Source organism: Xenopus laevis, chromosome 5L, assembly GCF_017654675.1.
Source record: "Xenopus laevis strain J_2021 chromosome 5L, Xenopus_laevis_v10.1, whole genome shotgun sequence".
Taxonomy (NCBI): domain Eukaryota; kingdom Metazoa; phylum Chordata; class Amphibia; order Anura; family Pipidae; genus Xenopus; species Xenopus laevis.
The window spans coordinates 157,875,680-158,019,858 of record NC_054379.1 but is presented as its reverse complement, the minus strand read 5'-3'; the positions used below and the strand labels follow the sequence as shown (position 1 = coordinate 158,019,858).

General features: G+C 42.4%; 3 protein-coding genes across 3 annotated transcripts; 2 read left to right on the top strand and 1 right to left on the bottom strand.

The window, feature by feature from the left end:
- The first annotated feature begins 350 nt into the window (after window positions 1-350).
- opn5.L (opsin 5 L homeolog) lies at window positions 351-44,159 on the top strand. The gene is given in 7 exon segments (NM_001195593.1): window positions 351-622; window positions 10,703-10,854; window positions 33,666-33,785; window positions 37,770-37,940; window positions 41,162-41,496; window positions 42,702-42,922; window positions 43,961-44,159. Coding segments are annotated over 6 exon segments (1,026 nt in total). The 5' UTR covers window positions 351-622; window positions 10,703-10,724; the 3' UTR covers window positions 44,010-44,159.
- Window positions 44,160-57,453: 13,294 nt separating this feature from the next.
- On the top strand, window positions 57,454-58,844 carry LOC121393568 (palmitoyltransferase ZDHHC20-A-like). Its single transcript, XM_041562390.1, has one exon. The coding sequence runs from the start codon at window positions 57,755-57,757 to the stop codon at window positions 58,742-58,744; it is 990 nt and encodes a 329-aa protein (XP_041418324.1). The 5' UTR covers window positions 57,454-57,754; the 3' UTR covers window positions 58,745-58,844.
- Window positions 58,845-66,260: 7,416 nt separating this feature from the next.
- On the bottom strand, window positions 66,261-132,050 carry ptchd4.L (patched domain containing 4 L homeolog). The gene is made up of 3 exons (XM_018264057.2): window positions 130,755-132,050; window positions 81,818-82,298; window positions 66,261-70,298 (listed from the first exon to the last, which is right to left on the bottom strand). The coding sequence occupies exons 1-3, from the start codon at window positions 131,304-131,306 to the stop codon at window positions 68,665-68,667; spliced, it is 2,667 nt and encodes an 888-aa protein (XP_018119546.1). The 5' UTR covers window positions 131,307-132,050; the 3' UTR covers window positions 66,261-68,664.
- Window positions 132,051-144,179: the final 12,129 nt, after the last annotated feature.

Genomic DNA, 144,179 nt, shown 5'->3' with positions numbered 1-144,179 from the left:
TTTCCTTCCTTTTGGTCGGTATCGTCAGATCCAATTTGGGCGCATCTAGCCCGGTCTGTGGGAAGGCTAAATCGTTGTGGCTAAATAACACTGCCTTGAATAATTGTTGTGGTGCACAGACACCTGTTGCTTGTTTTGAGATGAATAATGAGAATAATGAGAATAGTAATGAGGCAAATGCAGTGACATGGCACTTTCCCCTGTTAACATGAAGCGGCGGTGTCAGGCAGCCCCCCTCCCAGCAGCATCTCTGGATAATGATTGGAACATCATACGACGGGTAGAGAGAGAAGATAATAGTCCTGCCTCCCCTCAGGAGTCATTCTGTGCTGACAGCAGTGCAGGGCTGAGCTCTATATAAGCCTGAGAAGAATAGTGAATAGATAGAAGATCTGCCCTGTGGATTACAGCCTGGCACCTCTTCACTTGGCAGTTGTCACTGGCATTTCACCAGACTGGGCAGCAGGAGGCACAACAAGGGCTGTTTTTATTTTTTATTGGAAATAAACCTTGTAATTTGTTGGCTGTAACTTGCCCTTGCTTGGATATACGGCAGGAGGACCGCACTGCTCCAGGAGATATGTGAAGATCAAGGTGTTGATTATCTGTTGCCACGAATTAAGTAAGTCCCATACAATGTCTATTGGGGAACCTTGTGCTCTGCTCTGCCTTAAAGGGAATTCCTATGCAATAGGGTATTGGCAAATGGGATGGGAGTCATTACGTAACTGTTTTCTCACCATATGTATATGCAAGGATTGCCTGGGCAGCCCCTGTCTGTTATTGGGGATCTGGGAGTTGTAGTTCACCAACAGTCAGAGTGAGACAGATTGGAGGACCAATGTGGGGACCTACTGCTGCTTTGAAGTGACCCCACAAATTTTGGAGCACTCTGTGCCCTTGAAGACCCTCTTCTCTAACTCTGTAACCCTGTGTCTCCCCCTCAAATAACTACTTATCTGCTGTAGGCTGGGGAGGAATGCTGGGAGCTGTAGTTCACTATCTGTATAAATGAGATGTTTCCAGTTGTGATGTCACAGAACAGAATTAAGCAACTCGATTGACTACATAAGATTGTGACGAATCCCAACAGGTCTATTTGTGAAAGAGGTGGTGGATATAAGGAGAGACTTCCAGTTCAGGTGCCAGTGGCTGGGAGAGAATTCTGTGAACTGTATTTCACTAACCACTGGTTGGAGGAGTGAGTTAAGAAGAGGTTGGACTGGGGAAGTCACCGTACAGAATAAATTCATATTATTGGTTAAATTACCTTGTATGTTCCAGGTGTCAGCAGGGAGTTCCCCTTGAAACAACAAGATTTTAAGAACCACTTTGCAATTTGCTTTTATTTTTCAGTTCTTTCTATTCTGCCAGACTCCTATCTGAAAATAGAATGGTATCTGGTTGCTAAGGCAGTATCCTTAGCAACCAGCCAGCAAATTTATTGGGAGATTATTTTTTTTCTATTGTTCTGATCCGTCTATTTATTCCCTTATCCATCTTCCCAATCCTTGCCTGATGGTGACCCTAGTAACAAGACAATACACCTGAATTCAAAAGTCACAGAAAACTACCTTAAAACAAACAAAATTTCCTTTTAAATCTAAAGAAAGATAAAATGATAATGTTTTATGTAAAAAAATCTGGTTCTTTTTGAATGAATGATTTCGGGGATCCTGATGGACAGCGTTATAAACACGCCACTTATTTTACTCTGCCTTTATCAGCGTCGATTCACTTCCTTTTAAACAACTTTCCCCTTTACACTCACTTCCCAGGCTTACGTGTAACTGGAATGGCTATTGAATGCGGTATCTGCTCCTTTCTGTTCTCGGCACTGCTGGTTCTGACTTTTGAATTATGATTGTAGCAGAAGCAGATGATTAACAGACACGGACAGGGACCGACTTCTGCATCAGAAGCAGAGAACAGAAAGGGCTAAACAAATCCCACATTCAATAACAGATACAAATGCCCCTCAATGTGGTGCTGCCTGTGTCGGAATACTCCTTGGTGCATAGATAAGGTTTGGGTGAATAATAAATCTGCCTTTGGGGCTGGAGGTTTGTGCTGTTTATCTAAACATTACATTGCAGGATGGCAAAACCCTCAGGGCGCATTATATTAAGGCATTAGCAGAACCTTTCTGGGAATCCAAGATAAGAAAAAAATTCGGAATGTTCACCCGGTACCGCTAATTTGTGTCTCGGCTTCCTGACCGCTTCTCCGATATTTCATCTGGAAACCTAAAGATCCCAATTCCGAAGTTTCTTTTCCAAAAACAAACCAGAAATGTGTTTTCGTTATCCCCAACAGACTTAAATGCACTGCTGATTGGTAGCTATTGGGTTTCTGCACTGGAGTAAACTTCTACCAGTATTTATTAGGAAGTCGTCAAGGATAAGTAAACCTTTAAAATAAGTGAATGTAAAATTGATGAGAGTGCTATTCTAAGCACTTTTGTAATTTACATTCATTATTTATTTTCTTTTAATTCCAAGATATTAATGAATACATGTAAATATGAATGCATTTTGTTACAACAGCGCCACCTGCTGGTCAGTTTCCCACCAGTCTGACCACCAAGTAGTCAAGGAAGTTGTCAGGAGAGAGAAAGAGGCTGCTCTGATGATTTGAGAAATGTTTATAATTTTTTTCCTAAGCAGAAGAACATCAGAGCAGCCTTTTTTCTTTCTCCTGACAACTTCCTTGACTACTTGGTGGTCAGACTGGTCTGAAACTGACCAGCAGGTGGCACTGTTGTAACAAAATTCTTTCATATTAACATCACATGTATCCCTTTATAAAATAAATAATGAATTTAAATTACAAAAATGCTTAGAACAGCAGCCTCATCAATTTTACATTCACTTATTTTAAAGGTTTACTTATCCTTTCAGAGCACCTCAAAATCTTGCCTAGAGCCCTATCGGAGCAAGGAGCCCTACTTTTATATGTTTGAATCAGAGCTGCTATAGGAATGGGACCTGTTATCCAGAATGCTCAGGACTTTTGGTTTTCCAGATCTTTCCATAATTTCTTCATACCTTCAGTTTGCTAAACCCAATAAGATTGTTTTGCCTCCAATAAGGATTAATTATATCTTAGTTGGGATCAAGTACAAGCTACTGTCTTCTTATAACAGGGAAAAAAAGAAAAAAAATTCAACTATTTTGAGTCTATGGGAGACGGCCTTCCTGAAATTTGGAGCTTTCTGGATAATGGGTTTCGGGATAACAGATCCCATACCTGTATATTGTTTTGGCTGCTACCAAAGCTAAAGCAACTTTAAATGCCAATATTTCTATTAAATCTGCTTACCTACAGACTAAGAAACCAGCATTCCTATATGTTTATTTTGTGTTATAAGTAGGGATGCACCGAATCCAGGATTCGGTTCAGGATTCGGCCAAGATTCGGCCTTTTTCAGCAGGATTCAGATTCGGCCGAATCCTTGTGCCTGGCCGAACCGAATCCGAATCCTAATTTGCATATGCAAATTGTGGGGTGGGCGGGATTTCATGCGACTGTGTTACAAAACAAGAAAGCAAACCAATTTTTTTCCACTTTTTCCTTTCCAGCCCCTAATTTGCATATGCAAAGTAGGGTTCGGATTTGGTTCGGTATTCGGCCGAATCTTCCAAGATGGATTCAGGGATTCGGCCGAATCCAAAATAGTGGATTCGGTGCATCCCTAGTTATAAGGTATCATTTACAATGTCCCTTGCCGTGTACGAATTGCATTTAAAAGCCATTTTTTTGCATTTGCTTACTGGTGGGGCATTGTGTGAGTAGCCACAGGCCTCTGCGCATTTTTCGGAGGCTGTTGAATCGAGTGCAATCTTCTTCAAAAGGGGCAGGCGGGGGGGGGAGGTAGCCCACAGGTGTCCCCCTCCTGTCCACTACCGGCCCATAACTTGCACGTGGTTTGCATGAAAAAGTTAGGGAGCAGAGGGGGGTGCAGCCAAAATTGGGACCCAATAGCAAACAATAAGGACAGGGCTGCACCTCCCAAAAGTGCTGATGCAGCATGCAGAGAGCAACAACCCCATGGGGCACAAGTCCCTATTAAAGGGGTGGTTCAACTTTACAATTGATTTTTATTATTTAATTTTTATTTTATATTATTTGCCTTCTTCTGACTCTTTCCAGCTTTCAAATGGGGGTCACCGACCCCATCTAAAAACAAATGCTCTGTAAGGCTACACATTTATTGTTATTGCTACTTTGTATTACTCATCTTTCTATTCAGGCCTCTCCTATTCACATTCCAGTTTTTTATTCAAATCGATGCATGGTTGCTAGGGGAATTTGGATCCTAACAACCAGATTGCAGGAATTGCAAACTGGAGAGCTGCTGAATAAAAAGCTAAATAACCACAAATAATACAAAATGAAAACCAACTGCAATTTGTCTCAGAATATCACTCTCTACATCATATTTAAAAGTTGACTCAAAGGTGAACCACTCCTTTAATTGAACACCAAGGGGTGCGCTCTACCATCCCTTTCATTGTGCACCCCGAGATTGTAAATGAGCCCTGAACTCTATTTATATAGACAGGTGTCTGTAACAGTCTTAGAACAAGGGCCCCTAGTAGTGATGGGCGAATAAATCCACGTTTCTCAAATTTGCAAAGCTCCTGTGAAAATTCACTGGCGAAAATTCTGAAGTCGATTGCGCCAAAATCGCCGCGCATCACTATTCGGACTTCCATTGACTTTAACGTGGCGTCAAAATTGACGGGGTGTCAATTTACGAGTTTTACAAATTTTTCTCAGTTTCGCAAATTTTGTGGGAAATTCACGAATTTTACGAAGGAAGCGAAACGGGAGAAATTCACTCATCACTATTAATATGTGCCCCAGCTCCCCATCTGAGTTGCAGGAAATTATATAAATATGAAATGTCCAACCTGCAGCCCTCCAGTTGCCAATCTACAATTCCCAGCATTTCCCAACAGCTTCCAACTCAAACCAGTGCCATAACTTCCATACAGCAGACCTCGTGGCAGAAGAGGTGTCCAGAGACAGGGGCCCAAAACACAGGGTCTGCTGCAAAACCCAAGTCTGCTTCAAGTAAATCAATTGGTCTATAAATAGAAACCTATTTTGCATCTTTCATAATATTGTCAGATTCATTATTAATGATCCTAAGTGCTGGGATTCACACCCTTGTTACTTAATGTTTTTTTTGAACATTGGGAGGATATTCTAGACTTTAGTATTGTGCCAACTAGATTCCATTAATAGTCACAAGAAAAGGCCGTGGAGAAAGAAATGCCAAGCCCATGACATTAACAGACTACGGGGTTCTCATTAATTATAATATAATAAAAGCCAGCGTGCGTCTACCTACTTTCATGAAACATAAGTTCTCTGTCCTGTGTCTATATTGTATTGTATATTCCTGATAAGAATGAGTAGCAGCTGTACCCACCAAGCCATGAGTTGTTTTCCAGTGTGTCTTTAACCCTGTGTCTCTGCTTCAAAACAGATAATTATAGTCTTGCTCCAGCCACTTAAATGTTTGCTAAAGGCACTTACCATGTAAAGCACAACAATACATGTGTTCATTTATAGCAAGGGTGGGTGGAGACTATGCCCTTGAAGAAGTAGTTGGATATATCAGGGTAAATTAAGGTGCTAGAAAGTAAAGAGACGAGACCTGGATAAACCAAACAATTTGAACATTTTTGCATTCACCTCTTCTGGTGATCACCATTACTAGTTTCATAGAGAAGAGCAGAATCTTAGATTATTCATGCAAAATGTCTAAAGAACCAGAAAAAAATGATGTCAAATTCAGGAAAATGGAAGATTAGGGACATTCGTTATACCTTCCACCGTCTTTTTTTGGTCTTATCTCCGTTTATTATGTTTGGCGAGGAGTTTCCTCTACTCATGCTCCAGTTCTGCAATGAGCCCAGGAGATCTGGTATGGAGGACCAGGGTTGTCTCCTTGAGTGGTTTTGGTGCAGTTTGTAAAGGAATAATTAAAATGTCATGATTTTAAGGCATTTTCATCCTGTAAGGTTACTGAGCCTTTAACCCTAATCCAGCTACCCAAGCATTACTAATCAGGTCACTTTCAATTGGTAAAGGTCTAGCCATAAGAGACAATAAGGTGCAAGACCTACAATGGAAGCATACGGTACTTCATGGGAACACTGCTTAGAGTTTGTCCCATTGGACCAGTGACCCCCAACCAGTAGCTCACGAGCGACATGTTGCTCTCCACTCCCATTGGCTCCCAATGGACTCCTAATAAGTGCTTATTTTGAAATCCCTGGCTTAAATTCAGTTTTGAAGACACTGGTTTACTCCAGAGCATCCTATAAGCTAGCCTTCCACATTAGGCGACCCATTAGCCTATCACAGCCTTTATTTGGCAACCCCAAGGAATTTTTCTTGCTTGTGTGGCTCCCCAACAATTTTTATATTTGAGTGTGGCTCTCAGGTAAAAAAGGTTGGGACCCCTGGTCCAGACAGTAGTTAGAGAGCAACTTGCACCAATATCTTTCCAATCTGACATTAAAGCTCTCCAAAAAAATAACTTATGAAATACTGAGAATCCCCAAAAACCTGTAGGACATTACTGTAAACTGTTTCCTGTTTCACCTCTATAAAGTAACCCTGAATCTCTTGTGGGCAACCTTTAACCCTAAAACATTTTAAGAAACATCTTTAACCCTAATACCCCTTAGGAAAAACCTAAACCCCCAATTATTCAGTGTTTAAATTCATAAAACCAGTTGGTTTGATTGGAGAATCCATACTTTTCTATGGACTCATCAACTCATCCAGTGTTGATCACAATGGAATATGTGGTCACTCCTTGGTTAGCAAATCCCTAGAATGGTGCACTTTATCCGTAAGTCTACTTTGCTCCAAGCCAAGTGATCTTCCGACTTAGTGGAATCTTGTACACAACAGTCAGTTGGCAACGTCCTTCTTCATCAGGTAGTGAAGAAAAACAAAGGTCAACTTAAATTAGAATCCAGTTATAATTGGACTTGATTTCTGTGACATGGCTGTTCTTGGTATTGTTTGCACTCAAAAATAGCAACGCCTTTTATCTTTACCCTACCCTAAATTAGCCTCGCATGTATGCAAGCTTATATTCCAGATATTAGCAGCTACACGTTGGGTTATTTCCCTACATTGGTTGGCTCCTTCCCTTCCTATCTCACATGTTATTAACAGACTTACATTTCTACAGTCTACATTTATCGGCTCTCCTGGAAGACAAACTTGATCTACATACCTCCATATGGTCACCTTGGGATAAGTTTCTCTCTGAACAACCATAGGATTACTAACGTCCATACTGCAATCATGATTAGACATTGCATGCTTTGATTTATTTGTATAATTCTATTTTGTGTATATTATTTTTGAAACTTCTTTTCATTTGCCTTTTTCTTATGTACTATTATGATTTTATTTATACGTTGGTAAATATGGCAAATAAAGAGAGAAAAAATTAAAAAAAACAGCAACACATTTGCTGAAGGGTGAAATGAACTACATGGTGTATTGTGGTAGTAGTCAATGTTCAGACCCCAGGTGGAGTTTCAGGAGTCAAGTGCACCATTAAAAGTTTGATCAGTCTGATGCCATTTCTTCCTCTTTGCTCTAATCTTTTACTTTCTGTTCATAAACTTCACCTTCTCATCCAGTTCCATCAATATAAATCATATAATTCAGTAATAAAACGGGGGGACATTTGTCTGATTGTTTGTTATGAAATGGAATAATGTCTCCTTAGAAATGGTGCCAGTGGTTCTGTGCCAGATTCACTCCGTCGTGCCTCCACTGGATATTAAATTATTTTTAAGAGAGATTCTCATTTTGCCGCTCTTACGACTTCAGTGGAACTCAGCCAAGACTTCAACTTGCTGCTTCAGTTTTGTAAAGGGTTATTCTAGTGCAGGTTTTTTCAGTCCTGGTCCTCTTGTTCTACATGGTGTAAAGTCCTATTAATAACTTGACCCAAACATATATAATTAGAGGCTTACTACTATTTATATTCTGACTCATCCTATAATTACTATGGTTCAGGTTCATTTTCTATCCATTTGGGACATCAGAAAGGAAGGGTAGCTAAGGGAAGTACTCTTTAAAGGAGAACTAAACCCTAAAACTTTATGGGCTAAAAATGCCATATTTTATATAGTGAACTTATTGCACGAGGCTAAAGTTTCAGCTTGTAAATAGCAGCAATGATCCAGGACTTCAAACTTGTCACAGGGGGTCACCATCTTGGAAAGTGTCTGTGACACTCACATGCTCAGGGGGCTCTGATTGGCTGTTGAGAAGCTAAGCTTAGGGGTCGTCACTAATTATCCAGCAGAAAATGAGCTTCCCCTGTAATATAAGCTGATGCTACAGGTTTGCTGATTATTAAATTCTGATGCTAAGTGCACTGGTTTCTGTGCTGCCATGTAGTAATTATCTGTATTAATTACTAATCAGCCTTATATTGTGACATTTCTATTCTATGTGTACTGTATATTGTGAGTGGGTCCCTAAGTTCAGTAAGCGACAGCAGCACAGAGCATGTGCAGTGAATCAGCAGAAAAGAAGATGGGGAGCTACTGGGGCATCTTTGGAGACACATCTTTACTGCTAAAGGGTTGTGGTTGCCTTGGGCTGGTACAGAAGCCCAAAACATAACTGCCCATCCCTAGAGATTCAAGCAAATAGTTCTTGCACTTTGTAAATGAGACCTCTTCCCTCTGATGGGCACTTTTTCTACTTCTGAGTCAGTTATTCATAGATTTCACTGCCAAATGGCTGAAAAAACCCCACTGATATTGCTTGGTGCCAAAGCACCAGTAACAGGTGGTCCTTATGGCTGGGGAATGCAAATATATAGTTCATTACTGTTTCTGATCAATCACTTCATTATAGAGAAATTATTCCAGGGGGATTTAGTTGTTTGAAAAAAACACATCTCCTACTCACTCGAACTGAAGCCTCCATTAATGTTCAAGGGGAAATCTGATGGAATTGACTACATCCATAAATGGGAAATGGTTGAGACTTGATGGACAGTTGTTGTTTAATCCCAAATGAACTAAATTGAAATAGAAAGCATAATCCTTATGCCATCAACTTGGAGTTACGTTGGGTTGGTTATTATTATTTACGTGGTATTTTTGGTTTTAAGGCAGTGCTATGTGTGTGGCATGAGGGTTATGAATACCTTGTGGTTTCAGTAGGCTTCTAACTTGCATTGTGAAGGTCTCCTCACCCAACCCTAAAGGTTTCTCTACTAAGATTTGAGGTAAATTGAATCAATCTAAAATGAAGAATTCTTTAAGCAGTACCTTGTAGGTTGTGCTATGGAGCAATAAAGTATCAGTAAAACAACCAAAATGGAACATTTATATCACCGAATTTACCATGAAAAATTGCTTCATAGCCCTATGTGCTTGTAAAGGCTTTTAGGGTATTAACTGGAAAATTCATACACAGTTTTGGTGGCCTAGCCCAATGAGTGGATCTCCACGTGTATGGCCAACTTTACTGTGACCATTTTGCCCAACTGTTGCCATCTTGCCCTGCTGCCTCCATTAGGCCTATTTTAGTTTCTTCTGTCCACTTATCTTACCTAAAGCTTCTGCTCTACAGGGCCACCCTAAAATCCATGGTCCAGGGTGTTCACCCCTGTTTGGACCCCCTGAAGGCAGCTCTGCACAAATATAGTACAGTATTTTCATTTAAGTCTCCATGCAGGCCACACTTGTTTGTTTTGCCATAGACTCATGCCGAGCACATTTCAATATGAAAGTCAAATGATGCATTTTCATCAGATGTGATGTATCCACGTTGAAATGCAAGGACCACATTATATTTTACTCTGACCTGGAAGGGCAGCAATTACTGTAGATCCCCTCATTAGAAGGGATTAAGTGTTTATTATTGGTTGAAATAACAGGGCCACATAGAGATGCTTTGTACTTGCAGTGCTGGTTGTGTAACGCTGAGTACATACACGTTATAGAACGATGATACGAACAAACATGGAAATGACTTGTTATATATGCAGATACCACTAACCCAACATAGAGAGGCTGCCTATATGTTACAAGACCAACCATAAGCCAGAGAAAAGCCTGTTTTTTTGCATAATGCATAGATTTCTGCCTCTCAGCTTATAGTGCTGGGTTTGATTCAGACAAGGGCACAATAGGACTAGTTATATGAATTTCAATGGTCAGAACTGTGCGTTTTTCACATTAAAATTATTTTCTTTATACAGTATGTTCTGTCCTAATATTCTTTTTCATTGATTCGCCACTTTGCTGATTAATACTTGTGCATACTTTTCTGCAGAGTTTTTATGACTAAGATGATCTTATGGGAATATTGGTTCAAGCCTTACAGCATTGCATTCAAATGACAAATAGACCTGCATTGGGGAGTCACATTTGGGACAAGATTTCTTGCTGTGCCAAGTTACACTCCTGTCTGCAGTTTTTGTTGAAGTATGTTAAGGCTTTCAGATGGTACAAGGAGTTGATGTTCAACAAACCATTGGTTAAAGCTTGTTAGATATAAATAGTGGGCAACATCTATGCCAAAAATAGCTGGGCAGCCAGTAGTTGGGCACCAATGCACATGGTACTGTGTTGTTACATACAGTAGATGCATTGCAGTTGCTCTGTTTAAATGACATGCTTTTTCTGTGCAGGTTCTGATGACACTACAGTAGGATGGCAGAGAACAGCACTTATTGGGAGGAGAGAGGTTACATTCCTCATTATGAGAGAGACTCTGACCCATTCGCCTCCAAACTCTCCAAAGAAGCTGATATTTTTGCCGGGGTTTATTTAATGGCCATAGGTAAGATTTTATTATTATTATTATTATTATTATTATTATTATTATTATTATTATAGGACCTGAAAGTGGTTATATTTAGGGTGCTGGCGGGAGTCGTGAGCAGGTTAAAGTACGTGGACCTAATAAAGGGAGCCCTGGCAATAACAGCTCCCTAAGGAAGGACTCCCAACATTTGTAAAATAGAAAGAGGGACAAAAAGTTAATTAAGGTTAAAATTAAAATTAATAAAGGTCACTGGCATACGCACTCTAGTTATGCCACCGATTAAGGTCCCCCAAAATATTGTTTTTTTCTACTACAGTATATTGAAAATATTCATGAATTAGTGCCTAAGTGGACCCTCTGAATTCCTTGTCCCTCTGCAGCTTCAGGGTCTGCTTCCTCCTGCCTGGGTCTTAATTTTCAACATGTTTTGTAAACTCATCCACTTACGTAAGATGTGGCCAAAACCAACACCTTTATACACAGGCGCAATCATCTTTCTGATCCTTCAATCAATTGCCTTTCTTCAGTTAAGTATCAGTTGCGGCCTCTATGATATCTCATCTGATATTTGATACAGATTTGATATTCGCTATAATTCCTAAGATTTACAGCTCACAGTGCAGCAGCTATTGAATTCTAGTGCCGGCCATAAAGAGAACGGCACTTAACATGTTTACTGTTCCTCTTCCATGTCTCTTATCTGTTCACAAGCAAATGATTAGCCCTCCTGAGCCCGACACGTTTCTGCTGCTCAATACGCCTTTGTATTGATTGGGCTCTTAGCAGCTCAGACGTCCCCTGATTGTGTGTTGTTGAAAAGCCTTTCTCCTTTGTTGTGTAAGATGCAGGCCAATACACTTCTGAGATGTGCAGCAAATTAATGGCTCCTATTTTAAACCTTTATATAGAGCTGACACATTCTGCAGAGCTTTACTGAAATCATCATTCCCCTCAGACCCTGCCCCAGCAGAGCTTGCAATCTAAGGTCGCTATCATATTCACATAAACACTCTATAGGGCCAGTTTTGGAGGAAAGAGATGGATAGAGATGTACTACAGTGGGGCCCTGGATGGTTTGTTACGCCCCAGAATGTGACTCGAGGGCTCATAAACACCCACCATAATCCCCTCAAACACTTATTTAAGCCTAGGGGTAGACATACCCAGCGGAGGGCCCCAATACAGAAAACATCAAGGGTCTCCCTACTGTGGTGACACTCATCAATGATCCAGACCAAATCTAACCAAGCTATTCCTTACTAATTAATTGCTTACAGTGCTCTCAGCAGAGGTGAAGCCCATCCAGATAAAAACAATATGTCGATAAGAGACATTCAACCTGTTACCCACCATCTATTTCTTAAAGGGACGCTTCCCCTTTTTGTTAACTTTTAGTATGTTATAGAATTCTAAGAAACTTTTCAATTGGTCTAGTTATTTAGTTATTTTCCTTCTTCTTCTGCCTCTTTCCAGTTTTGAAAAACAAATGCTCTGTAAGGCTACACATTTACTGTTATTGCTATTTTTTTTATTACTCGTCTTTCTATTCAGGCCTCCCCTATTCATATTCCAGACTCTTATTTAAAAGCAGTGCATGGTTGCTAGGGTAAGTTGGATCTTAGCAACCATATTGCTGAAACTGCAAACTGGAGAGCTGCTGAATAAAATGCTAAATAACTCAAAAACCACAAATAATAAAACATTAAAACTAGTTGAGAATTGTGTTAGAATATTGCTCTGTGCACCAAACTAAAAGTCAACTCAAAGGTGAACAACCCCTTTAACTACAGACTTGATATACCATTCAGAAATAGTAAAGAGACCAGAACTTATATCATTTACTGGACAAGGAGCCCCTTTGAGACTGTGGCCTGAAACCATGAACCCAATTGAAATATAGGCTATAAAATATATTCCCATTGATTTTTACCTTCTGCCCTTTCTGATGTTTCTAGACTACAAATGTAAGCGGAGATATCCTATAGTGATACTGAGTAGCTGATTATCTCTGCAGTTATCAACTTAGTTGAATTTTAAGGTGCAGTTGGAGTGCTAAAGCGGGTGCAAATTGCTATTCTTTCATAGCACCTGGCTGCCAGGTGCAAATCCTGCCCTCTGTGTTTCCCGCTCGCGCCTGCCATGGAATGGGCAGCATATGGGTGGTGGTGCCCCATCATTAAGAAGGGGCAATGAAGGTGCTGCAAGGTGGTCTTGAACCCTAAACTTACAGCAGGCCCAGGATAAGACTTACAGCAGGCTCAGGATAAGAGATAAGTACCACCATACCCACAGTTTTGCTTTCAGCTCCACGCCTGGCCAAGTGTGCTGCTTGCACTACTCAAAGGCTACATGCAGGTGCTATATATATATATATATATATATATATGGCCATCTAAGGGCCACAGTAGTAAATGCACCCTAGAAACTTAAATGCACTGCATATGTTCCCTCTAGTCACAATTTCCCTTGCTCCTCCTGGATCCTTAAGTTTTCACTTAAAGGATAAGTAAACCTTTAAAATAAGTGAATGTACAATTGATGAGAGTGCTATTCTTAGCACTTTAGTAATTTACATTCATTATTTATTTTCTTTTAATTCCAAGATATAAGGGATACATGTACTGTTCATATGAAAGAATTTTGTTACAACAGCGCCACCTGCTGGTCAGTTTCCCACCAGTCTGACCACCGAGTAGTCAAGGAAGTTGTCAGGAGAGAGAAAGAGGCTGCTCTGATGTTCTTCTGCTTAGGAAAGATTTGAGAAAGTTTCTATTTCTTTTCCTAATCAGAAGAACATCAGAGCAGCCTCTTTCTTTCTCCTGACAACTTCCTTGACTACTCGGTGGTCAGACTGGTGGGAAACTGACCAGCAGGTGGCGCTGTTGTAACAAAATTCTTTCATATGAACAGTACATGTATCCCTTATATCTTGGAATTAAAAGAAAATAAATAATGAATGTAAATTACAAAAGTGCTGAGAATAGCACTCTCGCCAATTTTATATTCACTTATTCTAAAGGTTTACTTATCCTATTTGTGGAGGAGGCCGTGCCAAACTGGTGTCATTTTATGCCAAGATGAGCAGCAACAAACAGACAAATGTCTTGTACTCATTCCAATTGAGCAGAAAAACACGTTGATAGAATTTGCTGATTGAGGAAGCTGACAGTGTCAGAGTTATTCCCCAATCATTCCAGCCTCGGAGGCAACGGCCGTGACTATCTTGTGACCCACCAACTTCCCTGCTCTTCCCATAAGTCCCATACAGAATTCAATTCCCTCGTTGTTCGCTCTAATATCCAACATTTCCATCATATCCTTATCTGACTCTGTAATAACACAGGGGGATTCTGTGATGCCAGTGACTGGTCCAGTGTCGGACTGAGACACCAGGGGCCCACCAAAAAACCTTTGACTAGGGGCCCACCAATTAATCTTAGACCAGGGGCCCACTCTCAGTACTATTTTTCTTCCTTCTCCTAGTCTCTTTTCTTTACAGACTATACTCTATTTTTCCATCTATTTAGCCTCTTTGTTCTCATAGAAATAGGGAATGACCATGAAATAGGCCAAATGTTTAGCAGCAGGAGGGTCCACTGATACCTGGGCCCACCGGGAACCTTTTCCTGGTTTCCCATGGGCCAGTCCGACACTGGACTGTTCTGCATCAGGTGAGATCTCATATCTGCAGATGGAGCCACTGTTATCCCAAAACAGATTTGGCTGTATTCACCCCACGTAATTCTGGAGGGGAGGGGGGCTGACCTTTAAAGGGGTTGTTCACCTTTGAGTTAAGTTTTAGTATGATGTAGAGAGTGATATTCTGAGACAATTTGCAATTGGTTTTCATTTTTTATTATTTGTGGTTTTTGAGTTATTTAGCTTTTTATGCAGCAGCTCTCCAGTTTGCAATTTCAGCAATCTGGTTGCTAGGGTCCAAATTACCCTAGCAACCATGTACTGATTTGAATAAGAGACTGGAATATGAATAAGAAAGGGCTGAATAGAAATATCCTATATAATAAAGTTCAAGTGTCTCTGCGTCCAGTCCCTGTGTCCGTTGAACTGCGCTACTGCGCATGTGCCCCACGGACCGTCTCTGGCGAATTTACGCTAGCGTCTCTGGCGAATTTACAATAGCGAAATAGATAGACGCCGACCAGAGAGTAAATTCGCCTGGCGAAGTGCGGCGAACGCTCGTGAAGCCTGCGCTAGCGATTTTTCGGGCACCATGTGACAGAGGAGTAGCTGCTGGAACTGCGCATGTGCCCCACGGACCGTTAGCTGCTGGAATTACCTGTCCGAAGAGAGGATCTGCCGCCTGCCACCTGAAGAGGATCCACCGCCGCCTGAAGAGGATCCACCGCCGCCTGAAGAGAATCCACCGCCGGCTGAAGAGGATCCACCGCCGCCTGAAGAGAGGATCCACCGCCGGCGTCTGAAGAGAGGATCCACCGCTGTCTGAAGAGAAGATCCACCGATGCCGTCTAAAGAGAGGATCAACCGCCGCCAAAGGAGAAGAAGAAGCCACCGCCGAGGAAGAAGACGTCACTAAGGAGAAACTGCGTGAAAGGCCCCCGGCGAACTTGACAGGTAAGTCCCACTGGCCACCAATGTTAACCCCCCCTGGCCACCAATGTTAACCCCCCCTGGCCACCAATGTTAACCCCCCTGGCCACCAATGTTAACACCCTCCTGGCCACCAATGTTAACCCCCCTGGCCACCAATGTTAACCCCCCTGGCCACCAATGCCCCCTGGCCACCAATGTTAACCCCCCTGGCCACCAATGTTAACCCCCCTGGCCACCAATGTTAACCCCCCTGGCCACCAATGTTAACCCCCCCTGGCCACCAATGTTAACACCCCTGGCCACCAATGTTAACCCCCCTGGCCACCAATGTTAACACCCCCTGGCCACCAATGTTAACCCCCCCTGGCCACCAATGTTAACCCCCCCGGCCACCAATGTTAACACCCCCCTGGCCACCAATGTTAACCCCCCCTGGCCACCAATGTTAACCCCCCCTGGCCACCAATGTTAACCCCCCTGGCCACCAATGTTAACCCCCCTGCCCACCAATGTTAACCCCCCCTGGCCACCAATGTTAACCCCCCTGGCCACCAATGTTAACACCCCCTGGCCACCAATGTTAACACCCCCCTGGCCACCAATGTTAACACCCCCTGGCCACCAGCATTAACCCCCTGGCCACCAGTGCTACAAAGGGGGCCCTGCCTACTAATGTTACCCATTCTGAAATGTTGGGAGGTATGTGACAACATATGTTCTAGCGCCCGTTAATTTAACGGGCTTAATGTCTAGTGAGTAATAAAAAGTAGCAATAACAATACATTTGTAGCCTTACAGAGCATTTGTTTTTTAAATGGAATCAGTGACCCCCATTTGAAAACTGGAAAAAGCCAGAAGAAGAAGGCAAATCATTAATATAAAACATCTTCTTATTCTGCATTCTGTTTATTATCATATTGATTTTTATTGTGAAAACCAAATAAAATATTTCAAAACTATAAAAAAAAAAAAGAATAATGAAGACCAATTGAAAAGCTGTTTAGTATTAGCCATTCTATGACATACTAAAAGTCAAATTAAAGGTGAACCACCCCTTTAAGTTGTATTGTTCTCCAAGTCCTGTTTATACATCTGGGTCTGATAGGTCTGTAGCAGTTTAAAAGCAAAGAGATCACATTGAGTTCTATATCAGTCCAGTTTCCATGTGATCCATCTGCCCCTGGGATATATATTATTCTTATATTTCAACAGATGGAGCAACAGAGATTTTTTTTTTTGTACTTGAGCAGAAACAATTAATTTTCAGTAGAAAAGGAAAATAACATTCCTCATACAGTAAAATACACTGATTGATTGCTGGAATTCCTTTAGGACCATTGGAGATGCTCATTCTAATTTAGCCAAGAGATCATGTCAATGAATCATGGGCAAACCTTTTTCCACCTGAAAGATTACACAACATACTGTTTATGCTATTTAAAAGCTGAGTATTAGTAAGTCTCCAGGTTGGCCCGTTGGTGGGTTAGTTATTTTTAAAGACCATCTAGCTGAAGGTTTCCCATGTTATCATATTCTAGAGGTGCAAAGGTGCACTATATTTTATATATACTGTAAGTCCATGCCTGGACTCCTGGTTATCAGCGCTGGGCTGGGGGTAGTCACTAGTGATGTGCCGCCTGGCCCGATACCCGTGGGTCGGATATGGTTCAGGGCCCGACCTCGTACCCCCCTTTCAGGGTCTTACAAATTCTGGCTTCTGACTTCTGGGTTGAACTTTTTTTTTCGGATAATGGATCTTTCTGTAATTGGATTTTTATACATACACAAAAATCATGTCAACATTAAATAAACCCAATAGGCTGGTTTTGCCTCCAATAAGGATTCATTAGCTACTGTTTTATTATTACAGAGAAAAGGGAAATATTTTTTTCCAATTTGGGCATCCAGATAACGGATCCCATACTTGTATTATCATATCTGTTCCATGGCACCACCTATTATTATTTTATTATTATTAACATGTATTTATATAGCGCCAACATATTGCGTAGCACTGATGTGGAGCTTGTGCCCATGGGTATGTAAAGCCCTATTTTTTAAATAAGTATATGCAATATTCTAGTCTCAGCAAGCTATTATTTACAAAATGTGCATTTCCTCTCTTGCTGGCTGTTTTGCATATTATAGGAGGGCGGGGCTCTGATCTCTGTTTGTATTCTCCCTAACTTCACCAAAATACTGTATAACTAAATCTTACAGTCAGACGGCATCTAATTAATTGTGCATATGGTTGTTATTGGCCTTGCTATTCAGCATTTCTCAAAAATGGAATTAAACCTGCTGTCCTCAGTGAGGACAGCAACTTAAATTGAGACAAATTTTAGAGTCACAGATCATAAAAAGCAAAGACCTAAACTATAACGAAATTCAAGTGACCAAAGAAAAGACATTTTTAAGATGAATTTCCCCTTTAAAAGTATTGTGTGTGGGGGCGTGGTCTGACTGCTGATGTGAACGCACGCAGTTAACGGAGCTCCGCACCAAACCCTGCTTTAAACCCTAAAAACCCTGCTACCACCGGTGCAAAACGAAACTGGAACGAGGGGATTGGCTAGCGCTACCACAAAGAGAGCTCATGGGCCAAAATCGGGCAAACAAACGAGCCTCGGAGGCGGCGGTACACTTGGAGAAATATGAGAGGGACTCATCTCAAAATGGCGGAGATAAGGCCCGACAAGGGAGGCGCAATGACCCTGTACAGGAGACAGACCGTGATGGCGCGGAGTCAATTCCCGACAAGGCCCAAGCTCCGGAGGCTTTATCCCCCCCGACTTTGAGAGACGTGATGTCTGAAATGAAAGCAGCAAACACGGCCTGCACTACCCTTATCAATGCGAGGACAGAGGAGATTCGGATAGATCTGTCCATAATAAAGCAGGACATGCAAAAGCTGCGTGAGAGGACGACTGCTGTGGAAACCCGGGTAAGCGACCTGGAGGACTCCTGCAGAGAGATCCCTGACCAATACGGGGCAGTGAAAAGGCTGCTGGAGGACTGCCAACGCAAGTCTGATGACCTGGAAAATCGGCTGCGGCGCAGCAACCTCAGGTTTGCCGGGTTTGCTGAGATGGCGGAGAACACTGCGCCTGAGGCCTTCCTAGAATCCTGGCTGAAAGATACGTTTGGGGCAGCGCAGCTATCCACTAACTTTGCCATCGAACGTGCACATTGGGTCTCAACCAGGCAGTCCCCCCCAGGAGCCCCTCCAAGGCCGTTAATCGCAAAATTTCTAAACGCACGTGACAGGGACAAGATCCTAACGCTGGCCTTTAAAGCACCTTGCTTCAACTATTTCAATCTACGCTGACTACTCCATGGAGGTCCAAAAGCAGAGGGCAGGCTTCCAAAGCAGGAAAAATCGTCTACGCACAGAAGGGCTCACCTACGCCATGTTATACCCAGCGAAGCTGCGGGTTCAAACAAGACAGGCGCACACATGTTTTTACTACGCCACAAGAGCTCACCCAATGGCTGGATGCAAGAGGTGCGCGTCTCTGAAAATCTCACAACGCTGGCAACAATCGTGGCAGTCCCATCTCATTCTGTAGCCACGTGCAGTATGTAAGTTCTTTCACATATGTTTCAGTTTGATCGCCCTAAGGGGTCTCTACTGTCCTGAACTGGGTTTTTTCCCCACCTTCACCTTAAGTACTGCTCCAGCCCTGTTAGTGTTACATGGGGTGGATCCATCACAGTCCTGGCTTGGTGATATGAGCCATACATTCTACCACCCTAAATGGAACTGTGTTGCTTGACTTCCAGTCTGTGACCCCTTGAGTTAGTTGACCCCTATGTTAGTCATCTAACAAGTTCTTGCTCCCGGTTCGGTGGAGTTTCCCTTTTTACAGATTTTGATGGGGTTTTTTTGTATTTTCTACTATTGGAATACTTCCCCTTATGATGGTGCGGGGGTTCGAGTTACGGAGGAGGTAAAGCCTAAGGGCCATCTGGGCTTGCCTGACCACCAGGCGATTCAAGATCTTTTTTGCATGGTGGGTCTGGAGTGGAGTGATTGACCCCAATCCACGTGGAAGGCGGAGAGGAGTGTTTCGGGACAAATTCTACCCAAAGTTTGGTTAAGGGTGGAAGGGGAGGGGGGAATGCTATTTTTGGGGCAGGTTATTAGTGCAATGTTCGTGCACAAGCTCAAGAAGTGTGATAAACCAAATGTTCTGTCTATAAATATTGCTCGAAGGAAATGTTTGACATGTATGTTACTGCAATTGATTTACATTCTGAAGTTTCTGCATAGCTTGTACAATGGGGATTAATATCACTAGTTGGAATGCAAGGGGACTCAATGACCCGATAAAGCGCAGGTTAGTTATGGACTTCCTGAAAAGACACCATACTGCTATAGCCTTTCTGCAGGAAACCCACCTAATTGGTTCCAAGACTCTGGCTTTGCGCAGGCCCTGGGTCGGGTGGGCCTACCACGCAGGGTACTCGACCCATTCATCAGGGGTCTCCATACTAATAGGTAAAAGTGTCCCTTTTAGATTTGGCAACGTAAAGACGGATTCCAAGGGGCGATATATTTTTGTACATGGCTTTATCCATTCGTGTGAGATATTACTAGCTAATATTTATATCCCCCCTCCGTTCGAGACTCAAGTCTTGCAAGTCTTAGCGGACCAAATTACTCAGTACCCCATACTTTGGTCATAGCAGCGGGAGACTTCAATGAAGTCATGTCCCCAGAGTTGGACAGGTTATAGAAAGGCCCCTGCAGAGCTTCCCACAAAGCAACTGGGCTCAACAAGATGGCAGAGGCACTAGCGCTAATAGACATATGGCGGGCCACTAACCCAGATAAACAGCTTTTTTCATGTTACACAATTGCTCACCAAGCTTTGTCCAGAATAGACACGGCCCTCATAAACACGGCGGCTGTCCCATATGTCACAAGAGGGGGTTACCTCCCTAGAGGCATCTCAGACCATGCCCCGCTACAACTTCAGTTCCAACCCCCACACAAAGCTGAAAAGCCTCGCCCCTCTATTAACCCGGTTTGGTTAAACATATTGGACAACTTCAAGGCAGTAGAGGGGGTCATTGACGACTTTCAGGCCATGAATACTGGTTTCCCCACAACAGTTCCTATTTGGGATTCCTTTAAAGGGTACTTGCGCAACTCTATTGTTGCTGATGTTGCGGAATATAAAAAACAGGCTAGATTAGCAACACAGAAACTGTAGGAGATAGTTGCAAGCTCAGACTCCCAGGCAGCCATAGCCCCCACCCCTGAGAATCTCTAGTTACTTCAGGAGGCTCAGGAGAATTATGCACAAAGCCTCAAATCTAAAGCTTTAAACCACCACTACTTCAGTAAAATCAAGGTGTATGAGCAAGGGGAGAAAGCTGGACGCATGCTGGCTCATTTGGCGAAAGCCCTTAATACCCCACCTCCAATCCCAGCATTAAAGGATAAGCAAGGGGTACTGCAAACGGACCCAGGTGTGGTCAGGAATATGCTCTTAGACTTTTATAATAACTTTTACACCAGCAAATTAGAGGTTTCAGAAACTGAAATAGCAGCTTTTTTGAACTCAGTTGAGCTTCCTGTGCTCAGCCAAGACTACAGTGAATACCTTGATGCAGACCTAACAGCCCTAGAAATCCATGAAGCTGTAGACTCATTCCCCCAGGGTAAAGCAGCCGGTTCAGATGGCTTGCCAATTGAGCTATATAAAAGACATTCTAAAAAGCTGATACCGTTATTGTTGACATTATATAAGGATGCCATTAAGGAAGGCCACCTTCTGCAATCTATGTACGAATCGGCTATAGTTCTGCTCCCCAAACCGGGGAAAGACCCCCAATTATGTGAGTCTTTCCGTCCCATCTCACTCCTTAAAACGGATGTGAAAATCTATGCCAAGGTGCTAGCTAGGAGACTGGGCAGGGTTGTGACACAGGTAGTAAGCCATGATCAGGTGGGGTTTATCCCATCCAAAACTACTAGTTTGAATACCAGAAGGCTTTTTTTGAATCTATCTAATAGCCATGATAATGGTAGGGCCATCGCTGCTCTAGACATTGCTAAAGCTTTCGACACAGTGGAATGGCCCTACCTCTGGCAAGTCATGAAGATTATGGGTTTTGGTGACAAATTTGTACAAATGGTCCAGCTGTTGTATAGGAGTCATTAAACACTCCTAGTTTCACACTATCTAGAGGTACAAGGCAGGGATGCCCTCTTTCGCCCCTGCTCTTTGCACTTGCCATAGAACCCTTTGCTCGGGTAGTCAAGACCCTCCCCCGAATAATAGGATTTAACAGTGGCAACCAGGTAGAGAAAATTCAACTATACGCTGATGATACACTGGTGTATTTGGGGGACCGAGACCAGTCGCTACTAGCATTGGTGGAATTTACGAGGGACTTCGGTCGAGTGTCCACCCTACAGACTAACACAGCTAAATCGGTGTTGTTCTTGGTAGATAAACAGAGGCAGGGGGAATCGTTAACTGAATGCCCGCTTCAGGTAGTGACCACCTTTACCTACCTTGGAGTCCAAATAGCACTGCCACTTACAAAATTCCAAGCCCTAAACATTGATGCTCTTATCAAATGGACCCAAAACAAACTCAAAGCGTGGGAAACACTTCCTATAGGCCCGGCAGGTAGAATACAGCTAATCAAAATGTTCATACTGCCGAAATGGTTATATATCCTGTGGCATTCACCGGTGTATCTCCCTAAAAAAATATTCAATGCCACCAACAGTATGTTGAGTAAATTTATATGGGGACCTTCTAGACCTAGGTTGAGATTGGCCACCTTAATGAGACCAAGAGAGGGGGAGGCATGGCACTCCCTGACCTGTATCTTTACTTTATAGCAGCTCAACTGGTCCATATTATGCCAATGATCCATCACAATGTATCTCCCCCACTATACCAACTGTGGGCTGACGCAGCTAAGAACCCCTACACGCCCTGGGTTACTCTTTTGTGCAAAGACCCCCACAAATCCAATTTGCCTTTGCCTGCACTGCCCCGATTTGGGCAAACAAGGCGTTGCCCCAGAAATCTGGCTCAGACTTAAATTGGAAACGTTAGCGGATGTCTGGGAAGGACAAGTTATATCCTGACAGCAATTACAAGAAACTAGAGACCTCCCTGGGTCACAATGGCTAATGCACCATAGGATTAGTACATCCTTAACTGAGTATTTTAGACACAATAACCAAACGATAGGTCCTTAGGGATGTAGCGAACGTCGGAAAAAAAGTTCGCGAACATATTCGCGAACTTGCGCAAAAACGCGAGCGGTTCGCGAACGGTTCGCGAACCCCATAGACTTCAATGGGAAGGCGAACTTTAACATCTAGAAAAGACATTTCTGGCCAGAAAAATGATTTTAAAGTTGTTTAAAGGGTGCAACGACCTGGACAGTGGCATGCCAGAGGGGGATCAAGGGCAAAAATGTATCTGAAAAATCTGCCTGTGTGTGCTTGGAAGAGATAGTGTAGGGGGAGAGCTGTTAGTGATTTCAGGGACAGATGATAGTAAGTTTGCTGGCTAGTAATCTGCTTGATACTGCTCTGTATTGGAGGGACAGAAGTCTGCAGGGATTTGAGGGACATTTTAGCTTAGGTAGCTTTGCTGGCTAGTAATCTACTGTTCTCTTTAAACAACTGCCATACGTTGACCTTGTAGGCATTGTTTGCCCAGTTTTTTTGGACGCAGCCACTGAAGCACAGTTGCCAGAAAAAATATGCCATATAAATGCTGAAAATAGTCATTTTTCGCCATACGTTGACCTTGTAGACATTGTTTGCCCAGTTTTTTTGGACGCAGCCACTGAAGCACAGTTGCCAGAAAAATTATGCCATATAAATGCTGAAAATATAAATTTTTTTGGTTGCAGCCACTGAAGCACAGAGGCCAGAAAAATTATGCCATATAAATGCAGAAAATATGCATTTTTTTGGTCGCAGCCACTGAAGCACAGTTGACAGAAAAATTATGCCATATAAATGCTGAAAATATAAACTTTTTTGGTTGCAGCCACTGAAGCACAGAGGCCAGAAAAATTATGCCATATAAATGCAGAAAACATGCATTTTTTTGGTCGCAGCCACTGAAGCACAGTTGACAGAAAAATTATGCCATATAAATGCTGAAAATATAAATTTTTTTGGTTGCAGCCACTGAAGCACAGAGGCCAGAAAAATTATGCCATATAAATGCAGAAAATATGCATTTTTTTGGTCGCAGCCACTGAAGCACAGTTGCCAGAAAAAATATGCCATATAAATGCTGAAAATAGTCATTTTTTGCCATATACGTTGAGTCAACGTATGGCAAAAAATGACTATTTTCAGCATTTATATGGCATATTTTTTCTGGCCTCTGTGCTTCAGTGGCTGCGGCCAAAAAAACTGGGCAAACAATGCCTACAAGGTCAACGTCGTTGACCTTGTAGGCATTGTTTGCCCAGTTTTTTTGGCCGCAGCCACTGAAGCACAGAGGCCAGAAAAAATATGCCATATAAATGCTGAAAATAGTCATTTTTTTGGTCGCAGCCACTGAAGCACAGTTGCCAGAAAAATTATGCCATATAAATGCTGAAAATATAAATTTTTTTGGTTGCAGCCACTGAAGCACAGAGGCCAGAAAAATTATGCCATATAAATGCAGAAAATATGCATTTTTTTGGTTGCAGCCACTGAAGCACAGAGGCCAGAAAAATTATGCCATATAAATGCAGAAAATATGCATTTTTTTGGATGCAGCCACTGAAGCACAGTTGCCAGAAAAAATATGCCATATAAATGCTGAAAATAGTCATTTTTTGCCATACGTTGACCTTGTAGAAATCCAATATACTGCAGCACACTGTAATTTGTGTAAATATAAAGATGTGCTTTATTGGCTCAAATACAAGCAGACATGTGGCGATACGTTGACCTTGTAGACATTGTTTGCCCAGTTTTTTTGGTTGCAGCCACTGAAGCACAGAGGCCAGAAAAAATTAAACCAGTAGGGTTTGCACCCTAGTTTGTAACGGTGGCGGAGGGAGGAGGAGGACGCTAAAGGACAGCTGTGTGTGGAGTCATGAGGCTTGAAGAGAAGGACAGCTGCATAGAAGTCAGAACAAGTCTTCCGGCGTGCAGTAACCCTCCGAGATCCACCCCTCATTCATTTTAATAAAGGTCAGGTAATCGACACTTTTGTGACCTAGGCGAGTTCTCTTCTCAGTTACAATCCCTCCTGCTGCACTGAAGGTCCTTTCTGAGAGCACACTTGAGGCTGGGCAAGACAAGAGGTTCATGGCAAATTGTGACAGCTCTGGCCACAGATCAAGCCTGCGCACCCAGTAGTCCAGGGGTTCATCGCTCCTCAGAGTGTCGATATCTGCAGTTAATGCCAGGTAGTCCGCTACCTGCCGGTCGAGGCGTTCTTTGAGGGTGGATCCAGAAGGGTTGTGGCGCTGCCTTGGACAGAAAAACATTTGCATGTCTGACGTTACAGACTGGCCAAAGGGCTTTGTCCTTGCAGGTGTGCTCGTGGCAGGATTACTGGCACCTCTGCCCCTGGAATGTTGATGAGTTCCTGAAGTGACATCACCCTTAAAAGCATTGTACAACATGTTTTGCAGGCTGGTTTGTAAATGCCGCATCTTTTCGGACTTGTGGTATGTTGGTAACATTTCTGACACTTTATGCTTGTACCGAGGGTCTAGTAGCGTTGCGACCCAGTACAGGTCCTTCTCCTTAAGCCTCTTGATACGGGGGTCCTTCAACAGGCATGACAGCATGAAAGACCCCATTCTCACAAGGTTGGATGCAGAGCTATCCATCTCCGCTTCCTCATTATCAAGGACTGCATCATCCACGGTCTCCTCCCCCCAGCCACGTACAAGACCAGGGGTCCCCAAAAGGTCACCACTAGCCCCCTGGGAAGCCTGCTCCTGTTGGTCCTCCTCCTCCTCCTCCACAAAGCCACCTTCCTCCTCTGACTCCACTTCTGGCACCTCTCCCTGCGTTGCAGCAGGTGCCTGGGTTCGTTCTGGTGATTCCGACCAGAAATCGTGCGCTTCCAGCTCCTCGTCACGCTGGTCTACAGCCTCATCTGTCACTCGTCGCACGGCACGCTCCAGGAAGAAAGCGAAGGGTATTAGGTCGCTGATGGTGCCTTCGGTGCGACTGACCATATTTGTCACCTCTTCAAAAGGTCGCATGAGCCTGCAGGCATCGCGCATAAGCACCCAGTAACGGGGGAAAAAAATCCCCAGCTGTGCAGATCCAGTCCTACCACCCAGTTCAAAAAGGTACTCGTTGACGGCCCTTTGTTGTTGCAGCAGACGTTCCAACATAAGGAGCGTTGAATTCCAGCGAGTCTGGCTGTCAGAAATCAAACGCCTGACTGGCATGTTGTAGCGCTGCTGAATGTCAGCAAGGCGTGCCATGGCTGTGTAGGAACGTCTGAAATGGGCCGACACCTTTCTGGACTGGGTGAGAACGTCCTGGAATCCTGGGTACTTGGAGACAAAACGTTGGACTATTAAATTTAACACATGTGCCATGCAGGGCACATGTGTTAAATTGCCTAGTCTCAACGCTGCCAACAGATTGCTTCCATTGTCACACACCACTTTTCCGATCTGCAGTTGGTGTGGGGTCAGCCACCGATCGGCCTGTGACTGCAGAGATGACAGGAGTACAGATCCGGTATGGTTTTTGCTTTCCAGGCACGTCATCCCCAAGACAGCGTGACAACGGCGTACCTGGCACGTCGAATAGCCTAGGGGGAGCTGGGGGTGCACAGGTGTGGAGGAGGAGAAGGAGGACCCAGCAGCAGAGTAAGAAGAAGAAGAAGACGAGGTAGAGAGCGATGGAGGAGTAGAGGTGGTGGCAGAACCGCGTGCAATCCGTGGCGGTGACACCAACTCCACTGTTGTTGTTGAGCTACCCATTCCCTGCTTCCCAGCCATTACCAAGTTCACCCAGTGGGCAGTGTAGGTGACATACCTGCCCTGACCATGCTTGGAGGACCATGCGTCAGTAGTCATATGGACCTTTGGCCCAACACTAAGTGACAGAGATGCGGTAACTTGGCTCTGCACATGTTGGTACAGGTGTGGTATTCCCTTTTTAGAAAAAAAATTGCGGCTGGGTACCTTCCACTGCGGTGTCCCAATTGCTACAAATTTGCGGAAGGCCTCAGAGTCCACCAGCTGGTATGGTAAAAGCTGGCGGGCTAAGAGTGCAGACAAGCCAGCTGTCAGACGCCGGGCAAGGGGGTGACAGTCAGACATTGGCTTCTTACGCTCAAACATGGCCTTCACAGAAACTTGGCTGGTGGCAGATGACTGGGAATGGGAACAGGTGGTCAAGGTGGAAGGCGGAGTGGAGGGTGGTTCAGACGGGTCAAGGAGAGCAGAGGTAGAGCAGTAAGATGCTGGACCAGAAGGAGTGTGGCTTTTAGTTTGCCTGTTGCCTTTGAGGTGTTGCTCCCAAAGTGCTTTGTGCTTGCCGCTCATGTGCCTTCGCATAGAAGTTGTACCTATGTGGCTGTTGGGCTTACCAAGGCTCAGTTTCTGACTGCACTCATTGCAAATTACAATGCTTTTGTCAGAGGCACACACATTAAAAAAATCCCACACTGCTGACTTTTTGGAAGTGTGCGATCTGGCGGTAACAGTAGAAGTTGGCGGAGTTGGCGGTATTGGCGGCAATGGCGGGTGCGTTGGCCGGCTGAACACAGGTGCCGATACATGTTGTTGCCCTGCTGATCCCTGCGGGCTGTCCTCCCTGCTTCTTCTAAGTCTTATTCTCCTACTGCCTCTCTGACTCTCCGTCTCTCCATCTGAACTACCCTCCTCTTGCTCTCTTCTACTAGGCACCCACAAAACATCAATCTCCTCATCATCATTCTCCTCAGATGCATCAATTTCTTCTGACACATCACAGAAGGAAGCAGCAGCGGGGACCTCCTCCTCATCACTCATTATGTCCATCTCTATCGTGTTCTCTGCCAGAATTAAATCTGGTGTAAGGTCCTCATCTCCTTCATCTTCTTCTGGCAATAATGGTTGCGCATTACTCAGTTCAAGAAACTCATTGGAAAATAACTCCTCTGACCCCAGTGAAGAAGGGGCACCGGTGGTGGAGGAAGTGTTACGTGGGGTGGCCATAGCAGTGGAGGATGAGGAGGATGTTGTGGTAAAGTTAGAAACGGTAGAGGATGGGGTGTGCTGTGTAAGCCAGTCAACTACCTCTTCAGCATTTTGGGAGTTCAGGGTCATTGGCTTTTTAAAACTGGGAAATTTGCTAGGGCCACAGGATTGCATAGCAGCACGGCCCCTAGCACGGCCTCTGCGTGGCGGCCTGCCTTTGCCTGGCATTATTTTTAAAAAACAACAACAACAACAAAAACTCAGTTGGTTTTTCTGGAAACGATAATACACACAGCTAGATGGCGGGTTGAAGAAAACACTGTGCAAATAATGCCTACAAAGTCAACGTATACACTACTACAGCGGTGGATACGGATTACGTAAAATATATGAATGCTGCTTGAAAAAAAGTAACTCAAGTGGTTTTTCTAGAGACGATAATATTATCAATATTTAGACAAAATGTGAACAAGGTCACACAGCTCGATGGCGGGTTGAAGAAAACAGTGTGCAAATAATGCCTACAAGGTCAACGTATACACTACTACAGCGGTGGATACGGATTACGTAAAATATATGAATGCTGCTTGAAAAAAAGTAACTCAAGTGGTTTTTCTAGAGACGATAATATTATCAATATTTAGACAAAATGTGAACAAGCTCACACAGCTCGATGGCGGGTTGAAGAAAACAGTGTGCAAATAATGCCTACAAGGTCAACGTATACACTACTACAGCGGTGGATACGGATTACGTAAAATATATGAATGCTGCTTGAAAAAAAGTAACTCAAGTGGTTTTTCTAGAGACGATAATATTATCAATATTTAGACAAAATGTGAACAAGCTCACACAGCTCGATGGCGGGTTGAAGAAAACACTGTGCAAATAATGCCTACAAGGCCAACGTATACACTACTACAGCGGTGGATACGGATTACGTAAAATATATGAATGCTGCTTGAAAAAAGTGACTCCGGTGTTTTTTCTGGAGACGGTAATATTATGGATATTTAGACAGAATGGGAACAAGGTCACACAGCTCGATGGCGGGTTGAAGAAAACAGTGTGCAAATAATGCCTACAAGGCCAACGTATACACTACTACAGCGGTGGATACGGATTACGTAAAATATATGAATGCTGCTTGAAAAAAGTGACTCCGGTGTTTTTTCTGGAGACGGTAATATTATGGATATTTAGACAGAATGGGAACAAGGTCACACAGCTCGATGGCGGGTTGAAGAAAACAGTGTGCAAATAATGCCTACAAGGTCAACGTATACACTACTACAGCGGTGGATACGGATTACGTAAAATATATGAATGCTGCTTGAAAAAAGTGACTCCGGTGTTTTTTCTGGAGACGGTAATATTATGGATATTTAGACAGAATGGGAACAAGGTCACACAGCTCGATGGCGGGTTGAAGAAAACAGTGTGCAAATAATGCCTACAAGGCCAACGTATACACTACTACAGCGGTGGATACGGATTACGTAAAATATATGAATGCTGCTTGAAAAAAGTGACTCCGGTGTTTTTTCTGGAGACGGTAATATTATGGATATTTAGACAGAATGGGAACAAGGTCACACAGCTCGATGGCGGGTTGAAGAAAACAGTGTGCAAATAATGCCTACAAGGCCAACGTATACACTACTACAGCGGTGGATACGGATTACGTAAAATATATGAATGCTGCTTGAAAAAAGTGACTCCGGTGTTTTTTCTGGAGACGGTAATATTATGGATATTTAGACAGAATGGGAACAAGGTCACACAGCTCGATGGCGGGTTGAAGAAAACAGTGTGCAAATAATGCCTACAAGGCCAACGTATACACTACTACAGCGGTGGATACGGATTACGTAAAATATATTATGGCTGCTTGAAAAAAGTGACTCCGGTGTTTTTTCTGGAGACGGTAATATTATGGATATTTAGACAGAATGTGAACAAGGTCACACAGCTCGATGGCGGGTTGAAGAAAACAGTGTGCAAATAATGCCTACAGGGCAAATAATGCCTAAAAGGTCAACTTATACACTACTACAGCGGTAGTAAAATAAAAAAAAGTAAAATAAAAAAAAAATGAATATTAAAAAAAAAAAATTAAAGTTGGTGCTGCTGAACTACTAGGAGCAGCAGATTAGCACACCAGTCCCACTCCCCAACACTGCTAGACTAATAGCACTGGGCTCTTATAGTAGTAGTAGTAGTAGTAGTAGTAAAACAACAAAAAAATAAATAAAAGCAGTCCTTACAAGGACTACTGTTATTGCAGCAGTCAGCAGATGAGATCAGAAGCAGGACAGCTGCCCACTGCAGCTACATACAGAGCACTGCAGTAGAAGGTAGATTACTAGCCAGCAAAGCTACCTAAGCTTAAATGTCCCTCAAACCCCTGCAGACTTCTGTCCCTCCAATAACAGAGCAGTATCAAAACGATTACTAGCCAGCAAACTTTCAACTGTCCCTGAAATCACTAACAGGCAGCAGCTCTCTCCCTACACTATCTCTTCAGCACACACAGGCAGAGTGAAAAAACGCTGCAGGGCTTCGGTTTTTATAGGGAAGGGGAGTGGTCCAGGGGAGAGCTTCCTGATTGGCTGCCATGTACCTGCTGGTCTGGGGTGAGAGGGCAAAAAAAAGCGCCAACAATGGCGAACCCAAAATGGCGAACGTCGCGCGACGTTCGCGAACTTCCGGCGAGCGCGAACACCCGATGTTCGCGCGAACAAGTTCGCCGGCGAACAGTTCGCGACATCTCTATAGGTCCTTCCCAAATTGTTGAAACGCTGATGGAGCCTAACCATAGAAAGAAAATATCCACCATATACAAACTACTTAGTAAACCTCTCTATGTAGACAGTGAGATAAAAGCCAGAGGAGCTTGGGAGACTGACCTAGGCCCAATCTTAGATGATCAATGGGAATGGGTGTTAAAGGGATACTGTCATGGGAAAAAAAAATTTTTCAAAATGAATCAGTTAATAGTGCCGCTCCAGCAGAATTCGGCACTGAAATCCATTTCTCAAAAGAGCAAACCGATTTTTTTATATTCAATTTTGAAATCTGACATGGGGCTAGACATTTTGTCAATTTCCCAGCTGCCCCTGGTCATGTGACTTGTGCCTGCACTTTAGGAGAGAAATGCTTTCTGGCAGGCTGCTGTTTTTCCTTCTCAATGTAACTGAATGTGTCTCAGTGGGACATGGGTTTTTACTATTGAGTGTTGTTCTTAGATCTACCAGGCAGCTGTTATCTTGTGTTATGCTGGCCATAGATGCAAAGATCCGATCGTACGAATCATCGTACGATCGGACTTTCCCATCTCCCGACCCGCCACTAACCATTCAGATCAAAGTCTTACCAGTCAGATTAGTTAAAGAACAGATCAGCAATGTTCTGCCCCTGACAGCAATTGTACGATATCTATGTCCAACCAAAGCTAGTGACAGTCTCCCACTGAAAATCGTACGATCGGCAATACACACGGAGATATTATCGGCAGCCGACAGAAATTTTCTAAATGAATCAGTTAATAGTGCCGCTCCAGCAGAATTCGGCACTGAAATCCATTTCTCAAAAGAGCAAACCGATTTTTTTATATTCAATTTTGAAATCTGACATGGGGCTAGACATTTTGTCAATTTCCCAGCTGCCCCTGGTCATGTGACTTGTGTCTGCACTTTAGGAGAGAAATGCTTTCTGGCAGGCTGCTGTTTTTCCTTCTCAATGTAACTGAATGTGTCTCAGTGGGACATGGGTTTTTACTATTGAGTGTTGTTCTTAGATCTACCAGGCAGCTGTTATCTTGTGTTATGCTGGCCATAGATGCAAAGATCCGATCGTACGAATCATCGTACGATCGGACTTTCCCATCTCCCGACCCGCCACTAACCATTCAGATCAAAGTCTTACCAGTCAGATTAGTTAAAGAACAGATCAGCAATGTTCTGCCCCTGACAGCAATCGTACGATATCTATGTCCAACCAAAGCTAGTGACAGTCTCCCACTGAAAATCGTAAGATCGGCAATACACACGGAGATATTATCGGCAGCCGACAGAAATTTTCTAACCTGTCCGATCGACCAAACGACCGATCTCCGCCGGACGAAAAATGTTGCGACTCTCCACACACGTTCCGAAAATCGTACGAATCCCCGATTCATACGATCAGATATTTGCGTCTATGGCCAGCTTTAGGGAGCTGTTATCTGGTTACCTTCCCATTGTTCTTTTGTTTGGCTGCTGGGGGGGGGGGACAAGGGAGGGGTTGATATCACTCCAACTTGCAGTAAAGAGTGATTGAAGTTTATCAGAGCACAAGTCGCATGACTTGGGGCAGCTGGGAAATTGACAATATGTCTAGCCCCATGTCAGATTTCAAAATTGAATATAAAAAAATCTGTTTGCTCTTTTGAAAAATGGATTTCAGTGCAGAATTCTGCTGGAGCAGCACTATTAACTGATTCATTTTGAAAAAATGACAGTATCCCTTTAAGTTTCCCTAAGATAGTGGCCTATTCCAGCAGGCACAGTCTGCTCCAGCTATACCTAATAGACAGAGCGTACTACACGATGCAGAGATTGTGTGCTATGCAGGCAGTGCCTTCCCCTCTCTGCCTCAGATGTAAAAAGGAAACAGCCACACTGCTCCACATGGTTTGGCGTTGCACTGAAATACAGCACTACTGGAAAGGCATTATCTTATGGTTAGATAGATCTATTCCTGACTGGGGGGAGGGCAACACTAGGAACTGTTTGCTGGCACTGGACTTGAGTGAATGATTGGATGTGCACATTACTAAGGCACTATTTCAGGCTCGGCGACTAATCACACTACACTGGAAGGACTCCCTTCCACCCTCAGTATCAGAAGGGAAAAAGGCTATGGAGGACATGGCAAATTTTGAGCGGGTTATTCCAGACAAAAGAGGCCAGATGCTTAAAGGGGAAGGAAACCTAGTCGGCGCAAACCCCCCACCCCCCTCCTGTTTGTTGACCACCCTCCCTCCTCCCCCCTGACCTACCCGTCCCGCTGGGCAAATGCCCCTAACTTGTTACTTACCCTTCTGCGCAGGTCCAGTCCAGGGAGTTCACCGACGACATCTTCTTCCACACGATCTTCTTCCTGCTGTGAACGGCGCATGCGCAGTAGGAGCATTTCACCGCATGTGCGTGACTTTTGGTGCATGCGCAGTAGATCCGTACCGGCGAAATGATCCTACTGCACATGTGCCAAAACGCCGAAGGGTAAGTAACAAGTTAGGGGCCTTTTCCCAGCGGGACAGGTAGGTCAGGGGGGAGGAGGGAGGGTGGGCAACAAACTGGAGGGGGGTGGGGGGTTTGCGCCGACTAGGTTTCCTTCCCCTTTAAATATATTCAAACTTGGGGCCATTGGAATGACTCATTACAAATAAGGATGTCATGAGATGCTTCTAGGTTATTAATGTGATTACAAGTGTTGATGGAAATCCCATTTAGGAGGGGTCTGGCGGGATTGGGGGCACGTGCGTGGGAACCTAGGGATGATCCATGTGTTTACATGCTTAGAGGCCTTTATTGTACTTAAGTCTATGTATACCCTTGTCTAACATGACTGTATGGAATGTCTGTGTTATATGTACATGCTGAAATATTTTCTCAATAAACCTTCTTTGAGTAAAAAAAAAAAAAAAAAAGTATTGTGTGTAATTCCTTACTCCTTCGCATATGCTAGATGAAACCCCTATTGCTTATTGATAAGATCGAAGATTTGCATATAAAAAAAGGGCGGAGCTCACAGTGCATTCTCTCCCTATGTTAAAGGCTCTGAGTTTGACTACTTAGTTAGTACCCAAGTATTTACTCTGGGATAGTTAGCAAGTTGCAGCTCTAACCAAACAATCAGCTCATTATGAATTTAAATTCCTATTTTCTGTGTCAAACACTTTCAGCATCGTTGCAGAATTCCGACTGCGAAATCTTAAATCTCGGCAGTAAATCTTATCACAATTGTTTCTATTTTCCAGCAGTGACACGAGTTTTGCTTCACTGAGACAAGTGATTTTCCATATTATTTTTCACGGACTCTCTGGTTGTCTCTCCCCGCAGGTATCCTCTCCACGCTGGGGAATGGCTACGTTATATTCATGGCCTTCAGGAGGAAAAAGAAGATGCGCCCAGCCGAGCTGATGACAATCAATTTAGCTGTGTGTGATCTGGGGATCTCAGGTAATTAGCGGGGCTTGTTATTGTTTTTGCAAGAAAGATTTTAAGGAAACAAAACATTTACTGATTGATCTGCATGCGTAAGTGATGGCTGGAGCAAATACCCTGAAAATGCAAATCTAACCTGCATCTACCCAGTGCTCTCCAATACACTGGCTCCATCTACTGTTGAAATACAACTCTTAGCATTCCTACTACCTATGAAGCAAGGGTCTTGGGTAGGATGCCTTGGGCTGCCCCTGTTAAAGTAATTGTGGTTTAAACTGAACTGTTCCTTTAAACAGTGTTTTATTCTACTGAGTGCTGTCCTATGTACGGGCTCCATCTATTGTTGAAGTACAACTCTCAGCATTCCTTCTCCCTAAAAAGTGAGGGTCTTAGGAAGGATGCCTGAGCTGCCATCCCTCTTAAAGGAGATCTAAACCCTAAAATTGAATATGGCTAACATATATACTATACTATATACTAAACCTATTGCACGGGGCTAAAGTTTGAGCTTGTCAATAGCAGCAATGATCCAGGACTTCAAACTTGTCACAGGGGGTCACCATCTTGGAAAGTGTCTGTGACACTCACATGCTCAGTGGGCTCTGATTGGCTGTTGAGAAGCTAAGCTTAGGGCTCGTCACTAATTATCCAGCAGAAAATTAGCTTCCCTGTAATATAAGCTGATGCTAAAGGTTTGCTGATTATTAAATTCTGATGCTAATTGCACTGGTTTCTGTGCTGCCATGTAGTAATTATCTGTATTAATTACTAATCAGACTTATATTGTGACATTTCTATTCTATGTGTACTGTATATTGTGAGTGGGTCCCTAAGCTCAGTAAGTGACAGCAGCACAGAGCATGTGCAGTGAATTAGCAGAAAAGAAGATGGGGAGCTACTGGGGCATCTTTGGAGACACAGATCTTTACTGCTAAAGGGCTGTGGTTGCCTTGGGCTGGTACAGAAGCACAAAACATAATGTACAACATTTCTAGCAGAATTTTGCACTGAAATCCATTTCTCAAAAGAGCAAACAGATTTTTTTATATTCAATTTTGAAATCTGACATGGGGCTAGATATTTTGTCAATTTCCCCGCTGTCCCAAGTCATGTGACTTGTGCCTGCACTTTAGGAGAGAAATGCTTTCTGGCAGGCTGCTGTTTTTCCTTCTCAATGTAACTGAATGTGTGGAATAGTGGGACATGGGTTTTTACTATTGAGTGTTGTTCTTAGATCTACCAGGCAGCTGTTATCTTGTGTTAGGGAGCTGCTATCTGGTTACCTTCCCATTGTTCTTTTGTTTGGCTGCTGGGGGGGAAGGGAGGGGGGGATATCACTCCAACTTGCAGTACAGCAGTAAAGAGTGATTGAAGTTTATCAGAGCACAAGTCACATGACTTGGGGCAGCTGGGAAATTGACAATATGTCTAGTCCCATGTCAGATTTCAAAATTGAATATAAAAAAATCTGTTTGCTCTTTTGGGAAATGGATTTCAGTGCAGAATTCTGCTGGAGCAGCACTATTAACTGATTCATTTTGAAAACAATTTTTTTTCACATGACAATATCCCTTTAAGATGGTTGGGGCAATAGTTATTCTATCCCATCACATTTCCTGTATCTCTGGTACTGATCTGAATGGGATATCACTCACACTTAAGGAATTCAGATAATTTTCATTGATGAATTTTATCTTGCTGTGTCTGATGACTATGCACAGTGTCTCCACTGAGAAAAGCAATATGGCAGCTCCCTGTCCCTTATGAATTGATACAAAGGGACGGGCAGTTATGCACATACAAATAAGTGTTGCTATTCTCATGTATCAGCTGTTTAAAGGGCTAATTACACCTTTGTTAATTCTGCTGTTTATGAATTCAAGTGCAGTAGCCCCACGCTATATTCACACACAAATGCCCTCTTTTTTTATCATAATGATTAGTGATGGGCGAATAAATTCGGTTGGCGTGAATTTGCGGCGAATTTCCGCGTATCGCCGATTTGCGAGACTCATAAATTCTACTTGATAAATACAGCTGCCTTATGAACTAGGGCTGCACAACGATACAGGGTGCAAATAATCAGTGACTCCAACCTAGTCAAATAACATCAGACATTTGTCCCATACTCGGTTCTGTACTGAGGCAAGAAAACAGAGAATGAGTTAAAAACATAGGAAAAGGCATAAATCTTGAGAGGTTATTTGATGAAACTATTGCTTTTTTCTGGTAAAATATGACTTTATTAGAACAAAAAAGGCAAGTGCTGCCACCTAGTGGAATGCCATGTACTATCCTTGTCCTAAGTCAAACTTCTGGGGCAATGAACAGCACACAGGGCTATTTTGGGTTCAAGTGTCTTTTTAATTAGCTCAAAAACAAGGGTTAAAGTTCCAGAAAATTGTAATCCCCTGACAAGTGCTGCTGTGAGTTAGCCATGTGGCTTCAGATATTTAACGCTAATGTAATGTGGCCAATTCTTTGCCTTTAAAGGAGATGTTTATAAATGATCCTCGGAGCAGATAATAAGAATGGAATGATTTCACTCATGATATTAGTTATCAGTGCAACAATAATGTGAGTGTGATGATTAAATGAAAGGCACCAGTTTGGGCTCATGTAGTCTTTACTGTGAGCAAATGAGCACTGTTATGTGTGTGGTGTTGTGTATCCAGCAGTCTGACTTACAGTATATGAGTATCACTCATGTATTATAAGGGATAATGTACCCCCTACTGTAAATGATAAGGATATTAGAAGTCACTGAGGGGTTGTTCTGTGACCATATAAAGGCACAAGGCTGCAGGCTGAGTTATACAGGGAACTCTGAGTATCACTCATGTATTATAAGGGATAATGTACCCCCTACTGTAAATGATAAGGATATTAGAAGTCACTGAGGGGTTGTTCTGTGACCATATAAAGGCACAAGGCTGCAGGCTGAGTTATACAGGGAACTCTGAGTATCACTCATGTATTATAAGGGATAATGTACCCCCTACTGTAAATGATAAGGATATTATAAGTCACTGAGGGGTTCTGTGACCATATAAAGACACAAGGCTCCAGGCTGAGTTATACAGGGAACTCTGTGTATCACTCATGTATTATAAGGGATAATATACCCCCTACTGTAAATGATAAGGATATTAGAAGTCACTGAGGGGTTGTTCTGTGACCATATAAAGGCACAAGGCTGCAGGCTGAGTTATACAGGGAACTCTGAGTATCACTCATGTATTATAAGGGATAATGTACCCCCTACTGTAAATGATAAGGATATTAGAAGTCACTGAGGGGTTGTTCTGTGACCATATAAAGGCACAAGGCTGCAGGCTGAGTTATACAGGGAACTCTGAGTATCACTCATGTATTATAAGGGATAATGTACCCCCTACTGTAAATGATAAGGATATTAGAAGTCACTGAGGGGTTGTTCTGTGACCATATAAAGGCACAAGGTTGCAGGCTGAGTTATACAGGGAACTCTGTGTATCACTCATGTATTATAAGGGATAATGTACCCCCTACTGTAAATGATAAGGATATTAGAAGTCACTGAGGGGTTCTGTGACCATATAAAGGCACAAGGCTGCAGGCTGAGTTATACAGGGAACTCTGAGTATCACTCGTGTATTATAAGGGATAATGTACCCCCTACTGTAAATGATAAGGATATTAGGAGTGTTCTGATTCAACCTGTTGTAATTAGTGATGCTCTGGGCCTATTCTATACAGAACACTACTGCTGCATTGAGTAGATCTCCACAGACAGAGTAACACTACAGGAACAACAGTTTGCAGATATCGAAGAAGTTTTTTTCCAAACAAAGAAAATCTTCTAATACATTAATCAGTTGAGTCGGTAAAAGATTATTTTATAAATGCAGATGGACGGGCAGCAGGAGAGCAAGTAAAATAGCCGCTAACTCTACACACTGAAAAACTAATATATTATAGACTGATATTACTTTAATAACTTCTCCTTGTTCATTTAAGTAACAGGAAAACCGTTTGCCATCGTGTCCTGTTTTAGTCACCGCTGGGTGTTTGGCTGGAACGCCTGCCGCTGGTATGGATGGGCGGGATTTTTCTTTGGCTGTGGAAGTCTCATTACATTGACTGTGGTCAGCCTGGACAGGTACCTGAAGATTTGCCATCTACGATATGGTAAGGGAAACGCTGTGAGTAAAGAATCCTACTTTTTATTATTTATGTGACAGGTCTGATGCTTCTCCATGCACAGTTTGTTTCTCTTTGCTCGTGTGTCTGGGGTTCCTGTGCTAAATAGACTCCGATTGGTCTTCAGCTCTAACTGCCAGGTGGATCCTCCTATCTGTCATAGCCCCAACCTGGGTTTCTACACAAAGTCCACATTGACCCTGACACATAGGGGCTGATTCACTAAGGGTCGAATATCGAGGGTTAATTAACCCTCGATATTCGACTAGGAATTGAAATCCTTCAACTTCGAATATCGAAGTCGAAGGATTTAGCGCAAATACCGCGATCGAACGATTAAATCCATCGAATCGAACAACTCGAAGGATTTAAATCCAACGATCGAAGGAATATCCTTCAATCAAAAAAAGTTAGCCAAGCCTATGGGGACCTTCCCCATAGGCTAACATTGACTTCGGTAGCTTTTAGATGGCGAACTAGGGGGTCGAAGTTTTTTTAAAGAGACAGTACTTCGACTATCAAATGGTCGAATAGTCAAACGATTTTTAGTTCGAATCCTTCGATTCGAAGTCGTAGTCGTAGTCGAAGGTCGAAGTAGCCCATTCGATGGTCGAAGTAACTTCGCAATTCGAAGTTTTTTTACTTCGAATCCTTCACTCGAATTTAGTGAATCGGCCCCATAAAGTCCACATTGTATGTATAAGTATCAGATGTATTGAGCTCAAACTAAATGCATGCTGCATTCAACGCAGTGTCGGACTGGGACACCAGGGGCCCACCCAAAAACCTTACACCAGGGGCCCACTCAGTACTATTATTCTTCCTCTCCTCACTCAACCTCTATTCTCCTAGTCGCTTTTCTTTACATAAAATAACCTATTATTCCATCTATTTAGCCTCTTTGAAATAGGAAATAACCATGAAACAGGCCAAATGTTTAGCAGCATGAGGGGTCACTGACACCTGGACCCACCTGGAGTTTTCCTGGTATCCCGGTGGGCCAGTCCAACACTGATTCAACTAATTTTACATCTATTATTTGATTCTCAAAAGATCTGCTTTCCCCCCAAGTTTTCATAGAAATGATTCATAGAAATGATATACATTATACATATAATGATATATAATGACTATATCCTATCCTGTATAGATGGGGAAACGTCCATGTTTTTTTTTTATATTGTTGCTGCCTATAAGCACAAAGCAATGAAGGGTTGTTCACCTTTAAATTAACTTTTAGGGGCACATTTACTAAGGGTCGAATATCGAGGGTTAATTAACCCTCGATATTCGACCATCCAAGTAAAATCCTTCGACTTCGAATATCGAAGTCGAAGTATTTACCGCATTTAGTTCGATCGAACAATCGAAGGAAAAATCGAACGATTCGAAGGATTTTAATCCATCAATAAAATGATTTTCGTTCGTTTAGAAATTGCTAAGAAAGCTTATGGGGAAGGTCCCCATAGGCTAACATTGGTGCTGGGTAGGTTTTAGTTGGCAAAGTAGGTAGTTGAAGTTTTTTTAAAGAGACAGTACTTCAACTATCGAATAGTCGAACGATTTTTAGTTCGAATCGTTCGATTCAAAGTCGTAGTCAAAGGTCGAAGTAGCCAATTCGATGGTCGAAGTAGCCAAAAAAGACCTTCGAAATTCTAGGTTTTTTTCATTCGAATCCTTCACTCGAGCTTAGTAAATGTGCCCCCATGTATGATGAAGAGAGTGATATTCTGAGACAATTTGCAATTGGTTTTCATTTTTTATTTGTGATTTTTGAGTAACCATGCACTGATTTGAATAAGAGACTGGAATATCAATAGGAGAGGCCTGAATAGGAAGAGGAGTAATAACAAGTAGCAGTAACAATACATTTGTAGCCTTACAGAGCGTTTGTTTTTTAGATGGGGTCAGTGACCCCCATTTGAAAGCTGGAAAAAGGCAGAAGCAGAAGGCGGCAAATAATTCAAAACTATAAAAAAGAAAAAAATTGAAGGCCAGTTGAAAAGTTGCTTAGAATCATAAAATGCTAAACGTTTAATTAAAGGTGAGCCACCCCTTTAACTGTGCAGACATCAGTCTGGTTGCTATGGGTTACTAGGCCAGGAGTGAACATTGTGGCATCATATTGCAAAGATGTGGCAATGTGTCAGGTGCAAAAGAGAGAGAGAGAGAGAGAGAGAGAGAGAGAGAGAGAGAGAGAGGAGACTGCCCTAATTTTTTGCACTTTGCACAGAGAGTTGCACTCTGAATGAAACATGGAACACCCTGAAGTTTAAGCATAATTCATGCAAGCGATGGAGAGCTGGGGCAGTTCACTACTTACCTCTTGGCTGTAGCAGTCAATAAATAAGAGGTTCCCTTGAGCACTATTGTACTCTGCAATGCACCGTGCTACACAGTTTTAATATGATCTAAAATGGAAAGTGGCGCTTGTGCTACCGATCACTTGGGCACTACGCTCTGTAGTCTCTAGAACCTCTGTATCTGTTATTACATTTCCTACTTACGACCCTCTATTTGTGAAGATAAGACTTAAAGGGCATGTAAAGTCTAAAATAGAATAAGGCTAGAAATGCTGTATTTTGTATACTAAATATAAACATGAACTTACTGCACCACAAGCCTAATCAAACAAATGATTTATGCTTTCAAAGTTGGCTACAGGGGGTCACCATCTTGTAACTTTGTTATACATCTTTGCAAGACTAAGACTGTGCACATGCTCAGTGTGGTCTGGGCTGCTTAGGGATCGTCATAAACAAAGCTGCTTAAGTTCTGCATTGCTGGGAAGTAAGGCGGGGGCTCCCCCTGCTGTTCATAAGTATGATTGTTTCCCTGCAGAGCAGTTAGGGACCGTCTGACAATTCCTATCCACAGCAGTAAATGAAGGGACAATTTCACTGCATACAGTCAGGTTTCTTATAAAAACAGTACACATTTTTTAACTAAAGTATATTGGACATAGGTTTCTTTTCCATTAAAGAAAGTAAAAATCTGATTTTTTTTTTTTATACATGCCCTTTAAGATATTTTTGGCCAATTGACCAGTCCTGGCAACTCTAATGTCTCTGTAATATTTACTAGTGTAGCTAGGTATGACATAGGATTTGTAATAATGGTATCGCTCTCTCTCTCTCTCTCTCTCTCTCTCTCTCTCTCTCTCTCTCTCTCTCTCTCTCTATATACATATGTTTGTTGTTTATCTGCAGGCACATGGCTGAAACGATACCACGCTTTTATTGCCTTGGCAATTATCTGGGCCTATGCATCCCTGTGGGCTACGTTGCCATTGGTCGGAGTGGGAAACTATGCTCCAGAGCCCTTTGGCACCACATGCACTTTGGACTGGTGGTTGGCACAGGCATCTGTTAAAGGGCAGATATTTGTAATGTCCATGCTGATCTTCTGCCTCCTTCTTCCCACTGCGGTGATTGTCTTCTCCTACGTGAAGATCATCGCCAAAGTCAAGTCTTCTGCCAAAGAAGTTGCTCACTTTGACACCAGGAACCAAAACAACCACACACTGGAAATAAAACTGACAAAGGTACATACGTGTCCTTTCTATACCTGTCTCTACATTCTGCTCTCTAATTGGGGTCATCTTTTCCTGCATTGACCAAAGGAGCTGAAAGCATCAATTTTATTGCCTAGAAAATATTACACTACCTCAACAGACATTATGGCTGAATAAATCAGTGCATTACAGGCTTCTTTATTGCTGCAGATGCTCCATCCCTTCCAATTAGCAGTTCAAATACATGACAAGGACAGCAGTAAAATCCAGAGATAATCAAGCATTTGTGGAACACCAGTGCTCTAAATAGCTGCCAATTCAACAGACAGTACTAATGTGTGAATCTGTCCCATTTCGCTTTGCCGAAAACTTCATGAAACTCTGAAAAAAATCGTCAGACAGCAAATTTTTTTTTAAATTGCATTGAAACCAATAGGCATTCAAAACATTTTTGAAGCGCAACAATTTTTACTTGCATGACAATTTTTAAACATGCTACTTTTTTGCCCAAATGCATTAAAGTCAATTGGCTTCCAAAAATTTTCTTTCCATGGCGAATTTTTGCAGCAGTTTTGCAGAAAAATGTGCAGATGCGGAAATTTGCCGCGATTCCATGTTTGGTGAATAAATTCACCCATCACTAGCAGACAGTTTAAAGGAATTAAAAGATAAAGTTTTAATTTTATTATAGGATGATCCACCCCTTGTTCCCCAGTACCAACTTTTTAACTCCCACCAAGCTAACCAGTACTCAGTGTAGTAATACTCTATAGTGTACATAACAACTATTCAGCCACAGGTGTCCCCAACCCCCACAAAACATATATATATATATATATATATATATATATAGTCCAAAGGAAAGGTGCATACCAGGAATTTTTAGTTCGTTAAAATTACAGGTTTATTAAATATACATTAAAAGAACCGACCAACGTTTCGGACTGTCTCCAACACCTTTATCAAGACCAAAGGTCTTAGAGACAGACCGAAATGTTGGCTGGTTCTTTTAATGTATATTTAATAAACCTGTAATTTTAACGAACTAAAAATTCCTGGTTTGCACCTTTCCTTTGGACAATGGATAACACAGCCTTCTGAGGTAGCACCCGGGTAGAAAAGTAAATTTGCAACTAAACGATGGAAGGTGTGCGTTAGGACTTCGGATTGTATATACTGTATATATATTCACATTTATGTCCAAGCTGATTTGTGCTTTTCCTTTCCGTCACCAGGTGGCAATGTTGATCTGTGCTGGTTTCCTCATTGCATGGATTCCGTATGCGGTGGTGTCTGTATGGTCGGCATTCGGACAGCCGGACTCTATTCCAATTGAATTTTCCGTGGTACCCACCATGATGGCCAAATCGGCGTCTATGTATAATCCCATAATTTATCAAGTCATTGACTGTAAATCTCCATGTTGTCGAAAGGACAAGTCATTGCAGAAGACTAGGTTTGCAGTTTGTGAATTATATTTCATCTCAGGTTAAACTTTGTTACAACAAAGCTTATTTGCACCTGACCCTGCATTATTTTCTTATGATTGCTTATTTTTCTATTCATTTTTCATCATGCCATTTAGATAAATATCAGGGTTGTTAAAGGGCATGTAAAGTCTAGAATAGAATAAGGCTAGAAATGCTGTATTTTGTATACTAAATATAAACATGAACTTACTGCACCACAAGCCTAATCAAACAAATAATTTATGCTTTCAAAGTTGGCTACAGGGGGTCACCATCTTGTAACTTTGTTATACATCTTTGCAAGACTAAGACTGTGCACATGCTCAGTGTGGTCTGGGCTGCTTAGGGATCATCATAAACAAAACTGCTTGAGTTCTGCATGGCTGGGAAGTAAGGTGGGGGCTCCCCCTGCTGTTCATAAGTATGATTGTTTCCCTGCAGAGCAGTTAGGGACCGTCTGACAATTCCTATCCACAGCAGTAAATTAATTGAGAATTTTACTGCATACAGTCAGGTTTCTTATAAAAACAGTACACATTTTTTAATTAAAGTATATTGGAGATAGGTTTCTTTATCATTAAAGAAAGTAAAAATGAGATTTTATTTTTTGCCTTTAGGAAAGCTACCGAAGCAGTTTATTGCCAATAGATTAGCCAAACTAGTGCAAGCTATAACACTATATTTATTCTGCAGAATGCTTTACCATACCTGAGTAAACAGCTCTAGAAGCTCTCTGTTTGATTAGGATAGCAGCTGCCATATTATCTTGGTGTGACATCACTTCCTGCAAGGAGGGGAGGAGGGAGGGGGAGAGGAGCAAACTGAGCATGCTCAAGCCCCAGCCCTGGAAGTTTAAGCTGAAAACAGGAAGTCTGATACAGAAGCCCATGAATAGTGGTTTCCAAAATATGGGGTTGTCCCCATGTTGGGGGGAGGAAGTATAGCATATTGGGAGGGGGGCTAAGACTGAAAAGCACTTAGGGTGACATCTCAGTAACATGAGATAAATGTGCTTTTTTTCACAGGGTCTATGCAATAAGCACCTGCAGGAAGTCAACAACCGCAGCTCAATGAGAAGCCATGGAAGGCCGGGTGAAGCACAATTATTGTACATGAAGAATCCTGACGGATCGCTCAGCAACAAGAGAAAATGTGTATTTTAAATAAATGTTTATTTTCCTATGTTTGTAAAAAGGAAGTGTTATAATAAAATGTTACATGCTTATTTATATTTTGTTTCATGGACCCAATAAATTGGGTTTGTATGGATGATCAGCTCAGTAGAAGGCTTTCCATGGAGGACCTTGTAAATTTTATATTCAGCAGTTGATTTCTTTCTTTCTAAATTGTCATTATTCTCTGCCTATGACGAGTATTAAAGCAAAATCTTTAAAACAAGCTCTAAGTGCAAATAGTACAGTACCATACCCCATAGTGGTCCTCATTCATGTTGGACAGTCCTGAAGCACATGAACCCCAAAAGGGCAGGGCTTACCAGAAAGTGGATGTGGCATTGAGACGGATGGAAGGTGCATGTCGGAAATAAATTGGGTTAGTATATTGATTTTCAAATGTTGGGGGTCAAAAGTTGCCCAGTTGTTTATCAGTATGACACATCATGAGATAACTAGTAGAGTGTTTGATACGCCATTCTTAATGTGGGTATTGCCTGTAGCTGCCACCTAAGAGGACTGAACTGTCTATTAATTTGGTGAGCCCATGCATGACATACCCTTACCGCATTTGATTCTGTTGGTTATTAGACCTCCACGAAACCCCCAATTACCATCTGTTAACGCAATGCCCATTAATTTGATGGGGCTGAAGAATTCTGTAGTGTGTTTGAGCACAGTGCTGCTTCTGAGCTTTAACACCCCATAGAGTAGTCCAACCCATTCTAAAAATCTGGCACATTGATTGGCTGCTTTGATAAAATGGGTTGATTTTCTAAAACACCTAGGGGCAGATTTACTAAAGGGTCGCCAGTGACGCTTCGCACACATCACACCACTTCACCAGGCGCAAATTCTCTACCACTACGCTAATTCACTAATATGCGAAGTTGCGCCTAACGATGGCATCTTTTCGCTAGCGTTACTTCGGCAGAGCGAAGATGCGCTAGCGTTTGTTTGTATCTAGCAAAAATTGACTAGTGATCTTGAGCTTAGGTCAATTTGTATATGGCAGGTAATTTAAAGGTCTTTACTATAACTGTTGGTGCAAATGCTTGAAGTTACCACTTTTTTATACACATGTCCAGGGAACCTTAATAGTTAATATAATGCCCTACACATGAGCCCACTGTAAAATTAATGTTTTGAAACATCTTGAGAAAACGATTTGCCCAAAAACAGTTCAAGTTGGGACTTTTGCAGGCAATTCCACTTTAAAAAAGGAAAAGTCGCCAGCGTTTTTGGAACTTTAATGAAGTTTCAGCTCACAGGATATGATGTCAGTGACAGAAGAATGAGGAAGATGTTGCTACTTTTTAGCACTTTGCCTGGTCTGACGTAGCCAAGGCAACTGTGGCGAAAGAGGTAACGTTCAGTAAAAGACGCACTTTAGTGAAGTTACAGAGTAAAGATCGTTCGCCAGAGCGAAAAGTTGCCTGGTGATAGAGTATGAATGAACGCTAGCGACAGTCCCATTCGCCAGCAAATTGGCGCCTGCACCTCTTAGCGAATTGGCGATGTCCCTCTGGGTGGCAACGCTGGCGAAAAGTCGCTAGCGTTAGCCACTTGGCCCTTTAGTAAATCTGCCGCTTAGGGGGTTATTTAAACTTTCTTCGAGATTTATTATACTCCGATGCTGCAAAAGCCTGAATCCGAAAATCCGCCATGTCAGACCTGTCGATGCCACGTATAAGTCAATGGGAGATGTCCCTAGCCCAATTGGAAGATATGGTGGTCTGCGCTGAGTTTAGCCTGATAATCTGATAAACTTGGTGTTTTCAAGCAAAAACACAAAAACGAAAAAATTGAGCGAATTGGGAAAAAAGTAAAGATTCAGGTTTTTCGCTCTATTTTATTGGGTTTTTCCCAATCCGATTAATTTGAGTTATCTTGTTAATAAATAAGGCAAAATCATGGATGGAAATTTGGTCGAGCTTTCTTAAAATAAGAGAAAACATTGGATTTTAGTAAATAACCCCCTTAGTAAAACACGTTTCTTCACTGAATTAACTTGACTGTTAACGTGATACTGTTGTTATTCTTGGGGAACCTTAAGCATCCCAGCATTCAAAACTCTACCCCTGTATGTAATCCCTGTATGTAAACCACAACCGGTCTATAATAAACAAAAGACAAATACAATGAGATTATTTTTATATATTTATGTTCTTATATTTTAAACTTGACAATCATGTTGCATTTGCTCCAAAGATAGTGAGATATGAAATAAAAAAATGATATATTTTTCCTATAATAGAATTTGGCACTTCTGTGTATTTTCTTTTAAAAGTTTGGCTATGAAAGTACAGAAAATTCATTTAAATGACAACTATAAGTGGGTGTTCAAAGCTCAGTCTCACATGAATCATTTAAAGGGATATTGCAGACGCTTTGAAAATAATATAATTTTATCTAAAGTAGGGCGGTTTTGAAAAGAAAATCTCTATGTAAAAATGATATCAGATTTTGCTCTTACATGTGGGGAAGAACTTCCTGGGACTCTCTTTGGGAAAAGCAGCAGTCCAGTGTTGCTTTGTGGCAAGGGCTCTAGATATAATCATAGGATCAGAGCAAGAGTTTTACAAAACCACATAACAAGATCAAATGGATATGGAATCCATTAATCGGAAACCCATTATCCAGAAAGCTCAAAATTACGGAATGGCCACCATAGACTCCGTGTTATCCAAAAATTTCAAATTTTTAAAAATTATTTCCTTTTTCTGTGTAATAATAAAACAGTAGCTTGAACGTGATCCCAACTAAGATATAATTAATCCTTATTGGAGGCAAAACCAGCCTATTGGGCTTATTTAATGTTTACATGATTTTCTAGTAGACTTAAGGTATGAAGATCCAAATTACGGAAAGATCCATTACCCCGGAAAGTCCCAGAGCATTCTGGATAACAGGTCCTATACCTGTACGACAAATCTAAAATACTTTGCAGATAAATTAGCTTAGAACGTATATGTGTGTGTATATATATATATATATATATATATATATTTTTTTTATTATTATTTTGATATAAAAAAGTTCACATGCATTTTCTGCAGGAAAAGGGTATTTTACAATATTTTTTGGCAAGGACTTTGGGATACATTTCATGGCCAATACTTTGACAAAAATTAAAAGTGAAAGTTAATTAAACAATATGTTACTACTGATGCTGATTTACAGGATTTTGCCTTGGTCTTATCATCAGTCTCATCAATCTTTTCAATCTATGGGACCTGTTATCCAGAATTCAGTAATTTGGATCTTCATACCTTAAGTCTACTAGAAAATCATGTAAACATTAAATAAACCCAATAGGCTGGTTTTGCTTCTAATAAGGATTAATTATATCTTAGTTGGGATCAAGTACAGGTATGGGATCTGTTATCCAGAATGGTCGGACCTGGGGTCTTGCCAGTAACGGATCTTTCCATAATTTGGATCTTCATACCTTAAGTCTACTAGAAAATCATATAAACACTAAATAAACCCAATAGGCTGGTTTTGCCTCCAATAAGGATTAATTATATCTAAGTTGGGATCAAGTACAAGCTACTGTTTTATTATTACACAGAAAAAGGAAATCATTTTTAAACATTTGGATTATTTGAATAAAATGGAGTCAACGGGAAATGACCTTCCTGTATTTCGGAGCTTTCTGGATAACGGGTTTCCGAATAACGGATCCCACACCTGTATATTTAGCAATTGTGTTCAAACAACTGAAACTTGAGGAACAATAATTTATGAAGAGTTTTGCAAATTTATAGATTCAAAATAATCACCAATTATTACATTTGCTTCATCTTCAAATTAAGGTTGAAATTGATAAATAATTACCAATATTGGTTAAAGTATGTACTTAAATATAACGATCCATTAATAGTGATGGGCGAATTTTTCCCGTTTCGCAGAAAAAATTGCGAATTTACCGCAAAAAGGGGAAAAAATCGGCAAAACGCATTGAAATCAATGGGCGTCAAAATAATTTTAAATAACGTAATTTTCGACGCCAGCGATCATTTTTATACGTGAGCCTTTTTTGTCTAAATTAATTAAAGTCAATGGGCGTCCGAATAATTTTGATGTGCAACAATTTATATACGCACGACTACTGCATTTCGCGGCCAAATTTTTTTGACACAGCGGATTTTTTGACATGTTGGATTTTTCAACTGCGAATTTTCATCGTAGCTTTTCCAATCTATTCACTGCCGGCGAAATGTGGAAATTCACCACAAATACTCGCCTGGTGAATTTATAGACCAATCACTATCCATTAACAATGTGCTTTATCATTGGCTGCTCTATATTCTCCCTGTAAGAAATGACTGGAGTCAGTTCATTCAATATTCACAGTCAGTATCACTATGTTTGTTTTGCATTTGAATTTTTGTTTTCATATAAATATGGCTCAAGTATAGACATAACTCAGATTTATTATTTGAACTTTATGTTTTGAATAAAGGCAATAAATGTCTTGTTGATATGATAATATTACACGGTACATTTGTACATCCATCAGTGAGTTCAGGTAAATAAAATAAAGTTTGGAATGAACTTGTTTATGTAAAGAAACTACAGGGGTAAATATTTATGCTTTTAAATGACAAGATCCATTGAATAATACAGGGATTATCTAATGCCTACGAAATACTTACACCCTCATTATGAGAAATGTATGGTCCCAGTCTTCCTAAATACAATGTATATAAAGCGATTGTTGCTTTGTATGTCGTTAAAACATTAACATAAAAATGTATAATAAAGTCTAACATGTCTGTGTGCGTTTTTAACTTAACATAAAACATGGAACCACAACAGTTGATGGTCAGAAAACCCCAGTTGAAATGGTTCCTACAGAATTGTGCTTAGCATACGGGAACACCTAAAATATAACTTACTGACCTAGTTGTATAATACCTCTCTGTACAGACTATGAGCAAATCCAAGGGGCTGTTCCTGCAGAACTGTGCTTCGTATATAGTAATACTTACCTACACTGATATAGTTAGAGGTATCTCTTTGTACAGACTATAAGCAATCTTGCTGGACTGTTTGTGCTAATGCTGTGCATACGTTTGCCACCTGTCCAGTTTTGACCCAGACAGACCGTTTTTTTAAGGGCTGTTTGGGTCAAAACTGCCTTCCCAGTTTTCCAAATGAGGAAAACCGGGCAAGATTCCCAATGATTGACTCGGCAATTGTGCAATCGCCACATCATAGCCTCGCCCCTGATGCCATGACCCTGCCCCCGTTGTGCACACCCCACCCCCATTACATCACGGCCCCACTCCCTGCACGGAGTTAGACAAGCCAAAAAGTGGCAACCCTATCTGTGCATATGGAGCAATGTTAATTTTAATTACAATTCCTGTACCCCTTCACAATGCCCCCACTTTCCTTTGTCCCCACACATGAAGCCAGGCCAGTCCTCTACCAGCTACTGAACTTAAAGGAGAACCAAACCCTTTTTATTAAAATCCCCAACCCTACATAGACCCCCCTCCCTGCTTCCCCCCAGCCTAGGTGTTACCCCTTGTTGCAGATTCAGGGCACCGAAGTTCAAGGGCGCCATCTTCTTCTCTTCGGTAATCTTTGGGTCTTCTTCCGGAGCTTCGGCAATTTCCGTGGCTTTCGACGCATGCGCAGTTGTTCGGGCCCAGCAGATTGCGCCAATTGCACATGCGCCGACACGCAGATCTCTTCCCAAAGAAAAGAAGATGGTGCCTGTGAACTCTGCTGCACAGAATCTGCACCAAGGGGTAAGTAAAGAGTTAGAGGCATTTATCCAAGGTAACGCCTAGGCTGGGGGGCAGCAGGGGGGGGTCTATGTAGAGTAGGGGATTTTAGTAAAAAGAGTTTAGTTCTCCTTTAAGCACATTCCTTCTTCTTCCTGTATTTATTAGAACATTCCACTGGCAGGAATTTTGAGAATGATACTTCCCTAATACCTTTCAGTTTTGCCCAGGGTTTGGCACCTTTGTTATTGATACCAGTGTGACCCAAGACTCTGTGCTAGGAACAAGGCAGGATCTCGCACACCCAATAGATGACAACAATCTGCCTGGTGCACAATGGTAGAGGTTCAGCAAGCCCCACAGCAAAGTACAGCAAAGGAATTCCAACGGCACACAGGACTGTAAGAAATCTTCTATATTTATTTCAAAGCGGAGTGCGATGCAACGTTTCGGGGAGTAAAACCCCTTTGTCAAGACTCTGTGCCATCTCCAGACAACTAGGCAGTCAACCTGTTCATGGTTATGATGAAAGGCTTCCCTATCCACACTAGGGATGTAGCGAACGTCGGAAAAAAAGTTCGCGAACATATTCGCGAACTTGCGCAAAAATGCGAGCGGTTCGCGAACGGTTCGCGAACCCCATAGACTTCAATGGGAAGGCGAACTTTAACATCTAGAAAAGACATTTCTGGCCAGAAAAATGATTTTAAAGTTGTTTAAAGGGTGCAACGACCTGGACAGTGGCATGCCAGAGGGGGATCAAGGGCAAAAATGTATCTGAAAAATCTGCCTGTGTGTGCTTGGAAGAGATAGTGTAGGGGGAGAGCTGTTAGTGATTTCAGGGACAGATGATAGTAAGCTTGCTGGCTAGTAATCTGCTTGATACTGCTCTGTATTGGAGGGACAGAAGTCTGCAGGGATTTGAGGGACATTTTAGCTTAGGTAGCTTTGCTGGCTAGTAATCTACTGTTCTCTTTAAACAACTGCCATACGTTGACCTTGTAGGCATTGTTTGCCCAGTTTTTTGGACGCAGCCACTGAAGCACAGTTGCCAGAAAAAATATGCCATATAAATGCTGAAAATAGTAATTTTTTTGGTCGCAGCCACTGAAGCACAGTTGCCAGAAAAATTATGCCATATAAATGCTGAAAATATAAATTTTTTTGGTTGCAGCCACTGAAGCACAGAGGCCAGAAAAATTATGCCATATAAATGCTGAAAATATAAATTTTTTTGGTTGCAGCCACTGAAGCACAGAGGCCAGAAAAATTATGCCATATAAATGCAGAAAATATGCATTTTTTTGGTCGCAGCCACTGAAGCACAGTTGCCAGAAAAATTATGCCATATAAATGCAGAAAATATGCATTTTTTTGGACGCAGCCACTGAAGCACAGTTGCCAGAAAAAATATGCCATATAAATGCTGAAAATAGTCATTTTTTGCCATACGTTGACCTTGTAGACATTGTTTGCCCAGTTTTTTTGGTTGCAGCCACTGAAGCACAGAGGCCAGAAAAAATTAAACCAGTAGGGTTTGCACCCTAGTTTGTAACGGTGGCGGAGGGAGGAGGAGGACGCTAAAGGACAGCTGTGTGTGGAGTCATGAGGCTTGAAGAGAAGGACAGCTGCATAGAAGTCAGAACAAGTCTTCCGGCGTGCAGTAACCCTCCGAGATCCACCCCTCATTCATTTTAATAAAGGTCAGGTAATCGACACTTTTGTGACCTAGGCGAGTTCTCTTCTCAGTTACAATCCCTCCTGCTGCCACTGAAGGTCCTTTCTGAGAGCACACTTGAGGCTGGGCAAGACAAGAGGTTCATGGCAAATTGTGACAGCTCTGGCCACAGATCAAGCCTGCGCACCCAGTAGTCCAGGGGTTCATCGCTCCTCAGAGTGTCGATATCTGCAGTTAATGCCAGGTAGTCCGCTACCTGCCGGTCGAGGCGTTCTTTGAGGGTGGATCCAGAAGGGTTGTGGCGCTGCCTTGGACAGAAAAACATTTGCATGTCTGACGTTACAGACTGGCCAAAGGGCTTTGTCCTTGCAGGTGTGCTCGTGGCAGGATTACTGGCACCTCTGCCCCTGGAATGTTGATGAGTTCCTGAAGTGACATCACCCTTAAAAGCATTGTACAACATGTTTTGCAGGCTGGTTTGTAAATGCCGCATCTTTTCGGACTTGTGGTATGTTGGTAACATTTCTGACACTTTATGCTTGTACCGAGGGTCTAGTAGCGTTGCGACCCAGTACAGGTCCTTCTCCTTAAGCCTCTTGATACGGGGGTCCTTCAACAGGCATGACAGCATGAAAGACCCCATTCTCACAAGGTTGGATGCAGAGCTATCCATCTCCGCTTCCTCATTATCAAGGACTGCATCATCCACGGTCTCCTCCCCCCAGCCACGTACAAGACCAGGGGTCCCCAAAAGGTCACCACTAGCCCCCTGGGAAGCCTGCTCCTGTTGGTCCTCCTCCTCCTCCTCCACAAAGCCACCTTCCTCCTCTGACTCCACTTCTGGCACCTCTCCCTGCGTTGCAGCAGGTGCCTGGGTTCGTTCTGGTGATTCCGACCAGAAATCGTGCGCTTCCAGCTCCTCGTCACGCTGGTCTACAGCCTCATCTGTCACTCGTCGCACGGCACGCTCCAGGAAGAAAGCGAAGGGTATTAGGTCGCTGATGGTGCCTTCGGTGCGACTGACCATATTTGTCACCTCTTCAAAAGGTCGCATGAGCCTGCAGGCATCGCGCATAAGCACCCAGTAACGGGGGAAAAAAATCCCCAGCTGTGCAGATCCAGTCCTACCACCCAGTTCAAAAAGGTACTCGTTGACGGCCCTTTGTTGTTGCAGCAGACGTTCCAACATAAGGAGCGTTGAATTCCAGCGAGTCTGGCTGTCAGAAATCAAACGCCTGACTGGCATGTTGTAGCGCTGCTGAATGTCAGCAAGGCGTGCCATGGCTGTGTAGGAACGTCTGAAATGGGCCGACACCTTTCTGGACTGGGTGAGAACGTCCTGGAATCCTGGGTACTTGGAGACAAAACGTTGGACTATTAAATTTAACACATGTGCCATGCAGGGCACATGTGTTAAATTGCCTAGTCTCAACGCTGCCAACAGATTGCTTCCATTGTCACACACCACTTTTCCGATCTGCAGTTGGTGTGGGGTCAGCCACCGATCGGCCTGTGACTGCAGAGATGACAGGAGTACAGATCCGGTATGGTTTTTGCTTTCCAGGCACGTCATCCCCAAGACAGCGTGACAACGGCGTACCTGGCACGTCGAATAGCCTAGGGGGAGCTGGGGGTGCACAGGTGTGGAGGAGGAGAAGGAGGACCCAGCAGCAGAGTAAGAAGAAGAAGAAGACGAGGTAGAGAGCGATGGAGGAGTAGAGGTGGTGGCAGAACCGCGTGCAATCCGTGGCGGTGACACCAACTCCACTGTTGTTGTTGAGCTACCCATTCCCTGCTTCCCAGCCATTACCAAGTTCACCCAGTGGGCAGTGTAGGTGACATACCTGCCCTGACCATGCTTGGAGGACCATGCGTCAGTAGTCATATGGACCTTTGGCCCAACACTAAGTGACAGAGATGCGGTAACTTGGCTCTGCACATGTTGGTACAGGTGTGGTATTCCCTTTTTAGAAAAAAAATTGCGGCTGGGTACCTTCCACTGCGGTGTCCCAATTGCTACAAATTTGCGGAAGGCCTCAGAGTCCACCAGCTGGTATGGTAAAGCTGGCGGGCTAAGAGTGCAGACAAGCCAGCTGTCAGACGCCGGGCAAGGGGGTGACAGTCAGACATTGGCTTCTTACGCTCAAACATGGCCTTCACAGAAACTTGGCTGGTGGCAGATGACTGGGAATGGGAACAGGTGGTCAAGGTGGAAGGCGGAGTGGAGGGTGGTTCAGACGGGTCAAGGAGAGCAGAGGTAGAGCAGTAAGATGCTGGACCAGAAGGAGTGTGGCTTTTAGTTTGCCTGTTGCCTTTGAGGTGTTGCTCCCAAAGTGCTTTGTGCTTGCCGCTCATGTGCCTTCGCATAGAAGTTGTACCTATGTGGCTGTTGGGCTTACCAAGGCTCAGTTTCTGACTGCACTCATTGCAAATTACAATGCTTTTGTCAGAGGCACACACATTAAAAAAATCCCACACTGCTGACTTTTTGGAAGTGTGCGATCTGGCGGTAACAGTAGAAGTTGGCGGAGTTGGCGGTATTGGCGGCAATGGCGGGTGCGTTGGCCGGCTGAACACAGGTGCCGATACATGTTGTTGCCCTGCTGATCCCTGCGGGCTGTCCTCCCTGCTTCTTCTAAGTCTTATTCTCCTACTGCCTCTCTGACTCTCCGTCTCTCCATCTGAACTACCCTCCTCTTGCTCTCTTCTACTAGGCACCCACAAAACATCAATCTCCTCATCATCATTCTCCTCAGATGCATCAATTTCTTCTGACACATCACAGAAGGAAGCAGCAGCGGGGACCTCCTCCTCATCACTCATTATGTCCATCTCTATCGTGTTCTCTGCCAGAATTAAATCTGGTGTAAGGTCCTCATCTCCTTCATCTTCTTCTGGCAATAATGGTTGCGCATTACTCAGTTCAAGAAACTCATTGGAAAATAACTCCTCTGACCCCAGTGAAGAAGGGGCACCGGTGGTGGAGGAAGTGTTACGTGGGGTGGCCATAGCAGTGGAGGATGAGGAGGATGTTGTGGTAAAGTTAGAAACGGTAGAGGATGGGGTGTGCTGTGTAAGCCAGTCAACTACCTCTTCAGCATTTTGGGAGTTCAGGGTCATTGGCTTTTTAAAACTGGGAAATTTGCTAGGGCCACAGGATTGCATAGCAGCACGGCCCCTAGCACGGCCTCTGCGTGGCGGCCTGCCTTTGCCTGGCATTATTTTTAAAAAAACAACAACAACAACAAAAACTCAGTTGGTTTTTCTGGAAACGATAATACACACAGCTAGATGGCGGGTTGAAGAAAACAGTGTGCAAATAATGCCTACAAGGTCAACGTATACACTACTACAGCGGTGGATACGGATTACGTAAAATATATGAATGCTGCTTGAAAAAAAGTAACTCAAGTGGTTTTTCTAGAGACGATAATATTATCAATATTTAGACAAAATGTGAACAAGCTCACACAGCTCGATGGCGGGTTGAAGAAAACACTGTGCAAATAATGCCTACAAGGCCAACGTATACACTACTACAGCGGTGGATACGGATTACGTAAAATATATGAATGCTGCTTGAAAAAAGTGACTCCGGTGTTTTTTCTGGAGACGGTAATATTATGGATATTTAGACAGAATGGGAACAAGGTCACACAGCTCGATGGCGGGTTGAAGAAAACAGTGTGCAAATAATGCCTACAAGGCCAACGTATACACTACTACAGCGGTGGATACGGATTACGTAAAATATATGAATGCTGCTTGAAAAAAGTGACTCCGGTGTTTTTTCTGGAGACGGTAATATTATGGATATTTAGACAGAATGGGAACAAGGTCACACAGCTCGATGGCGGGTTGAAGAAAACAGTGTGCAAATAATGCCTACAAGGCCAACGTATACACTACTACAGCGGTGGATACGGATTACGTAAAATATATGAATGCTGCTTGAAAAAAGTGACTCCGGTGTTTTTTCTGGAGACGGTAATATTATGGATATTTAGACAGAATGGGAACAAGGTCACACAGCTCGATGGCGGGTTGAAGAAAACAGTGTGCAAATAATGCCTACAAGGCCAACGTATACACTACTACAGCGGTGGATACGGATTACGTAAAATATATTATGGCTGCTTGAAAAAAGTGACTCCGGTGTTTTTTCTGGAGACGGTAATATTATGGATATTTAGACAGAATGTGAACAAGGTCACACAGCTCGATGGCGGGTTGAAGAAAACAGTGTGCAAATAATGCCTACAGGGCAAATAATGCCTAAAAGGTCAACTTATACACTACTACAGCGGTAGTAAAATAAAAAAAAGTAAAATAAAAAAAAATGAATATTAAAAAAAAAAATTAAAGTTGGTGCTGCTGAACTACTAGGAGCAGCAGATTAGCACACCAGTCCCACTCCCCAACACTGCTAGACTAATAGCACTGGGCTCTTATAGTAGTAGTAGTAGTAGTAGTAGTAAAACAACAAAAAAATAAATAAAAGCAGTCCTTACAAGGACTACTGTTATTGCAGCAGTCAGCAGATGAGATCAGAAGCAGGACAGCTGCCCACTGCAGCTACATACAGAGCACTGCAGTAGAAGGTAGATTACTAGCCAGCAAAGCTACCTAAGCTTAAATGTCCCTCAAACCCCTGCAGACTTCTGTCCCTCCAATAACAGAGCAGTATCAAAACGATTACTAGCCAGCAAACTTTCAACTGTCCCTGAAATCACTAACAGGCAGCAGCTCTCTCCCTACACTATCTCTTCAGCACACACAGGCAGAGTGAAAAAACGCTGCAGGGCTTCGGTTTTTATAGGGAAGGGGAGTGGTCCAGGGGAGAGCTTCCTGATTGGCTGCCATGTACCTGCTGGTCTGGGGTGAGAGGGCAAAAAAAAGCGCCAACAATGGCGAACCCAAAATGGCGAACGTCGCGCGACGTTCGCGAACTTCCGGCGAGCGCGAACACCCGATGTTCGCGCGAACAAGTTCGCCGGCGAACAGTTCGCGACATCTCTAATCCACACTCCTTCTACTGGAATCCCCCTACTACAACAGATAAACAATGATTTCCCTCTCTACTTGAGGAGCATTGGCCTCACAAACATGAATCATGAACTTGAGTGTCCTTTTGCCATGAGTAATTATGCCAATTTATCAAGAGCAACTATTTTGTTTTGCCACCATTTTTTCCAAAAGTAATTTTGCCAGGTCCAGGCTGAGGAAATATCTTTAAAAGGTTGCAGCAGCCCCAATAACTCTAAATCACATGCTCCATGCTGATAACCCACGTACATCATTGCTTTAATCCCTTTAATTCCCCAAATGTTATTTCCCATTACAACTGTATGGTAACACTGTGCATCATCACTTATATGTTGACCTAACTATATAATTATATTGCCCTCTGACTGATACAGGAGTGTTTGCCTCTTTGTAACCATTTAAACCAGGGGTGCTCAAGACGTCGATCACGTTAACGTTTCTGGTAGACCGCAGAATAAATAGTTGCACATTAAAAGAAATAGCCGCGCATAAAATAAAAAGTCGCTCGTAAAGAAAAAGTCACTTGCCCATAGAATTCAATGCATAAATAATTGTGTGTTAAAAAAAAAAAGTCGCCATCCTGTGACTTGTTAAGGTAGATCTCATGATGGCGTCAGGTGACAAGGGCACCCCTGATTTAAACAATAGACTGATGTAATGTATTTGCATGGAGATATTTCAGCACATTATTTTGGAAAGGGGTAGTTACAATACAAAAACCTATCTGACGTTTTAACATGAACAAAGAGGAATTCCACGTTTTACTAAGTATAATTCTGCTAGCCCTGGTCACATTGAATTCCACCTCACCCTGTATTCTAGAATAGGCTGGATGCCAGGTCCCTATTGGGATTTTGGGGTACTGGTCAGAGTGGGGGACACTGGTGTGGTTGGGTAATGAGTGAATGACAAGGCCAAACTGTTATCATAATTCTGTCCACTTCCTATGGATTTGGGCTGCCATAACTGTAAGCTCTGTGGTACATCAGCAGTTCATAGATTCCCTGTGCCTGTATCCCCAGCCTGTTACTAAGGGACATTCAGTAGGAAATAAGGAAGAAATGAGAGACAAATGGGGGAGAAAGTGCCTGTGGGTATAAGTTGTGCAAAATATTAATAAGTGTGATTCTAATTCAGTAAATAGCAAATAACAGTAAATATCATCATTTCAAAACTATAATTATGTCAAATGAAGAGAAAGATACTAAGATAACAATTAATGAAAAAGAAGAAGAGGAATATCAGCGTTCCTGCATGAGGAAGATCTCCCGGATCGTGGTTCTACTTTTGATTGGACTCCTTGCTACCTGCTATTATATATTTGTGGTGGAGCTGTGCATATTCACTGTACAGTTATTAGAGGCAAAGGTGACTTTCCTGGTGATTTTCCACCTTTTGTTCCTCCTGTGCGTGTGGTGCTATCTCCGGACTGTTATGATGCCTCCCGTTGTCCCTCCTGAAAAATTCCGCCCATCGGAGTCTGACAAGCAGCTGTACCTGAGTGATGAGAGGCCACAAGTGCTGCAGGAGATCCTCATTCGTATGGCTAAAGACTTGCATATTAAGAAGGCTGTAAGGTACTGTACCACATGCCATGTGATAAAGCCAGACAGGTGCCACCATTGCCCAGTGTGTAACGTCTGTATACTGAAACTGGATCATCACTGCGGATTTCTAAACAACTGTGTGGGATTCTCCAACTACAAGTTCTTCCTCCTCGCTGTGATGTATGGAGTGCTATTGTGCATATTCACTAGCGCAGTGTCGCTTTATTGCTCCATACTATTCTGGACTCATCAGCTGCCCAACAGCCCATCCAAAGTCCCCATCATTGTGCTGTTCAGCCTGACCACGTTCTTCGCTATAATGCTATTCCAACTTTTCCTCGATCATTTCGAACTGGCTCTGAGGAATATAACTGATCGGGAGGACAGTGATAACACAGAGGAGTTTAATCCCTATAACTTGGGCTTCAGCAAGAATCTGAGAGAAGTGTTTGGCAATGAAAAGAAATACTGGTTCCTCCCAATCTTCAGCAGTTTAGGAGATGGCTTCTCATTCCCAATGGGTGAGGTCACAATGGACATAGAGAAAAATGCTGCTATTGCTGCCAAACCCCCAAGTGAGTCCAACAGTCAACTACTGGAAGTGAAAACCACCCAGAAAAGTTAGAAGGGACTCATGTAGCAGAGCATTTCTGTTATTTCTGCAATCAGTTATGAGGAAGTTGATGGGATTCTGACTGTGGATGTTGCCACTTCTCCAAGGAAATCTATGTGGACTTTATGTGGACCATTTTGGTTATATTTTGGTTACCAGCTAAAATCAGGTAATCCCACTGGTGGCCAATAAAAAGGCAACCAAGTTTGGGAATTTTACTTTTAAAAAAGTAAGTTACAGGTGAAACTTAGTCCCTTTATTAAATGTATAATAATAATAGAATTCTAAATGAATCAGAGATATGGGGATGACTGTGACGTAGTTGGCAGCTTAAATATATTGCAATATTTGGACAAACAATCCCTGTTTTGTTTAAAGGGTAAGTCATTTTTAGTAGCTGTATGTACAAAATGTTTCAATGTTCTTAATATATTGATAATGGGTTGAGTGCAGAGGACTCTTGTATTTGTATATATAATATATATATATATATATTATATATATATATATATATATATATATATATATATATATATATATATATATATATATACACACACACACATATATGGCTTGTGTGAATAGAAACACAGAATTGTATAAGCTTTAATTAAAGTATATTCCATTTAACTGGATAATTTCAGTGTATTTCTTTTATTGTACCCAGATGCTAGAAGTGTGCCATTGCAAAGCTCTTTTCTTAAGGGACGTATTTACCAGAGTGATTTTTAGGGGATAATAACTATAAGAAGGCCAATAAGAAGGTATGTAAGATCATCATGATGAGTGATTTGCAGTTCCTAAGGTCTCAGATCTCCTTCTCCTTAAGTGCTGCTGGGAGGAACAACGCAATTCAAGTTAAAATTTTTATTAGTCGGATGCCGGGAAAGCGACAGCTCCTGCTGGGGAATAAATAATGTATAACCGTATTCTAGAGAAGAAAACTAGTTATGAGTATTTGGTTTAATATATGAGCAAGAGCACAAGGCCATTCATTACACTGATGAGCTTAAAGGAGAATTCAACCGTAAACTAAAAAAAACTCTACTTTAATGCATTTCTGGCTCACAGGATATGATGTAAGTGACAGAAGATTGAGAAGATCTAGTTTCATTTTAGCAGTTCGCCTCGTCTGAGGTGGCAAAGTCAACTCTGGTGAAAGAGGTAACATTCAGTAAAATTCGCACTTTGCTGAATTTGCGGAGTAACGGCCATTTGCAAAAGCAAAAAGTCACCTGGTGATAAAGTGCGAATGAATGCTAGCAACTGTCCCATTCGCTATCAAATTGTTGCCTACACTATTAGTAAATTGGCGATGTCCCTGCGGATGGGATTTCTGGCGAAATGTTGCTAGCGTTAGCCACCTCGCCTTTTAGTAAAGTCTGCCCCTAAGACTGCAAGTCACCATGGAGTGGGCTCAGAGGAACATATTGTTCTGTGCCAAACTCTATCACAAAAAGGGGTATTGGTAATGTGATGTCCCTGGGATATAATTAGTAGGTGATTTCAAGATATTCTGACTTGTTGCTTTAGAGTCTTTCCAAATTCAGAAAAGGGAGCTTATTGTAATGATACAGTAAATGCAATGCAACAATGAGATCAAGCTGGGCAAGTGCATGATCACTGATATACTTCTAGAATAAGTACCTGAATGTGCCATGGGCTGAACAATAAAAACTGCAGAACCACCATTTTGTGGCAGGAGAGAGTCAGAAAAGATAGAGGACAGGCCCTTGGGATTGGACAGTCACATGGTTGCACCCCCTGATTACTATCTGTATGTGTGTGTGTAGCCAACAGAGGATCAACAGAATAAGTGGGCGTCCTTAATGGAGAAAGATCCAGCAGGTACGAGTAAGAAACCCCACGATACTTATACAAAGTATCTCCCTTACCCAATCAAGGTGTGGAAGAACATCAAAACAGATTCATCCTTGGTGTCTCAGCCCTTTCTGTGATCATTGCCCATCTTACAGGAACTATTCCATAGCTTGACTTCTTCAGGTGCCCCTAGCAGGCACAAGACAAAAGAAACAGGACTCCTCTGGCATTGTTTTCTGCCACTAGTGACTGATCCACATTGTTTAATTATATGTGCAGCAAAAACCTCAGACAGGGACGCCAGTAGCTAATGGTCTTTCACAATGGTTTTAGCAGACTTTTCCCTCCCTCCTCAGGCTTACTGATTCAACTGCTGCAGGATGTATTGAATAAAGTCATGTGGTGGCTACCATTAAACAAATATCCTGCATATATTTTGTAGGCATTAGGACAATTAGAGACACAACGCTTGGGGGTCATTTCCTTTTCCAAGGGTGGCAGGATTCAGCCAACTCTCTTTCTGCTACCAAAACTGACAAATTTGGTAGGTTTGGGAACATCAATGTTTCAATTTGCTGAATTTTGCCCACTATGAGAGAATGCATGTGTTTGCATAGACTTGGAATTTCTCTCCCTGTGCAGGATATATGAAAGACTTGGGAGTTGTCTCTTGTATAAAGAGTGGCATTTACTGACCTCTTCACCCCAAATTATGTCATATGTCACCTTGATTTTCATGCCACAACCTCTTCTGGCTGGATGGGACATGTACTCTTGAAGGCTTGGGTTGCAGGATGGGTTGGTTATTGCTTAAAGGAGAAGCAAACCCTTAATAATAAAACCCCTTAGCCTTATACCCTACATAGACCCCCCTCCCCAAGCCTAGCTGTTACCTTTGGAAAAAAAGAGCAGAGCTCACGGGCGCCATCTTCCGGCACTTCGGTAATCTTCGGGTCTTTTTCCGGCACTTTGGTAATTTCCGTCAACTTCGGTGCATGCGCAGTTGTCAAAACCCCGAAGACTGCTCCAACTGTGCATGCGCCAATAAGACACTTACTCCCCGAAGAAGACCGTAGAGAAGAAGATGCGTCTGTGAACTCTGTTGCACTGATTCTGCAAAGAGAGGTAAGTAAAGAGTTAGGGGCATTTACCGAAGGTAACAGCTGGGATGGGGGGGAGCAGGGAGGGGGTCCATGTATGGTAGGGGTATTTATAATTAAGGGTTTGGTTCTCCTTTCAGGGATGCACATCTGACCAGTCTGGCAGCTCTGCTAAGAACCAGATACCATTCTCACTAGCAGGTTTACCATGTAGGTTGGGTGAGGGCGGGTTAGGGTTGTGTGTGGGTCCAAAAAAGCATCACTAATTCTCACCTGTTGTTGGCCTAGAATTTTACTACAGATGTAATACTAATGGGTTAACTCGTATCGATAAGATGCCACTGACAGGTTTATATAATAATCTGTTTATAATGGGCCCACATATTCCTCCTGCTATAGACAAAGCTCTTCCATTTGGGCGAATGACAGGTTCTGGAGCCAGGGATCTCCATTCTTGGCTCATAGTCTTTTATTCTCTGACAGTGTAAAGTTCATTCATTTCAAGCTCCACCAACACTACAGTTCATTCACTGCGGACCCAAACAGCTCATCCTTTTCATTACAAACCTTGATTTCTAGCCAAATTGTAACCACAAACAGTTCTACTCAGACATCTTCCCCTTACTACTTACAGGTCTTTTGCTTTTTTTTGATTAATAAGATGGTCAGAGAAAATCCAGAAGTGACTTCTCTAAAAAGACGGTTAAAACAAATACACACACCAGTGCAGAAATATTTCAATGCACATTTATTTATTAATTGACAAAATCTAAGTACTCAGCTCAGTGGCATTGCTCACTGCTGTTTAGTTCCTCAAGATGGCGGTGGTGGTAACAATATCATATGGATCATCTGAAATGGTTACATTTGGAACTGCTTCAAAATCATGAGATTGAGAACATTCTCTAGCCCACAATATAAATACTCTAAGATTTCCATCAGTTGTTACATTTCCATGACCTTTAGAGAAGCCCATTCTTTCCAGGAATTTCCTAATTTGAATAATGACTTTTATTGGGATCATTAAGAAGTTCTAGGGCATAAAATAAACCAGGACAGAATACAATTCCGCTGACACACAACCAGGGCCATCTTGCAACATACAAATCAAGTGCGAGTTAAATGGTGACTCCCAAATCAGTGACTTGTTAATGTACCAGTGTTAATCTTTGGCTTGTTTCTGATTATTGTGTATTGTCAATGAATATCAATCATAATGCAGAAATATTGGAGTCTGTACTATAAGACTTAGTTGTGGCAACCTTCACAGGATGGTGTAATAAATCTGAGTTATTGGAACTGGAGTGATGGAACAATCATAGTTAAGTATTGGGCAACAACCCTTGTTTCAGACACTGCAGCATACAGTTAAAGCTTACCCATAGGGTAAAAGGATTCTGTAATTGCTCAGAAACAAGCATTTTGAGATCAACATCCCCAGTTGAGTTGAGAAAACCCATCCGTTCTTCAGCCTAAAGTTGTGCTTGTTCAGACAATCTAATGTATTTGCTGGTGTCTCATGATGACCAGTTCTATGATGAAGGGCTCCAGACCTTCTGCTTCTCACCTCTCTATCGGGCTGCAAATTTACCAGCGTCTTCCAAGAAACAAGTGGTTGGTTTCCCTTTTGCAGATACAGGGTTCTCATTTCCTTCTATGCATTTAAGACAACAAGAATAGGATTGTTTTAAGCCAAAATAACACTGTTTTTAGACTTTGACTGGACAGGATGGTCTTCATATGAAACAAGTTGGACACCTTTTCTCAAGCAGGTTTATTGTATGGGGAGAATGAAAAATATCTTAATGTTTTTGATTTAAAGGAAGCATTTGTCCTAATATCCTCCCACCCTAGGTGGTTTCTCCGACTGCTTAGCACCACCCTATATTTTGATCAGTACCAGACCCTTCCCTTTTCTCCAAATGGGACTTTTCTATAATTGAAGCATTTTTTTAGGACATTGACATACGGATATAGTATTGCCATCAAGTAACATAATGGAAGAATAGGGATTAAGCTAGGGGGGGTTGCTTCTATTTGGGACTGAAACGTTTCAAGATTCAACAGTTTCAGTCTTCAACTGAGATCAGGTAACCAAGATGGAAGCTCCAATAACTACAGAAATGTAATGAAGGCATTTGAATTGCAAGTCACCTAATAAGAAGCTTGAATTGTCTCATTACAATGTCCCGTTGGTCTGGATTTGAAAAGAAACGACATGGGCTCTAATTAAAAACACTTGCATCCTTTAGAGAAACCAGGCATTGTTCATGCATTTTCTTAAAAGGAGATATATCCATGCATTATTAAAGATAAACATCTCTCTGTTATCATACCAGCTCATCAACTGGAACAACCTGCCTTTGGGGTTGGGTCACAGGTTAAGAGATATAGTCCTGACATTCAGGGACTGATTCGGGGACTGATTTCCACTTTGGGTCATTGGTCTCTCTGTCTAAAACTCAGCCCAGTTTACCCCACTGGTATCAGTAGTGGGTAAATGAATTATAGTGGTGGTTATCTGGGGTTATTTGCTTCATGCATTCTTTTTGATAAATTAAATGCAATGTGCCTAAATAATTTGGTTACACTATTGCATAACAATATATACCCAAAGTCTTATATATTCTCTTCATGCTTTCATTAAAAAAAATCATATAAAATAGATCACCTGCTGTTTAACCCCCTGAGGGCACTACCATGAGTGCATTGAATGAGACATGCATATTTGTTGACAGGGGTTAACATTTAAGGTCAATATAAAAGTAAAATAAAAACCAAATTTTTAGTCTCCCATTCCCTTCCCAGAGACTATTATCCACTGTTACTATAGGCACCATCTCTCCCTACTATACCTGCTATCCCACAGTCACACTCCCTTCCCAGAGACTATTATCCACTGTTACTATAGGCACCATCTCTCCCTACTATACCTGCTATCCCACAGTCACACTCCCTTCCCAGAGACTATTATCCCACTGTTACTATAGGCACCATCTCTCCCTACTATACCTGCTATCCTACAGTCACACTCCCTTCCCAGAGACTATTATCCACTGTTACTATAGGCACCATCTCTCCCTACTATACCTGCTATCCCACAGTCACACTCCCTTCCCAGAGACTATTATCCACTGTTACTATAGGCACCATCTCTCCCTACTATACCTGCTATCCCACAGTCACACTCCCTTCCCAGAGACTATTATCCCACTGTTACTATAGGCACCATCTCTCCCTACTATACCTGCTATCCTACAGTCACACTCCCTTCCCAGAGACTATTATCCACTGTTACTATAGACACCATCTCTCCCTACTATACCTGCTATCCCACAGTCACACTCCCTTCCCAGAGACTATTATCCACTGTTACTATAGGCACCATCTCTCCTTACTATACCTGCTATCCCACAGTCACACTCCCTTCCCAGAGACTATTATCCACTGTTACTATAGGCACCATCTCTCCCTACTATACCTGCTATCCCACAGTCACACTCCCTTCCCAGAGACTATTATCCCACTGCTACTATAGACACCATCTCTCCCTACTATACCTGCTATTCCACAGTCACACTCCCTTACCAGAGACTATTATCCCACTGTTACTATAGGAACCATCTCTCCCTACTATACATGTTATCCCACAGTCACACCCCCTTTCCAGAGACTATTATCCCACTGTTACTATAGGAACCATCTCTCCCTACTATATATGTTATCCCACAGTCACACCCCCTTTCCAGAGACTATTATCCCACTGTTACTATAGGAACCATCTCTCCCTACTATACATGTTATCCCACAGTCACACCCCCTTTCCAGAGACTATTATCCCACTGTTACTATAGGCACCATCTCTCCCTACTATACCTGCTATCCCACAGTCACACTCCCTTCCCAGAGACTATTATCCCACTGTTACTATAGGCACCATCTCTCCCTACTATACCTGCTATCCCACAGTCACACTCCCTTCCCAGAGACTATTATCCACTGTTACTATATACACCATCTCTCCCTACTATACCTGCTATCCCACAGTCACACTCCCTTCCCAGAGACTATTATCCACTGTTACTATAGACACCATCTCTCCCTACTATACCTGCTATCCCACCGCCACACTCCCTTCCCAGAGACTATTATCCACTGTTACTATAGACACCATCTCTCCCTACTATACCTGCTATCCCACAGCCACACTCCCTTCCCAGAGACTATTATCCCACTGTTACTATAGACACCATCTCTCCCTACTATACCTGCTATCCCACAGTCACACTCCCTTCCCAGAGACTATTATCCACTGTTACTATAGACACCATGTCTCCCTACTATACCTGCTATCCCACAGCCACACTCCCTTCCCAGAGACTATTATCCACTGTTACTATAGGCCCTATCTCTCCCTACTATACTGTACCTACTATCCCACAGTCACAGTCTCTTCCCAGACTATAGGCACACTTCCATCAGCATTTTATTTCTACTTCTTATAGTGAGTGCTGCTCAGTAGGTTAATAGGTGCATTGCTAATATTTCTGAAGACTTTCATACCTACAGCTATTTCTCTGCAGGGCCCCATTGTGTGTGTTGGTTGGACTTCCCTAAATACATCTATGTAAGCACACTGGTCTCCTGGTATTCAGATCTAGTCCCAAAACACAGAGAAGATGAATAATCTGTCTAAATTACATAAATGTACACTGAAAACATTATCACCTATGAGATACTTTACTTTTCACAATTCTCATGATTATAATGTTATGCTGGCTGTCCTAACATTGATAACTCTTGGCATTCATTTGATCATTATTGGTATAAATGCCAGTGTCTAAGAAATACAAAGACAAGAAAAACATTCCAAACGCTGACACAATTGGCTTTTGCATAGAATTTACACATTTAGGTCTCTCGTCTTCAAGTGTATTTACCCTGATAATAATTTTCACATATTTCATTGTGTGAATATTTTTGCACTTCAAATTAATCATTTGTTTTTCTACAAAACTCTATGTACAGTCTGTTCCCTGCATTTTCATGTTTGCAGTATATAAAATACCTCCCATTGACCAACCATGTCTTAATTCAGTGGTTTCCACAGTGTACGGCTGGTCTCCCTGGGGGGCTTGAAGTTGCAGGGGGGCTCAGCCTCAAAACCAGTTAGGCTATGAATTGGGGGAAATTTCCAGTTGCTCTCCTAGCTACACATGAAAAGTCAAGATTGAAAGTTAGTAAAGATTCAATTTGGGGTGAATTTGTATGCGCTGTCATAGATATTCTAGAAACTGAATGACTAATATTTTCTTATATCTGTACTTATTTCATAAGCTAAAAGGAACCTAAAGTTGGACCTTCAAGAGGTGCCTGGTCAAAGGTTGCATCCGAGTGGGGCATGGAATGAAAACCATTATTCTATCTGGCTCCAAACTCACTTTTTCAAAATGTCCACCCTATTGGTTCTTCATATTGGCACTTTCCCACCTAAACACTTACAATATGGATACAATAGCGGATACCTTTGTTGGGAATTAGCAATATGATAGCATCATCCGCTGTGAAATTCTGAAACGATTCATCAACAATTTTGTTTCTTCTTACAAGCAAGTCTACTGGACACAAACAATGGGGCTCATTTACCAACATATTTGTCCCTGGGAAGTACACATTTAAAAGCAAAGCCTTTGATTGCCTGCTGCCCCCATTGTCTCTCTGTATTCTGCACATGTATTCCAGTACATTCCAACTCATAAAAAACAAAGTGCCATTCATTTATAGAGTGCATCACACTGATATTATCAGGCACAATAATGCCATGCCTTAGAGGAGCTTATCCATATGTTGCTTCTTCAAGCTTATTCTAGCCTCCTGCTAAACTGAAACTTGCAACATGAATCATAAGGTACAATAAAGGATGCAAGATAATCTTTAGTCTTTATGGTTATGGGCTATGTGACCTTCATGAAGCACAATTATGATCCTTGGCCAACAGATCACCTTCTCTTACATAACTAAATGAGATTTGATCCTAAATCCATCTGGAACCTGAACCAACCTGACTAAGTCAAAGAACAATTCGGTCCTAACAATTAGTAGACTATTGACACCCCAAAAAATCAGCATGAACGTTGGAACCTACAGTGGACATGTAAATCCAAGCACAATACTGTATGTAAGCTGGCTACATCTGGACCAACTGATGGCATGTAGAGAGACTGGTCAGATACTGTTAATATGGTGGCACAAGTGGATGACCACATTGACCAGAAGCCTACATAGAAGTAAAGGCCCATGCAGTTCCAGATGTGCCAATGAATGGGAGTCATCAGGTAATAGGGTTCTCCTTATAAGTTTGATGGTACCAAAGTGATGGTGGGGAGTAAAAAGGTGAGGCATATAAAGAAAAAACAAAAGTTCTAAATGTTAATATTAGAATCTACTTGAGAACCACAGTGCTCAAATTGGCCACTTTTAATGAATTCAGAAGAGCTGCCTTTACTAGATATTGAAAGGTGGGTATTGCCCTGGAACAGTGTTACACTACTTGCCCCATAGGAAAATACTGTATGAAGACTATTTCTAGCTGGCTGTAAGTAGTAGCTACTAATCTCACAACTAATCGCCTGTTACCCATGGGCAGTCAATTTCCATTGAAACCAGATGAGATAACTGAACTCTTACTGCACCTCATTGATTTAGAACATGTGTGCGTTTAAAGACACAAGCACGGTCAGCTGCTCTCTAGTAAGGAAAAATCACCTACGAAATTTAAATTTCCACCAAACAGTTTCAGTATGAAAGTGAAGTTATAAAAAAAAGTTTGATCAGTTTTAGGTTTTTTTATATTTGTGTCTTGATAAAAAAAAGGTAGAAAAAAGCTCGCACCTTGATGTTTCAAAAATTCTCCTTCTTAATAACACTTGCAACTTTGGCCAACACAAGCTGTCGATTTTTTTGCCTACCGTCCCTGCTAATTTTCAACCCTTCTATAATGCATTGGTCTTTTCATACTGCAGTCACGTGATCTGCATTTTCCTGAATTTCGATGCACTCGATCTCTTCTCTTTCCTTCCGTTTGGCTCTTTTTTTTTTCTTGTGGCGTTTTTTAGAAGGTGGGAAAAAAGTCAAGAAGACAGGCAATATGACGAAACAGTGCAGTAGCGTGCAACTACCAGTTAGCAGCAAGCATTTGAACAGTGTGGAGGTCAAGTTAGAAGGCACAAAAAGAAGGGGCACCAGCCCAACGAGAAATGAGACCACGTTTTGAATAATTGCTGTGCCATGCTCCTTGAGTGAATCTTGTATGCATAGCGTTCTTGTGTGCTCAGTGGCTAATACAAAGGTATAAAGCAGAGGGGAACAGTGATCTATGGCAAAATTCAATGCATATATAAGGCACATGATAGACACACAATCCATGTCAACATTCCATAAGGTCATTAAACCCAACACTCCCAGTTCAATCGATGTGACTGTTATGATCAGCCAAACGTTTCCCAAAGGGTGTATGACCAAGAAGAAAGTTAAGATGAGCACAAGCAATACACTGAATCCAGAGATCAGGACTGGCATAGTCACCGCCATCCCGTAGTGATCCATAAAAACGAACGTGGGGTTGAACACTATGAACTTAATGCTCTGTATGAGAGATAGGGGTCTCAGCTTTTCAAGCAATTCCACCACTTCCCGTTGCGTATTCTCACTAGTCCTCGCCACCAAGAACATCCGAGAAGCAATGATGTTCGACTCGTCTCCTGATCTTGAAATGATGATGTCGTTCTTGAAGTGCTGAAATTCCACCCTTCGTAGGAAGCCGTTTTGAAGGACATTGATGAACTCTGTTTTATTAGAAACAGAAATGTTAGCGACCTTTAAATACTGGTAGTACTGTTCGATCCACGATTCTGTGTTGAAGCCAGAACTTATGGTCTTTAGGTCTTCCTGCACGGTTGAATTCCAATACTCGAGAGGTTCGTAAATATAAAAACCAATCGCCGGACTGTAATTGCTAAAATATTTTTGCTGAATGTGGGCAAAGGAGACACTGGGGGAGTCACTGGCCAATAGGTTAATGATGTTTGATCCACCACTGATTTGTAAGCAACCCATGAAAGAGAATGATGCATAGATGAGATAGATAATAACCACAAAGGGCTTCACGTAAGTATTCGTAATCCATTCATTATAGTGCTCCCGAAGGAAATGTTGAATGAAGTGGTTCTCATAAGGATCTGGTTCATGGTGGGAGGAATGCTGTTGTCCGTCCCTCATGATGGTTTGAAACCATATCGGTTTTCTGTCCAAATACTCCTCTGAGGGAATTTTGCAGCAAAAGATGCTGTGGTAACGGTTTTGCTCTAGCTGACCAGCAAACACTAGACACGAACCGTAGAAAGAGAAGACATAAAAATAGTTGAGGACGATGGTGATGCACATGTTCTGGCAGAAGATCCTGACGGCTTCAATGTTTGTAAAGGGGCTGGCTCCCATGCCGAATGTGATGATATAGAGCGAACTGGTCATCGTGTAAGAAACCATGACATCTGAATAGGCGTCTGCCACTCTGTCTTTAAATGGCAAACTCTCTCTTGTTCTGCGCCAGCCTGAAAGAAGTTCAAACACCCCTTTAGTTCCATGGCCTGTAAGAAAAGAAAAAGCAAAGTCATATCAAAAATGAATCAGTTCCACAAAAACCATGTAAGGATTACACACAAAATTGCTATATTTTATATTTTTATAATGTTCTGTATCCTGTATATACTTTTGTTTTTTAATTCAAATTTGACATTGGCTAAATTTTTAATTTTTCTAGTTTTAATTTTTTTTTGAGTTTGAGGGACGCCAGAAAATTTATTTGCCAAGAGGGATGTCTTGTGATGTTTGCTTAGAACTGACCAGAGACAAATTGAGAGGACTCTACTTTGCTTTCGAACTTAATTTTCTAAACAGCGCAACATCACATTTGCTTGTGAAATAGGCAACGATGCATGCTCCTGTATCACTTAGACACCAAAAATGCAAAACCACCACTACTCTCTAAATTGTTGCAGTCTCCCGTAGCTCTAGTAACCAATGACAATGCTACCTGCTGATTGACACAACGCCTTGTTTCCAGCGTCCTGGTTCTTGCAAGGTACTTAATTTGATTCACAGTGCACAGATAAACCGTGAACATTATGGACTATGGATTATGAGGTGTGTTTATACTAAGTAAGTAAGTATACTGATAAGTTCATGCTGTCTGTAACATGCAGCAATGTTTTGCTGTCAACATCTTGCCCTGTTATCATCAACTTTTCTTATTGTCTCCACTGAACTGTCTTCATCTGTCATCGTATCTTACTGCCATCTTGTGTTACCATACAGTATCTTCTATCTCAATGTCTGTTCTTCAGAGCTAATGCAGTTGCTTTGTTTTCATCTTGATCTACTTTTGTCATCTTGTCTCCATATTCCCATACTGTGTTAATCTTGTTCTACTGTCTCCATCTTATGGTCTCCGTCTTTTCCAGCTGTTGTAATCTTTTCTTATTGTAGCATCTTCCTCTGCTGGCTCCATTGTCTACTACCCTACTGTTACCATCTTCCCCTACTGTCTTCACCATGTCCTACTGCTGCCATATTCCCCTACTGTCTCCATCTTGTCCTGCTGTCACCATCATTCCATACTTTCTCCATAATACCCTACTGCTTGTGTTACCATACAGTATCCTCTGTCTCAATATATTTCTACCTGTTCTTCAGGTCTGCAGCAGCTGCTTCTGATAACCCACCAAACAGACAGCTCAAGAAGGAACTACAGCCCAGTCAGACCTCCAGACAAATTCCCATAGATGCAGGACGGGTGACCAAAACACATACATAATAAAATTATAACAATATTGTCAGCAGTAGTGATGGGTGAATCTGACCTGTTTAACCAAAAATTTGCAAACAACGAAAATTCACCAAAATGCATTAAAGTCAATCTTTTTTTTTTGTTGCGCGACAACTTTTTCACCCAATAAATCTATGGGCGTCATTTTTTAAGAGAAATGCAGCAAAACAATTGCGCTAATCACTAGCAGGATAAATTTGAACACATTTATCAGCCATAGTGATGCTCCAATTAAAAAACACACAACACTATGGAGATGAGGAGATAAATCCTATTTTTTGACTCACTAAATATCAAATTCCTTTAAGAACCAGGAACTGCCAGATAAATGTTGGCACAGACACAATTCCCCAATTCCTTATTTAGTATTTAAGATGGACTAACAGAATGGAAAACAGATGGCGCAAACCATAAGCCCAGTGTATGTAATGTGTTCTGTGATTCATTAAAGTTTCTGTTGGTTTAACTACTGGTTACCAATCATGGAGCCTTAAAGAGAAACTCTACTCTAGTCACAACATAGAGGTGTACTGTACCTGTCTCTGGGTTACAGATGGGGGGGGGGCATTTTGGACCCTGCTGTATATAATTTGTTATTCATAAATGGGAAATTGGACCATTCCAAGTGTATTCGGGGCGTTTATGGTGCGAGACGAGAAGATCAATATCGGCAGAAGACTTGGATAACAGTCGGCTCGCTGATCGGGCTGGATGGAAAAAATGTTGATCAGGTGCCTTTGAAGGAACCCAAACATCGGCCATTGTTAGTGCTGAATCATCTGATACAGGTAGAATTCTATTGTTTCTACTTGTATATCTGACCATTCAGCTCTACACGTGTGTGTTGAAACAAATGATTTTTCCAGGAAAGATTGTAATTGTAACGACTTTGGCCACCATCATCTGTATTTGTACATGGGCTGCCATCTTGTGCACACAACATAATTTGGTAACTCAAATGATAGGGGAGAGGGCAGATCAAGCCCTGACAGTGGTTGTGCCTCACATTACATTTTCACTTTGTGCACAACTGCAAATACCGTATACGCACACAACTGCACCCCAGCAGCATAAAATTGTTTTCCAACCGGACATGAAAAGCCAAAACAAAAGAGAAATATCTGCACCTTGCAACAAAATATTTCCAAAAATGTACGGGGGTATTAAAGGGGTGGTTCACCTTTAAGTTAACTTTTAGTATGTTATAGAATAGCTAATTCTAGCAACTTTCAACTGGTTTTCATTATTTATTTTTTATAGTTTTTGAATGGTTTGCCTTCTTCTGAGTTTTTCAAGCTTTCAAATGGAAACAAATGATCTGTAAGGCTACAAATGTATTGTTATTGCTACTTTTTTTTTTTATTACTCATCTTTCTATTCACCCCCTCTCATATTCATAATCTAGTCTCTTATTCAAATCAATGCATGGTTGCTAGGGGAATTTGTGATTTTCCAGCGAAATTCACAGAATGACAAAAAATTCACTAAGCTCAAATTTGGATGCCCGTGTCAATTTTGACGCCGGCGTTAAAGTCAATGGGCATCTGAATAGTGTTGATGCGCAGCAGTTTTGATGCAATCGACTTTTCCGACACATGCCAACATTTTTTTGACACCGGCAAAATGTGTAATTGTGTAAATTCGCGCCAGGCAAATTCATTTGTCCATCACTACAAATATCTGATTGGTTGCTGTGGGTTTAGATGGGCACAAGGAAATTTCTAAATCATTTCAGGACTACACAGGCCTGTGCAATGTTTCACCCCCTATTCAGTGAAAGGCTGGATGCTGGTGGGATTTTGGGGTACTGGTCAGTGTGGGGGGAAACCAGTGTGACTGACAATAGCCCAACAGCCAATCCAAAGTCCCTATCATTGTGCTGTTCAGCCTGACCACAATATGCTCTATATTCCTATTCCTTGATCATTTCATAGTGGCTGTAATGAATGTAACTTCTAGAGAGGATAATGATGACACAGCTGATGGGCTTCAGCAAGAATCTGAGAAAAGTGTTTGGCAATGAAAAGAAATACTGGTTCCTCCCAATCTTCAGCAGCTTAGGAGATGGCTTCTCATTCCCAATGGGTGAGGCCACAATGGACATAGAGAAAAATGCTGCTATTGCTGCCAAACACCCAAGTGAGTCCAGCAGTCAACTACTGGAAGTGAAAACCACCCAGAAAAGTTAGAAGGGACTCATGTAGCAGAGCATTTCTGTTATTTCTGCAATCAGTTATGAGGAAGTTGATGGGATTCTGACTGTGGATGTTGCCACTTCTCCAAGGAAATCTATGGAGACTTTATGTGGACCATTTTGGTTTTGGCACAAAGAAGATTTTTCTGTGTCCTACCCCAACCCATAGTCTTGGGTTCTGGGGCTGGAACCTACTACTGAAGTTGTTTCCTCTGGTGGAGACAAAGATGAACTTTAGCAGAAGAAAAAATAAAAGACACTAGTCTAGTGTGTCATTACAGAAATTGTAAGTGCACTCCAAGGACTTGTACTACAGCTATTTTTTCTTTATTTGTTCCATCAATCCTGTAAATACCGTATATACTCGAGTATAAGCCGACCCGAGTATAAGCCGAGGTACCTAATTTTACCTAAGAAAACTGGGAAAACGTATTGACTCGAGTATAAGCCTAGACACAACTACAGCCCTGTCTCCCAGCAGCGCACATTCCGCCAAAGCGACCCCCCAGCGATCAACTGGACTTCTTTGCAAAGTTGATGGTGACAGAGAATTGCCAAACGGATTACTGTGTGCATTGTCCCACTGTCCCACTACCATGTGCAGAGGGCACTGTGTGATATTGCCATCACTGTTAATCTTTCGTATAACCAACAGAGGGTGCACTGTTATTCTTTCATATAACCAACAGAGGGCGCTGTGTGATATTGCAGTCACTGTTATTCTTTCATATAACCAACAGAGGGTGCACTGTTATTCTTTCATATAACAAACAGATGGCGCTGTGTGATATTGCAGTTACTGCTATTCTTTCATATAACCAACAGGTGGCGCTGTGTGATATTGCAGTCACTGTTATTCTTTCATATAACCAACAGAGGGCGCACTGTTATTCTTTCATATAACCAACAGAGGGTGCTGTGTGATATTGCAGTCACTGTATTCTTTCATATAACCAACAGATGGCGCTGTGTGATATTGTAGTCACTGTTATTCTTTCATATAACCAACAGAGGGCGCACTGTTATTCTTTCATATAACCAACAGAGGGCGCACTGTTATTCTTTCATATAACCAACAGAGGGCGCACTGTTATTCTTTCATATAACCAACAGAGGGCGCACTGTTATTCTTTCATATAACCAACAGAGGGTGCTGTGTGATATTGCAGTCACTGTATTCTTTCATATAACCAACAGATGGCGCTGTGTGATATTGTAGTCACTGTTATTCTTTCATATAACCAACAGAGGGCGCACTGTTATTCTTTCATATAACCAACAGAGGGCGCACTGTTATTCTTTCATATAACCAACAGAGGGCGCTGTGTGATATTGCAGTCTCTCCCCAAGCGAACTGTTGGTATAGGAATGATTAAAAGTGACTGCAATCTCAGCTACTGCCCACTGACTCGAGTATAGGCCGAGGTAGACCTCGGCTTATACTCGAGTATATACGGTATATATATTATTAGGGATGCACCGAATCCACCATTTTGGATTCGGCCGAACCCCCAAATCCTTTGTGAAAGATTCGGCCGAATATTGAACCAAGTCCAAATCCTAATTTGCATATGCAAAATTCAATCCTGGATTCGGTGCATCCCTTATGCATATATATATTGTATACTTCTATTGTGTATTCATGGGCTTCTGTATCAGACTTCCTTCCTTCAGCTTAAACCTCATTGCCCTGGGCATGAGCATGCTCAGTTTGCTCCTCTTCCCCCCCCCTCCTCTGCTGTAATCTGAGCCCAGAGCAGGGAGAGACTCAGGCAGGAAGTGATGTCACACCACATTAATACAGAAGCTGCTATCCTAAACAAATAGAGAGTTTCTAGAACTTTTTACTCAGGTATGGTTAAATATTCTACAGAATAAATATAGCATTCTAGCTTGCACTATTGCAGCTAATCTATTGGAAATAAAATGCCTCCGTAGCTTTCCTTCTCCTTTAAGGAGGCAGAAAAAAACATTTTGGAGGAATAGCACCCAGTGATGTGGTTGTGTCCTATATTCTACATGTGGTCCATACAGTGGTGGAGTAACAGTTGTTAGGGCACAGTTCCTTTCTCAGACACAGATCTGCTCCAACCTGACCTGATACTGCCTAAGGCCTCTCCTTATTTACTAATGCTGGGCTGAGATTTATCAACAGGTCCAGGCCTACTGTCTAGATAGGAGCTATGGAAATATTTCCTAGGTCCATAGGTTGCAATCATTTGTGGCAATAGAACTAAAGTTGTCATGGTGAGCCCCGATTTGTTTCAGACAAGTTTCCCACAGCAAAATCAACTATTAGTTTTTATTGGTAACACCACTGTTTAAGTCTTATTACAGTGGCAGTCAAAACACTCTCGGTGCTATTAACCCTGAACTGGTTGAACGCCAACTTGTATACTCTATGACTGTGCTACGTCAGCGAATAGATTTGCCATTCAAGTTACTGCTTTTCAAACATGTCTGCAGCTTATCTATAGATGGCGGTGTCGTCCTGTTCTTGTCAATGTAAGGGACTTGCCATCTGCACACGTTCTGTAAGTCATATAATGAGTTTGGACTGGCAGTCACTAAATATAAGCATTTTGCACAATCTGCAGACCCATCATTTCTATTATTTATAGACACTTACATTGTAACCCTATAGGTATCAGATCATTGATCGACCTGTAACCGCACAATATGCAACATGGCACAAATCAAAAAAGGAAAGCAGAAACATATCGTCTCCAGCTCTAGCAGTCAGGTTCCAAAGCTTAATGATCTACAACAGACAAATCATTTCAGCACTGGTGCTATAAAATCCACATATGACAATATAAGCAACAGTTACAAAGCACATTAAATCTGTTATGCACAGAAACGAAATCTGCCCCAGGAGGTTCCGCAAACCGTAACAACTTTTGTGCTTTTAACAATATCTCCTTTTGATAGTTAAACTTTGCACAACAGCATTATTATAAAGCTCCGGAGAGACTCAGCCAGGCGGAAAATCACATGAATTCATTTCTTACTCTCGCTGTCCCTACTGCGTATTAAACACAAATATTGACTCTGTGATCGGTCTTCTGCTATCGTTTCCCTATCAGTTACTCGTGCCTCTTGTACAACATGCCAACTTCCATTCATTTTGGTTGGAGACAAAACTGCAGGACAGCGTGCCGCCGGCTTATATGCTGGATATTGTCTGGGTGCCGTGCTGAACTCTATCACAAAAGAAAAAGTACAGATATGGGATACGTTACCCGTAGACCCGTTATCCAGAAAGCTCAGAATTAAAGGAGAAGGAAAGGTTAAAACTAAGTAAGCCTTATCAGAAAGGTCCATCTAAATATACCAGTAAACCCCCAAAGTAATGCTGCTCTGAGTCCCCTATCAAAAGAAACACTGCATTTCTTTCCTTCTATTGTGTACTCATGGGCTTCTGTATCAGACTTCCTGTCTTCAGCTTAAACCTCATTGCCCTGGGCAAGAGCATGCTCAGTTTGCTCCTCTCCCCCCCCCCTCTCTTCTCTGCTGTAATCTGAGCCCAGAGCAGGGAGAGACTCAGGCAGGAAGTGACGTCACACCACATTAATACAGCAACTGCTATCCTAAACATAAGCTTTCCTTCTCCTTTAAGGGATGACTGTCTGCCATAGACTATAGTTAAATAATTCAAATGTTTAAAAAGGATTTCCCTTTTTCTGTGTAATAATAAAACAATAATTTATACTTGATCCAAACTAAGATATAATTAATCCTTATTGGGAAAAAAGGCCTGTTGGGTATATTTCATGTTTAAATAATTTTTTTTACAGACTTAAGGCATGGAGATCCAAACTAAGGAAAGATCCCTTATCGGGAAAAATCCAGGTCAGGAACATTCTGGATAACAGGTCCCATACCTGTACTTTATAACACGCTGTGACTGGAGTTCAGACCCCTCCTGGGTTATACCGAATAGATCACAAGAGAAAGCTTATTGTAATGTTACTGTAAATGAGTCAATGCAACGATAAGTAAGCTGGGTAAGTGCACGATCACATTTAATTTCAGATAAGTATCTCTAGGTGCTATGGGCTTTCAAACAGAGACAGCAGAACCAATATTTGCTGGGGGTAGGGACAAAAAAGTATAAGGCAAGTTCCCCTATATGTAATAAAGGTCACTAAGTTTGCACAGGAGCAATAACCCATAGCAACCAATGAGATGTTTGCTTTTAAACAGATGACCAGTAAATGCTTCCTGCTGATTGGTTGCTATGGGTTACTGCTCCTGGGCAAACTTAGTGCCTTTTATTATATAACCCTAGTTGTGTCCTAAATGGTGCACAGTTTAAGGGGGTTATTTATTAAAGTTAGAGTTGGGTTCGAGTTGAGTTTTTCTTAGGTAGTTTCAATAAAACTCAAATTCTGTGGGTTAAAAATAAACTGAAAGCTCAAATCCTAAAATACTCCAGCTAAAACCTGTCAAGGTCATGTAGAAGTCAGTGGCACAGGCACCTTGAAACATTTGAAGATGTTTTTTGCCTTCCTGATTTTCGGTGGTGGTGGTGGTTATTGTACAAAAACTCAACCAGTTCGAGGTATTTGAGTTTTTTTTTCCCTGATAACTATCAGTTTGAGCTTTTTTCCCCCAATTGCATTCAATCAAGTTCAGGTTTTTCATAAATAAGCAAACTTTCGAGTTGTGAGTTTATTCGAGGTAGATTAAAAACCTCACAAACTCGACCTTTGATAAGCGCCTAAGTGTTTGAAATCGATTATGTTCAAGTTGTTGGAGATTGGCCATGGACATGTTTGAACCCTCAGATTGCCGGGACATCAGTCTGCCTATAGCCAACAGAGTAGAAGAAAAAATGCAGAGAGAGAGTGAGCTTCCCTATCAGACAAAGAAGCAGTAGGTAAGGCCAAGCAACCCCACAGTACTTCTTAGAAAAAGCTCCATTTCTCACCAATCATTTTTTAGGTAGAATGGATGCAAGAGCAATTATGTTGCATTGCATCAGAAAAACAAGGGACACACTAGGGGGGTCATTTACAGAGACAGGGGGAAGAAGTACAAGAGCAGTAAAGGGGCACAAGAGCATTCTCCTTAGTGCACATTCAACAAGCGCTTCTTAGCCCTGTCTAGCTGGCTGCAGCCTACAACTAGATATATAAATCCAACAAATGGTGCAGACTGTAGTGCCAGGGGGCATAGCCTTGTCTGAATAACACTCAATATAGGGACAGATATGGGCCTCATGAATACAACGCTGCTGAACACAAGCAGTCACAGTGGTGCAGAGACCTGTGGCAATTCTGCACTGTGAGGAAAGTGCAAAAAAAGGTGCATTGTGCCCATTTTAATTAAGCAAAATTGTACCTTTGGGACATGAATCCTACAGGAAAATCACATTTTCCAAATTGCACAATTGTGCCTCGCGTTGGAACAGACATGTAGAGACCCTGAGATTTGGGTGTATTTATCTCAGGCATTTCCCCTTGGTAAAGGACACCTAAGGGTCCTTTAGTTAACTCAGGCAGCTATGTCCCTTGCTGGGTCCACATTAGTTCATGGAGTTTGTTCACTAGATGGCACTGTTTTTGTCAATATAAAAGGGGTTTTGCACCATGTGGTCTGGGTCTGTCCTGGGACTTTGCCTCACTGAGAGGTACTACAGGTCCAGGTCTGCTGGGAAAGAAACTTAAGTGTAAGATAGTGATAGTAATACAGTAATAGTCGCTCTAGGAGTGAGAGTCAGCACAGGGGTAGCTATTGAGCAGATGTGGCTCCAACGAGGAGAAATAGTGGGGTTAGGACCCCGTGGTATTTGAACCACAAGAGCAGGGACTACAGTGGGTGAGTTGAGGACCAGATAGGATACCAAGACCCAAGACCCCAGGCTGAATACAGTGGGTGAGGTGAGGATCAAGTCCGGTGCCAAGATACAAGACCCCAGGCTGAGAAACCCATGCCTTAGTGCTTCACCAGAGGGATAGTGCCCAGTGAGAGTGGTAACTATTCCCCAAGTCTATTGTTGCTGTAACTTTGATATCTATTGAATATTAGCCTGTCTGATGTACCTTGTACCCCCTGGAGGGAATACTACTGTTTGAAGCTACTCTATGATTACGTTAAACATCAAAGTGCCTGTGAACTATGACCTTGCCACTGTTCTCTGTTAATAAACAAGTTATAGTTTACTGCAAAGAAACTGTCTGGCTGAATATCCTGCTGCATTTATCCACACCAGGTACCTGGAGTTGCAGGGAGTTGCACGGGTACACTGGGGGTCCGGGGCACACTACAAGCAGTTTTAGCCTGGTCACACACAGCCTTAATACACAGCAAAAGCTTCACCCAAGGGTGCGCTACAGACATATCTCTCTGTGAGAAGAATATATCAAAACCTAGATATAATACCAATGGGTGAAATCAGAGGGGCAAGCTGTCACCTACTTGTTTATATAATCATCTGAGTATAATGGGCTCCACCTATTCCTGAGTGCTGTAGACAAAACACTTCCATTTGGGCAAATGACTGCACTTCTGGAGCCATGGATCGCCATGCCTGGCTCACAGGCTTTTATTGCTTGTTGAAATTGCATGAAAGCTCTTTTAATGAGAGATAAATGGATTTGCTGCAGAAAAAGCTATAATCACTTTGTCTGCTTCCATGGGTTTCTATCTGCTTTGAGTATATTAACTGATACATGACTGCTCCGCTGGCATCCAGTTCTGAAGAGAGCCACAAGACAAAATACTAAAAGAGAAACCATAAATAAATTGCCTCAGAATACTACTGTCTCCAGGCGAGGATCCCAAACGGTGGAGTTCCCCTGGGGGAAGCTTGGGTAAATGGCAGGGGAACTCAACCTTAATTAGGGTGACATTTAGGGAGATTACCGATTTCTTTCCAAGATACACCTTGTTCTTGATATTCAGTTAGGTTGTGATTTGGGGAGAAAACATATTTTCTGTCCTAGATAATCTTGGTACAATGGCTAAATGATATTCTTCTATATCTGTAACCTTGTTATGAGATAATGAGAGGGTTGGAAAAATTTTATAGACGAACCACAAAAAAAAAAAAGGGGGGAATTCAGCCACTCAAAAACCATAAGTCTCAATTTTTCTGGTGACCTTTGTGGTTTTTGAATGCTTTTTTGTGGTTAATCTATAACATTTTCCAAAACCATTTGCGGAAGGTTGTTTAGGGTTGTGGACCTGGACCATGTAGATACTAGATGAGTTATAGTGTATAGTATTTATACTTTTCAATTTTGTCGTATGTTCTGTGTACAATATATTTTTTTGTGTGCTAAGAAGGGGCTCAGACAAAAGGTTGGACCTCAAAGGTTCACTTTTATTATAAGGGGAACTACCTTATTAAAGGGATCCTGTCATCAGAAAATGTGTTTTTTTTCAAAACACATCAGGTAATAGTGCTACTCCAGCAGAATTCTGCACTGAAATCCATTTCTCAAAAGATCAAACAGATTTTTTTTATATTCAATTTTGAAATCTGACATGGGGCTAGACATATTGTCAATTTCCCAGCTGCCCCTGGTCATGTGACTTGTGCCTGCACTTTAGGAGAGAAATGCTTTCTGGCAGGCTGCTGTTTTTCCTTCTCAATGTAACTGAATGTGTCTCAGTGGGACATTGGATTTTACTATTGAGTGTTGTTCTTAGATCTACCAGGCAGCTGTTATCTTGTGTTAGGGAGCTGCTATCTGGTTACCTTCCCATTGTTCTTTTGTTTGGCTGCTGGGGGGAAAAGGGAGGGGGTGATATCACTCCAACTTGCAGTACAGCAGTAAAGAGTGAAGTTTATCAGAACACAAGTCACATGACCAGGGGCAGCTGGGAAATTGACAATATGTCTAGCCCCATGTCAGATTTCAAAATTTTATATAAAAAAAATCTGTTTGCTCTTTTGAGAAATGGATTTCAGTGCAGAATTCTGCTGGAGCAGCACTATTAACTGATTCATTTTGAAAAAAATGTTTTTCCCATGACAGTATCCCATGACTTGCCAAGAAATAGTTTCTGAGCTAAGTATATCATTGACCATCAGAAGGAGCCGCAAGCACAATTTTGAAGGCACAGTAAATATTTACCCATTGCGAAGAATGGAATTCCTAGCAGAGTCGAGTTGTATTTCCCGTCCGTGACAAAAAATATCCCTGCAGCGGTAACACTAGAGATGCAGATTGTGAGCACTCCCAATAATCCAAGAAAAGGCTTGCTCCTCAGGCAGTCCTTCATCGAGCTGGACAGGGTGGCGGCCATGAGCACCAGCATTAGACTGACGACAATCTTACTCCTTGAGAGGTCTATGGTTTTTTGAAAGTCTCTCAGCAAACTGAACGACGTTAAAGAATAGAGCTGAATGTCTGCTCGCTCTTCCTGAAACTGGTGCATTAACGTACAAAATTCAGTCTCCCATTGTTCACTGATATGGTCCTGGGTTGTGGAACCATAGTTCTGGAGGTAGTATGTTATTTGGATGGCCCGGGCTGACTTGACCCTTTGATCCTTACTGTTTGGTACTTCTGCGACACCTCCCAGCTGATGTCCAATAAAGCTCTGCCTCCCATCCTACAAAAGACAAAGTAAAGAATAATGTATTAATGGCTCATGGATGAAAAGGACTGGAATTAAACTGCAGGGTGGGTTTATCAAAGGGAGAAGATTGCATTCTCCAAAATATTCACAATAATACTGCAAGTATTTTCTTCTCAATTGGATAAATCTTCCCCTTAAATTCTTACTCGATTCTGGATTTGATGTATGGGGGGTTAACTGGACACGTTTGCATGTATAATGCTAATCAGGCCATCACCTTTAAGTGAACTGTTGGTATGTTGAAGATCGGTCTATTCTTGGCAACATGTCTTTAATATTTTATCAATTATTAATGCCTTGTGTTCCTATACTGACTTTTTCCAGTTTGTTATTTAAAATTACATCTGGCTGTTAGGGTGTTTTGACCCAGGAAACCAAAAACTGAGTCCCACTCCTATTTGTGTTTTATTCTGCCTTCCAAACCTCTGCCTGGTTGCTTGGGCCTGGTCCAAACCTGCCCACAGAACATCACCACCCTGCCCTCTGATGTCGCCTGCTCCTCACATCATCCACCCCACCCCACCCCAGACTTTTTTTTGTCCAAAGGGTGACAAACATAGGGGGAAACCATGCAGAGAAGGGGCAGTGATATAAAAGGGGTGATGTTGGAAAGGGGCGGAGTGGAGACAAAAAAGCAGCAGATGAGGTTGCTATTTGGTAGGTAAGATGGGCTGACAGGGGGGGGGATAGAAGCAGATTTGGGAATGGGAGTTGGGGTAGACTGGGGTCGGAACGACACAGAATAACAAATTTACTGGTAAATTTGTTTAACTGGCCCTGGCCTTGGCTGGTGTTTTAATAGGTAGAAAGTTGAAAACCAGTCAGGTGGCAGCCATATATTGGAGTAATACAATTTGCAAAGCTTGCTACAGGTTAGTAACCAATTCCAATCTATCCATACTAATTCCTGCTTATCTGATTGTTTGCTATAGGTTGCTAGACAGTACCCCAATAGACTAGTTTTATTACTTTAAAGTAGAGATGCACCAAATCCAGGATTCGGTTCAGCCTTTGGACCACGATTCTGCCTTTTTCAGCAGGATAAAAAATCCCTGGATTTTAACGGTTCATTTATCTTCCTATTCTGTCATCTAATTTATTCCTACATTAAAGCAATTAAACTAATATAGTAATTATTTTACTTTTTTAAAGTAATTAAACCAGACTGAGAATGAAGACCAATTCCAACAAGATTTCAACAGTCAACGTAAATTATTAGTTGATTCTACTTATTTACATGAAATGTGTTAAGCAATGTTCTTCCTTTATCCCAAACCAAAGAATGTTTGGATCTATGAAGCACCCTTCCTTCAATAAGTATTGCATCCCAAAATAAGACACAAAAATTCCTTCCAGGCCCTTTTTACCACTGTGCATAAGGGCCACAGTCCCAGTTATCAAACACACCCGCTTTGTATCTTCTCAAGGGTTTTGAGGAGGGTTGAACTTCATGGACTCTGCCTGTGCCAAGGAAGGGAGTGGGTATGGAAAACAGTCCACAGGATCCATCCTCCTAAAATTTCTTATAGGCATATAGGCAAAACATCCCAGGATTTATTATGGCAAATATTATTTCAAATCAAAAACAAATAATTTCAGAAGAGCTAAATTGAATTGTGATTGGCTGAAGGGGAAAAAAGTTGGAGATTTTTTTTTTTATGCATTTAGTTACATTTGACATCTCAGACAAGTCTTTCTAGGGACACATTACGGAATAGTCGGAATGGTATTGTTACCATTTTTTGGCACACTATTGCAGAAAAGGATCAGCAGAGAAGGATCAGCAGCCCGCAAGTTTCCAAGGGGACTAGTGCAGAAAGCACAATTAGCTCTCTGCACTAGCCATACGTCCCTCCCTCTACCCTCTCTGACGTAAAAGGTTAAGCGCAGGGGGTGGCGGCATCGACTTGCCCGCCTCAGGGAGGTATAGGGGCCTAAAACACTCTTGCACTTTAGTATATACATAGGGTCAAATTCACTAACATCAGAAAAATTGCCAGCGACGGCTTCGCTCACATCGCAACAGTTTGGCAGGCGTAGATTCGCCAGGACATCGCTAATTCGCTAAAATCCGAAGTTGCGTCCAGGGCGCTGAATGCTGGCAAGTTGCGCTAGCGTTGGCTAATTTGCATGTGGCAGGAAGTTAAAGTATATGTTGCAGCAAATACATTACACTACACAAGCCTGGGAAACCTTAATAAAATAAAATAAAGTTGTTATATTGCCCTACACATGAGCCCAGTGTATAGTTTATGTGCCATATTTTAGGAAATGTAGGGGGGAAGCAGGTTACCCCAAAAATGTATGCTCTTTTGCAGCCTATCACCCTGAAAAAAGGAAAACACGCTAGTGTTTTTGGGACTTAGAAAAATTTACAACAATTTTTTAGTGAATTTGCCTAGTTACGTCCATTCGCCAGAGCGCAAATTCGCCAGGCGTTAGACTCTAGCGGTACTTCGCTCCCTATCTCCTTCACTAGCGAAGTTACACAGGCGACAGTTAGTCAATTGGCGAAGTTCCGAAATGACGTCACGATGGCGAATTTTCGCCAGCGTTAGTCACTTCGCCCTTTAGTAAATTTGCCCCTTGTGTCCACCTGCTGGTGATCAAGCAAAGCTGGAAACTCTCTGCTGAGAAACTGAATTAAGGGGTCTTCAGACGTCATCAACGTTGTTACAGTTACAGTTGTCATAGAAGCTAAACCTACAAAACTTTATATTCATTCTCCTTTAATGAAACATGGGTGCGTCGTTTTCTGCTTCAGAATAATGGGAGTCTTAAGTGCTGTAAAAATCTCACCAAGGGCATATAGAAAAGTTGATTAAAACCCCAAATCATTGTGCAAACAAATTACCTATAATGTACGTGCACTGCGGCCCTACCCAAACAATAGTCAATTAATGGCCAATCAGCTGTTAATTATATTTCTATTAAAAGCACAGGCTGCCTATTGCTCTTGAGAATCCCCCCCAGGAACCCACGGCTATGGTGCTGCAATGATTTCAACTTCCAGCAGTTGTTTTATCAATGTTTATTGCGACTCTCTGTTAATTATATAAGTGTTGGCTTAACTCCCCTGACCCACATTGTTTGCTGCTAATTTCTGCTTCAAACAAATATGATTTGATAACCTGATGCGGGCGCTGTCTGAAAACAAACACAGCTACATCTTATCAAGGGTCAGGAATTAACTTCTCATGTGAAGATAAAGGTCATTCTGTTAAGCGGCCACTGCTCCTTCTCAAGTGTAGATTTTGTGAAACATAAAGGTGATTATTATTTTATTTTTTCTCATATGAAGCTAGTCTAGGGATGGGTGAATTTGACCCGTTTCGTTTTGCCAAAAATCCACCGCCAGCGAAATGTCGCCAACGCCCATTAAAGTCTATGGCGAAAAGTCTATGCCGAATTTTTTTTGACGCACATCTTTTTTTTCAATTGAAGCACAACGCCATACAAGTCTATGGGTGTCATTTCCGCAGCGAAACAAGGCGAAAAAATTCATCCATCCCTAGAAGCTACTTATGTAAAGACATCCTTGAACTGGTGGCAAAGCAAGATGATGGAATAATAGCAGGGTGACTGTTACCCCAATGTTTCTATATATCTGTAACCTTGTAATAAGCTAAGGGGGCCCAGTCTGAAGGCCAGTTAGGGGGAGATTTGGGGTGAGTGCTTATTTGTGCCCTGGGTACCCCTGGAACTATATCAGGGTGACTGTTACCCCAATGTTTCTATATATCTGTAACCTTGTTATGAGCTAAGGGGGCCCAGTCTGAAGGCCAGTTAGGGGAGATTTGGGGTGAGTGTTTATTTGTGCCCTGGGTACCCCTGGAACTACAGCAGGGTGACTGTTACCCCAATGTTTCTATATATCTGTAACACTGTTATGAGCTAAGGGGGTCCAGTCTGAAGGCCAGTTAGGGGGAGATTTGGGGTGAGTGATTATTTGTACCCTGGGTACCCCTGGAACTATATCAGGGTGACTGTTACCCCAATGTTTCTATATATCTGTAACCTTGTTATGAGCTAAGGGGGCCCAGTCTGAAGGCCAGTTAGGGGGAGATTTGGGGTGAGTGCTTATTTGTTCCCTGGGTACCCCTGGAACTATATCAGGGTGACTGTTACCCCAATGTTTCTATATATCTGTAACCTTGTTATGAGCTAAGGGAGAACAGCCTGAAAGCCAGTTAGGGGGAGATTTGGGGTGAGTGCTTATTTGTGCCCTGGGTACCCCTGGAACTACAGCAGGGTGACTGTTACCCCAATGTTTCTATATATCTGTAACACTGTTATGAGCTAAGGGGGCCCAGTCTGAAGGCCAATTAGGGGGAGATTTGGGGTGAGTGCTTATTTGTTCCCTGGGTACCCCTGGAACTATATCAGGGTGACTGTTACCCCAATGTTTCTATATATCTGTAACCTTGTTATGAGCTAAGGGAGAACAGCCTGAAGGCCAGTTAGGGGGAGATTTGGGGTGAGTGCTTATTTGTGCCCTGGGTACCCCTGGAACTATAGCAGGGTGACTGTTACCCCAATGTTTCTATATATCTGTAACCTTGTTATGAGCTAAGGGGGCCCAGTCTGAAGGTCAGTTAGGGGGAGATTTGGGGTGAGTGCTTATTTGTGCCCTGGGTACCCCTGGAACTATATCAGGGTGACTGTTACCCCAATGTTTCTATATATCTGTAACCTTGTTATGAGCTAAGGGGGCCCAGCCTGAAGGTCAGTTAGGGAGAGATTTAGGGTGAGTGCTTATTTTATTAAGAGTTGCCACATTGGGAAGGCACAAAGAAGAATATGACCATTAACCCAAGTGGGCTGCAATATAAAGATAAAGCAGGAAAGCTACAGTACTTATGCATAAAGAAATGCTTGAACGTTTTCACTGCTTTGACATTAATGCTAAGTTAAAATTATTACCTTTGGTTTAAATATCAAATCAAACCTGCCTGAAATTAGTACCAGCAAATATTTGCTCCATAGCATCTTTCATTGTTTACATGGGGAGGCCCAGTCTTATTTTAGTAGTTTTGGAGGTTTTTGAAACCACAAATAAAATTTTTTTTCCTAAAACCCCAAATGCCATGTATGTAATGTATTCAAATAGCTGAATATAAAAAGCATGAACGAAAACTGAACGCTGAACGATGCGCTAATAAGCTGAAGACCTGTAAAAACTGTAGATATTTGGACAAATACTAACGGAAAAATAATCTCTTAGGGGCACATTTACTTAGCTCGAGTGAAGGAATAGAAGCAAAACTACTTCCAATTTCGAACATTTTTTTTGGCTACTTCGGCCATCCAATTGGCTAAATCGACCTTCAACTACGACTTCAATTCGAACGAAAAACCTTTCGACTATTCGACCATTAGATAGTCGAAGTACTGTCTTTTTTAAAAAAAACTTCGACCCCCCTACTAAAACCTACCGAATATCAATGTTAGCCTATGGGGAAGGTCCCCATAGGCTTCCTAACAAATTTCTGATCGAAGGAAAATCGTTCGATCGATGGATTAAAATCCTTCGAATCGTTCGGTTCGAAGGATTTAATCGTTCGGTTCGAAGGATTTAATCGTTCGGTTCGAAGGATTTAATCGTTCGAACGATTTTTCCTTCGATGATTCGATCGAAGTATTTGCAGTAAATCCTTCAAAGGTTTTTACTTTGACCATTAATAAATGTGCCCCCTAATGTCCAAATGGCCAAAAAAAGGTCCAATAGGATCAGCACAGCTTCTAACAACTTCGGTTGGACCTCAACTGTTTTATTTTGAGTTTTGTATTGAGTTTTTTTTGTGGTTTTTACACTTCATAAATCTCAATTTTTAGAGTTCTACAGAAATAAAAAAAAAGTCTGGACGCTTGAATGATGCAGCCACAGGGATTACAAAGGCAGCAGGCCTGGAGATGAACCGTTAGTGTGGGATACAGAAAAAATGTATTTATCCCATGTACATGTAAATCAAGTAAAGAAACATACAAGACACTGAAAAAAATAAATAAATAAAGGCATAGTGGTCCTTTAATTACATCTAACTCATTCCTGCTTTCCATTCCCCATGGATCGTTAAACAGGTATTTTGAGGGTTGATGGGCTGGTTCCTATTCTGGTAATCTTATCTGGTATTAGATAATAGAAGACAATCTGAGCAGCCCGGATGAAGGGAACCGTACAGAAGTGCACCTAGACCATTAGCCAACGATAAATTCTTCTGCTTCTTGGAGGGATATTCATTAATCTAGCCGTGCACAACAGGACGATCACAGATCAATGAATCTTTCAATTAAGACCACAGGGGCCGTTCGAACTGTTAAGGGATAAAACTCCTTTTGACAGCGGCTCCTATCATTAGTGAATTACCTCTGGTGAATAATATTTATGGGTGAATTATGGGATGTGCATTAAGAAATCTGCGGTCTACTGGTGCGCTGCATGGCTCAGAATGTTTTATACTGAAACAGGAACATTGGTACAAATTTTCAGGTATCATGATTTGGAAATTAAGCCCATCCATTATCGGATGGCACATAACAGTTATACAAGGCAATGACAAAAGGTCCTCTGCACTCAACCTAGAAGAGAGGAAGACCCAAACCATAGCCTTGCACTAGGACAGGCCCGGACTGGCAATCTGTGGGTTCTGGAAAATGCCAGAGGGGCTGCTGTATGGTTCCATAGAAAGTCAACATATAGTGGGCTGGAAGGGGGCTGTTTGGGCTGGTAGGGGGCTGTTTGAGCCTCTGTGGACTTGGAATGGCAGGGCCTATTTTGACTTCCATTCCAGACCTGCACTAGGACCTTACTAGATGGACTTATGTCAAAATGGGCTGCTTGTGCTCTTCATATGGGTCCTAAATTCCTTAATTACATAGTTAGATAGTTAGTTAAATTGGGTTGAAAAAAGACAAAGTCCATCAAGTTCAACCCCTCCAAATGAAAACCCAGCATCCATACACACACCCCTCCCTACTTTTAATTAAATTCTATATCCCCATACCTATACTAACTATAGAGCTTAGTATCACAATAGCCTTTGATATTATGTCTGTCCAAAAAAATCATCCAATCATCCAACTTGCGGATATAAAGCTCACTCTGAAATTGAAACCCATGTTCCTACTGCTGTAATCTACATGTGAATAGTTGTCCTCCTTGTCTGTCCCACCAACATTCCCACCTCAAGAATCCTGGATTATATTAGCAGTGCAGTTACAGCTGTGGAGTGCACACTTAGGGTACAAAAAGCCTACGGGGGAACTAGACTGAACTCTCAGGACATTCAGCTAGATGGATAATTTATCCGATACTTCAAAGTGCATTGTCTCCTAATGGTCTCTCCTAATGACTGCTTGATGGCAGAGAATATAATGGTCCCCAAAACAAGCTTTCGCCATGAGTGAAGGTATGGCGGCTAAATAAGGAGCATAAAGACCAATAAAGCAGAAAACTGCCCTATTTATCTAATACTGTATCATTCATTAGTTCTAACTAACAGAATCACCGCCGCTGACCACTGACCCACTGACTGTCAACCAAAAACACATTTACTTTGAGGCTTTAACCAAACCCAAGGCTGGAAGCTTCTCTTTTATCTAATGTCTTTTGATGATTCTCATATCTGAGGTCACCATCTCTTTAATCATAGTGTGCAGGGAAAGATATCTCCTCTACACCAGTGGTGTAATGGCAGTGTTGGGTTTTGTTGATCATATCCATATCAGAACAGAATTAGTTGTGGAAGGTTCCTGGTTCCTCCAAAATGCAAGCGTTGCAGTTATTTTATTGCTTTGGTCCTTTTTATGGTAAGGATTTGACAATGACTGTGCATATGAAGCTAATATATTGTAATTGGAAGCCTTCTGTGACTCCACTGCTCTTGGAACAACTATCATTGTAATAAATAGACCCTCTCCTCCAGTTTAATAATCGATTTTAAAACCCAATACTTCCATCTGTAGCTTCTCATTCATTGCAAGAAATGGAACAATGAATGAAAGCTAAATGAGCAAAATGGACAACTAGATTAAATAGACTGATATATATAAAACAAACTGCTTTGGACTCAGGAGACAAGTTATTTGGCATGGCGGAAGAACACCGCATTCCAAGAAAAACACCTGTTACCTACTGTCACATTTGGTGGAGGTTCCATCATGCTGTGGGGCTGTGTGGCTAGTTCAGGGACTACTGGGGCCCTTGTTAAAGTCGAGGTTCGGATAAATTCAACCCAATATCAATGGATATTCCAACAAGACAATGACCCTAAACACACTTGGAAATCTACAAAGACATTTATGTAGAGGGACAAGAACAATATTCTGGAATGGCCGTCACAGTCCCCCGACTTGAATATCATAGAAAATCTATGGGATGATTTGAAGCAGACTGTCCATTCTCGGCAGCCATCAAATTTAACTGGAGAGATTTTGTATGGACAAATGATCAAAAATAGCCACATCCAGAATCCAGACACTCATCAAAGGCTATAGGAGGCGACTAGAGGCTGTTACATTTGCAAATGGAGACTCAACTAAGTATTGATGTAATATCTCTGTTGGGGTGCAGAAAATTATGCACCTGACTCATTTTGTTATGATGCATATTACATATTTTCTGTTAATCCAATGTCACTGTTGAAATACTACTGTTTCCATAAGGCATGTTATATATTTAAAGGAAGTTGCAATTTTGAAAGCTCAGCCAATGATAAACAAAACTCCAAAGAATTAAAAGGGCTTCCCAAACTTGACTGTATGTTGTGAATCATTGTGGGTATGTTTGCCTTGAGAAAGGTCCCAATGGGGACAGAAATGTCACATCAATTGTACATACAATAACACTTTTGGTTGATGTAATTCCCAGTGTTGCTTTTCCTTTCTTACAGTTGTATTTTTTTCTTACCTTGCACCTGGGTCGATATTGATGATTGTGTGCTGTCCTTTGCAACGAACTATAAATATGATTCTGTATTTAGTATATATATATATATATATATATATATATATATATATATATATATATATATATATATATATATATATATATATATATATGTAGAAACAAGGGAAAGTTGTGCTCACCACTAATTTTTAAAACCATTAGGTGGGGGTGCAATGAGGCTGTGACCACAAAATACATATAGACAAATACAAGATTCCTCTGCACTCAACCCATTATCAATATATTTAAGACAGCGACATTTTGTGCATACTGCTACTGAAAAATGCCTTACCCTTTAAACAAAACAGGGATTGTTTGTCTATATATTGCAATATATTTAAGCTGCCAACTATGTCAAAGTCATCCCATAACTGGCCAGTCCTACGCTCAATTTTCATCTGATTCATTAAGAATTCTATTGCTTCATTATACAGCTTAAATATATTGCAATATATGGACAAACAATCCCTGTTTTGTTTAAAGGGTAAGGCATTTTTCAGTAGCAGTATGCACAAAATGTCGCTGTCTTAAATATATTGATAATGGGTTGAGTGCAGACGACTCATATACTGTATATATATATATATATATATATATATATATATATATATATATATATATATATATATATATATATATATATATATATATATATAATGAAAAGTGTCCACAGTCTAAGGGGTTTATTTATCAAAGGTCCAATTTTAGAATTTTTTTACACCTCAAATAAACATGAATGGTTTCTAATTTAAGGAAAAACTTGAATTACTAGAATTGATCAATTTTTCGGGCGAACCCCTCCGAGATAAACTCAGACATCATGAAGACTATGTTCAAGGGACCTCCTACATGACCTCCACAGGTTTTAGATGGTGTATTTTCAGATTTCCCCCGGATTGTGCGCAAAAACGCAGGCATCAAGTCGGATGCAACGGAAAACAAGGTAAGAAATACAAATGTTGGATGGTGTCGCAGAGTTCATCTGAGGCGACATGACTGTCGGATGCAGACACAGCATGCGGCGTCTGCATCCAACAGTTGTGTCATACGAATGCTGCGACACCATCTGCCGTTGCTTACCTTGTTTTCCGTTGCATCCGACTTGATCCCTGCATTAGGCGCATCGCGTCGGATTCGGCACAATCGCAGGGAAATCGTCAGTGTAGTTGTACCCATAATCTTTTTAACCTTTGTATGCAGAACAGCACCAGACTGTGAAACTTTTGTGTTTAAAAAGCTTGACAAAAGGCCGCATGGCCTGAAACGTTGCGGTGATGCCCAAAGCTGAAATAAAGGCTTTTTAAACACAAAAGTTTCACAGTCTGGTGCTGTTCTGCATACAAAGGTTGTCGTGATATCAGTGGAAAGTGGCCACTGAGGAACGTGCACCAAGTCTCTACAGGAGAGATAATCGTTGTGCTGACTACTTTTCCAAGATCCCATAATCTTTTTAACCCAAAAAATTGATCTTGACTCAAAAATTACCTTGAAAACTTAATTTTTTGTGTGGGAAAAACACAACTTGAACCTTAATAAATCTTCCCCTAACTGTTTTCTTCCTGGGTACAGTTAATAAATGTATATAAAATTCAGAGAAGAACCAACACTCTAGTTCTGTGATTTAATGTGCTTTATCTTTATTTTACTTCATGCTCAATCCAACATCCATCGTTTCAGTCCCACTTGGGACCTTTATCAAGGATCCTTGAAGTGGGACCGAAGTGTTGGATGGAGCATGAAGTAAAATAAAGATAAAGCACATTGAATCACAGAACTAGAGTGCTGGTTCTTCTATGAAATATAAATATATACACAGGTTATCCATTTTTGCTCATTCAGCTTTCATGTTCCCTTTCTGGCATTGAAATATAATATTCCCACAGACAGGACTGTCCTACAGGGATACAGGGTAAAATCCAAGTGGACCCAAGTCCTTGTGGGCCCTACAGCCACATCTCTGTTTTTCTTGTGGCAGATACAGGTCAGCAGTAGGGAGAGGAGAGAAGTGACAGGTAAGATGGGTTTGTAGATGGGGTGGGCCCTACAGTTCAGGTCGTCTGGTGGAACCTGGGTTCCTTAGTGAGATACTGGTTTTGCCCCATTAAAGCACTGGGCACTTCTGCCATGAGAACCTTGCCCTGGCGGAGAAGAGCCAGAATCTCCAGTTTCAGGGGAACCTTTAAAAGCTTTTTATTTAACCTACTGTGGTCCACAGGGAAAGAAATGCTGAAGAATATATAATGGACAGATTGGCCAAACGGATTACACAAGAAAAATGTATCTCAAATTTAATCTCATGAACACTCCATCTTGTTTCTCCACTTCTACCTGAGTCTGTCGCATTGTACTGACCCACCTTCTCATTATACATATCTGACCTTCCTGTACTGGCCTGGGGAATATCCGTATCCATTACAGTTCATTATCTTGCTAAGCGACCGTGGGAATGTTTAATCTAGACTGGAATCCATCAGAACTCATCATTTCTACCAAACCCCTGCTCTCAGTTTCATTCCACGGTTTCTAATGTCCAAAATCATCCTCCGATCATTGTAATACATGCCGCTCGTCACATTTACCATCTGCTACTGAACATGCAATAAATACATATATACAATAAAATCATTCTGAGCTTTGGCTGGTGTAGCGATATTAAAAAAAAGTGACAGTATAACAAGGATGCACTAGGCTCCCCACCAAAAAAAAAATCTCTAGAGAGGCCCAGCGCACATAACTGCCCCCCTTCTTCCTCTATAGTTACACCACTGGATGGAGGTCCGACCAGTGAAAACAAACATTAATGTGTTGCATAGAAGCTTTCACATCTAAGCAGAGTGCAGCTAAATTTTAATTGCAAAAAAACTGCAGCTCTATAATGGGTGTTGGTGATACATTGACTAGTGATGGTCAAACTTGTCAGCGAAAGTGATGGGCAAATTTCCCGCGAAATTCACAAAATGGCGAAAAATTTGCAAAACACATTGAAATCAATCGGCGTCAAAATCATTTTGACGCCCGCAACAATTTCGACGCCCGCGACACTTGTTATACGCGCACCTATTGTGGCCAAATGCATTATAGTCAATGGGCGCTCCGAATAATTTTGACTGTTTATGAGCGCTACTATTCTGGCACGTGCCCAAATTTTTTGTACACAGCGGGTTTTTTGCCGCCGAGTTTTCACTGCAGTTTCGCCGGTAGAAATTCGTCACAAATTTGTGCCTGCCAAATTTATTTGCCCATCACTAATTCATTAACACTAAGTCAATGTTGTTGATACATTTTGACATCAGTCAATGGAGGTCATTTATAAACACAGGGCACATTTGCACTTGGGCAGTACATCATGGCAACCAATCAGATGTCTGCTTTCAATGTTCAACCTGCAGCTGGGTGAAAAAAAGCTAATCAATGATTGGTTGCCAGGCCTGGACGTCAAAATAGGCCCTGTCATTCCAAGTACACAGAGGCCCAAACAGCCCACTATATGGTAACTTTCTATGGAACCATACAGCAGCCCCTCTGGCATTTGCCAGAACCTACAGATTGCCAGTCCGGGTGTGTTTATATTCATGAGTTGAAGCTCCAGCTAGTATATTAATGTCTTGTGTCATCCCAGACCCTTCTGTTTCTGTGTTTTAATTATTAACAGTAGCGTAACTATAGAGCAAGCAGAAACCGCAGTCGCAAGGGGGCCCGGACTTTGGCGTCAGCTTCCGCTATAGCTGCTATAGCTTCCTCCCCAGCTGCTCTCTTACCAGGGAGGAAGGGGATGCAAATTGGGGAGGGATGTGGGCGTAGTTGGCAGGGCACGGTTGGGGCAGAGGTGTGATGTGGGCAGAGTTGGCAGGACATGGGCGGGGCAGAGGTGGAACATAGGTGAGGCGGAGGCGGGAGGATGGGGATCGGAGCGCGCGGGAGGGGGGGGGAAAAATTCCCTGCCATTCTGCAAGGTGCTATAAGAGGGTAACAGACCAGGCTCTGATATCACTTTCTGTATTGAAATAATACAGCATTCAAAAGAACAGAACCATTTATTACATTATTGTGAGCTCTTTGGGCAAGGGAATCTTCTTCCCATTATTTATCTGATGTTTTGGCATTTAAACTGTTAGTGTGCCTCCTCCTTTTGTCATTTATCTGCCGAACACGAGGCTGTTATCTGCAGCTGCTTCTTTGTCTGCGCTGTGCAGCGGTTGTTAATCCATCACTACGCAGGACGGCAGAGCTGCTGCATATTATTTAACCTGCCTGCTACAAATCGCTCCCATATTTCACCAGCAAATAAAAGATCAGATCTGTGGTGATATGAAATTGATCTTTACCGGGGCATAATAATTCCTTTTGTTGAGAGAGACGTTTAACCCACATAAACAGTTTTGCTACGCAGATGTCGGGCAGCCAGGATTCAAACAACCACGCGGCTTCTGCTCATTGGCTGCTTGCTGGCAGCCGGGCAATTTGATTTTGCGGTTTCAAAGACACTGAGCATTTCCCGACATTCAATAGTTAAATTTAACCAACTTTTCAATGATCTTTATTGTTTTTTTTTTTATATAATTTTTTAAATGATTTGCCTTCTTCTTCTGACTCTTTCCAGCTTTCAAATGGGGGTCACTGACCCCATCTACAAAACAAATACTCTGTAAGGTTACAAATGTATTGCTATTGCTTCTTTTTATTACCCATCTTTCTATTCATGCCCTATACTATTTAAATTCCACACTCTTATTCAAATGAATGCATGGTTGCTAGGGTTATGTGGGCCTTAGCAACCGGCTTGTAGAAATTGCAAATTGGAGAGCTTCTGGAAAAAAAAAGAAATAACTAAAAAAAACAAATAATAAAAAAACACATGCAAATTGTCTCAGAATATCACTCTCTACATCATACTAAAAGTTAACTCAAAGGCGAACAACCCCTTTAATAGTTTTTATTATGTCAGGGTCAGAGTTAGAATGTTTCTCTATGTAGTTTTGCTAAATGTACCCTGGAAGGTTACTGCTATGACAATTACAAACAGCTGCAGTTCTATAATGTATAGATTGTGACGTCACCCAACTTGTTTCAACTAGCATCAGTCGAAGATTTGTTTTTGGAGGAAATGTAGAATGTGAAAAGCTAGAATGTAAATATGCTATAGACTGCAACATCATTGGACATTTTTACCTCTGAATGCGCTTTCAGCCAACTCTCCATTCTCTTGGTGCTTACAAATTTGTTGGTCCCATTGTGGGGCAAAGAGACACCTAAAAGTTGAGGTTTTTTTGGTACAGCAGAGCACATTTCACAGGTTTATTTATAATTACAAGGGCAAAGCTACAAAATCGAGCAGTTCATAAAATGTTCTCCTGCTCAGCCTGCTCTCAGAGGTGCTGCTGTCATGAGACAAGTTGAGAAATTTGCAGTAGGCCCCGGCCGTCAGCTAGTTAACAGGGGTGGCAAAAAGCTTCTCCTGGTAACAGCTGAAATTTCGATTTTTAAACCAGAAAGGTAAGCACGGGCAGGGTCAGACTGGTGGGTGCAGGGCCCACCGGGGCTGCCCAAGGGGCCCCCGCTGCACCACCCTCACCTGAGCATGGGTTAATTAAACCCAGGGTCGGACTGGACCATTGGGGGCCCACCAGGTTCCAAACTTTTGGGGCCTCCCCAAACGCCAGCGTGCATGAGCGAACACCGGCGTGCGGCACACATGTGCAAACGCTGGCGTGCCAGGCCGCATATCATTTTTTTGGGGGCCAGCTGATCGGGGCCCACCGGCCCAATCCGACCCTGAGCACAGGATGGTATCCAAAAGGCAAGGGGCCCAGAATCACCCCTGTCTGCTCTGTTGAATAATGCACAAGGGAACCCTGGTGCCAGCCTGGATGTGGCAGTAGTTCAAGGGGTCCACTAGGGGGTTGCGTCAACTGCTGCTACTGACTCTGATCATACCGGTGGAGTTATTACTGGCACATACATTGGTGTGCTAGAGGCAGTGCCATCCATGTTTGCCACAACTTGTGCATGATTCACAAAAGCTTGTTGAATATACAATTATGAAGGACACAACTTATAGAAAGGTTCATCTGGTAAGTGTGAGTGCTGCGCTTAGTCCAATTCGCAAAAAAACTTGTTAGCTGCACCAAAGTTTTATGCGAGTCCACACAGGGCCCGCAAGATTATGTGGGCTAAAACAGTTTAGGATTTGGTGCGCTAAATTGATATTCGGTCCCCAATATCTAAGTAAGGATGGTGTAATACAGTCAATTGTTTTTAATAAAGGTTGCTGCTCAGAACTACTCACAGATTAAAATTTCTTGACAGACGTTTAAATGGCTGTTCCAAAGTGGAGTCAGTCTGTAGAGCGCACCGAGTATCAGTCAATAATAAGCGTCATCGGGAGAGATCTCCGTCTTCTGCACAGAGTGTCCACCTCACCTCCACCGGCTGTTTAACGATCTCGCGCTCCAAGGCTGAGGCGCTGTAGTTTTAAATGCCAAGATATCCCTCAGCGTGTTACCGCCGGTTCTCTGCGGGGCCTTGTGGGGTATCTGATTCAGTGCTCCGGTGCGAGTATCAGGTAGGGGCTGATGTCTCCGGGGAGGATCTCTGCCTGATTGTGCGCGATGTCTACCTTACTTCCACTGGTAGCCCGAGGACCGCACGCTCTGGGATCACACTCACGTGGTTCTGGAAGCCGGAAAATCCCTCAGCGTATTACCGCCGGTTCTTTTGCGGTGCCTTGTGAAATCTCCAATCTAATATTCCGGTGTTTTAGTTTTTGGGGGAATAGAAATCAACTTGGCTGACAATTATATTATAAAATATTTATTTATTCACTAGTAAAAAGCCCAACGCGTTTCGTATCTCATATACTTCATCAGGAGCTTTTTACTAGTGAATAAATAAATATTTTATAACATAATTGTCAGCCGAGTTGATTTCTATTCCCCCAAAAACTAAAACACCGGAATATTAGATCAGAGTTTTCACAAGGCACCGCAAAAGAACCGGCGGTAACACGCTGAGGGATTTTCCGGCTTCCAGAACCACGTGAGTGTGATCCCAGAGCGTGCGGTCCTCGGGCTACCAGTGGAAGAAGAAAGCCTACTTTATTACTGAAATTCTGTGACAAAGGCCATTATTTTTGCACTTTGCCCCCTGTCCCACACTTAGTAACCAGAGCTACAGGTCTTTCCATGCCAGAATGGCGCACAAAGACTCTATAATTTTTATGAATACTGAGCTTCCTAAGTTTGGCAGTGCTGTATTCACAAGGAAACTCTCGTGCATGAGAATATTGACTTGGATGCCCCCTAGTATCTGTGTCATTCCCATACACAACCCAGGGAGCGCCAACGGGCCCTGTTGCACTTACAATGATATGCACTCAGGGAGGTAAGGGTGCAGCACCCAGGATGGGGAGCAGGTCTGGGTTGGCGGAGCCCATCTGGTGTTTTGCCCGTGTCCCTCCAGTCCAGTCCGACCCTGCTCACACAGGATGGAGTTTAATACTTTCACATTTCTGCGCAGGTGAAGAAAACACCTAGGCGCAGATTTATCAAAGTGTGTCACCAAAGTATTCCTATTCCTATGGGATTTTTAGAGACATATTTATCAAATGATTAATATAACAAAATTTTCACCCATTGCTAAATTTGCCTCTAAAAATTGGATTGGATTGAATAGAAAGTGCTGTGCCCTAATTTCACACTTTAATAAATCGTGCGACTAGCCCCATTAGTATCTGGGGATTTAATCCATGTACTATATGATATATTCATGGCACAAGTCAAAAATCCCTACTTAATGAACTCCCAGGTAATTAAATAAAATACCAGGCTTGCAGCTCAGTGAGCTCTTATCCCATCAGAGGGAGCTTAAAGGATATTCCGAATAATTGTTTCATCAAGATCAAATCAGGGTTTTCTTCTTATCTGCTCAGGCTCAGGCAATATTTAGGCTGACGTTGTGACTCCACAAACACAGCGCCGTCTGCCAGGGAATAATCAGCCTCTTTAGTCGGAAGTCGTGTCCTTAAAACTATGATTGAATGTCAGAAATGTCTACGAAACGGCACAATCGGAAAGGCAAATTCATGCAGAGGGTTTCTTTCTCCGGCTTCACAGGGTTCCGACTGCTAACAAGCTGCATCACATGCCAGTCTTGTGCCATCTTACTGCTCTCTGCTATATTAGGGCACATCAGTCATTTTTAACAAATTTGGTACAGGTATGGGATCCGTTATCCGGAAACCCATTATTCAGAAACCAGAAAGGCTGTCTCCCATGTGTGGTGTTTATACAAATGGCCTGTAGATGTCACTATGCTCAAGACTTATACTGTGCGTACTTTCTATACAGCTTGTGGTGTTAGAGTTGCTTACTGTTGTGTAATGGCTGCATGAGCCTGCTAATAAAGCACTGTTATACTCTACTCATCCTTGGCTACCAAAACATAACACCATGGACTCCATTTAATCCAAATAATCCAAATTCTTAAAAATTATTTCCTTTTTCTGTGTAATAATAAAACAGTAGCTTGTACTTTATCGCAACTAAGATATAATGAATCCTTATTGGAGGCAAAACCAGCCTGATGGGGTAATTTAATGTTTATATGATTCTCTAGCTTTAAGGTATGAAGATCCGTTATCCGGAAGACCGCAGGTCCCGAGCATTCTGGATAACAGATCCCATACCTGTCTAATAATTTCTTTTTAATGAATAATGAAAGGAATATAATTCCGAGCCACATGTCTGTGTATATTCTTTACACATTTTCAATAAAACTGTAAATAAAATTGCAATTGAAACTGCCTGGTTTTTGCTATTCTCTCCTCGGTTTCAGTGTGTTGGAAATCAACGCTCCTCTGGCCAAAACTCAAGTTCCCATAATGCTCTGCACACCACTCTAATTCTCCTTCTTCTGTTAATTATAGGGCATGCAGGGATTTATGGGAGATGTAGTCTTGGCTGGAGAACAGCAGACTATCAATGCAATGATGCGATTGTGCGAGGAGTCACAAGTATCCTGAGGATATTCTCTGTTATGAATTTGCCTGAAATAATCCCATTTTGGGTATAAGAATCTGTTTATTTTTACATTTCAAATACATATGCTCAGTGGCGTAACTAAAGTGCGCCAGGCCCCCCTGCAAAGAAATCTTCAGAGGGGCCTGGCACACTTAAATCCCCATCCTCCCGCCCACATCCCGTCCCACCTCTGCCCCGCCCACATCCCACCTCTGCCCCGCCCACTCCCCACCTGACTCCGCCCATTCCCACCCAAACTTGTGTCCCCCTTCCTTGCCACAGGCGGCTGGGGAGGAGGGGGTTTTTTGGCATCAAAAAGCACGATTCAAAAAATCTGCGGCTAAATAAATTGGGCCCTTACAGTTTTAGAAAAATATTTTTAAATACTGAAATCCAAATGTTAGTAAATAGGCCCCTCAAGGTATGAAGTTCCAAATTATGGAAATATCCATTATCTGGAAAACCCCATGTCCTGAGCATTCTGGATAACAGGTACCATACCTGTATTATTTATTTACTGTAGGTGTATATGAATGTTTAGAGGACATTTAGGGGCAGATGTACTAAGGTTTGTTTGAATGGTAAATTCGAATTTTGAAGTTGGTTTTTTGGTTAAAACTCCAAATTTTAACCAACTCAAATTTGAATCTGAGATTTATCATCCCCCTACCCTGGAAGCAACTCGAATTACCTGCTGAGTTCATGTAGAAGTCAATGGCAGAGAGATGACCTATTTGAAGAAGTTAATAGCCTTCACATTTGGGTTTTTTTCGGAGAAAAACTCGGTTCGAATTGCATTCGAATTTGCGTTTTCAGGTTGGTAACATTCGTTCTTTTTCTAGACTTTGAGTTTTTACTTAAATAAGATAACATTCGAGTTTCAAGGTCATTTGAGGTATAAAAAAAAACAAAACATTTGACCTTTGATAAATCAGCCCCTAACTGTAAAATACCCTAAATGAATATAATTGGGACACTGACATAGACCTGTTCCCAGGGAAAAGTGGATCAGCACCTTCTCTCCCAGCAGGATTAAGTGAAGGCAGAGGCGATTTATAACATTCCTATTCTGGAAGCTGTGAAGTCAGAAGCTTCGGCTGCTCCATAATTTATTATATCTTTATTCCTAGGCGAACTCTTTGCTGACGAAGAGCAATTACAGTGATACATTTAATCCATTACGGCCGGACACCTTGTTCGCAGCGAAACACTTTTCTTGAGCCAATGATAAATTTTGAAGAAAAACCAGGAACCAGCACCAAATTTATAGGCTTGGGGGGGATCCAGAGGGAAACACCGCATTTCCCTCTCATTGCTTTCTGCAGCAGTCAAAACATTTATATTTGTTTTGTTGTTTCGGGGAGAGTTTGGGCAAAAGAAAAACAGTTTTATTAATGTATTAGATGATACAAACCGTTTGCTTTTGTACAGTCAGTTAGGGGGAGATTTGGGGTGAGTGCTTATTTGTGCCCTGGGTACCCCTGGAACTATAGCAGGGTGACTGTTACCCCAATGTTTCTATATATCTGTAACCTTGTTATGAGCTAAAGGGACCCAGTCTGAAGGCCAGTTAGGGAGAGATTTGTGGTGAGTGCTTATTTGTGCCCTGGGTACCCCTGGAACTATAGCAGGGTGACTGTTACCCCAATGTTTCTATATATCTGTAACCTTGTTATGAGCTAAGGGGGCCCAGTCTGAAGGCCAGTTAGGGGGAGATTTGGGGTGAGAGCTTATTTGTGCCCTGGGTACCCCTGGAACTATAGCAGGGTGACTGTTACCCCAATGTTTCTATATATCTGTAACCTTGTTATGAGCTAAGGGGGCCCAGTCTGAAGGCCAGTTAGCGGGAGATTTGGGGTGAGTGTTTATTTGTACCCTGGGTACCCCTGGAACTATAGCAGGGTGACTGTTACCCCAATGTTTCTATATATCTATCGCCTTGTTATGAACTAAGAGGGCCCAGCCTGAAGGCCAGTTAGGGGGAGATTTGGGGTAATCCCCATCTTGGCTGTGCTGGGGTAATGTCGAAAACCCCTCAGACATCATCATTCACCTGGGAAAGCCACCCAATAGCAATGGAAGAGTCACCATTTCTATAATGAAACCTACTGTATTCCTAAGAACTGCCCACTCTCCTTGTTTAGCTTTATTAATCTAGTGTAACAGCAGACAGGGCCCGGGTTTCAGAACCCAAAATCTTCTTTGCCTACAGACAAGTGAGCTAATCAGCATTACCAAATACAGCAGCGTAATTAGACGTTACTGGGCAAATTTAGTTTAGGGCACCAAAACACAGGTAAGTTGACCTCTCCACTCCTGGGTCCCACTGTGAACGCAGGGTCTGCTGCCTCTAGTTAGGCCCCTGATCAAATATCCATATACCTTGGCCTGTTAGATGTGCCTTGAGAAAATGCTGAAAAGAACTGGCATAAAGTAATTTTAGCTGGTGGAAAGAATGGTCCTCAGTCCTGGCCAAAATCAATATTATTATCAATATTATTAAGAGGTCAGTTACCTCCAAAGGCAACTCTGTCATTGGCTTTACTCTGCATCAATGTTATCTTCACAAATACTTCAGCAGACAAGGGGTAGAATTAAATGCTTCCCACAAAGTTTAGGGATTCTAGCTACATATTTGAAATAAAGCTACAATATAGATTATTTTTCACCATTTAGTAGATATAAGCTTGGCACTCAGATCGCTTTGTGTTCCGAAGTTGCCCGAAGTTTCACTTCAGGCGACTTCGGAAAACGAAGTGCTCCGAAGGCAATTCGGGGAGATTAGTCGTCCGAAGAAGAGGAGATTTGTCGATGGGCAACTAATCTCCCTGAATCGGTGTGTTTCTCTGCCCTTTATCCCTAAATAATGTAGCACGACTCCCAGTGTAGGCAGGATAGTTTCACTGTATCACAGAGCTAAAAAAAGAGTATGACTTGCGTGGAAGAAGGTGGGATTTGCACTTAAAAACAGTAATTAGCAATGTCATCAGTTTCAAACATTGCTTTGTGATATGATGTGTCACATGATGTCTCAAACATGTATATTACAATAATAATGTACACCCTGTTGTAAAATGTGAGATCAACTTGGAGCTAAAAAGTGATTTTTAGAGTTATTTTTTTTTATTCAAATTAAATTTTACCAAATGATTGCTGATTAATAAAATTTGGGGCAAGAATTAAAATATTTCATGGAAAAAAAAAACTTTCATTTTTCAAGATATATTAAACCCCCGATGCTGCAAAAAGCTTGAATCCAAAAATCTGCCATCTCAGACCTCTCGCGGTCAATGGGAGAAGCACCAATCTCAATTTAAATTTTTAATCACTCAACCCTCTTAGAGTGCTAACTCTGTGGGTCAGGGACCTCCTTACTCTTGCCTCTTTCATTTATGTATTTTTAATTTTATGTAATTTATGAATATACTCATGTTGCTTAACCATTGTAATTAAAATGTATAGTAAAATGTATTGCCTTGGGTACCACTGAGTTATAACTAGGCATAGCTACATGTGGGAGAACTGTGGGATTATTTTGGCAATAGGAAGAATTATATTAAAGAACAATGTAAGAAAAAACCCTAAAGAACTGGGTAAACCACATAGACTGAAGTGATGATCAAAGGAAAGACAGTAAAGAAAGGAAGGGCATCCCAGCATTGACATTGCAGCACATCAGATCAGATCAGCAATTGTTTCAGTACAATGTCAGACACATGAAATATTAAAGCATTCCCACAAGGGAATACTAAAGCAAATACAAGCAAGAATATCACAGATATGAAATGTAATCTGTAAAGAATATTTGGAACCAGCCAGAGATCTAAGATCCATCAATGTACATCTGTATATTTACTTAGTATACCACCTCCCCATAATCCCTCTACCAACACAGGACATACCCCAACAGTTCCACACAGACAGACCGTGTCCTGGTAGGAAAACATTCGCTGACCAAGGTGAAAAACGAAATCTAACGACAACTAGTCACTGGGAACAGACTCAACTCTGAAGGCCATGGCAATGTTTCTGCAGAGGTGGAGCTCTCGGTAGAACATCTCAACTAAAAGGATCATTCAGTTACATCTTTACTGCCCCACTGATGTTCTAAGGGAATAAAACGGTCATAATGCTTATAACAATACTTCATTTAAAAACCAAATCAAGGTCTTGGCCCAAAGGAGTACACTTCTCCATGAACTGAGTCTCCGTGACTTTGATGAAATCAAGTAACTCAAGTGAATATGTTTCAGTATAATGTTAGAATACTTAAGCTCACTTTTCTCTGTATCTTGCGTTTGCAAAAGAATCCATTTTAGCTTTTATCACAATATCTCAGTGTCACAGACCTCTGGATATGAACAATGTCCATGTTTTTTGCATTCCACAATTGGAGGCCTATTTTAATGGCCAACTCTAGTACTGCCCGGACACTGGTCCCTCACTTTCTCCTCATTCATACCTCAGCTGCTAGTCTCTCTATCCTGTCACTGACTACAGTGAACTCCAACAAGTCTGCTACCCCTTTCTTCATTGGCCAAAGAGGAAGTGGCTCACTATGAGTCCCCTTATATAGCTTCTCCTGGGCCATTCCCCTTCCCAACAGCCAAGTTGGGCTGTGAGTTAATGTAACATGTCAAATTCTAGATTGGGCCTACAGTGTCTCTAACATACCCAGCCATGTTGTCAGGTATGGCTACAGGTGACTGGCCAGAACTTGATGAAAGGCAGATGATATGTTGATTTATAAAAGGAAACAATACAGCAGATTTGATGTCTTAAAGAAATACACAAGTCCATTACAAGGCTTAAAGAAATACACAAGTCCTTTACCAGGTCAATGGTCAGAGGCAGGCGACAAACAGGGAGAGTCCTGCAGAAGGTCTGGGCAGGCATCTGACAAGCAGAGTCTTCTAGGTAGGTCGAAGTCAGGGGCAGGCTGAAGGCAGAGAGTAATCCAGAAAACAGGCCAAGGTCAGTACCAGGAGGTCAACAGTAACTCAGGAATGGGGCACAGGAACTAGGCAAGTATTAGGAGCTCAGAAACCAGGAACAGGAGTCAGGGCAGGAACAAACAAGAAACCAAGCAGGAACAATGTAACAGGCTGGATCAGGTTTGGGAGCTTCAATGGTGGAGCACCTGTGATTGCAGGAAGCAGGCTTATGAAGTTGGTTAATTAATTAATTGGGAACATTGGAGGTCAATGAGGTGGGTGGAGTTGAGTGTGCCCCAGGTAGAGGTAACAGAACCATCAAGAAGACTAACCTACATCAACTCAGAAAGCCAGCAGTGGCTAAGTGGATTAATGCAGGTACAGTCCAAGACTTAGTCCAGAGTTCAAATCCAGACTATACCTAATGTAAGTATTGCCTTAATAATCCTGGCAAGAGAAGGAGATGTTGTGAAGGGTCACATCTACTAGTCCTTTGCAATGAACTTCTGTCATTCTAAGTCTTCTATCTTCTTGGTTACAAAAATTTATCACTGAGCCTTTTGATGCAACTATATATAGCCATTTCCTCTCCTCTAAGTTCTAGCAATGTTGGGTGCAGTAGAAACCAGCAAAACTGCTTATACATTACTTATGTGTAAGTGTTACATGAATATTAGCAGGAAAAGCCGGCAATGTACTTAGCAGCTTTGGACAGCTTTGGTCCTCAAGGACCTGTAATCAACCAGGCTTAACATAGCTGTGCCCAAGGCAAATATAATTCTGTAAAATGACAAAACTTAAACAGTCAGTAAAAAGTAATAATCAGAGAGCAGTCATGAGCTAAATGTAGGAAAGTGTAGTATTATGATGTCTAATAATAGTAAAAGCAGAAATTGACTGTAAATAAAATGACTATTTGTCAAAATAGAAATATGTACTGTTAAAGGAAAAGTTAAAACTAAGTAAGCCTTATCAGAAAGGTCCACCTAAATATACCAGTAAACCCTCAAAGTAATGTTGCTCTGAGTCCTCTGTCAAAAGAAACACCACATTTCTTTCCTTCTATTGTGTACTCATGGGCTTCTGTATCAGACTTCCTGTTTTCAGCATAAACCTCCAGGGCTAGGGCTTGAGCATGCTCAGTTTGTTCTTCTCCTCCTCCCTTCTCTACTGTAAACTGAGCCCAGAGCTATAAGTGAGCAGGGAGAGACTGAGGCAGGAAGTGATGTCACACCAAGCTAATATGGCAGCTGCTATCCTAAACAAACAAAGAGCTTCTAATTCTTTTTACTCAGGTATAGTAAAACATTCGACAGAATAAATATAGCATTCTAGCTTGCACTATTGCAGCTAATATTTTGGCAAAATGCCTCGGTAGCTTTCCTTCTACAAAGAAACCCTACAAACTAGAATTGCATGGAAGGAGGGCAACATATTTGGGGAGCTACTGTATAGAAAACCTGCTCTGCCTTATATTTTCAATGGAGAAAAGTGCAAACTTTTATCAAACTTTTATTAAATAAAAGGAAGAGCAGCCACATTGTGTATATTTTTTTTTAAATGAATTGATTACATTGGGGCTTCCCTGGTAGAAAGGAAATAGGATTGAGATTCAGGCCCAGACATTGGAACTCACAGCTAAATATTATATTCCTGATGGTTCAGTTGCTGCTATTATAGACCTGTGAGTAAAGAAGCAATTTCACAAATGCATGTTCCAATACATATATTTATTACCACCGAGACTAGAAATCACTAAATGCACTGGGATATATAAATGAAAGCCAGTTTGTTCTTTGTCCCTAGGATTTTTTTTTGTATATTATCTGGAATGTGTTGTGAATATAAATCATCCGGATCAGAGCCGGTGCCTCTAAAACTTCTTTATTTATCTCTATGAAAAATGCTTGCTATAAATCAATATGTGACAGCGCTGGATTTAGGCAAGAGCAGAGAGGTCATGTGCTCTGGGCCCTTAACATCACGTGGACCCCTGGGGAAGAAAATGCTGATAAAAGTAAAAAGGATATATTACATTCTGTTAGATATCTGCAGAACATGCATGAAGCATGTACAATCTGTGGATATCACTGAATGACATAATATCAACCCCTTATATTAATGCATGCACAATAAATCAATAAATCAGTTTGGGCTGCTGTGATGTGTTGTATCTGTTGGAGAATATTCTGCAAACAAGAGCATAACTCATTCAGCTTAATCCTGCATATGTCTGAAACACGTCCAATTGGCTGGAACAATATGCTTTGATGGGGTAGTGTAATATAATGATGGGGCAACAGTAGAAGGGGTAGTAGCAGCAGCCAACCAGCAGAGAGCAATTGAGTCACATGTCTGAAAACAAACCTGACTACATTGGAAATCTTTACTTAGAATGCATATCACAAAACACACATATTAAAGAGAGGGGTTATCGGTGTATTAATGCTGGGGTCCCTTTGCTATTTATTGCTGGAAATCACTGTGCAATTGGATTCTAAATGGTCAACATTAATCTATGGTGCAGACGGAAAAAAGCTTGTACATAATTAGTTTTATCAGAGCCGGGCCAGACCGAGCAGGCGCCCTAGGCAACCTGCCCGACCATGGCGCCGGCTGAGTTGTGCACATGCGCAAGTTCACGCTCGCGCACATCGGCGTGCACAAAAGCACTCATCGGCCTGAACAGAAGCATCAGCGTGCGAGCACGCACGATCCTGCATGCGCGGTAGCACAAGAAGATACTGAAATGTCGGGGAGAGAAGGGACCGGACATGGGGTAGGCGACAGAGCCTGGCGCCCCCCCCCAGCTTTCCGCCCTAGGCACTTGCTCTGCCTACCCCTAGTTCCGGCCCTGAGTTTTATTGACTTGTGCCGATACCAAAAAAAAAAATGTGGTCATTAAAATTGGAATCATTTATGCAAACTTTCTCAAGAGTGACTTGCAGTCATATTGCTAGAATACTCTTGGGGGGTTATTTACTAAACTCCGAATGCAAAAATCACGAAAAATTTGTGATTTTTTTCTATAAAATCGGACGAATTTATTAAACCCCGATGGTGCAGACGGAAAAAGCTGTACATAATTAGTTTTATCAGAGCCGGGCCAGACCGAGCAGGCGCCCTAGGCAACCTGCGTGCATGGCGCCGGCTGAGTTGTGCACATGCGCAAGTTCACGCTCGCGCACATCGGCGTGCACAAAAGCACTCATTTACTAAACTCCGAATGCAAGAAACAACGAAAAATTTGTGATTTTTTTCTATAAAATCGGACGAATTTATTAAACCCCGAGGATGGAAAAGTCCAAATCTGAAAATCCAGCATCTCAGACCTGTTGAGGTCGCATAAGTCAATGGGAGAACCAGGGTGGACCTGTGGGTGGGGTTAAAGGAGAAGAAAAGTCTTCTTGCATTTGAGGGTGCCAAATGTTAGGCACCCCCAAGTGATTGTATTGACTTTCCTGAAACCCCGGGGTTATACCAGTGAGCACCACGGAGCGCTTCTCTTCTGTTTGCACATGCGCAGTTGAATGAATAGGCAACGTTTTAGTTACAGTTCGGCTGTTTGCTCTTCTGCGCATGCACAGCCGTGTGAAGAAAGAAGAAGCCGGAAGAGGATTGCTCTGTGGTGCTCACTGGAGTAACCGCGTGCCGGTGCAGTTTTCTGCTGATAGGAGCACTGGCCTGGGGTTTCAGGTAAGTAAATGCAATCACTTGGGGGTTCCTAACATTTGGCACCCCCAAGTGCAAGAAGACTTTCCTTCTCCTTTAATGGCTTTCATGGTTAGAGATGTCCGCCTCCAGGGAATGGAATACAAGTGATTTTTTTTTATCATGCCCAAAGAACACTTCAGCCTCACTCAGTTATGACCTGACCATGCTTTCTTATGCCTTGACTACACCCCTTGCCCTGCCCCCATTCAGATTATACATACAGGTGACTAGTCTGCATGGAGCTTCTGGGAACAAGCTGTCCAGGTATAAGCAGTTTGCCAGGCCATAACATGTCATTATTTGAACAAGTTGCAGCTGCTATAGCTTCTTGTGGATTACCTACAGCAAAACTTACTTACCATATGTCCATATGTTCCAAACAAACTGCTCTGCTATATTTAGTCACTCATAATTTACAATAAGCAAACAGTATGGGGATAATGGTTCATCTTCAGCCCGATGTGCATTCAATTATACTAGCCCAACGAGGAACAGCCCATTAGGAGCCATAGCTTTTCCATTTCCATATCTCTCACTACTTCTAATAAATTCCACGACTGTAAAGAGCAGACGTCTCAGCTAACGTGATCTGATGAACAGCATTTGTTCTCCTCAATGATATTCATTATCAGGAGATGACAGAATATCAGCCGGCTTCATTGGGGCAGCCTAAAATAGAACATGTTTCTGGATCCCTGGTGAGTAATGTGACTTTGGATAAGGCATCTGATCTAGTTTGTTATATCAGCTTTTACTTGTAGCTTTAGAAGTTCAGCAGATCACAGAGTTTCTACAGTTGATTGGTGGAACTAAATAGATGCTTGTAAATAGTAGTAGTACAGCAGACTCTACTGATATATGTTGAGCATTGCCATGTCAACAAAAGTGGGGCATAAATTAAAGGGGCAGCCAGTAACATACCAGCATTTCCGTTGACCATATTTGCCCATTGTGGTGTATGAAAACACTAACAGCTCTGCTGGAAATAGAAGAGTCAGAAAATTGTGAAATACTAGTTGAAATGGAGCAAAGGAAACTAATATGATCTGTAAAAATATTGATACAATATCTATGTGAGGAAAGTTATTATCATTATATTCCTCTTGAAGGGGGTTCCCTTGCTTTTATAATAGTTAGACTCAAGCTGGCCAAACATGGGCCAATAAAAGCTGCTGACTCAGTCTCTCCAGACAGTCGGCAGTTTATTGGCCCATGTATGGAGCCCACCGATCAGACTGCCTTACTGATATCTATCGAGCAGGTTTGGAAATTTTGTTGGGCGAGGGCTGCAACGGCATGTTGATGTGATTCTTATGCAACTGGATTTTCAGACCTGCTCGAAAGTGAAAGAGAATGAAATTCTGTGTAAGCAGATTCTCCCGTGAACCTCCCTGATGGATTTTGTTCTCAAGCTAGCCTTGGTCACTAGTACCCTGGCCTTGAGGGCAGAGCCATCTGCTTCGCTGTAAGAGCAGTTCTATTTTTTTCTGTGCTGAGGAGATATATCTCTATGCTCTCCCACCGGTAACTCCCTTTTTTACAAGTCTATAATAATTCAGTGATTCCTTTGTATGGGGTTCTGACTCTTTGTGAGTCCAAAATCCACGGAACATGTGTCAAATAAACTTTGTCTTTCATCTCAAGTGGTCTCCGGTAACTGAATTTCCCCGACAATAGGTATCTGCCCAAGTTTCAGGTCTCCACAGACCCTGCTTGCATGGACTGATCATTGGCTCCTGGACCAATGATGCGATCAGCCTGATTTGGCCCAGCCTGTGGATGGCCAAAATAAGCCGAGATCTCATGGTGTATAGCTATCATGAAACTAAACAGATTACAGCTCATTTAGGCATTTCATTATAAAAGGGCAACCCTTGAGTGTATCGACAGTATAGTAATTCCAAATATATTCCTTGTAGTCAAGCTATAAAAAAACAAAAAAAACAAGCACTGGAAATGAAGCAATTGTAACTCAAAAAGCTGATTTTGACCAATCCGGCAACATTTTTGTAATAATTTCATTCTGCTTTTATAACTGGAGTGATATGAATACCACCTTACTGTATCTATACAATGTATAAAAAAATTCTTTGGAGGACATCCTCTCCTCTGAGACATATGGAAGATTTAATTAGCAAAGCTACTTACAGGAGCAGTGACTATCTCCTATTTATTAGCTTGAGGCAGAGACTCCTCCACATTTACGTCCACAGACAGATTGTGCACATGCAGTGATTAGCATCATGGGAACCACCAGCTTGTGATGAACTTCAACTTAAATGTAGAAATATGTAGTTTAGCACAGCTGGAGAGCCATGATATGAAATTCCCTGCAATGCCCAGTATAACTAAAGTAAATATATCTGTTTTACAACAAGGAGGGTACGGGCTCAACCAGTGATGATCATTCTCTGAAAGAAGCAGGGAAACTCTGAAGGAAGAATTTTCACCAATTCTTTATTAAATAACTTCTACATTATTCACATCAGTCCCAGTGGAACTTACAATCTAAGGTCCCTATCACATTCACAAGCCAGGGTCAATTTTGTATGTTTTTGGAGTGTGAGAGGAAACCAGAGAACCCATGAAGAAAATCACATGGGGAGAACATGTCTTGCACAAGATTCAATTGATGGTTATATTCACAATCTGTACATGCTTGCATTTGCCATGAGATTACTATTGTCTATAACTATTTTTGGGATACATTTTATGCCAGCTGTTCTTGTTTCATGCAATCCACGTGCTTTGCTATCCAACCTCTTACACGCTCAGTAGAAGTTGTCCTACAGAAAGAGCTCAACATTGGCATCATTTGAGGCACAGCATTTAATGAAAATCTGTTCTTTCAAATACGTATCTATCGTCAGCCGGGGCTCCAAAATCAGCTTTACCTCAGACATTCCCATGATGCATTGCATCTTAGTGAGAAATGTATATATGGTGTGTAGGCTACATCTGCATCTTCACAAAATACCTTAAAGTCATTAATATATACATCAAAATCTATTGGAATATTTAAATCCAGTGGTATTTAAATCATGATTCTGATGGAGAGACTTAAGTAACTTGAGTGGTGCAATCTTCTATTAAAGTACTGGGACCACCTCAAGCCCAGCATGATTAACAATTATATCTCTCTGTTCTCATGCCAATCAACTTTGTCAGAATGTAGGGAACAGAAAGTGCCACTGGGCTGATGGGCGCATTGGAGAAAAAGAACCCTGTGCTCATTCATTACTAATAATACTGACACATTCCTATTCATTATCATAGAAAAATATTTCCCTTCTTCTTTGCCCAGTCTCTCATTCTACCAAGGTCTCAAAGACAACAACCGATATTTTCATATCACAAGCAGACGTCCCTCTTCATGATTAGTAATAATAAACCAAGAAAAGGTAAGAGATCCCAGAACCTAATCAAGGGGATTCCATCATGAATATGTACTAAAGAAGCATTGTTCCTCAACTTACATTAGAAAAAAGTGCATTAAAGCACAAGGACTTAACAAAATAATATGAATCATTTCTAGTTCAACTCACCCTACAGCCCAATATCAGTTAATTAGCAGTTCCAGACATCTGCTGTCCCGAGGCACAGGAGCAGGTTCATTACCAGCTAAGGAGGTTGCAGGTTTCATTTCTCTAAAATCTAGCCCAATGATCTAAAGAAAAAATGTTGTACCTTCCTCCAAAATTGTGTAAACCTTTCTATATTTCCTTTCATATTCCTTGCTTTCACCCAGCTTGCGAATAAGAGGGCTGCTGGCAATGTTACTCAGTAGTGATTAAAGCCAATGCCATTTCAATTTCTTGCACTGCCCCTATACACACCCCTGTCCTACCCAACTGGCCATGTGCAATGCAGTCTACGTAGGCACAGTAGCAAGATATCCATCAAACCCTTTATTTTTTTAGCAAGCACCTGGCAGCAGGTTGAGGGCACAGAAAAAGGGGGTTATTATTGTTTAAGAGCATTCTATAGAGTTTCCGGTCAGCAATTTGAATTCCTTCCTCCTTGTGAATGATTTGGCATGAAGCCATTCTCCCCTCCTCCCCTAGATACCTTAGCGCTGTGGTTGTCTCTTACAACCCTACTTGAAGGTCCAACAATTGGACAGTTCTCAATTGAGCACCTCTTGGTTAGGGACCCCCTAGGCTCATGAAATGAGCACAAATATGGCAAACTATCAATGTCATAGTTTTGAGAATATATAGGTCAGAAAATATATATTCACCCCACATCTCACCCTAATTGACCTTCAACTAGGTTTTCAGGTGTATTTAGAAAAGCAAATGTCTATCTCTAATATTCCCTTTGAGGCTGAGCTTCTCCTGCCACTACCCACCACCACCATCAGGGAACCACTGCCCTAGACACATAAATGATTTAGCTATTCAGGAGTATCCGGCAGTTGTATTCTGCACAACAATATTTCTGCTCTTTTGTTGACATCAATTCCACTTCATCCATTTGAGATGCCTTGCACTGACCCATACACTCGTACTCTGTTTTTGTAAAGGTTCTCTATATAATTATAAACCTTTGCTCATTGCTTAAGCATTTAACCCACAGCTAATCCCAGTCTCCTGCCTCCGCCGTGCCCTTGGCTGCCAATTCATTTACGCTGCCCTGTTTCATACTTGCTTGGCATTTCCCTCCAGCCGCCTGAGTCTCTGTTTGAGCAGACAATCCCTTTCAATAAAGGTGCGCAGTCATCCAAATAACACCCTCCTTGCACCCAGCATCCTAATGAAAAGCACATCAGTCTTGTAAAATGGGCTCCACTATATTTTAAGACATAGGTTTAGTTACTTGACCTGTTTTTCCCCTTTGCTTTTAAAGGCTTAGAGTAGAGTACATGCCTGATAAATATGTATAAAAGCAGTAGTGCGTATGCCTTGCAGCATAGATTATGGATATGTTTATAGCTCTATGTTTTTTGTTTTAAGCCCTCCTTGGAGGTCCACCCTTTGGTCAAGGTCCTAGGGGGGGGTCTAGCACCACAATAACTAGCCTGCATCTTTTTTAGGTGGGTTTCTGCACCAGTAAGCCATGTTTTGAGTAGATAAAGGGCTGGGTGTTGCTGGTGCAGATCAGAGCCATTGCCTAACAGCCCCCATCTGTATATGTTAAGATACTTGGACATCTGTCTCTATACTACATTCCACATTGCTTACATTGAAGAGGGTGGACCCAATACCGTAGGGCTAAACTCTCCAAGACAATCCAGGGTAACGGTGTAAAGGCTACAGGTCAAATAGGAATTTGAGAATGGATCCAGGCACAGATATGGCATGAGGATTGTCCCTTATGTAGTTACGCCACCCCCCTTGTAATTTATTATTTGATGGACATGTCTGAGGAACATATAGGTTTCATCTAGACAGCAATAATGAAAATACAGCATGTAAAAGCCCCACAGCAACAACAAATAAGACCATTGGCTTTATATGCTTAGCCATACCAGCCAATGATCTGCCTGTCCCCAAACTTAATTGGTATTCATTAGCAGGGTCCGGGACTGCTGTCCAGGGCCCCCTTCCTGCCCCCCTACTATGATGCGCCACTTGGTGCACATGCATGAAGACACCGCTCGGCGCATGTCAAAACTTTTTTTTGTTGTAGAATCAGAATATCGGGAGAGGGGTCTGGCCTGGCTGGGGCCCATGAGGGTCGTGGCCCAACGGGTTTTTTCCTGGTGTCCGGCCAGGCTTTGCAGCACGTCAAAATTATTTGGACGCTCATTGACTTTAAAGCATTTGTACATAATAGTCGCGCGTATAAAAAATTGTTGCTCACGTCAAAATAGTTGCGCATCCAATTTTTTTTTTTGTGAATTGTTTTGCCATTTCGCAAATTTTTCGGCAAAGCGAAACGGGACATATTCGCCCATCACTTGTATTCATATACATTCAAGATGCAGAATACCTTTTCTACTGCATAGTCCACCTGACAATTTGTTATGCATATGAACTACTTGATACTGTTGCTGCTGGTCAATCAAATATTCTTTATTTTCCTCCTGCTCAGCTTAATATGGGTCCTCGTGATATTAATCTCTCTCTCCCTATGCGGATACAATAAAGCGTCATTTCCCTCAGATGAAAACTCAGATTTGTGTCGTTTTTTCACTTCACCCCATACACTTGTTATTTATTGGAAACAATTGGATGATGATAAATCACTTCTACGTGTTTTTACTTTCAAGGCCCATTCAGAATCTCATTAGCATATTCATGCAGGATCCACAGCCAGTACTTTAAAAGTAATTTCTGCTTCACATACAATATTGGAGAAGGTGCAGCTGAAGCAAAGGAGACAATTTAGGAAGCAAGGCAGAATAGTGTAGACAAGTGTAGAATGTCAGGTTGTGAAAGAGTGTTTAATTTTACAAAATCAGTTATTGGTCTGACAGAGCCCAATATGTAATGAAGGAAAAGTACACATATTCAGGGAGTTACAGTAGCCAATAAAAACCTGCTTCTCTTTAAAGGGGTTGTTCGGATATTTGCAGTTGGTTTTAATTTTTTATGAGTTTTTTTGAGCTATTTAGCTTTTTATTGAGCAGCTCTACAGTTTGCAATTTCAGCAATCTGGTTGCTAGGGTCTATTCCCCTAGCAATCATGCACTGATTTGAATAAGAGACTGGAATATGAATAGGGGAGGGTCTGAATAGAAAAAATTAGTCAGCTGCTCAAACAGCACCTGCATCATTAAATATTCACATTATTTAATGAAATAGTGCCTCTATCTGTTTGTCTGTCTATATCAGGGGTAGGCAACCCGCGGCTCCGGAGCCTCATGCAGCTCTTCATCCTGCTCGCTGTGGCTCAGTATGGCGGCTTTGCCCACACAGCCCACACCTGCTGGCGGCTTCTTGAGTGCGCGACCGCGGTTAGCTTACCGCGGTCGCACACTCAGGAAGCCGCCAGCAGGCGCGAGGGCTGTATAGACGTCCCAGGAGTGACAGGCAAGATTGAGCCGCGGCAAGATGATTCCTCATGGTCCTTACTGTGGTCACACCCTCAAGACAAGAGAGGGAAGATCAGCATGGAGCTTCAGAAACAAAAGTCACATTAAACAGATGAGAACACTCGCATTTGATAGGGCTATTCAGTGTTTAATTTATTTCAAAGTAGGCCTACACATGCACACTGCACTTCTATTTGTTGTATTCTGTTGTTGTAACGGTTAAAATTTAAAAAAGGTTAAAACTTTTAAAAGTTTATAAGTGGTGTTATGTTTTGTGGCTCCAGACTATTTTTCTTTAGTGGAAAAGGGGGCAAAATGGCTCTTTTGATAGTAAAGGTTGCTGACCCCTGGTCTATATACTGTATCACAGGGCCACCAGCATTGGAACATCAGGGAGTCCAGTCAGGGGTCCTTTGGCTGCCTGGGGTGGGACCCTGCTAAGTACTTCTACTTCTGTGGCTACTCTTGATATCTATTTACTTTGGGGTTGCCACTTTTTTTTTTTGGCGAAAAGGGGCAGGGGCGGGCCGATGATGTAGGGGGTGGGCCATGACATAGGGGGCAGGGCAGATGACGTGGGGAGGCGGGATGGGTGACATCATGGATGGGACGGATGATGTGGCGATCAGCGATTGGTTAATCGCCATGTCATTCACTTCAATGTCCTGTCTGGATTTCCTAATTTTTCACCCAGGCAGCCCTTCCAAAAACTGGGCTGCCCGAGTGAAATCCGGACAGATGGCAACCTTAATATGCTAGTGATGTGCGGGTCGAGCAAAACTCGCGTACCCGACCTGCTTCTCCTCCACCTGCATATAACCATGCGCGTTCCCCTCTTTATATACCCACACCCACGGGGGCGGGGCCTGTGGGACTATATAAATTGAGGTGCGTAGAGGTGGAAGTGGGGCAGAAGAAGACCACAAAAGGAGTGGGGCGAATCGAGGTGAACGGAGGCTAAAGTACAGCACAAACCCCAGCGGCCCGAAGACATGTGGAAGCCGTCCCGAACCCGCCTAACAAGCTCTTTCTCTATCTATCAGCATTTATCTCAGGGCCACTATCAGGGACATGGTGATGTCCAATGCAGATAAAACGATACTCTCACGTTCTAGGCACTGATCCGGGACACCATGTGAGGACACAAGCGTTCGTGTTGAATTGTCGGCTTTATTGAAACAAACACAGAGGGGGAAATCTAGCGGTGGGTATGCTGGGCTGACTTACGCGTTTCTTGCCGGGATCTCCCGGCACTTCCTCAGAGACATGGTGATGTCCAATCCGGGGTCCTTTGTCTGCCTGGGGGGGACCATGCTAAGTAGCAATAATTTTTTATTGTGGCCCTGATCTATTTCTACTTCTATGATGGATGGTCCTTGATCTATCTATAAGAGCCAAATACACCAATCCCAGTGCCTCCGCCTGTATCTATTACACAGTATTCCCTCTGCACTGTACTTACCCATGTACTCCCGTGCAGCATTCGGTTATAGTTATTTGCGCTTTACCCAAGTCCCTTTTTAACAGGTTTAGTCCACCCTCAGCCTCACAAGTGCTCATGTCTCCTCTTCTCAGAAATAATGGTCTTTGGTCCGTTCTCTGAGATATCATCAAATTATCATCATCCTGCTGCCTCCTTAGCTTGTCGCCCTGCTGTGCTTCTTCCAACCATAACACTCACCAGACGAGCGAAACAAATCTACGTCATTGGGGTCATTGCTCCCAAATCATCATTTTTGCTATCTCTGCAGCCTTTGACTCAATCAATCGTGGGCAATCTGTATTCCCTTCTCCTCTGTGACCCTGTTGTTATCTTGGTTCAGTTCATACAATCTGCTCTATTTTCTAACTTTGCTTTTTCTGGTGCCACTTTCTGAGATGCCGAAATACTCTCCGGTTACCTGTCACTAAGCAAAGTGGATGATACCATTTACCCCAAAGTTAATCCTGTCTCCACCCAACCTCCAGACATGAAGACAAGGACACATAGGGCAGTCAGGCTCTCTCTTGCTGGGTATAAACATTTAATAGGGTCAATTCTAAGCTCTTCTTTTTTGTGCCTGGCAGAGCAGACCTGCCATAAGTTAAAAGCCAGGGGAGCCAATATCATTTCTATTTAGCTTCTCCTTAGCTTACGCCTCTGCCTGCCAAAATGAGACGAGGAATGACAGTCTGATTAGAGTAATGCAGAAAGCACAGGGGATACAGAGTAGAACTGCAAGACGTGGAGGCGCAGGAGCTGACAACAGATCAAAAACTATTAAAAATTTAGAAAGTGAAGACCAATTGCAGATTGTCTTAGAATACCACTGTCTGTCTCATACTAACACAAGATGTTGTGTTTGATAATCATCTCACTTGCCAGAAAGCTTGACCAATGGGCGGCTACAGACAAACATGGCAGACAGTGGTGTAACTAGATGTTACTGGGCACCACAGCAAATTTAATTTGGGCCCCAACATTGTTAATAGCCAAATATATTGAAGGTACCCATTAATTAAGGCCTTACTTAGCCTTCTACATTCCTGGGACCCCTGCAAATGCAGCGTCTGCTTCCTCTGCAGCTACTCCCCTGATGGCAAAAGTTTATAGGACATACAGTATGTGACCTCTCTCCATGCTAATATTTTGATTATTTTAACCAGCCCCTAAGCTTAGCTTGTCAACAACAGCCCAGAGCACACCGAGCATGTGCAGTGCCACTGACACTCAACAAGATCCAATACAGCTTTTTTTAGCTTTAATAATTGTTTAGCTTTTAATCATGGTTAAGTAGGAACATTTTACTTCTCAGTCTCCCTGTAGATCTAGATTAGAAGTTGATCCCTATCTAATGAGAACTCCAGCTGAACGCTTCTATGTGCTGCTCTCAGCTTCCAGACTTAGACTTATAATACCTGGGCTCAAAACCTAATCATAAATGTCTATAGTAGGAACATTTTCAAGTGAAATGGCAGCTTTAAAGCCTTGCAGTACAAATACGCTATGTACGGACTTGCTTGAGAGTGTTTGCACTTGGACAAGAGAAGGATATTTAACCAATATGTCTTTGGGGAGTCTTTAGTAGTTGTAAAAGGAAACGGAAAACAAGACAGATAATCCTATCTGTGTCGAAATCCTGGTTTTGTCTCTGGGGAGACAAGTATACCTGTCCAAAGCTAGCTTTTTCACTCTACTGCATATTCGCACAGTGCACAATAGCCATAAGGGATCCCTGGGGGGGGGGGTGCCTAACACATTGGCATTTGATAGTAACATAGTGAGTTGAGGTTGAAAAAATGACACACCTCCATCAAGTTCAACCTTTTAACTTTTTTTAACCTGCCTGCCAGTTGATCCAGAGGAAGGCAAAAAAAAAAACCCTCTCCAATTTGCCTCAGAGGGGGAAATATTCCTTCCTGACTCCAAAATGGCAATGGGACCAGTCCCTGGATCAACTTGTACTATGAGTTATCTCCCATATCCCTGTATTCCCTCACTTGCTAAACACCATCCAACCCCTTCTTATACCTATCTAATGTATCAGCCTGTACCACTGATTCAGGGAGACAATTCCACATCTTCACAGCTCTCACTGTAACAAACCCCTTCCCAATATTTAGGCGGAAGCTCTATTCTTCTAATCTGAATGGATGACCTTGTATCTACTGGTAAATAAAGCATTAGAGAGATTATATGATTCCCTTATATATTTATACATAGTTATCATATCTCCCCTTAAGTGCCTTTTCTCAAGCGTGAACATCCCCAATTTGCCCTTTTCTGTACCCTCTCTAAATCAATAATGTCCTGTTTGAGTGATGGAGACAAAACTGTACGGCATATTCTAGATGTGGCCTTACAAGTGCTCTATACAGTGGAAGAATGACCCCCTCCTCCCGTGACTCTCTGCCCCTTTTAATACAGCTCAAGACCTTATTTGCCCTTGATGCTGCTGACTGGCATTGCTTGCTACAGCCAAGTTTATCATCTACAAGGACTCCAAGGTCCTTTCCATTATGGATTTGCCTAGTGCAGTCCCATTAAGGATAAAAGTGGATATTTTTACATCCCAGGTGCATGACTTTACATTTATCAACATTGAATCTCATTTGCCACTTAGCTGCCCAGATTGCCAGTTTGTCAAGATCCTGTTGCAAGTGCCACATCCTGGATGGAATTAATTGGGCTGGATAGTTTTGTGTCATCTGCAAACACTGATACATTACTTACAATCCCCTCCCCCAATACCGAGCCCTGAGGGACCCCACTAAGAACCTTACTCCAAGTAGAGAATGTCCCATTAACAACCACCCTCTATACCCGATCCTGTAGCCAGTTTCCTATCCATGTGCAAACGACTTCATTAAAGGAGAAGGAAACCCCCTGGGCGAAAAAACCCTCCCCCGCCCCTGTGTTGCCCACCCTCCCTCCTCCCCCCTGGCCTACCTGTCCCCTGGGCAAATGCCCCTAACTTTGTTACTCACCCCTCTGCGCAGGTCCTGTCCACGGAGTTCACAGTCGCCATCTTCTCCCACGCGCGTCTTCTTCCTGCTTTGACCGGCGTCTTCTGGCGCATGTGCAGTAGGAACATTTACCGGTATGGCTCTACTGCGCCGAATGTCACAAAGTTTTCCGATTTCACTTTGTGACATTCGGCGCATGCGCAGTAAAGCCGTACCGGTAAATGTTCATGCGCCAGAAGACGCCGGTCAAAGCAGAAGAAGACGCACGTGGGAGAAGATGGCGACTGTGAACTCCGTGGACAGGACCTGCGCAGAGGGGTGAGAAACAAGTTAGGGGCATTTGCCCAGGGGGACAGGTAGGCCGGGGGGGAGGAGGGAAGGTGGGCAACACACGGGAGGGGGAGGGGTTTTGCGACCCAGGGGGTTTCCTTCTCCTTTAAACCCAACAGACCTTCGTTTAGAAAGCAGTTGTTTGTGGGCCACGTATTTGGCAAAATCCAAATAGATCACATCTACTGCCCCCCCCACTGTCCAGCATCTTACTTACCTCATCATAAAATGCAATCAAATTAGTCTGACATGACCTATCCTTCATAAAGCCTTACTGATTGCTGCTCATAATGCCATTCACTAGGACAACATTTTGAATGTGATCCCTTAACAAGCCTTCAAATAATTTGCCCACCACAGATGTCAAACTTACTGGCCTATAATTGCCAGGCTGAGATCGTAATCCCTTTTTAAATATTGAAATGACATCAGCTTTTCTCAAATCCATAGGCACCATTCCAGATGAAAGTGAATCTGAGAAAATCAGAAATATATTATTTCCTTATATATTTCCTTTTCTTTTTATACCCAGGCAGTTCATAGGTGTTTATTAATTTCCCAAAGCAGCATTTACTTGTCACCTGTCTTGTTGCTATGGATTCCTGGACCCAGGCACGCTTAGTCTCTTTTGTTATTTATAATATATATGAATAGTGATTGGCAAATTTATTTGCTAGGCTTGGATTTGCGGCAAATTTCCACACTTCGCCGACTGCAAATGTTTTCTCGAAAATTTGCAGTGGAAAATTTGCTGCGTCAAAAATATCATTGCCCATCAAAATTGTCGCTCGTCAGAATTATTCGGAAGCCATTGACTTTAATGCATTTGGACAAAAGAGTCACGTGTATAAAAATTGTCGCTCACATCCAAATTATCACGTTTTAAAATTATTTTGATGCCCATTGACTTCAATGCATTTTTTGCCGTATTGCGTATTTTTTCAGAGTTTCGCGAATTTTTTGACGAAGCAAAATGGGACAGATTCACTCATCACTATATATGAATATTTTGGAGTATATAGACTTGGCAGAACATAAATTGTGTTGCATGTGCTTTATAAAATGAACTGGTTATCTTCTTATTTCGGTACACAAGGTACAGGTTATTGATAGTTAACCTCCAAGTTGGTCTAAACCTAGAATGAAGATGGCTGTACATGGTGTGGCCACAAGGATGAAGTAATAGGTACGTGATAGGGGGGTGTTTGCTTCAGGATTGATATGTGGAGGATCTCACAACTGGAGTTGCAGCCCATGGGCCCCAGACAACCCAGTTCAACACTGCCCATGGGACAAGGATTGGAACAAACAGCACTGCATTAACACACTGATGTGATTTCCATACCTGCATTTGGCCATTTTCAGACAGATTTCAGTGGAGCAAGTCCTCCCCCATACAGCAGCAGCTTCTATCTGCCCATATGTGGCCAGCTTAACACAAACTTCTAAATGTTTCAGCATCACATAATTAATATGATGAAATTAACATTCCTCTATATCAGCAGCAACAAATTGTCCTTTTCCTTTTTTCAGAACCAGACAAGAACCCCACCAGTTGCCCGTTCCCCTTGACAATACAGGTATGGGATCCGTTATCCGGAAACCCATATCCAGAAAGCCCATCTCCCATACACTCCATTATAATCAAATAATCCAAATTTTAAAAAATGATTTCCTTTTTCTCTGTAATAATAAAACAGTACCTTGTACTTGATCCCAAATAAGATATAATTAATCCTTATTGGAAGCAAAACCAGCCTATTGGGTTTATTTAATGTTTATATGATTTTCTAGTAGACTTAAGGCAGGGATCCCCAACCTTTTGAACCCGTGAGCAACATTCAGAAGTACAAGGAGTTGGGGAGCAACGCTAGCATGAAAAATGTTCTTGGGGTGCCAAATAAGTGCTGTGATTGGCCATTTTGTAGCCCCTATGTGGATTGTCAACCTACATTGAGGCTCTGTTTGGCAGTACACCTGATTTTTATACAACCAAAACTTGTCTCTAAGACTGGAATTCAAAAATAAGCTCTTGCTTTGAGGCCACTGGGAGCAACATCCAAGGGGTTGGAGAGCAACATGTTGCTCGCGAGCTACTGGTTGGGGATCACTGACTTAAGGCATGAAGATCCAAATTACGGAAAGCCCATCTCCCATAAACTCCATTATAATCAAATAATCCAAATTTTAAAAAATGATTTCCTTTTTCTCTGTAATAATAAAACAGTACCTTGTACTTGATCCCAAATAAGATATAATTAATCCTTATTGGAAGCAAAACCAGCCCATTGGGTGTATTTAATGTTTACATGATTTTCTAGTCGACTTAAGGTGGGAAGATCCAAATTATGGAAAGACCCGTTATCCGGAAAGCCCCAGGTCCCGAGCATTCTGGATAATAGGTCCCATACCTGTACTAATATTTCAAGGTGCTGATTTATGAACATAGAAGCTATATTGTACCCATGTACATATTGCTTTCTCCGTCTACTACCATATTATTCAGCACATATTGATAATTGCTTACCTCTAGGAACTCCGCTTGTGCAATTTGGCACCTATTTTTATAAATCTGTCCCTAAGCCTGAATATGCTCACTTTTTTTTTTTTTTTAAGTTGAATAGCATCACTACTAGGGTGCTGGGGTCAGTGGCCTCTAGGAAGGCCTGATGTTACTTTCAGCAGTAGTGACGGGCGAATAAATTAATCTGGCGCGAATCTCCGTGTTTCACCGTCGGCGAATACATTTGAGAAACTTGAAAATTCACCGGCGAAAAAGTCCGAAAAGTTGATCGGGTCAAATCGGGAGAAATTCGTCCATCGCTATTCAGAAGCAATATCCACTAAATGCTGCAGAACAGGCAGGACAGGCAAGGCTGGTACAGGTATGGGACCGGTTATCCAGAATGCTCGGGACCTGGGGTTTTCCGGATAACGGATCTTTCCGTAATTTGGGTCTTCGTGCCTTAAATCTACTAGAAATTCATTTAAACATTAAATAAACCCAACAGGCTGGTTTTGCTTCCAATAAGCATTAATGATATCTTAGTTGGGATCAAGTACAAGCTACTGTTTTATTATTACGGAGAAAAGGTAAATCATTTTTAAAAATGTGGATTATTTGGATAAAATGGAGTCTATGGGAGACAGCCCTTCCGTAATTCTGAGCTTTCTGGATATCGGGTTTCCGGATAAGGGATTGGCAAAATAGGCTTGTGCAGTGTATAAATATATGCAGGTATGGGACCTGTTAGCCAGAATGCTCGGGACCTGGGGTTTTCCGGATATGGGATCTTTTAGTAATTTGGATCTCCATATCTTAAGTTGATTAAATAAATGATATAAAAATTAAATAAACCCAATAGTCTGATTTTGCCTCCAATAAGGATTAATTATATCTTAGTTGGGATCAAGTACAAGCTACGGTTTTATTATTACAGAGTAAAAGGAAATCATATTTAAAAATGTGAATTATTTGGATAAAATGGAGTCTATGGCAGACGGCCTTTCCGCAATTCAGAGCTAATAGGTTTCCGGATAATGGATCCCATACCTGTATACATTAGTTAGTTCTCCCTTTAGCTTTATATGAACATAACACTATCCCATACTATACATCAACAACTTGTACTCTCCCCAGACTCTGCTTAACTGCAACCCCCCCAGATTTCCCCAACAGCTGTGCCATGTTGTGATTAATGAGCAGCAAGACGCCAGATTACACCAACGTGCTGGTACCATTATAATCCAACAAATAACATTTAATGATTCCGGAAAGTAGAGGAATCTTTTCATCTGTGAATGTCTGTGTGTTTTCTGCGCTAGAGAAACATAACTCATCGAAATACTGCAGATTTACTCTTTTTCTAGGAGATTTTCGTGCCAATGGCAGTTTGCAGGTGCGGGCAAGACATGGGCATCACACAAATGCAAGTAGGCTTGCAGTCGTCATGGTTACCTATCCATCTCCACAAATATTTTTTTTTACTTGTAAGATGAACAAAGAGCGGGCTCGGGAGGGGGTACTGCCAAACAAATATATTAGATATATTTTCCCTCACTGCAGGGAGATCACTCATATGTGAAAAAAGTTAAGTCATATTAAGACATACCCCTAAATCCATATACCTCCTCCTCCCCTGTGGATAACACAGTACCCCCAGCACATGATTAAACATCTTAGGGGCAATGTTGAAAACTTAAACTATGGTGAAATTGTTTTAAGATGGATTCTACATTGTATTAACAGAAACACATATGTAACAGATTACTTTGTATGCTATTGTATCTTACAATTATAAATGAATAATTATATAAATAATTATATAAAAATATAAACACCTTAGGGGCCCCTAACAATAATTTTCAAATGATAAACCCCCAGAAAAAATACCAGGCTTATGTTTCACAGGCAGGCAGACTATGACACACACAGGGAGCTTGGAGAAGGCAGAGTATGACACACACAGGGAGCATAGGGCAGACAGAGTATGACACACACAGGGAGCATAGGGCAGGCAGAGTATGACACACACATGGAGCATAGGGCAGACAGAGAATGACACACACAGGGAGCATAGGGCAGACAGAGAATGACACACACAGGGAGCATAGGGAAGGCAGAGTATGGCACACACATGGAGCATAGGGCAGACAGAGAATGACACACACAGGGAGCATAGGGCAGACAGAGAATGACACACACAGGGAGCATAGGGCAGACAGAGAATGACACACACAGGGAGCATAGGGCAGACAGAGAATGACACACACAGGGAGCATAGGGAAGGCAGAGTATGGCACACACACACAGGGAGCATAGGACAGGCAGAGTATGACACACACAGGGAGCATAGGGCAGACAGAGTATGGCACACACAGGGAGCATAGGGCAGGCAGAGTATGACACACACATGGAGCATAGGGCAGGCAGAGTATGACACACACAGGGAGCATAGGGCAGACAGAGTATGGCACACACAGGGAGCATAGGGCAGGCAGAGTATGACACACACAGGGAGCATAGGGCAGGAGGAGTATGACACACACATGGAGCATAGGGCAGACAGAGAATGACACACACAGGGAGCATAGGGCAGACAGAGAATGACACACACAGGGAGCATAGGGAAGGCAGAGTATGGCACACACACACAGGGAGCATAGGACAGGCAGAGTATGACACACACAGGGAGCATAGGGCAGGCAGAGTATGACACACACACAGGGAGCATAGGGAGGGCAGAGTATGACACACACAGGGAGCATAGGGCAGGCAGAGTATGACACACACACACAGGGAGCATAGGGCAGACAGAGAATGACACACACAGGGAGCATAGGGAAGGCAGAGTATGACACACACAGGGAGCATAGGGAAGGCAGAGTATGACACACACAAGGAGCATAGGGCAGACAGAGTATGGCACACACGGGTAGCATGGGGAAGGCACACACAGAGTTTGGCACATCCATGGAGAATAGGACAGGCAGAGTATGGCACACTTATGGAGCATGGGGCAGGCAGAGCATAGTGCAAACAGGGAGCATGGGGCAGACAGAGTATGACACACACAGGGAGCATGGGGCAGACAAGAGTATGACACACACAGGGAGCATAGGGCAGAACAGAGCAGGAGACAGGGAAACCCATCAGGACCACTCAGATGTACTACACACACTAGTAACACAGTGCTGGTGCCCCATTAGCATTTTGAAGTTGTGAAAAGGTGAACAATGTGGGCAGTTTCAGTCTGGATCTCAGGAGTGAACAGTACAGGTTTTAGGATGTGTACAATAGAGGTGTCACAAGTGTGAACAATACAGGGGATTACATGTGTCGATAATACAGGGGATTACAGTCTGAATTTGAGGTTTAAACAATGCAGGGGCCAGTTAATCTTTGTACTGATACCTAATTACACATGGTAAACAGACACAGCACGCAGACTTTCAAGCGGAGGGCCACCAGTTGGACAGCCCTGTACTAATGGATCAACAGAATGACTAAACTCACAGAATACAAAGTTACATTTCATTCAGCGTTTTGCCCGCTAAAAATTGAGCCATCTTCAGTACTTCCAATTATATGTACAATACAAATAAGCAGTTGTGCCTAGGTTTTCTTGCACCACTCACCATTGGCACCTAAGGGCAGATTCGAGATTCGAGGAGATTAGTCACCCAGCGACAAACCTCCTATTCTTCAGGGCGACTAACCTCCCGAACTGCCTTCCTGCCGGCTGGGATGTAAAATGCGGTTTCCTCGTGAGGCAAAACTAAGCGCTCAGAGTGCCATCCCACTGTTGATTTACATTCTAGCTGGCGGGGAGGCAGTCCAGGGAGATCAGTCACCCTAAAGGAGAGGAGATTTGTCACAGGGGCAATTAATCTCCCCGAATCTGAGCCTGTGTCTCTGCCCTTATAGTGATGGGCGAATTTCCAGATTTTACAGACGGTGAATGTTTTTGTGAAACTGCCACGAAAATTAGCCGTGGGAAACTTGCTGCGACAAAAAAAACTGTTCAGACACCCGTTGACTTTAATGCATTTGGACAAAAAAGAGTCGTGTGTGGCCAAAATAATTTTGTCGCCCATTGACTTCAATGCGTTTTCGTAATTTGTTTTGCCAATTTTTCCAGAGTTTTGCTAATTTCAAAGCAAAATGGGACAGATTTGCCAATCACTAGCACCTAATAATGTGAACGAGGAGCTTGATGCACAACACGTACAAGACAAGGGAGTCTTGAATTTTACATCTGCCATTGACTCCCTTTGCATATTGAGCCCATTTGCACTCTGCTAATTGCACAGGAGTCATAAGTATTATCCTGGTCGGTCACAGGTACATACACTACATTTACTAAACGGCCTACAATTTGACATCTGACAGTTAATTTAATATAACTGTGGGTACAAGTGCCCATGGACAGACCAGCTGTAATTGGGGCAATGCCTTCATTCTACCATTTTAATAATCCACAAGGGGCCAAGTGTGCCTCTGGCAATTACAACCAGTCCTGTACTTCAGGTGTAAAAGTTCAAGGCTCCTGTGCACCTTGTGACCCCTAATGCTGCCTAGTCTGTGTTACCAGTGGGCACCCATATGCTACGTACCAGCCACCTTCTCTGAAAGCAGTGCTGAACCCAGGCATCAATGCAAACCTTTGCACCCCGTGTGACATATATTGGGACAATAAACGTAATAGTTGCACTAACACCAGTTTGCACTTTTGCTTCCTATGTACTATGGACATTTGAGCATCTGCCAAGTGCCAGGCATGGAAGGGTGATGGGCAGTACTGCCAACCTTTTAGATAGTAAGCTCTTGGGATTGGTAGATACCAGTGAGATAAACTACACAGCCAATATCAGGATTGTATCTCTTCTTTACAACCATAGGGCAAGTAGGAGCTTTTTCCATTGGGCATTAGTTTGGCACTAGTGACGGGTGATTTTATTTGCTCGGCATGGATTTGCAGCGAATTTCAGGATTCCACCAACGGCAAATGTTGCCGCGGGAAAATTTGCGCTCATCAAAATTGTCTCACACATCAAAATTATTCGGATGCCCATTGACTTTAATACATTTAGACATAAGAGTCACTCGTGTCAAAATTGTTGCGCGTCAAAATAAATTTGACACCCATCGACTTCAATACGTTTCACAAATTTTTCTGGAGATTAACCAATTTCTCAGCGAAGCGAAACGGGACAGATTAGTCTATCACTATTTTGCACCTATAGTGGCAGTGACACTGAGCCAGGATTCCTTAGCAAAGCAGTGTGTGGCTCATTGTTCAGCGTGTGGCTCATTGTTCAGCGTGTGGCTCATTGTTCAGCGTGTGGCTCATTGTTCAGCGTGTGGCTCATTGTTCAGCGTGTGGCTCATTGTTCAGCGTGTGGCTCATTGTTCAGCGTGTGGCTCATTGTTCAGCGTGTGGCTCATTGTTCAGCGTGTGACTTATGAGAAGTGATTCCCGTTCTAGAGAGATATCACTCAGGAGCTTAGAGTATCAGCTTCAGACATGACTGATAAGTGGAACTGTGAAGCTCAAGTGGAAAGCTAAAATGGGTTAGAAATTGGAAGTTTCCCAAGATGTAGAGATGAAAGGGACATTGTTGGGTGCAGAGGACCCTGTAACAAGAGACTGGTCAGAGAGATATGATACATACACAGCCCTCTGGTGCCATTATTATATTCTATACGTGAAGCTCCTGAGCTGTAACATGGGCATACGAATTAGGGTATGAATAAACAATAGTTTCAGGACAGGCAACAGGATCCTACCAGATGTGATATATATATTATATATATATTATACATTATGTATATACAGTATACATTATGATCCCAGTGCCGCCTAAATACTGTGCAAGCACCAGAAAAAAAACACAACAACCCAGTGTAAATGGCTTTATTATTCACACTCCCCAACTTGTACGGCCCATGTGAAACCACCTTGCTTTACTACACAGTCACACACCTCCTCAAATTGTCAGCTCCTAAAACTCTCATCTCTGTATACACACAATTCCAACCGCTTCCCCTGACACCAGTTTGCCTTACTATTCACATTATCCACAGTTACAGCCCCTTCCACTCACACAATCCTTGCCTTATTATACATATTATATCACAGGTCCAGCCTCTTCCCCAACACCATGCTGCCTTACTATTCACATTATCCAAAGTTCTATGCCCCTCCACTCACACTATTCTTGCCTTATTATACACACTATTCCACAGTTCCATTCCCCTGACACCATCAGGAGAAACCAGACAACAATTACAGTCCTTTCTCCCATCTCTCCTTACTATAAACTCTGTTACAAAAATGACATCTCCTTCGCTTGACACCATCTTGCCTTACTATACACACTAACCCACATTTACAGATGCTGACTAGTGATGAGCGAATTTATTTGGCAGGCAAATTTCTGCATTTTGGCTGCTGACGAATAAATTCGCTGGCGAAAATTCACTTGTGTCAAAAAATGTTGACGCCTACGACAATTCTGACGCCGGCGATAATTGACTTTCGCCTATTGACTTCAATGCAAAATAGGCGCACGTCAAATTGTCATTGGCATCAAAATTGTCGCTAGTGTCAATTCTGACACCCGCGAATTGATGCTGACGTCCAAATTCGGGTTTCGGAAATTTTTCTTGGAAGCAAAACAGGACAAATTTGCCCATCACTTCTGCTGACACAATCTTGTCTTACTGTACACACACTATATATAAATTCTTTCAAATGACCTGCACTCCAGTTATCCTTGATAAAGGCCCTAACTAGAGCCAAAACATTGGATGCACGAGCATGAATAAACAATAATATTTCACTGACCTCGGAGTGTGGGTCCTTTGTAAGAATTTATATGTTGTATTCGGCCCAGGACTTGAAGTAACCAAAGCCTGGCTCACTTATATGTATGTATATATATATAGTATATATATATATATATATATATATATATATATATATATATATATATATAGATATATATATATAGGTGTGGGACATTGTACTTGATCCCAATTAAGATATAATTAATCCTTATTGGAAGCAAAACCAGCCTATTGGGTTTATTTAATGTTTACATGATTTTCTAGTAGACTTAATGTATGAAGATCCAAATTACAGAAAGATCCTTTATCTGGAAAGCTCCAGGTCATAAGCATTCTGGCAAATAGGTCCCAAACCTGTACCTTGTTCTTGATCCCAACTAAGATATAATTAATCCTTATTGGAAGCAAAACCAGCCTATTGGGTTTATTTAATTTTTATATGATTTTCTAGTAGACTTAATGTATGAAGATCCAAATTACGGGATGCTCTGTTATCCTGAAAACCCCAGGTTTGAGCATTCTGGATAACAGGTCCCATACCTGTGTGTATGTATGTATATATATATATATGAGCAGGACACAGTGTAACATTTATTGTAAATAGCGATGTTATGGGCACAGTTGTGCCTTTGTGCAGAGTGAGTTAAAGACAAAGGCATGATACAATTGTACCCCAGGAGCAGCAAAGAGTGCAGGCAGGGGGCACTTACCTTTAGTTTAGTGGAGGGGTAGGTGAGTTGCAGTTTGGGGGCAGAAGTCTTGTTGTTGGGGCCAGTGAGTCTGATCTCCTCCAGTACAGAGATAATCTCATCCAACACGCAGCGTTTATCCTCAGTCCTGATCAGACACACATGGGAGAAGGAGTAGTTGTAGCCCCGGTGATTCACCTTCATGTCCAGCACCGCCCGGTGGATGAGGAGAATGAGCTCCGCCTGCAGCAGGACGTTGCCCCCGGGCTGAGAGAGGAAGATGACTCGGCCATACCTGCCGGGCGTGTGCAGGTCGGAGTAGAGGCGCTTCTTGGACTGCTCCAGGGGGAAGAGACTGCCGGCCAGACTCCGCTCTATCTTGGCCAGACTGTGGCTCGGGGCGAGCAGCGCTTCCAGGTCCCGGTCGGTCTTGTAGCGACTCAGGAAGCTGAAGCCGAAGATGAGGGTGAGAACCGCGGGGAGAGTGAGGAAGAAGACCGGGTGGCGGCTGACGAATAAGCCCAGTTTGTAGCAAGAAGACTTGAGCCCTGTGTGAATCACCTGCCGCAGCATTCTCCTAATCTCCTAATCCCTCAATCATCTCAATCTCCTAATCCCTTAATCATTTCCTAATCTCACAATCATCTCCTAATGTGCTCAGCCCGGCGCTGCAGCTGCCCCTGATAATGAGCCCATGTGACAGCCGCTCAGTCACTAAACTCTACCCTATAGACTGTATACACTGGATATTCACTGCAGCAAGTTGCACCAAAGCCTGACTGATCCGGGGGGGCTGCTTCTTCCTCTGCTGCTTCTTCTGTCAGTGCCCCTCTCACCGCCGCCTGCTGCAGTCGCACGAGTTACCTGTTAGTCTCCCCCTCTCTCTATGGCAGCAGTAGCGACAGTCGCATGATCAGGCGTCTCATTCCCGCTGTAGCGTTCCGGGCGCAGCAAGAAGCGGATGAATAATCTCAACGCGACCCCGACCCGGCCGCTGCCTCCGCTCCTCGCCAGAACCAGTACAGGACCAGTACAGAACCAGTAGAGAACCAGAAGAGCCCGAGCCCGGGGGAAGCAGCCGACACGTTAAGTCCATTTGACTGCAGTGGAAAAGCAACGAGGGAGGGTCTTATGTGAGGGCTGCTGGTGTTTCTATTCACACACTCACACTGGGAAACCCCTGCTCAGCTCAGGCAATGGCCATAGCGATGTGTTTGCTGCAGAACTGCTCCCCCCAACCTCTGGATACTCATTTATCTGCCCTCACTCACACACTCACACTCATTTACACACTCACTCACTAGATTGCACGCTCACACACACTCAAACACAAACTCACTTATTTACACACTCACTTACTCACACTTAATTATTTACTCACTTACACATACATACACTGCTTACACACTCACTCATTTACACACTCACACTCACTAGATTGCACGCTTAATCACACACACTCAAACTCACTTATTTACATGCTCACTCACACGCTCACTCAATTGCACACTCACTCACACTTATTTACACACTCACTCATTTACTCACTCTCAAACACACACTCACTTATTTACACACACACTCACATAAACACACACACTCACTTACACACAGGGCCAGGCCAAGTGGTAGGCAGAGTAGGCATGTGTCTAGGGCACAATGCTGGGGGGGGGGGGAGCCAGGCACGTACCTCCTATGTCGCCTACACCCAGTCCGGTCTGTGCTTGACTCTCAGTGTTTTTTACTTCTTTTTGTGCACATGTGCATGCACGCGAAAGCAATGATTGCGCCAAAATAGCGCCACCTTGCACATACGCACTCACGCTAAGCCGGCGCCGCATCCGGCCAGCTTGCCTAGGGAGCCTGTGCGGCCAGGCCCTGCACACACACACACCCACTTACACACTGCTGCTCTTCAACAGGGCACAGTGGGACTTGTAGTTGAACAACAACAGGTAGAGACTGGCAGGTCATGGGTTTCCCCTATAACCAGCCCTGGGTAGAGGCCATTTAAAGGAGAACTAAAGCTTAACTAAAGAAGTAGGTAGAAATGTTGTACATGATGTTTTGTGCTTCTGTACCAGCCCAAGGCAACCACAGCCCTTTAGCAGTAAAGATCTGTGTCTCCAAAGATGCCCCTGTAGCTCCCCATCTTCTTTTCTGCTGATTCACTGATTCACATGCTTTGTGCTGCTGTCACTTACTGAGCTTAGGGACCCACTCACAATATACAGTACATATAGAATAGAAATGTCACAATATAAGGCTGATTAGTAATTAATACACATAATTACTACATGGCAGCACAGAAACCAGTGCAATTAGCATCAGAATTTAATAATCAGCAAACCTGTAGCATCAGTTTATATTACAGCCAGGGAAGCTCATTTTCTGCTGGATAATTAGTGACGAGCCCTAAGCTTAGCTTCTCAACAGCCAATCAGAGCCCACTGAGCATGTGAGTGTCACAGACACTTTCCAAGATGGTGACCCCCTGTGACAAGTTTGAAGTCCTGGATCATTGCTGCTATTGACAAGCTCAAACTTTAGCCTCGTGCAATAAGTTCACTATATAAAATATGGCATTTTTAGTTCTCCTTTAACTCAACACTCCCCTTCTAAATCCAAAACACACACAGCATTACCCAGTAGGCTGCTCCTTCCATAGATACAGTCACTTCTGTATGATTCCTTCCTATCCCCACTGATGCCCAGCTTATAGGCACAATATTGGCACTACTGTACCCATTTATTGGATATACTCAAGTAATCTATCTGGGTTTATGAGTCTGACCTCCTGCAGGGGCTTGCAGATGAGCAGCGGCACTTAAGGAGTTAACTGTGCTCTGTGTTGAGCTTTATGGAGCCCCGGGGGTTACAGTTCTTGTGCTGGAGCAGAGATTTCATTCGCTGTGGGTAATGCCATTTATAACCAACCACCTGCCCTGCTCCTATAGTGTATGGGGCTAAATAAATAATTGTACCACTACCAAGTATCTGTCCTATTGTGCATGTATTAATAAGCCAACTGTAATAGCCAGGTACCAGTCTTTATATGCAAGCCAGGCATTGCTACACAATATTCCTGTTACAATGGATTTTTGCATGGGAAGTTAAAGTATAAACCTGGGTAATATTGAGTCTGGCAGCACCCAGCTTGTCTCCTATACACCTTCATCATAAACTGGAAGGGTTATTAGCTGTGGCCAGTACAAGCAGGCACTCCTAGCTAGGGATGCTGGGGGATAGTTTAACCCTTAGTTGGAGGGACTTGCTGTGCCAATATTGTACTGCACTCTTGTGTGAGATAGACCGAAGAAGACGTCTCTGCAGTGTTCAGGATAGACATGGAAAGCCGGTGCCAAGTCTCCAACAGCAGCAGAATCAACCCACCAAGATATAACACCACTCACTATATATATAAATATATATAGTAAATATAGTATTTATGTGATGAATGGTAGGTAGCTGATAGAGCTTGCTATAGATGCACAGTTACCTAAAGCTCTTGGGTCACTAATTTAATTTCATATTGATACAGTACATATAAATATTCGGGTTTGTTACAGTGAGAGCTGTGAAGATGTGGAATTGTCTCCCTGAATCAGTGGTACAGGCTGATACATTAGATAGGTATAAGAAGGGGTTGGATGGTGTTTAGCAAGTGAGGGAATACAGGGATATGGGAGATAGCTCATAGTACAAGTTGATCCAGGGACTGGTCCCATTGCATCTTGGAGTCAGGAAGGAATTTTGAGAGGGTTCAAATGGAGTTTTTTGCCTTCCTCTGGATCAACTAGCCGTTAGGTTATATATAGATTTAAGGGTGTACTTTATGGACGTGTGTCGTTTTTTAACTTAACCTACTATGTTACTATGTTACAAGGGCTGATGCACATCTGATCTAAAAGTACTCGCATCAAGATATGCTCCTTGTACTTCCATATACTCCTGCTCAATATTCTCCGTATTTCCTGCCTTCTGTTCCCAATAGAGCGCTGCTGCAATTATGACGCAGGGGATCCCTACCATCTCCTAGTGACCCGAGTCCTGCGTCAATAAGCTCAGAACACTTGCGGGTAAAGAACCGGGTGCAGTTGTCACATGCCAAACAATGGAAGTTCCACCAGACGGATTTGATGAAGTGGAGCCCGAGGCCGCTTGGTCCCAGTGCCGGCCGCCCCTACTCAGCTCCACCCCCCCCATGGCCCCTGGGTACTAACGCCGGCCGCGGCGCTCTCAGGCACAGAAGCACTAGGGAGCATCGAGTCCCCAGTGTGCCTAAGAACGCGGCTGGGCGGCATGCCGCCCCTAAAATTTCACCTCCCTAGGATTTGTGACCTTGCCACAAATCCGAGCCTGTCTGTGCCACTGCATCTGATTTGCGATGAAATGCATGTGTGGTTGTGGTCATTTTGCCAAATTGGGCGCAATTATGGTAGGAAACACTTCACCTTGACCAAAGGGGCCACTCCAAGCCCACAGTCCCATGAGGCTGCTCCCAAACTTCTTCCCGGGTGCTCAGTCCACAGCGTCCCCACTGCACATAATATGGTACCAAGAAATCAAACGGCACTCCGGTAAAAGGAAGGCAGATTTATTGCAGTGACCTGCAAAATCCATTTTTTAAGCTTATGATTAAGGGATCTATTCCCGAAACGCTTTAAGGGTAGGGACACACTGGGCGATTTGGGGAGTTTTAGTCGCCTGGCGACTAATCGCCGCGACTTTTCTCCCCGAATGCCTCCCCTCGCTCTGCGCCTGGCTAAAATGAAAAATCGCCTGCGCTAATCACACGCGGCGATTCGTTTTCCGAAGTCGCCCGAAATTTCCTCGTGAGGCAACTTCGGGCGATTTCGGAAAACGAATCGCCGCGTGTGATTAGCGCAGGCGATTTTTCATTTTAGCCAGGCGCAGAGCGAGGGGAGGCATTCGGGGAGAAAAGTCGCGGCGATTAGTCGCCAGGCGACTAAAACTCCCCAAATCGCCCAGTGTGTCCCTACCCTAAGTGTACGGATTTTGCAGGTCACTGCAATAAATCCGCCTTCCCTTTACCGGCGTGCCATCTGATTTCTTGGTGCAATTGTGGTCGGGGCAGTACAATTGTGCCAAGCGCTGGTATCCTGGGAACAAAAGCTGCATTGTGGGGAAGAAAATATGGTGATTGTGCTCAGAATTGCACTTTTGCTCACTAGGGAGGTGGCACTTGGGTGCCTATATAATAAATGTAATTTTTATTTTGAAACAAATCAGAAACTTGCAGCGGAGTTCGGGTAGGAGGGGTGAGGGGTACCTGGCCCGGGATTGGAGGAAATGAGGTCATGCACATGCGCAGCTTCCTGTCTGTTTCAACTCCGAAAGCGGCAAAAATTCTAAATGCGTTGAAGTCAATGGGCATCAAAATTATTTTGAAATGCGACAATTGTTACATGTGCTACTCTTTTGTCCAAATGCATTAAAGTCAATGGGTATCCAAATAATTTTTACGTGCAAAGATTTTTTTAAGAAATCACTCAATATTTCCATATTGGGGAGTTAAGAAGTCACAGACATGGACACGGATCTTTCTGTAATATGGATCTTCATGCCTTAAATCTACTAGAAAATCATGAAAACATTAAATGAACCCAATAGGCTGGTTCTGTTTTCAATAAGGATTAATTATATTTTAATTTGGATCAAGTACAAGCTATTGTTTTAATATTACAGAGAAAAAGGAAATCATTTTTAAAAATTTGGATTATTTGCATAAAATAGAGTCTATGAGAGACAACCTTTCCATAATTTGAAACTTTATAAACAATGGGTTCCGGATAATGGATTCCATACCTGTACTATTTTCATATAAATGTTAACTTCAAGGTGTAGCCTTGCTTATACCTTCAGCATTGCAATCTGCAGTAATGATAGTCACAATAGAGAGCTCAATTTGTTGCAACTATTATCCACGAAAAGCACTCTAAACGAACACCCCCGTCCAGAATCCCCCATAACACCTGCCTACCTCAGTCAGGACGTAGATACAAAGCCAACTGTGGGACATTAATTGGCAGAGTCAGCAGGTCTCATAAATTCGTCTCTAGTGACTTACTGTAGGCTGAGCAGCACTTTAATTAATGATCCTTTTCCTCCATTTGTGCAGCTTTTATTTATAATTTAGTATAGTTTTATTTATAACTTGTGTTCCACTAGACCAGTGCTGTACAACTTCTGTGGTACCGAGGGCCAAAATTTTACTGGCCAATGTGGTGGAGGGCCGATAATGGAAGTCAGTATTAACCACTCCCCCTTTTAAACCACACCCACTCCAAACCACACCCATGTTACCACAAGAACTTTTAAGATCATATCCACATTAACGGTGGTAGCACATCCAGCAAGCAGAGAATGGCACACACAAGCAGCACTGGCAAGCAGAGAATGGCACACCCAAGCAACACTGGGCAAGCAGAGAATGGCACACACAAGCAACACTGGGCAAGCAGAGAATGGCGCACCTAAGCAGCCCTGGCAAGCAGAGAATGGCACACACAAGCAGCACTGGGCAAGCAGAGAATGGCACACACAAGCAGCACTGGCAAGCAGAGAATGGCACACACAAGCAGCACTGGGCAAGCAGAGAATGGCACACACAAGCAGCACTGGGCAAGCAGAGAATGGCACACACAAGCAGCACTGGGCAAGCAGAAAATGGCACACCCAAGCAACTCTGGCAAGCAGAGAATGGCACACACAAGCAACACTGGGCAAGCAGAGAATGGCGCACCTAAGCAGCACTGGCAAGCAGAGAATGGCACACACAAGCAGCACTGGGCAAGCAGAGAATGGCACACACAAGCAGCACTGGGCAAGCAGAGAATGGCACACACAAGCAGCACTGGGCAAGCAGAGAATGGCACACACAAGCAGCACTGGGCAAGCAGAGAATGGCACACACAAGCAGCACTGGGCAAGCAGAGAATGGCACACACAAGCAGCACTGGGCAAGCAGAGAATGGCACACACAGGGAGGGAAGGTAGAACAGAGCAGGAGACAGGGAAAGCAATAATTTAAATATGTACTACATACAGTGACACAGTGCTGGTGCACCATTAGCATTTTGTATAAGGTGTGAACAGGTGAACAATGTGAGCAGTTTCAGTCTGGGTCTCAGGTGGAACAGTACAGGACTTTAGGATATAAACAATAGAGGTGTCACGCGTGTGCACAATACAGGGGATTACAGTGTGAATTTGAGGTTTAAACAATGCAGGGGCCAGTTAATCTCTGTAGTGATACCTTTTAAAGTTTACATATGGTAAACAGACACAGCATGTGGGGGGCCACAGAAGGGGGGTCGGGGGCCACTAGTTGGATAGCCCTGCACTAGACTAAGGGAATGCCGTTTATCACTCCCCTCTTCCTGGTCCAGATCAGTGCTCTGTAAATGTAATACATGGTAGAATGGGAAATCACTGCCTATTGCTTAAAACCATATCTAACCAAAACCTGCAATCCTCACCCAGACCCGCAGGCCATATTCTTATGCTAGAGTCCTGCATTAAATTGGGTACCTGCAGAATACCTGCAATATGATTGGGACTTGGACGGATTATTCTTCATTTGCCCAGTGTGCGGTTGCAGTTGGAGTGCTACAGCTAGCAAGTCAGGGTCAGGCTTGGGGAAAGCAGGTACGGTATGGGTTTTAAAAAACAGGTCTCAATCTTATGCACTTGAACCTGCTACCTGATCTGACCCACAACTGCATTATATGCAACCCCTTGGTTCACCATGAAACTGGAAGTGACATCGCTAGCCCCACATTCTCAAGTCCTGGCCGAAACCTACAAAATACCTGCTTTTCCATGGGCAACTTGTAGGGTGTAGGTACCTGACCCAATGCAAATATGGAACCCCTTGGTGACTTCTTATATCCTATACTTTACAATAGGGGATAAAAAAAAAATGCTAATGTATCCCCACTCCAAAATACAAGAATATTAGGAGCACTTTGCTCAATTTATCTTTCCCTCATTTAAACATGGCCTCAGCACCCCCCCCCCCAATCATTCTGTTACCTCCTATTGATTCCCATATAATTCAGCTTCTACTTGTGTTCCACTGGCAGTGTCTCTTTAAGTCCCTCTAAAGAAAGCAGAGCGTCAGTCTCTGAGTCAGGAATGAGTCAGAAGGAGAAAGTTTGTCCCCCACGTGTCACCAGTCTTTAACGACCAAACATCATGTCTTTGCCCTTGGCAGGTCAATATTGTATTATAATGTATTTATTTATATAGCACCACAAGTATACACAGTGCTTTCTAAGGTACAATCAGGGGTTTAGTATAATTTAGAGAATAAATGAGATTAGCATTTTCAATTTCAATACACTGTTGGAATTAGGTCCCTGTTCTGAAGAGGTTGCACTCAAAGAAAAAGTGTTGATTTTGACCACTTATCAGCCATACATGTACCATAGATATAAATATCAACCTCAGAATTTTGCTCCAGTCTTGTTTACTTACTATCTTGTTTTTTTGTTTTTTTTTGCAATGACACAGTTTAAACAGTGCCCCATATTTGTGTGATTGTTATTGCTGGGTTAACTGTGCTTTTACTAGGAGCCCAGCAATTTCACCCAGAGCTATAAATTAGCCTATATTATGTGTAAAAACATGTCGAATGAAATTGCTTTTTGACCACTGCATTTGTACATGAACCCTAGGAGCTGCCCCCCCCCATTCTAGAAATCCATCCCAACTAATCAGCAGGTAGACTGTACTAGTCTGTCTGAAAGCAAATTAATAATTGGTTGCTATGGGATACAAGACCATCAGCATTTGCTTCCCCCAAGAATGTATCTGTTTGTAGTCTTTAACTTGATTTCTCAGATTATATAAAGTGCAGGCACCATCAGCCTTATAGGAGGTAAAAATATATATATATAAAAAAAAGCAAATGTCATGTGGATGCCGCAGATCAGGTAAACTCAAATACCTTAATATTCCACTGAGAGTTAGATCCTGACTATGAAATATAAGCTACGAATTGTCTCTCCCCAAGGGTTGGATGCTAATAGGCATTGATTTCCAGCATGACAGTATTGTAAGTACAAGAAGAGGCATCTTACATGGACCGACCACATCTCTGTATTCTGCAGTGGAATCTGATGTAAATGAGACATCAGATTTGCATGAAATGTGTGTGTATATATATATATATATATATATATATATATATATACATACATATATATATATATATATATATATATATATATGTGTGTGTGTGTGTGTGTGTGTGTATGTGTATCAATGTGTATTTGGGTTTTCGCCTTAATATTCTTATACAAGTAGGGGAACTATGATCAGGGTCAGACTGGGCCGACGGGACACAGGGAAAAAAACTAGGGATACACGAATCCAGGATTCCGTTCGGGATTCGGCCTTTTTAAGCAGGATTCTGATTCGGCCGAATCCTTCTCCCAGGCCGAACCGAATCCAAATCATAATTTGCGTATGCAAATTAGGGGCGGGGAAGGAAATTCCGTGACTATTGGCATAAAACAAGGAAGTAAAAAATGTTTTCCCCATTCCACCCTTAATTTGCATATGCTAATTAGGATTCGGTATTCGGCCGAATCTTTCGCAAAGGATTTGGGGGTTCGGCCGAATCCAAAATAGTCGATTCGGTGCATCCCTAAAAAAAACAGGTGGGCCCCAGCTCTTTTGGGCCCCGCTCCCTGCATTGCCACTGCTTACCTCCCTCCCTGACCCGGATGCGGTTGAAAAGAAATGTGCGCCCACGAGGGGCGGAGGGAGGTTTTGGTTGCGGCTGGGATTGGGGGAGAGGGGGCTCTGCAGCTTGGGGGACAGGGGAAGGTGTGGGGGATCCCTGAGGCTGCAGGTCTGGTGGGCCCTGGACCCCCCAGTTCAATGCTGTCTATTATACAAAATGCTTGGGACATGGGGTCTTTTATGAACTCTGAGCTTAATTTCTTAATACTATACAGGTATGGCACTTGTTATCCAGAATGCTCGGGACCAGGGGTTTTCCAGATAACGTATCTTTCCATAATTTGGATCTCCATTCCTTAAGTCTACTAGAAAACAATGGAACCGTTAAATAAACCCAATAGGCACCTATCTCAATTTGTGGTTTTCCTGGCATGCATTGGGTTTAGCACGAAAAACCAAGTTTTTGGGGGTTTTCAGGCACAAACTCGATAAAATAGAGTGATTCGGGGAAAAGCCCAAAAAATTCAAGTGATTCGGGTTTCGCCTTGATTTTATCGAGTTTTTCCGCAATCCGATTAATTCAGGTTATTTTATTAATAAATAAGGTCAAATCGAGCATGGGAGTTTAGTTGTGTGTTCTTTTAAATAAAATAATAAATAAATCCGGATTTTAGTAAATAACCCCCTATATGTTCTCCCCATGCCCATGTGGGTTTGCTCCAAGTATTCCAGTTTCCACCCAGTACTGGAACTACAGGGGGGGTGCAGGGGTACGACTGCAACCCCTCAGAGCCTGCTGGTGCTTTGCGCTATTGCGAATCTGCAGCAATCTGTTTCCTAAGGGGGCGGGGCTGCCCAGGTGCAAGCTATGCAGCTGGGCCCCCTACACCCCTTCGGAAGTGGAGATTGCAACGGATTCGCAATAGTGCAATGCTATAGTAGCATAACCTCTAAGTTCCGTTACCGTTTTCACCCACACTCTAAAAGCATACAGACATCGCCAATTACTAAAAGGCGAAGCGGACTATTAACTAGCAAAAAAGCTCAGCGCTAGAAAAGCTTTGTGCCGTTTCGCCAGGCGAATTGCTCAGGAGAACGATCACCACCCCTCAAATTTTAAGTGTGAACTTTCCAATTCGTTTCCCCTTTCACCAGAGTCTATTTCGCCAGGTTCTAAGATGAAGCTACATCCTCAACATTATTGTCAGTGACATCATATCCTGTATCCCGAAAAAGTCATGAAAAAAAGACATAACGCTGGTGCTTTTTCATATTTTGATGTGGGATTATGTTTACAAGTGGTAACTGTTAAATATATGTTATTTACATTTTTTTTAACCATTTGAAGCTCATGCCACATTTGTGTTAGGGTGGGCTCATGTGTAGGACAATAAAAGATCTATTTTGTCTTTATTTTGCTTCCTTTGACAATTTTAATAGTGGCCAATTCCAATAATTTCACCAACACTAATAAAGACATATTATATGATCTGTAAGTACCCGCCTTATTTAAACTGACGTAAGTATGTTAACGAAATTTCGCTAGGAAGAAAGTAACGCTAGAGAAAATTCACATTTGCTGCATAATTCTGCTGAAGGTTCGCTGGCTATAGTATGACAACGTTCATCTGTAGAGACAAAACTTTGATAAATTTGATCAGCGTCGGACTGGGATATCAGGGGGCCACCAAAAAACCGTAGACCGTGGGCCCACTTTCCAAATTATTATTCCTTACTCAACCTCTTTATTCTTCTAGTCTTTTATTATCTATTTACTATACTCTATTCTTCCTTTATTAAGTGTCACGGCCGGCACCCAATACCAGAACTAGAGCCAAGCACCGTGGTCAGAGCTCTCTTCACCAGTATGTGTGACCACTTTTGGGCTTCGGGAAGGCCCTCCGCCTACTGGGGTGCCACCTGGACTTATGAGTGGGCAAGGCTAGAGTTCTGGCAGGCAATGGGGCACGGCAAGTATCTAGAGTCTTTTGGGCCGAGGATCACGGTTACAGGCAAGGATGAGGCAGAGAGGATAGTCAGACAGGCTGGGTCGAGGCAGGCAGATAGCAAGGATCGTCAGGCAGGCAAGGGTCAAAACCGGGTATCAAGCAGAAGGGGTACAGGTAATAGAGTAGTCGGGTAACAGGCACAGGTCAGGATTCAGATGGGAGCGTCGTCAGGAAACAGGCTGAGGTCAAAAACCGGATAACTAGCAGAATAAACACGGACAAACAGCACAAGGCTTCAGGCAAAACCACAGGATAAATCCTATCACGGGCATCCAGCAGTACCAATGAATGGGCTTAAATACAGTTTGAATTTCGCGCCATTGCGCGCTGACGTAATTACGCCAGCGCGCCTGCGCCTTTAAATAATGCGCATGCGCGCCGCGCGCGCACTAGGACCCGGAAGCCGACGGAGAAGGAGCGCGGCGGCGTGGCGGCCATCCACGCCGCCGCAACCCAGGTATATTTCTTACATTAAGCCTTTTTTTTCCCATAAAGAAATAGGGAATGACCATAAAATAGGCCAAATTGTTAGAAGCAAGAGGCCCACTAACACCTGGGCCCACCGGGACTTTTCCTGGTATCCCGGTGGGCCAGTCGGACACTGAATTTGATAAACAAGTGTATTTACTGTGGTATAACATCTGACGAAGTTGCCGAAGTTTCCCGAAGCGAAAATGGGCTCTTTTGTAAGTTTGCCCCTAAGACTGGGGGTGCCTGAACATAAGAGCAAATGGGAAAACACCCCCAAATTGTATTGCTGCACATTTACTAAGCTCTTATGGGTTTTTATAAACCACAACGACAACAAAAAAAGAAAACGTTCTTTGATTATTTCTCCTTCTTTATCATTAACAACCCATAATGGGCTGGAATGAGCTCACAAGCCAATAAGATCAGTAAATATATAGTGAATAAAGTACCCCCTCTTGTAAAATATAAGGATATTATAAGTTACCGAGGAGTTTCATGACCATATAAAAACACGAGGCCGAAGGCCGAGTGGTTTTTATACAGGTCATGGAACTCCGAGGTAACTTATAATATCCTTTTATTTTACAACTGGGGGTACTTTATTTATTATAATACACAAATTTTAGTGAGTCATGTGACAGAAATTACATCACTACTCACCGTTTATAACTGATGACATCAGAACTCACCGTTTATAAGGATATAATTTACAAGATATTCATGGCTTTTGTGTATTATATAAAACTCCTTGCCATTGCATGTGGCAATATGAATACAGTGAGTTTGCCTCATTGCTACTGAAGGGGTCCCAGGAGCTACTAATAAATTGGATAATAACGGAATATATTTTCCACCTCAGCTACTAGGTCACTAGGTCTCTAAGTCACTATGCTACAATACAAATACTTACTGTTGTCACATAGAGAATGTTAGGTAGGAAAGATATTTATAAAATGATTAATAGGGAACAGGGAACAGTCCATTGTGACAGATGCAGCACAAAGGAGATTTGAGGCATAAACATATAATCCCACAGACAATGATATGGAATCTCATAGTTGGTTTATTCGGGGTTACGTTCAGATACTGTCAGTTTTAATCACAGAATACATTATTCACCAAAAAGCCATTGCTCAGCACAACAAGAAAAAAAAAAGACATATCCTGCAAGCCCGGCTTGGGAATTGGCAGCTGCAGGCATTGCTGAGACCTGCCAGTGAGATTAGTCTCAGGACAGCACCACTCTCTGCTA

What these genes read in the sequence shown, in the direction of transcription:
- ptchd4.L (XM_018264057.2), bottom strand. Translation starts at nt 131,306, where the DNA reads ATGCTGCGGCAGGTGATTCACACAGGGCTCAAGTCTTCTTGCTACAAA. An exon ending in ACCCCTCCACTAAACTAAAG is followed by an intron (nt 82,299 to 130,754) that starts GTAAGTGCCCCC and finishes TGTCTTTTGTAG; the next exon opens with GATGGGAGGCAGAGCTTTAT. An exon ending in AATTCCATTCTTCGCAATGG is followed by an intron (nt 70,299 to 81,817) that starts GTAAATATTTAC and finishes CTTTTCTTACAG; the next exon opens with GCCATGGAACTAAAGGGGTG.
- LOC121393568 (XM_041562390.1), top strand. Translation starts at nt 57,755, where the DNA reads ATGTCAAATGAAGAGAAAGATACTAAGATAACAATTAATGAAAAAGAA.